Source organism: Ornithorhynchus anatinus, chromosome X5 (genome assembly GCF_004115215.2).
Source record: "Ornithorhynchus anatinus isolate Pmale09 chromosome X5, mOrnAna1.pri.v4, whole genome shotgun sequence".
NCBI classification, from domain to species: domain Eukaryota; kingdom Metazoa; phylum Chordata; class Mammalia; order Monotremata; family Ornithorhynchidae; genus Ornithorhynchus; species Ornithorhynchus anatinus.
In genome coordinates, this window is record NC_041753.1 from 2703726 (window position 1) to 2835218 (window position 131493).

The window sequence follows — 131493 nt, forward strand, 5'->3', positions numbered from 1 at the left end:
TGACACTGAGGACTGCAGGATCTATCTGAGCCAGGGCTAACTCCAACTGGGGTATAATTGGTTATCTCCCCCGACCAATCCCTTCCTTCTTATGTCTCCTGTGTTCCAGATCCGGTCTACCTCTCAGCTAGTATTGCTCTGGCCACAACTGTGATGGAGATGGTGAATTTCCCAGACTCCTTTTTGCCCAGCTGCCTCATCTCTCTCTTGCTCCTCCTTTTCCTCAAGCTGCCCACTCTGGGCTCAGGTAGTTGTTTCTCTTCTCTGCTCCATGGGGTCTACTCTATGGTTAAAAACAATTCCCTGCAGGTCCTAAATTTGACTATTTCTCTGTGGAAAAAAAGATTTTGAGGGGCAACTCTATCGTATGTATACACACACAGACACACACACACACATATACACATATAAATAATGGCTAAGGAGGGTGTAAATAAGTTTATATGTCTTCCCAATTCATTTATTTTGACCATCCCAATTGCAAATCTTTTAATGCCTGCTTCTTGCTTCTTAATAGAGTGTAAGCCTTAGTGGGCTTCACTATTCTACATTTCCCAAGTGCCTAGTACAGTGCACCACACCAAATGGGTGACCAATAAATGTTGCCGCTGTGATTACTATAGTAATAGTAGTAGAAGTAATCTACTACTATGAAAAGCAGTGTTGCCTAGTGGAAAGAACATGGGCCTGGGAGTCAGAGGCCCTGGGTTTCCATTCCCAGCTCCACCACTTACCTGTTATGTGACCTAGGGCAAGTCACTTAACTTCTCTGTGTTTCAATTCCTTCATCATCAGTGAGGGAATATTGAGCATTTACTGTGTGCAGAGTGCTCTTCTAAGCGCTTGGGAAAGTACAGTACCACAGAGTTGGTAGACAAGTTCCCTGCCCACAGCTACCTCAACTCCAAAATGGGGATTCAATACTTGTTCTCCTTCCTACTTAGACTGTGAGCCCCATATGGGATTTGATCATCTGGTATCTACTTCTAGTGCTTAAAACAGAGCCTGGCACAGATCTAGCGCTTAACAAGTACCACAATTATTAAGTATTATTATTATTTATTATTACTATCTTGGGGCCTTTAGGGGATGGATTTAGGGTGAGGTCATGGGATCATGTCTCTCCTTTCTCCTGTGATTCCCTGTGTTATCACCTTTCGGATGGTCTCTCTTCATTCCAGCTCAGTTTGCTGTGATTGGACCTGCTAAGCCCATCCTGGCTCAGGTCGGGGGAGAAGCTGAGTTACCCTGTCAACTGGACCCCACGGTGAGCGCTGAGGACTTGGAGGTGAGGTGGATCCGATCCCAGTCCTCTGACGTCGTGCACCTATACGAGAAAGGGGAGGACCAGCTTAAAGAGCAGATGGAGGAGTATCGAGGGAGGACGGAGTTGGTGAGAGACACCATTGCTACCGGGTGTGTGTCTCTAAGAATCAGCAATGTCACCGTTTTTGATGATGGAGATTATCGGTGTCTTTTCATAGATGGCTTTTTTCAGAATGAAACCAATCTGGAGGTGCAGGTGGCAGGTCAGTAACTAATTTTACCCTGAGACTGTTAGATGGCCAGCTCTTCGTGGGCAGGGATTGTGTTTTCTTCAATTGTACTGCATTCTATTAGAGAAGCAAGGTGACCTAAATGGAAGAACACAGGCCTGGGAACTAGAGGACCTGGTATAAGCCTGCTGGCTGCTGTGTGACCTTGGGCAAGTCACTTCACTTCTCTGGGCCTCAATTCCCAGTATGAACAATGGATATTCAATACCTGTTCTCCTTCTTACTTAGACTGTGAGCCCCATTTGGGACCTGACTATTTTGAATCTACCCCATTGCTTAGTACAATCTTTGACCCATTGTAAGCACTTAGTACCACAATTTTGTACTCTTCCAAGCAATTAATACAGTAGATGTTCTGTAAGTACTAATGATTAGTTGATTCTTCCTCCCAGTGACCAAAAGGTGATGTATCTCTCCCTGTTTTAGGCATCATTTCAAACCATCCTGTCCCTAACCAGAATCCCTTTCAGCCCCAGGACACTGTAGAACATGAGTAGTGATAAGATTTATAGAGAGCTGAGAAGCAGCGTGGCCTAGTTTTAATTAAAAATCAAGTGAACTTTACCATTTATCACCTGGGAAATCTTCAAATTCTCAAGATTTGTTTTCATTGACATTTTATTAGGATTGATTTTATTCACCATAATAATTTGGCATTAATTGCAGTTTTTAATGTTTTTTCAGAGAGCTTAATAATAATAATAATAATGATGATGGTATTTGTTAAGCACTTACTATGTGCCAAGCACTCTTCTAAGCACTGGGGTAGATACAATATAATGTACAGTGCGTTCTAATCAGTTACCAGTGGCTAGGCCGAGCAAAGACATAATCATTGCTCCATTGCCCTCTCTGTTCTCTCCCACTTATTCTTGTCATGGTGTTAATTTAAGGAACAGTAAATGGATTGAGTATGTGGATGGTGGGGAATTGTGGTAGCAAAATACCAAATTACTTAAATTCTTTGGTCATGTCACTATTTTACTAGTAAGAGTATTACTTGTCTCATGAAATTTGGTGGGTTTTTTTGTTTGGTTTCGGGGTTTTTTTGCTTTTTTCCAGGGTGGGTTTTTTGTTTGGTTTTGTTTTATATCACAGGGCCAATCCTTTGTTTGCCCCCTGCCCCTCAAGATGTCTGTTTAGTGAAAGAGTCCTCTCTTTTCAATTGTGCTTCTCAATTATACAACTAGCACTAAATTATTAAAGCACAAATCCTAGGGGGGGGTTGAAACTTGCCTGAAATTATTTGTGCAGTTTCAGTCCACTCCTTCTAAATAATTACCAGTTGGAAACCATTGCTCTTTCTGGGTCCTCAAGGGAGAGGGTGGTAAATCTTAGGGCTTGATTGTGGAAATAGCACTCAGTGTAGGTAAAGAGTGGCTCCAAACCTTTTCGCCTGAAAGCACCCTCAGCCTACTTTGATTGTTTTTCCAGCACCCCTCGCTCTGTAATAAGCAATATATCTGTAATGTTCTTTTCAGGTTTTTAATACATACAATTGTTTCAGTGAAATTGCTGAAAGAATTGCTTAAATTGCTAGAGAAGCAGCATGGCTCAGTGGAAAGAGCACAGGCTTGGGAGTCAGAGGTCATGGGTTCTAATCCCGGCTCTCCCACTTGTCAGCTGTGTGACTGTGGGCAAGTCACTTCACTTCTCTGGACCTCAGTTCCGTCATCTGTAAAATGGGGATGAAGACTGTGAGCCTCATGTGGGACAACCTGATTACCCTGTATCTACCCCAGCACTTAGAACAGTGCTCTGCACATAGTAAGCACTTAACAAATACCAACATTATTATTAAATTGAGGAACATTATTCTTATTGCTATATATTTTCAAAAACACTTCCAAGTAACCATATGAAAAATTCAAATTCACTGATCACAGAATCATTGTAAATCCTTTCCATTTGTTTTATTTTGTGAAACATATGGGATTGAGTAGACTTCAAGTTGTCCTTTATTCTGAGGCAAACACTGGCCAAGCACCTTCACATTTCTTCAATTTCATTATTTATCATTGTTCAGTTTGTTTATCATTGAACACCTCATTTGCATTGTAAAGACCCAATAATTATCTAAAACACAAAAGCAAATAAATAATCTTCAGTCTTTGTTACTTAAGCTAAAGGACAGTGATATATTAAGGCGCTTAGCCCAGTACCACTTGGTGTGTGTGTATATATATGTCTATGTATATATGTACACTGCTCCCTAATCTGTTTTGTTTGGATGCCTTTTCTGAAAGTTACTAGACAAACTTTTCACACCTTCTCACCCAAAACTTCCCCCAAATACTCCCCCACCATTCTCATCCCCTTAAAGTTTAAAGTTCAGCTGTCCTCTGACTGTCAGAACTCTCTAGAATATTCCAGAGTGAAAACAGTGGTCCAACCCAGGATTCCAAGGATGTGCTGGGAATCAACATGGCATAATGGGAAAGTAACTTCAAAGGTAGGGGACTTGGGTCCTAATCCCAGCTTTGTCGCTTGTCTCCTGTGTGACCTTGGACAGGCCACTTAGGCAGGACACTGCTTTGTGCCCCAGATTCCTCATCTATATAATGAAGACTCAACGCCTGTTCTCCCTCCCTATTAGACTATGAGCCCCATGTGGGACAGGGACTGTGCCTGACCTAATTGTATTGTTTCTACCACAGTGCTTAGTACAATGTTTTGCACATAATAAGCACTTAACAAATACCATTATTAATTAATTAATATGTACATAAGTTCTGTGAGGTGCTTAGAGGGAATAGATCCAAGGTTTTAGGTAATGTAGAAGGGAGAAGGAGTGTCTTTCTCTTCAACCACCAATTATGCTGGGCCTTTGCTAGGTCTAACAATCAGTGGTATTATTTACTGTTTTTTTATGGTATTTGTTAAGCACTTTCTTTGTGCCATAGGGGCTCACAGACTCAATCCCCATTTTACAGATGAGAAAACTGAGGTCCTAAGAAGTTGTGATTTGCCCGAGATCACACAGCAGGCATATAATAATAATAATAATAATGTTGGTATTTGTTAAGTGCTTACTATGTGCAGAGCACTGTTCTAAGCCCTGGGGGAGATACAGGGGAATCAGGTTGTCCCACATGAGGCTCACAGTCTTAATCCCCATTTTACAGATGAGGTAACTGAGGCACAGAGAAGTGAAGTGACTTGCCCAAAGTCACACAGCTGACAAGTGGCAGAGCCGGGGTTCGAACCCATGACCTCTGATTCCCAATGGCAGAGCCAGGATTAGAACTCAGATCCTTCTGACTCTCGGGCCCATGCTTTATCCATGAGATCATGCTGCTTCTCATGTACTGAGTGCTTAGTATGTTTAGAGCATGGTACTAAGCACTTGGGAGAGTATAATACAACAGAGTTAGCAGACATGCTCTCTGCCTACAACGAGCTTAAAGTCTAGAAGGGGAGACAGACTTAATATAAATAAATAATTTATAATATCCAACAGTCAATGTCTAATCAATGATCTAGTAGGGAAAATTATTGATCCAGACAGACCTCTCCCTCCCCAGCTGTGGGCTCAGACCCTCTCATCCACCTGGAGGGACATGAGAAGGGCGGGATTCGGCTGGGGTGCACTTCGACCGGATGGTACCCGGAGCCCCAAGTGCACTGGAGAGATGTCCGGAGAGAGACGATCCCATCCCTATCTGAGTCCCGACCCCAAGCCTCAGATGGCCTGGTTGGTGTGGTGGCTACTGTGATCATCCGAGAAGACTCCGCAGGGACTGTGTCCTGCTCCATCCGGAACACCCGCCTCGGCCAAGAGAAGAGGACAGAGATTTCCATAGTAGGTCAGTGTTGCTCCCAGGAATGGAGATTTCTATGGGGAAAGTCTTGGCCAATGTAGCCCCGGCCCAGGGATGGTGGAGGGGAAGCAAACTTGCCTTGAATCCATGTGGATTCTATATTCACAGGAACCTGTCAAGCATAGCAGGTATGGAGTTAGGGAAAGGAAGCCGGAAATTCAAGTAAAGAATGAGGCCCTTACCGTCTCCCTAAGGCCATGGATGGGAATGGGGAAATGGGAGCTGGGGACCACACCATATAGTGACTGACTAAAGAGACTAGTTTCCTTCTTCTTGCAGTGGGAAGAATAGTCACCTCAGGATAGGTGGGAACAAAGCCACAGGATAGACCTAAAACCCAATCTCAGAATCCTCTCCTTCTCCCCACAAGCTCAGAGTGGGGGAAAGGGGAAGGGGGAGGTGGGACGAGGGTTGGGGGAAAGACGGGACTCTAACCTTCCCTCCCACCACCACCCTGGAACCATGCTTTTCACTCTTGCGCATTCCATTTCAGGTCTCTTCCCAAGAACGAATCCCTGGAAGATCACTACAATTGTGATCCTCTCAATTCTGGGACTTTTCCTTGGCAATTGTGGTTTAGTATTTTGGATAAGAATATTGACCGATCAATTTGATTTATAATGGCTAGGGAATCGTGGATGTACTGATGATTCGTATCCTTCCTGAAGAAGATGAAGATATGAAAAACCACGTGAACATTTCACAGTGATCTTTGGGTTTGTTTGAAGACCCAAATCTCTCCCATTGGTGGCTGGAAAATAACTGAAATCTAAAGGTCAAACCACCAGGAAGTTACTAAGCCATTAAAGGATTATGGTGAATTGTATGGGACACTTCCATTGAAAAGGAAATGGCTCTCTTTGAGCAAAACCTTTGTAGGAAGGAGAGACAAAAGCAAAATCAGCAGGCCTTCCAAACATTAAATGCAGCAACACAACAAAGGACAATATAACAAAACAATTAAGGACAGCCTTTTTGTGTACCCTATTTGGCCAGGACTCTAGATCCCACATTGATTTTTTCAGCCATGCTATCAATAATGTCTACTTCAAATATAAAGGACAACTCTGTATGATGGCCTGGAATGGGAGGGAATTTGAGAGCCCCAGTTAGGCTAGTGTTTCCCCAAAAGCAGTGTGAAAGCCTTGTAATAATAATTTCTAATAAACATGTTTTTGTTAAGTACTTACTATGTGTCAAGCACTCGACTAAGCACTAGGGTAGATACAAATTAATTCTCTCATTCAATCATTCAGTCGTATTCATTAAGTACTTACTGTGTGCAGAGCACTGTACTAAACTCTTGGGAAAGTACAATACAACAGTAAACAGTGACATTCCCTGCCCCAAACGACCTCACAGTTTAGACGGAGGGGGAGACAGACATCAATACAAATAAATAAAATTACACATATATACATGAGTGCTGTGGGGCTGGCCCAGGAGAGCAAAGGGAGCAAGTCAGGGTGACACAGAAGGGAGTGGGGGATGAGGAAAAGCGGGGCTTAGTCTGGGAAGGCCTTTTGGAGATGTGTTTTCAATAAAGCTATGAAGTGGGGGAGAATAATTGTCAGATTTGAGGAGGGAGGGTGTTCCAGTCCAGAGGCAGGATGTAGGCCAGTGGTTGGCAGGGAGACAGGCGAGATTGAGGTGCAGTGAGAAGGTTAGCACTAGAGGAGCAAAGTGTGTGGTCTGAGTTGTAGAAAGAGCAAAGTGAGGTGAGGTAGGAAGGGGCAAGGAGATGGAGTGCTTTAAAGCCAATGGTGAGGAGTTTTTGTTTGACACAGAGGTAGATGAGCAACCACTGGAGATTTTTGAGAAGGAGGGTGAAGTGCCTGAACATTTTTGTAGAAAGTTGACCTGGGCAGCGGAGTGAAGTATGTACTAGAGTGGGGAGAGACAGGAGGTTGGGAGATCAGCAAGGAAGCTGATGCAGTAATCTAGTTGGGATAGGATGAATGATTGTATTAACCTGGTAACAGTTTGGATGGAGAGGATTTGGTGAGAGATTGAATATGTGGTTTGAATGAGATAGAGGAGTCAAGAGAAGCAGGAAGCATAATGGATAGAGCACAGGACTGGTAGTCAGAAGGTAAGGGGTTCTTATTCTGGCTCTGCCACTTGACTGTGACCTTGGGCAAGTCACTTCACTTCTCTTGCCTCTGTTACCTCATCTGTAAAATGGGGATTGAGACTGTGAGCCCCACAGGGGACAGAGGTTGTGGTCCAGCCAGATTTGCTTGTGTCCACTTCAGCACTTAGTACTGTGCCTGGCACATAGTAAGTTAATCAGGTCCCTCAAGGGGCTCACAGCCTAAGTAGGAGGGAGAATCGGTATCGGTATCCCTTTTTCAGAGGAGGGAACCAAAGCACAGAGAAGTAAAGTGATTTGTCCAAGGTCACACTGCAGATATGTGGCGGAGCTAGAATTGGGACCCAGGTCCTTATTCTGTTTATTGTTATATTGTACTTACCCAAGCACTTAGTACAGTGCTCTGCACACAGTAAGTATTCAATAAATACGATTGAATCCATTGAATAAGTGAATGAAAAGGTCCCCTCATTCCCAGGCCTGTGCTCTTTCCACTAGGTCATGCTGAATTTGCTTTCCCAAGAGCTGAGTAGTGTGAGTAATAATACAGGACTGAGAAGATCCAGTGTCTTCCCTAAACCCTCATTTCTTCTTCTCCCACTCCCTTCTGCATCGCCCTTTCACTTGGATTTGCTTCCTTTATTCACTCTTCCTTCAGGCCCGCAGCACTTAAGTACATTTCTGTAATTTATCTGTATTAATGTCTGTCTCCCCTTCTAGACTGTAAGTTTTTGTGAACAGAGAATGTGTCTACTAACATTATAATAACAATAATAATGATGACAGTTTTGTTAATGGTATTTATTAAGCACTTACTATATGTCAAGCACTGTTTTAAGCGCTGGGGTACATACAAGCTAATCAGGTTGGACACAGTCCCTGTCCCACATGGGGCTCACGGTCTTAAGCCCCATTTTACAGTTGAGGTAATGGAAGCACAGAGAAATTAAGTGGTTACTCTACATATTGGTCATTATCCCCCAGGAGCTGGACAATCTTCTGACCCACTGCAACCCACAGTTCAACCTTGAGAGCAATGACCAGCATGTAGAAGAGTCACACAGCACACAGAGGAATTAGAACCCATATCCTTCTGACTCCCGGCCCGTGCTTTATCCATAGGCTGCACTGCTTCTCAAAATCATATTTGTCAAATGCTTACTATGTGTCAAGTCCTGTTCTAAGCACTGGAGTAGATACAAGTGAAGGATTTAATTGACAGTTTGTTAAACAAATTGCCAAGTTTACACCTTGTTAAATAACTTGTTAAATAGTTACATATGTCACTTCCTGTAATTTCAACCATCCAAGCGAAGACCATTTTGTATAACTATTGATACTGCTACTGGGCCCCCAAATGAAACACCTTTCAAGACTAGAACACAAAAGAACTATGATTGGTAGATTAATACAAGGATACAGAAGAAGCTCAATATGACTGTCAACAAGTATAAAGACTAGAGGAAAACTCTTGTTGCTGATGCTCGCTGTTATCCAAAAGGATGACCGAGACAGCCCGGGCTGGAGGAGACCTTTTAGGAGAGATACTCTCACACTGGTCTCAGCCCATACTCAGACTGATCACCTCGTGGTAGGAGAAATCTCATCGCCCCTGTGTTGAGTGTTCAGTCCTGCTGCTCTTGGGTTGAGGGCTAATGGTGTCTGAAATATCATGGCTCCTAAATTGGAGGACTTAATGATGACTGGAAACTCATCACTTCTGGATGGGAGAGGTCAATGGAAGTAAGATCCTTGATGATTAATGATCTGTGCATACTAGTAAATATTTTCTTTTTTTAATACTGAATATCATGGTTTGTTCCATCTGTAAAGCTGATTCACGAACCCCCTCGTCCATAATTGGCCTCATTAGGACATTACAACAAGCTAATCAGGTTGGATCCAGTCCCTGTCCCATATGAGGATCAGTCTTAATCCCCATTTTACAGATGAGGTAACTGAGGCACAGAGAAGTGAAGAGAGTTACCCAAGGTAACTTCACTTGTTGTGTACCCTGGTTACACAACAGACAAGTGGCAGAGATAGGATTAGAACCTATATCCTTCTGATTCCCAGGCTCAAGCTCTATCCACTAGGCCCCACTGCTTATATTATTTATTGCTTCTACTTTTCTATCACTCTTTACTGCTCTGGTGTACTCTTCCAAGAGCTAAGTACAGTGTTTTGTACACAGTAAGTGCTCAATAAGTATGAATGAATAAATGAATGAATGAATGAATGCATGCATGCTTCCTGTGGTTGTGAATAATCAAGTACCTGCAAAGTCCTCTGGTGTTCACTAACGCTATTGTGATCTCCCAAGTGCTCAATACAGTGCTCTGCACACACTAAGCAGCCAATAAATACTATGGGTCAATCGACTGTCTGACCTTAACTTCAAGCAACAAGACCCCCAGAACCATATAACACAAGGAAAGGCGGTGTTTCAAGAACAAGATGGTTCCAGCTGCAGCACTTAGTAATAATAATAATAATAAAGGCACTGTTCTAAGTGCTGGGGGGATACAAGGTAATCAGGTTGTCCCATGTGGGGCTCATAGTCTTAATTTCTCTGTGCCTCAGTTACCTCATCTGTAAAATGAGGATTAAGTGACTCACCCAAAGTCACACAGCCGACAAGCAGTGGAGCCAGGATTTAGAACCCATGACCTCTGACTCCCAAGCCCGTGCTTTTTCCACTGAGCCATGCTGCTTCTCCTTAGTACAATACTTGGCACCTAGTAAGTGCTTACCAAATCAATCAATCAATGGTATTTATTGAGTGCTTACTATGTTCAGAGCACTGTTCTAAGTGATCCGGACAGTACAATACAAGAAAATTAGCAGATACATCCCCTGCCCATAATGAGCTGCTCTCCTACCACAGCCTAGTCTTCACACTATGCTCCTCTAATGCTAGCTTTCTCACTGAATTTCACTCTTGTCTATCTCACCGCTGACCTTTCGCCCATATCTTGCTTCTGGCCTAGAATGTCCTCCTTCCTCGTTTCCAAAAGATATATGTCCTCTCCTCTGCTTACTGAAGGCCCATCTCCCGCAATAGCCTTCCCTGACTAAGTCCTCCTTTCCTCTGCTCCCACTCCCTTCTTCGTCACCCTGACTTGTGCCTTTTATTCATCCCCCTCTCCCAGCCCCATAGAATTTACGTCCATATCTGTAATGTATTTATTTATATTAATGTCTGTCTCCTCCTCTAGACTGTAAACTCATTGTGGGCAGAGAAAGTGTCTGTTTATTGTTATATTGTACTCTCATTCATTCATTCGTATTTATTGAGCACTTACGTGTGCAGAATGTTTACTGTAACAGAGAATACTTTTTTTAGTACAATGTTTTGCATATGATTAATATGATTGATTGAATGAATGAATGAATGAGCTTACCACAGTGAAAAAGTATCCCAATACACGAGTTTTAACATAGGGCAGGGCAACAGATCCTCTCAAAGACTCTGTACAGGGCCACTCTGAACTCCCTGTTCCTCAGGCTGTAGATGACAGGATTGAGGAGAGGCGTCAGGACGGTGTAGGTGACAGACACCAGGGCGTCCCGGCCGGAGGAGTCTCCGGCCCCGGGCCTCAGGTAGATGAAGGAGGCACAAGCATAATGGACGGTAACCACAATGAGGTGGGAGGCGCAGGTGGAGAAGGGCTTGACTCTCCCTCCAGATGAAGGGATGTGCAAGATGGTGGCAACAATGCATGCATAGGAGGCCGCGATCAGGAAGAGCGGGATGACCAAGACCAGGGAACAGAGGGCCAGGATGGCCACCCGCCGCTGGGAGCCAGGAGGTGAGGTTGCCCTCAGGACAGGTGGGATGTCACAGAAGAAGTGCTGGAGGTGGCTGGAAGAGGGACTGGAGGACCCGAAGACAAGGGAGGTGACCACCAAGGAGACCGCAGAGCCACAGAAGAAGGCGGCCACCACCAGGGCCACGCAGACCCCCCTGGTCATCAGCCTCGTGTAGCTGAGGGGCCTGCAAATGGCCATATAGCGATCGAAGCCCATGGCGGCCAGGAGGAAGGAGTGGGAGCAGCCCAGGAAGAGAAAAGAGCCCATCTGGAAGGCACAGGCAGTGATGGTGATGGCCCGGTGCTGGGCCAGCAGGTCGACCAGAGCCTTGGGGATGATGACCAGAGTGTATAGGGTTTCAGAGCAAGACAGGGTGGCCAGGAAGAAGTACATCGGCATGTGGAGGCGATGATCCAGTACAATGGTGGTCACAATCACCATATTGGTCCCCAAGGTGACCAGGTAGAGCAGCAGGAACAGACCAAAGAGTGGCCACTGACTACCCCCGAGGTGGGAGAAACCGAGGAGTATGAACTCGCTCATGGTGGTGCAGTTTTCTCTGGACATGGGGGCCACCTCTGCGGCTGAAGTTAAGGAAGCTAGTGGTGGGAAAGAAAGGGAAAGAGGGAGAAGGTGCAGTGTGATCTAGTGGATAGAACGCTGGCCTGGGAGTCAGAAGGACCTGGCTTCTAATCCCAGCTCTGCCACTTGTCTGCTGGGGGACAATAATAATAATAAAAATTGTGGTATTTGTTAAGTACTCACTATGTGCCAGGAACTGTTCTAAGCACTGAGTTAGGTACAAGATAAATAGGTTTGACACAGTCCTTGTCCCATGTGGAGCTCACAACCTTAATTCCCCTTTTTTTTACAGATGAGGGAACTGAGGCCCAGAGAAGAGAATAGACTTACCCAAGGTCACACAGCAGACAAGTAGTGGAGCTGGGATTAGAACCCAGGTGCTTCTGACTCCAGGGCTGGGTTCTATCCACTAGACCATGCTGCTTCTCCAAGTGACCAAATGACCTTGGGTAAGTCATTTTGCTTCTCTGGGCCTCAGCCACCTCATCAGTAAATCAGGGATGAAGACTGTGAGTCCCATGTGAGACGTGGACTGTGTCCAACCTATGTTGTATCCATCCCAGCACTTAGTAAAGCCTGGCACAGAGTACGTGCTCAAAAAATACCAATAAAAAGACTGGATGGAAAGAGTGAAGGGTAGAGATGGAGATGGGGATGGGAGAGGAGAAGGGGAGAAAGAGAGAAGCAAAGGAGGGAAAGAGAAACAAACAAAATGAAAAGGGAGAAAAGGGAGGGAGAGAGGGATGTAAGAGGGGGCAGAGAGTGGAAGGTAAAAGGAAGGGAAGAGAAAGAGGGAGTGAGAGAAAAAAATGAAATAAAAAAGGAGAAAGGAAAAGGAAGGGAGGAAATCTTATTTAGGATTCCTTCTGTTCAGCATGAAGATTCTTGAATACCTTCAACTGTTTTCCTTCTGTAAATCCTCTCCCAGGCTATTTTCCAGGTGGTTATTTTGTCTCCCTCTATTCCAGGAAACCCATCGGGTAAAATCCAATATGCAGTGAGCCCTTAGTTCACCCACGGATTAATCACATCCTTACACCCCAAACCACCCTTGGCGTTTCTGAAAAATCAATCCATGGAGATTTGTAGTCAAGTTGGACAAACTCATTCCACCAATATGCAGAGCAGAGCAAGGTGGATGGTATAGGGGTCCATTTGGGGTCAAAAAGGTGGGAAATGGGAAAATAGGAATGATGTCTATTGAATAATTAGAATAATTGTCTAATTATGGGAAATGACAATGAAACAGAATCCTAATCTCTTCTCCTATTGATCGATCTGCTAATTATGTTAACTATACCTGGGATCATGATTGGTGTTGGGAAATAAATGCTGAAGAGGTCCAACAGAAGGCTAAGCCTGGTTTGTGGGAAAGTACAACTCCAATCCGACAGTCAATTGTATTTATTAAGCACTGTGTGCAGAACACTGTACTAAGCGCTTGGAAGAATACTGTATAACAATAAACAGACATATCCCCTGCCCACAACAAGCTTACACTTGTTCAGTTGCTTTTGAACCAGATTGACCATTCAATCTATAAATCCATTAATGGTATTTATTTAGCGCTACTTGGGCCCATTGTCTAATATCCATGGAGTGCAAGTTATAAGGGGCTCTCACTCTACTATTATTATGGTATTGGTTAAGGTCTAACTTATGTGTCTAGCCCTGTTTTTTTAAAGGCATTTGTTAAGCACTTACTATGTGCCAGGCAAGTTTATCAGGTTGAACAGTCTGGGCCCCACATGGGACTCACATTCTAAGTAGGAGGGAGAACAGGAAAACTGAGGCACAGAGAAGTTAAGCAACTTGCCCATGGTCACATAGCAAGCATTTGGCAAAACCGGGGTTAGAACCCAGGTCTTCGAACTCCCAGGTCTTTATTCTTTCCACTAGACAATGCTACTTCTTGCGGTAATATGTGTCCCTTGTCCAAGGTCCTAAGAGTCTTCAATTAGGCATGGAACATGTTTACCGACTCTGTTATATTGTGCTCTCCCAAAAGCTTGGTACAGTGCTCTGCACGTAGTAAGTGCTCAATAAATACTTTATTTATTGCTTTATTGAAAGAGGAAACATTGGGAAGTTGTGTGACCAAGTGGGAAGATCACAGGCCTGGAAAGAAGCAGCGTGGCTCAGTGAAAAGAGCCCGGGCTTGGGAGTCAGAGGTCATGGGTTCGAATACCGGCTCAGCCACTTGTCAGCTGGGTGACCGTGGGCAAGTCACTTCACTTCTCGGTGCCTCAGTTCCCTCATCTGTAAAATGGGGATGAAGACTGTGAGCCCCAAGTGGGACGACCTGATTCCCGTGTCTACCCCAGCGCTTAGAACAGTGCTCGGCCCATAGTAAGCGCTTAACAAATACCAACATTATTTTACCTTGTGTCTACCCCAGCTCTTAGAACAGTGCTCGGCACATAGTAAGCGCTTAACAAATACCAACATTATTATTATTATTAAGTCAGAAGAACTGGGTTCTAATCCCAGTTCTGACACTTGTGGTGTGACCTTGGGCAAATCACTTCACTTCTCTGTGCTTCACTTTCCTGCTATGTAAAATGGAGAATCAGTGCCTGTTTCCCCTCCTTCTTAGCATGTGAGCCCCATGTGGAACAGGGATTGTGTCCAACCTGATAAACTTGCAACTATCCTAGAATGTCGGACACACAGTAAAGCGCTTAACAAATACCATTGGTTGACCAGAGAGGGAGAATTCAAACAACACATACAGGAGCATAGCACATTTTAGACGCAAAATGGTCACTTTGCCTGAGAGAAATCCTAGTTACCTAAATCCAACCGCTACTCCTCATCCTCACAGCAAGGTCAGGACCGGAGTTTAACGACGTGAGAAGCAGTCCGGGCCAGAAGGTGTGGTCCCCATCTCCCCGACTTCTTTCTTCTCCAATTTGCGCTTTATTACCGGACACTCTGTGGTCAAGATAGTCATCTCCAGTGGCCAGCTGGCGGGCCAAAGTTCAAATTCTGAGGATGCCACTTATTACACTTTCCCGCTTCCGGACAGGCTTTAAAGGGAACCCGGATAGATTTCAGTGGTGTGGACGGAGGGGTTGGGGACCTGTGACATACAGAAGGATCTGGTAGAATCCAGACCCCTTCTCTATCACCTCCGCATTTCCAGTGGAGCGAGGGGGAGGCAGATTTTAGCAGGGCAGGTGGCGGAGTTTGGGGTTCCCATGGGACTTCATTAAGAGGGGAGGGGGGCTTCCTTCATCTGGGGGAACTGAAATTGGCCCCATTGAGACTTTTTGGAGGCTCCAATTAGAAGCAAAGTTCATGGTAAAGCCGAAGGAGAGTCACACGTCTTCCCCAAATGGCACTGCTATCAACCCCAGCGCCAGCTTTGGGATCCACTGAGGCAGGCTGAACTGTCCCCCTGGTTATGGCTCATCTCCTCCCTCCCTTCCCTGGCTCGTGTCCTTCCCGAGCTGCCCTCCCCCCTCCTTTCTGCCAGGTGGTGTCTTTCCCTTCATAACACCTCTCCTCCTCCACTAACTCTTCCCAGATTGAACCCAACTATCTCCTCAGATTCCAGCAGGATCTCCTCCTCTCTTTCCCTCTGGCATATCTTTGGAAATTATTTCTGCCATTTTGTCATCTGGGGTCTTAAATAATTGTCATTTTAGTTTTAATGGGTGCATTTATTAAGCACAGTCGTCGTTTCAAGCACCGTGATAAGATAGATACAAGATCATTAGATTGGTTAGACTCCCACCCCACATAGGGCTCATAGTCTAAAGGAAAAGGAGAGTCAGAATCTTATGCCCACTTTACAGGTGATGGAACTGAAACCTAAAGGAGTTTAAGTAAAGATTAGTCCCTATTCTAAACTGTAAATTCCTCTCTAGACTGTAAGCTCATTGTGCAAAGGGAACTAGTTTACCAACTCTGTTATATTGAATTCTCCCAAGCACCTAATAAAGTGCTCTGCACACAATAAATGCTCAAAAAAATGATTGAACGATAATTCCTCTTACTTAGACAGTGAGCCCCGTGTGGACAGGGTCTATGTCCAACTTGATTACCTTATAACTACCCCAGCATTTAGTACAATGCTAGGCACACAGTAAGCAGTTAACAGGTACTGTTATTTATTACAATTATTTTTGTTAACAGAATTGTTATTATTGGGTAGATGGTAACAATTTTAATAAAAATAATAATTACTGTATTTGTTAAGTGCTTACTATGTGCCAGGCAATGTACTAAGTGTCAGGGCAACTACCCCGAATGGAAAATAACTGGATCCAGCCAGATACTCCTATAAGAATCTACACTAATAATAATGTTGGTATTTGTTAAGCGCTTACTATGTGCCGAGCACTGTTCTAAGCGCTGGGGTAGACATAGGGGAATCAGGTTGTCCCACGTGGGGCTCACAGTCTTAATCCCCATTTTACAGATGAGGGAACTGAGGCACAGAGAAGTGAAGTGACTTGCCCACAGTCACACAGCTGACAAGTGGCAGAGCTGGGATTCGAACTCATGAGCCCTGACTCCTAAGCCCGTGCTCTTTCCACTGAGCCACGCTTACACTGAGGAATAGCTTTTTGATCCCACTTTATCCTGGCTGTCCTTGATTCCTGCTGTTACTGGATAAGGATTAAGATAACCCTAGGTGGTAGATCTGCTCTATTCATGCATGTTTTTTAAATGTTAGCATGTTAGATAAGCTAAGTGAGCCAGGCATGAATGAATGTTTGATGCATACTGTTATTTGTCCTTGTTTTCAGTACTTGTTGCAAAGGCTTACTATAGTAATAATTATTATTATGTTATTTGTTAAGCGCTTACTATGTGTCAGGCACTGTACTGAGCGCTGGGGTGGATTCAAGCAAACCGGGTTGGACACAGACCCTATCCCACGTGGGGCTCACAGTCCCAATACCCATTTTACAGATGAGAAAACTGAGGCCCGGAGATGTGAAGTGACTTGCCTAAGGTCACACATTAGATAAGTGGCAGAGCCAGGATTAAAACTAATGATCTTCTGACTCCCAGGGACAGGTTCTATCCACTATGCCATGCTGCTTCCCATAATATATATATATATTAATATCTTACACATAATATATAAATAATAATATAATAATATTAATAATATATTAATAATAATATATATTAATCTTACACGTATTCCTATTTATAACTTTCTTATTTTTTCTAACCCTCTTAATATCCTGCTGCCTGCCTCTATGCAGTGGTTGCCTGAGATCCAAGGACTACCATACCTCCGGACAGTAATAATAATGAGGTTATTTATGTGCCAAACACTGTTCTAAGCAGTGGGATAGATTCAAGGTAATCAGCTTGGTCCATGTGGTGCTCAGTCTTAATCCCCATTTTACAGCTGAGGTAAGTGAGGCACAGAGAAGTAAAGTGACTTGCCCAAAGTCATGCAGCTGATAAGTGGCACAGTCAGGATTAGAACGCATGACCTCTGACTCTCAAGCCTGTGCTCATTCCACTAAACCACCGATAAATGTCTGAGGTCACAGGTTGGAGAGAAGGGTGCAGTTTGTAGTTTATTGAACAAATTGCCAAGTGAAGGGTGTTATTGGCACCTTGTTAAACAACTTCATAATTAGGAAGCCCTTCAAAATATATCGCTTCCTGTTATCACAACCAGTCCACTCTGAATAACTACTGACACTGAAGACCACTCTGAATAACTGTTGACAACGCTAAGACCCCAGTTGAGACACCTGCTAAGACAAGAACACAAAGGAAATATGATTGGTGGATTAGGACCAGGTTGCAGAAGAAGCTCGATGTGATGGTCAACAAATATAGTGTAAAGACTGAGGCGGGGGGAGGCGGCGGGGGAGGGAGGGGCTCTCTTGTCGCTGCTGCTCACTGTTATCCGAAAGGATGGCAGAGACAGCTCGGGCTGAAGGAGTCATTTTAAGGTGGGGACGTCCCTCTGGTCTCAGCTTGTACTCAGATCCAGCATCTCGCAGTAGGAGAAATCTCACTGCTCTTGGGTTTAGCAGCGTCTGAAATCTCATGGCCCCTAGGTTGGAGGGCTTAATGGTGTCCTGAATCCCATAGCTTCTGGGTGGGAGGGCTTAATGGAAGCAGGATCTTTTACTATTTGTGCATGCCCATAAATGTTCTAATAAATGTTTTCTTACTTTAATACTGAATATCAAGGTTTGTTCCTTCTGTAAAGCTGATTCGCAAACTCCCTCGTCCCCAGTTGGCCCTATTGGGAAATAACAACAATCTAATCAGGTTGGACCCAATCCCTGTCCCACATGGGGCTCACAGTTTTAATCTCCATTTTACAGAGGAGGTAACTGAGGCCCAGAGAAGTGAAGAGAGTTACCCAAGTTTACACAACAGACAAGTGGCAGAGCTAGGATTAGAACTCCGGTCCTTCTGACTCCCAGACCCATGATCTATCTACTAAATCACAGTGCTTCTTTTGTGTATTGCTTCTATTACTCTATCGCTGTTTATTGTTATAGTGTACTCTCCCCAGAGATTAGTACAGTGCTTTGCACACAGGAAGTGTTCAGTAAATAATGCTGAATGAATGAATGAATGAATGAATGCTTCCTGTGGTTGTGAATAACCAAGTGCCTGCAAAATCATTTTGCATTCACTAACGCTATTGTGCTCTCCCAAGCGCTCAATACAGTGCTCTGCATATAGTAAGCACCCGATAAATACTATGGGTCGATCGGCTGTCTGACCTTAACTCCAAGCACCAAGACCCCCAGAACCAGAAATCACATGGGAAGACAGTGTTTCAAGAACAAGATGGTTCCAGCTGCAGCGCTTAGTACAATACTTGGCACCTTGTAAGTGCTTACTAAATCAATCAATGGTGTTTATTGAGTGCTTACTATGTTCAGAACACTGTTCTAAGCGCTTGGGAAGAGTACAATACAAATTAATTAGCAGACACATCCCCTGCCCATAATGAGCTGCTCTCCTACTACAGTTCAGTCTTCACACTTTGCTCCTCTAATGCTAACTTTCTCACTGTACCTCAGTTTCGTCTGTCGCCCCATATCCTTTCGCCCATGTCCTGCCTCTGGCCTGGAATGTCCTCCTTCCTCATATCCGACAGACAATTTACTCTCCCCTGCTTCAAAGCCTCATTGAAGACCCATCTCCTCCAATAGCCTTGCTTGACTAAGCCCTCCTTTCCTCTTCTCCCACTCCCTTCTGCGACACCTGACTTGCTCCCTTTCTTCATTTTCCCTCTCAGCCCCATAGAATTTATGTCCATATTTGTAATACATTTATTAATAATAATGTCTCCTGCCCCCCCCAGGCTGCTCATTGTGGGCAGAGAATGTGTCTGTTTATTGTTATATTGTGCTCTCATTCATTAAATCATATTTATTGAGCGCTTACATGTACAGAGGACTGTACTAAGCGCTTGGAAGAGTACAATGCAAGCACCTAGTACAGTATAGCACTCAATAAATACGATTGAATGAATGAAAGAGTTTACCACAGTTAAAAAATATCCTACCACAAATGTTTTAAAGTCGGGCAGGGCAAAATATCCTCTCAAAGACTCTGTTCAGGGCCGCTTTGAAATCCCTGTTCCTCAGGCTATAGATGACAGGATTAAGGAGAGGTGTCACGATGGTGTAGGTGACGGACACCAGGGCATCTCGGCCGGAGGAGTCTCCGGCTCCAGGCCTCAGGTAGATGAAGGAGGCGCAGGTGTAATGGATGGTAACCACGATGAGGTGGGAGGCACAGGTGGAGAAGGGCTTGACTCTCCCCCGAGACGAGGGGATCCGCAAGATGGTGGCAACGATATGGGCATAGGAGGCCGCGATCAGAAAGAGCGGGATGACCAGTACCAGGGCTCCGAGGGCCAGGATGACCCCTCGCCGTGGGGAGCCAGGAGGCAAGGTCGCCTTCAGGACCGGCGGGATGTCACAGAAGAAGTGCTGGAGCCTGCCAGAAGAGGGACCGGGGGACCCAAAGATGAGGAAGGTGACCACCAGGGAGACCGCTGAGCCACAGGAGGAGGCAGCTGCCACCAGGACCATGCAGACCCCCCTAGTCATCAGCCTGGCATAGTTGAGGGGTCTGCAAATAGCCACATAGCGATCAAAGCCCATGGCAGCCAGGAGGAAGGAGTGGGAGCAGCCCAGGAAGAGAAAAGAGCCCATCTGGAAGGCACAGGCAGTGATGGTGATGGCCCGGTGCTGGGCCAGCAGGTCGACCAGAGCCTTGGGGATGATGACCAGAGTGTATAGGGTTTCGGAGCAGGACAGGGTGGCCAGGAAGAAGTACATAGGCACATGGAGACGACGGTCCAGCACAATGGTGGTCACAATCACAGCATTGGCTTCCAAGGTGACCAGGTAGATTGGCAGGAACAGGCCGAAGAGGAGTCGCTGACTACCCCCAAGGTGGGAGAAGCCAAGGAGGATGAATTCACTCATGGTGGTGTGGTTGACTCTGGACATGGCGGAGGCGGGTCTGTGGCCAGAGTTAAGGGAGATGTAGTTGGGAAAAAGAGGGTGAGAGGAAGAAGCAGCACCATGGTCTATTGGATAGAGCTCAGGCCTGGAAGTCAGAAAGACCTGGGTTCTAATTCTGACTCTGACACTTATCTTCTGGGTGACAGCAATGATAATGATAATTGAGGTATTTTTAAGTGCTTACTATATGCTAGGCACTGTTCTAAGTGCTGGGATAGACACAAGATAATCGGATTGAACACGGTCCCTGTCCCACATTCTTAATCCCCATTTTTACAGATGAGGGAACTGAGGCCCAGAGAAGTTAAGTGACATGCCCAAGGTCACACGGTAGAGAAGTGGCAGAGCTGGGAATAGAATCCAGGTCCTTCTGACTCCAGGATGGGTTCTATCCACTAGGCCATGCTACTGGTCCAAGTGATCAAGTGACCTTGGGTAAATCACTTTGCTTCACTAGGCCTCAGTTACCACTTCAGTAAAACGGGGATAAAGCATCTGAGCCCAACGTGAGGCATGGACTGTGTCTAATATGTCTTTATCTACCCCAGTGCTTGGTATTTATTTTTAATGGTATTTTTTAAGCACTTACTATGTGCCAGGCACTGTTCTAAGCTCTGGGCACCCATTGCTGTGCTGTGCCTGGCACATAGTAAGTGCTTAAAACATACCATTAGAAAGAAGGAATGGAAAGAGGGAGGGCTAGGGATGGGGATGGGGGGGGCAGAGAAGATGGGGGAGAAAAGGGGAGTAAAAGAGAAACAAACAAAATGAAAAGGGAAAAAGGAAGAGAGAGGGATGTTAGGGAGGGAAAGGGCAGAAAGAAGGAGGGGAAGGGATGGAGATAGGGAGGGGGGAAAGGAACAGAGAGGGGCAGGAAGGGAAAAGGAACTATCAAATTGAAAAGGGAAAAAAAAGAGGAAGAGAGGGATGTAATACAATCACTCATCCTATCCTGCCTAGAATACTGCATCAGCCTCCTTGCTGACCTCCCAACTTCCTGCCTCTCCCCACTCCAGTCCATATTTCACTCCACTGCCCGGATCATCTTTCTACAGAAACGTTCAGGACATATCACTGGCCCCTCCTCAAAAATCTCCTTCGGTTGCTTATCCATCTCCATATCAAACTCCTCACCACTGGTTTAAAAGTATTCCATCACATTGCACTCTCTTACCTCACCTCGTTTCTCTCCTCCTACAGCACAGCCCATACACTTCATTCCTCTGGTGCTAACCTTCTCACTGTGCCTCCATGTCCCCTGTCTCACTGCCAACTCCTGGCCCACATCCTGCCTCTGGCCTGGAATGCCCTTCTCCTCAAATCCACCAGAAAATTACTCTCCCCCCCTTCAAAGCCTTATTAAAGGCATATCTTCACCAAGAGGCCTTCCAGACTAAGCCCCACTTTTCCTCCTCTCCCACTTCCTTCTTGCCCTGACTTGCTCCATTTGCTCTTCCCTCCCTCCCAGGCCCACAGCATTTGTGTATATATCTATAATTGTATTTATTGGTATTGAAGTCTGTTTTTATCGATGTCTACCTCCCCTCTTCTAGACTGTGAGTTCTTTGTGGGCAGGGATTGTCACTCATTATTGTTGTATTGTACTTTCCCAAGCATTTAGTACAGTGCTCTGCACACAGTAAGTGCTTAATAAATATTAATAAATGAATGAATGTAAGGGAGAAAAGGGAAGAGAGAGGGAGGGGAAGGGATGGAGACAGGGAGGTGGGAGGAAGGGGAAGAAGAAGAGGGAGAGAAAGGAGGGAAAGATAAATAAACAGAACAAAAATGGAAAAAAGGCAGGGGGAGATGTAAGGTGGGGGGAAAGGGCAGAGAGGGGGAGGTGAAGGGAAGGGGAGAGAGGGCAGAGGGAGAGAAAAAAATGAAATAAACATGGAAGAAAAGAGAGGGAAGGTAGGCAGCTTTATTAAGGATTCTTTTTGCTTAGGATGAAGATTCTTGAATACCGTTAACCATTTTCCTTCTGTAAATCCTCTCCCGGGGCTATAGAGGTGGCTGTTTTTCTCTGTCCATTCCAGGAAACCTGTTGGGTAAAATCCAATAAGCAGTGAGCCCTCAGTCCACCCACATATTAACCACATTCCTACACCCCAAACCACCCTTGGCTTTTCTGAAAAATCAATCCATGGAGATTTGTAATCAAATTGAACTGACTCATCCCACCAATGTTCTTAGCAGAGCAGAGTGGATGGTATAGGGGTCACTTTGGGATCAGAAAGGTGGGAAATGGGAATGATGGAACTGATGAGAAAAGGGGAATAATGGGAATATGAAAATGATGGGAATGATAGACAATAGGAAATGACAATGAAATGACATGCCTAAAAAGAATCATAATATCTCCTCCCATGGATCAGCCTGCTAATCATGTTGACTACACCTTGATTCATAATCGGTGTTGGGAAATTAATGGTGAAGAGGCCCACCAGAAGAGGAAGGAGGGTTTGTGGGAAGGTACAACTCCAATCAGACAGTTGTCAATCGTATTTACTAAGTACTGTGTGCAGAGCACTATACTATTCCTTTTCCGCTCTCTCCTCCTCCTCGCCCTTACAGAGACCTGGCTCACTCCTGAAGACACGGTCTCTGCCACTGCTCTCTCCAGCGGAGGCCTTTCCTTCTCCCACTCCCCCAGACTCACCGGAAAGGGAGGAGGCATCGGCTTCCTTCTCTCACCCCAATGCCGCTTCCGCACTATCCTTCCCCCATCTTCCCTCTCCTTCCCCTCCTTTGAAGCCCATATCATTTGCCTCTACCACCCTCTCCAGATACTTGTAGCCGTCATCTACCGCCTTCCTGGTCCCACCACTGACTTCTTCAACCACCTTGACCCCTTTCTCACCTTCCTTCTCTCCTTCTCTCTGCCCACTCTGATCCTCGGATGTACCCGGTGACTCCTCTGCCGCCCGCCTGCTATCGCTCCTAGACTCTGCCAACCTCCTGCTCCACCATACCTCTCCCACTCACCGACTCGGTCACACCCTCGATCTCATTTCCTACCGCTGCATTATCTCCTCCCTCACCAACTTTGAAATCCCTCTCTCAGACCATAACCTTCTCATCTGCCTCCTCTCTCACACTCTCTCCCCCTGCAAATCTGTACTACTCCCCAAAGAGACCTCTGCTCTCTTGATCCCATCCATCTCTCCAAAAGCATATCTCCCCACCTTGCCCCCTGTCCTCTCTTTCCACTCTCGATGATCAGGTTACCGCTCTCAACTCCACCCTCTCTACTCATCTCAACTCTCTCGCCCCCCTTTCCCTCCACCGTTCTCGCTCCACTAACCCACAGCCCTGGGTCACTGCCTCTGTCCGCCTCCTACGCTCCTATGCTCGAGCTCCTGAGTGCTGCTGGCGAAGGTCCAAGCACCAAGCCAACCTTATCTATTTCAACTTTATCCTTTCCTGCCTTAACTCTGCCCTCTTCTCCGCCAGGCAAAACCTCTTTTCTTCCCTCATTGATACCCATGCCTGTCACCCCCGCCAATTGTTCCGCACCTTTAATTCTCTCCTCAGGCCCCCTGTTCTTCCCCCTCCCCCATCCCTCACCCCCAACGATCTGGCCACCTACTTCATCATGAAAATTAACACAATCAGGTCTGAGCTCCCCAAAGTCACCCCTCCCTCTCCTGCCCCCCCCCATTTTCCCATCTTTCCCTGTAGTATTCATTCATTCATTCATTCAATAGTATTTATTGAGCACTTACTATGTGCAGAGCACTGTACTAAGCGCTTGGAATGTACAAATGGCTCCCCTCTCCAGTCTATTCTTCATTCCGCTGCGCAGCTCATCTTCCTGCAGAAACACTCTGGGCATGTCACTCCCTTCTTAAAAACCTCCAGTGGTTACCTATCAACCTCCACATGAAACAAAAACTTCTCACTCTAGGCTTCAAGGCTCTCCATCACCTTGCCCCCTCCTACCTCTCCTCCCTTTTCTCTTTCTACTCCCTACCTTGCACGCTCTGCTCCTCTGCCACCCACCTCCTCACCATCCCCCGTTCTCGCCTATCCCGCCATCGACCCCTGGGCCACGTCCTCCTGCTGTCCTGGAATGCCCTCCCTCCTCACCTCCACCAAACTAATTCTCTTCCCCTCTTCAAAGCCCTACTGAGAGCTCACCTCCTCCAAGAGGCCTTCCCAAACCGAGCTTCCCCTTTTCCCTCTGCTCCCTCTGCTGCCCCTCTACCCCCCTTCACCTCCCCTCAGCTAAGCCCCCTTTTCCCCCCCTTTTCCCTCTGCTCCTCCCCCTCTCCCTTCCCCTCCCCTCAGCACTGTGCTCGTCCACTCAATTGTATATATTTTTTATTACCCTACTTATTCTGTTAATGAGATGTACATCACCTTGATTCTATTTATTGCTATTGTTTTAATGAGATGTACATCCCCTTGATTCTATTTATTGCTACTGTTTTTGTCTGTCTCCCCCAATTAGACTGTAAGCCCGTCAAAGGGTAGGGACTGTCTCTATCTGTTGCTGATTTATACATTCCAAGGGCTTAGTACAGTGCTCTTCACATAGTAAGTGCTCAATAAATACTACTGAATGTATGTATGTATGAATGAATGAATGAATGAATGAATGAATGAATACTAAGCTCTCGGGAGAATCCAGTATAACAATAAACAGACACATTTCCTGCCCACAACGAGCTTACAGACTAGAGAGCTAAACTGTCCTTGGACAAGATGCACCATTAATGGTATTTATTGAGCACTTCCTGGATTTCGAGCACTGTACTAAGCCTATGGTCCAATACCCTTTTGTTCTAAACACCTGTTTGTGTGTGTTTATGAGTATGTATATATACATCTGCTGATTCTGTGTCTGCACTGGACGAATTCCAGGCAACATATAACTCCCATTTCTTGTTCTCAAGAGTGCACAGTCTTACAGGTGATTCCCAACTATTCCCAGAATCCCTTTGGTTCTGGAATTTAACAATGACAAATACAGCAGGTGAGATAGGGAGGGAAAGTAAGAGGAGGGAGAGTCAGGGAATAGAAACAAGTCAAATCCCAAATGCTCATTTAAGTCACTGCTCTTACCCCCAGCCCTCTTCCTTTTGAGCCGAAATCTCTCCAACCTGCCCCTCGCTCCTCATTCTGCTTCCTGCTTTTCACAAGTGTACTTTTCCCAGTGCTTAGTACAGTGCGCTACACACATTCAGTGCTTCATAAATGTCATTATTGCTACCCAGGCACCCTTACAAATTCATACAACTACATACAGGTTCTAATCCCGGCTCTGCCACTCGTCTATTGTGTGACCTTGAGCAAGTCACTTAACTTCTTTGTACCTCAGTTCTCTCATTTGTAAAATGGGGATTAAGACTTTGAGCCCTATGTGGGACAGGGACTGCATCCAACCCAGTTATGTTGTATCTACCCCAGCACTTAGAACAGTGCCTGGCAAATATCGCAATTATTATTATTACAGACACTCGGGTGAGTACAATTGTGTACCTGCACCATTTCAAGACTCACCCAATTTAAGGCACTCACAGACCCACCACACACACACACACACACACACAATTTTCTTGCAGAGCCTTGCCTCCTCAGATCCCTGTCTCTAATCTCCAAGAAAGAGCTGTCTGAGGATTGAGGACTTCCCTGAGCTGCTTAAATCAACTCTGGGCAGAGCAGAGAGAAGGAACTGGGTGGCTGGTTGACCCTAAAAATCTATCCCTCTCCTTGGTAATGTCAATCAATCATACTTATTGAGTGCCTATGTTATGCAGAGCACTATACTAAACGCCCGGGAAAGGACAATATAGCCAAGTTGGTAGACGTGTTCCTTGCCCACAGTAGGCTTACAGTCTACTATCATCTGGTACCTCTCCAAGCACCCTGGTGAGACTGTTGAACACAGTCCTTGTCCCACATGGGGCTCACAGCCTAAGTAGGAGGAAGAACAGGAGAACAGAGCCACAGAGACGTTAAGTGACTTGTCCAAGGTCACACAGCAAGCATTTGGCAGAACCGGGATTAGAACCCAGGTCTTCTGACTCCCAGACCTGTATTCTTTCCACTAGACAGTGATGCTTCTCCTGGTGATATGTGTCCCTTGTCCAAGGTCCTGGGAATCTTCCAGTGGGCATGAAACATGTCTACCAACTCTGTTGTATTGTGCTCTCCCAAGGCTTGGTACAGTGTTCTGCACTTAGTAAGTGTTCAATAAGTACCACTGATTGCTTTCTTGAAAGGGGAAAACACTGGGAAGCTGTGTGACCAAATGAAAAGATGATGGGCCTGGGAGTCAGAGGAACTGGGTTCCAAAACCAGTTCTGACACTTGTCTGTTGTGTGTCCTTGGGCAAATCACTTCACTTCTTTGTGCCTCAGTTTCCTTCTATGTAAAATGGAAACTCAGTGCCTGTTCCTCCTCCTTCTTAATAATAATAATAATAATAATAATAATAATATTGGCATTTGTTAAGCACTTACTATGTGCAGAGCACTGTTCTAAGTGCTGGGGTAGATACAGGGTAATCAGGTTGTCCCACATGAGGCTCACTGTTAATCCCCATTTTATAGATGAGGGAATTGAGGCCCAGAGATGTGAAGTGACTTGCCCACAGTCACGCAGCTGTCAAGTGGCAGAGCCAGGATTCGAACCTATGAACTCTGACTCCCAAGCCCAGGCTCTTTACACTGAGCCACACTGCTTCTTAGCCTGTTAGCCCCATGTGGGACAGGGATTGTGTCCAACCTGATAAAACTTGCATCTCTTCTAGCACTTAGAACAGTGTCTGACTTATAGTAAAGCGCTTAACAAATACAACTGGTTGACCAGAAAGGGAGAACTCAAGCATCACATACAGAAGCATAGCACACTTTAAACAGAAAATAGTCACTTTGCCTTAGAGAAATTCTAGTTACCTAAATCCAACTGCTAATCCTCATCCTCACAGCAGGTTCACACTGGAGTTTAATGAGGCGACAAGCAGTCCGGGTTGGGAGGCAGGGTCTCCATATACCTGAGTTCTTTCTCCTCCGCTTTTGTGCTTTACTGCCAGACACGCTCTGGGCAAGATGGTTAACCCCAGCGGCCAGCTGGGGTGGTGGAGGTGGGGGGAGGCGGGGGGGGGGGGGGCGAAGTTCAGATTCTGAACATGCTGCCTTTCCCACTTTCCCACTTCAGGGCAGGGTGCAGAGGGGATGACTTTAAGGGGAATATGGACAGATTTCAGTAGTGTGGATGAAGGATCTGGGGAGCTGTGGCTTACAGCAGGATCTGGTGGAATCCAGATCCCTTCTCTGTCACCTCAGCATTTCCAGTGGAACGAGGGGGGAGGCAGATTTTAGCAGGGCTGATGGCGGAGGATGGGGTTCCCATGGGACTTCATTAAGAACAGAGGGGGGCTTCTCTCATCTGAGGAAATTGGGACTGGATCCATGGAGACTTTTCAGAGGCTCCAATTAGAAGCAAAGTTCATGGTAACGCTGAAGAAGAGTCACGCATCTTCCCCAAACGGCACTGTAACCAACCTTAGCGCCAACTCTGGGCTCCACTGAGGCAGGCTGAACTGTCTCCCTGGTTACGCCCATCTCCCTCCTCCCGTCCCTGGTTCGGGTCCTTCCCGAGCTGCTCTCCCCACTCCTGTCAGGTGGTGTCTGTCCCCCTATCCCTAAATCCTTCATAGCACCTCTCCTCCTCCAGTAAATCTTCCCTGATTTGAAACCAACTATCTCCTGAGATTACCACAGGATCTTCTCCCCACTCTCCCTCCCTCAGGCATATCTCTGGAAATTGTTTTGCCATTTTGCCCTTTGGGGTCTTAAATAATTGTCATTTTAGTTTTAATGAGAGCATTTGTTAAGCACAGACATGTCAAGCACTGTGCTAAAACAGACACAAGATAATCAGATTGGGCAGACCCCTATCCCACATAGGGATCACAGTCTATGGGGGAAGGAGAAAGGTATCTTATGCCCATATTACAGGTTATTAAACTGAGGCACAAAGGGGCTTAAGTGACTTTCTGAAAGTCACACAGCAGGCCACTTGCAGAGCCATGAATAGAAATAGGGTCTCCTTACTCCAAGCTTTCTCCATTAGGCCATGCTGATGATTATCCTCCCATTTTATAGATGGGAAAACTGGGACAGAGAGCCTAAGATTTGCCCATGATTACCCAGAAAGCCATGGGGCAGGACCTGTGTTAAAATACTTATAATAAATAACAATATTATTGGTATTTGTTAATCACTTACTTTATGCAGAGCACTGTTCTAAGAGCTGGGGTAAATACAGGGTCATCAGGTAGTCCCACGTGAGACTCACAGTTAATCCCCATATGACAGATGAGGTAACTGAGGCACAGAGAAGTTAAGTGACTTGCCCACAGTCACACAGCTGACAAGTGGCAGAGCTGGGATTCGAAACCATGACCTCTGACTCCCAAGCCTGGCTCTTTCCACTGAGCCATGCTGCTTCTCTAGAAGACTGATCTTGTGATTCCAGTCTCATGCTCTTCCCCTGGACCACTCCGACTCACACATTTTGGCATGCTTTCTGTCCCTTGAGAAACAGTACAGCCTAGTGATAGAGTATGGGCCTGGGAGTGAGAAGTACAGGCTCCTCCATTTGTCTTTTCTGTGAACTTGAGCAAATCACTTAACTTCTTTGTACCTCAGCTTCCTCATCTGTAAAATGAGGATTAAATCCTACTCTAGACTGTAAATTCCCCTCTAGACTGAAAACTCATTGTGGGCAGGGAACTAGTTTACCAACTCTGTTACACTGAATGTTCCCAAGTGCTCAATGAAGTGCTCTGCACACAGTACACGCTCAAGAAAAATGATTGATTGAATAGTTGAGCGATACTCCCTCCTACTTAAACTGGGAGCCCCATGTGGACAAGGTCTATATCCAAACTGATTATCTTATAGATACCCCAGCATTTAGTACAGTGCTAGGCACACAGAAAGCACCTAAGTTACCATTATTTTTTACTATTACTGTTATTAATAATAAAAATGATATTTTTATTATTGGATAAAGTGTAATAATAATACTAATTGTGGTATTTTTTAAACATTTATTATGTGCCAGGCACTGAACTAAGCACTGGGGTAGACACAAGATAATCGTGTTGGACCCAATCCCTGTCCCACATAGGGCTCTCAGTCTCAAAGCCATTTTACAGATGAGGTAACTGAGGCACAGAGAAATAAGTGACTTGCCCAAGGTCACAGAGTAGACAAGTGGCAGAGCAGGGATTAGAACCCAGGTCCTTCTGATTCCCAGGCCCGTACTCTAACCACTAAACCACGCTGCTTCTCTGTAAGCTCATCGTGGACAGGGAATGTGTCTGTTTATTGTCATATTGTACTTTCCCAAGCTCTTAGTACAGCGCTTGGATGAATGAAATCTCTAGATGGGGAGGGCCCGGGCCCCGGGCTGCTGGCACGATCAATGCAGCCGCGCCCTCTCCACAAACCCTTTTCTGGCCACTGTTGACGTGAAGGAATCTCCATGGGGTGCTGCAGCAGGAGCGATCTGAATCCCAGGCCAGCCTCGTGGAGCTCCTGCCCGGCCTCGGCCTGCACATCCGTGGCTGGCCGATGGCGTGTCTTTCCCATCTACCCGTCTGGTCGACTTAGTGCCGGTCACCTATCCATCAGGACCCTCCACAGCATGATATTTACTTCCTGGTTTCACAAACTGGGAACTAATTGTTTTTTTCATGGTATTTGTTAAATGCTTACTATGTTTTGGGAACTATACTAAGTGCTGAGGTAGATACAAGATAATCGGTTTGGACACAGTCCCTGTCCTATATAGAGCTCACAGTCTTAATCCCCATTCTTCAAATGAGGGAACTGAGGCCCAGAGAAGTACAATATAACATTGACTCAACTGACACTGTCGCCTAATGGAGATAGAAGGACCTGGGTTCTAATCCCTCCTGTGCCACTCATCTGCTGTATTACCTTGGGCAAATTACTTCACTGTACCTCAGCTCCCTCATCTGTAAAATGGGGATTAAGATTGTGAGTCCCAAATGGGACGTGAACTGTGTCCAACCTGGTTATCTTATAACTACCCCAACATTTAGTACAATGTCTGGCACATAGTAAGGGCTTAACAAATTATTATTAAGTGCCGTCGAGTTGTCTCCGATTCTTAGCAACTCCATGGATATTCTTTCTCCAGAACATTCTGTCCTTCGCCATATCCACAGGCAGATCGTTGTTGTGGTCTCTGTTCAACTAGCTGCTGATCTGCCTCTTCTGCATTTTCCCTGGACTTTTCCTAGCATTAGCGTCCTCTCCAGAGAATTAGTCCTCTTGATATGTGTCCAAAATATGCTAATCTAAGTCACTTGGCCTTCCAAAGACCACTTTGGTTTAATTTGCTCTAAAATCCATTTGTTTGCTTAACAAATACCATTTTTTAAAATGGGGAGGAAGACATGCTGACAAGCCATGAGATTGCTCTCACAACATGGTTCCCAGCACTTCCACAGATCCCATTGGCTTCCTTCTAATAATAATAATAATTATTACTATTATTAATGGTACTTGTTAAACACTTACTATGTGCCAAGTACTATTCTAAGCATTAGGGAAGATACAAGTCAATCAAGTTGGATACAGTCCTTGTCCTACATGGGGCTCATACTCTTAATTCTCATTTTACAGATGAGGTAACTGAGGCCCAGAGAAGTTGCCCAAGGTCACACAGTACAAATGGTTCATTGTGGGCAGGGAATATGTGTCTTTATTGTTATACTGTATTCTCCTAAGCACTTAGTACAGTGCTCTGCACAAGGTAAGGGCTCAATAAATAAGACTGAATGAATGAATGGTTCCCAGCTCTCTGTACAGATCATAACTGCTTCTTCCTCAGCATGGATCCCAGCTCCCTCCACAGATCACATCTGCTTCCTCCTAAATTTTTGTCTCCCTCTTGGGAAACTTCAATCCTGCTGGAATCCCTGGAAGCATCCTAATTGGTCCCCTTGACCCCTCTCCCCCTGCCACCTGCATCCTGAGGGAGGGAGGAAAGTAGAACAACAGAAGAGAAGTTGACCAGGGCAGCCAGCCAACTTCTCCTGTGGCCCTTAGGGCAGGGAGAAGGACTCCCAGGGCTGATGAATTGTCTGTGGCTTGTTTTATTGTTTTATAGCATTATTTAAGTGCTCACTATGTGCCAGGCACTGTTCTAAGCACTGGGGTAGGTACAAAGTAATCAGGTTGGACACAGTTCACATCCCACAGTCTTAATCCCCATTTTAGTACAGTGCTTGGTAAATGCTCAGGAAATATCACTGATAGGTTCTCTGACTCCCAGGCCCATGTCCTTCAACTAAGCCACTCAGCTGAGAGTTTTTTTTCCTTAGGGAAGCAGCGTGGCCTAGTGTATAGAGCACAGACCTTGGAGTCAGAAGGAACTGGGTTCTAATTCTGGCTCCACCACCAGTCTGCTATGTGAACTTGGGCAAGTCACTTCACTTCTCTGGGCCTCATTTCCCTCATCTGTAAAATGGTGATTAAGACTGTGAGCCCCATGGGACATGGATGGGGTCCAATCTTATATTTACCAACTCTACCAACTCTGTTGTACTGCACTCTCCCAAGCACTTAGTACAGTTCTCTTCACCCAGTAAGTGCTCAATCAATAACATCAGCTGATTGAGCTACCCTAGCACTTAATACAGAACCTGGCCCATACTAAGAGCTTAATAAATGCCTTAAAAAAAGTCATCCAGGAATAAACAAACTTTAGTCTGGACCAGAAGCATTTTAATTCACACAAGGACACAATTCCTGTTTGTTCACTGCAAAGACTTTGAAACCCAGTTTGGCTAGATGCCCTCACTCCTGTGCCCCCTCCCCCCATCCTGCGCCTCCCCCTTCCTCCTCTCCCCAAGACTCCTGCTCCCCATTCCGCCGTTCCCCCCGTAGGGCCGTTTCCAGGCCAAGGGCTCCGTCACTTCCCGAAGAACTCCTGGGTGAAGCCGGCATAGTCATAGCCGGCCACATGTCCACGGCCCCGCGTGTCCACGTACGGCTGCATATGGGAGATGCAGAATTCCGCCTGCTCAGGTGTCAGGCTCTGGAGAGGGAAGGATAAGGCCCAGGAGAGAGAGAGCCCGGCCGACCACCGTCAGAGTTGGCCCCCTCCTCGGTCAAACCATTGCCCATTGCCCTTGGGGGTTCGTTCATTCATTCGAAGGTATTTATTGAGCACTATACTACTCACTCTTCCTAGAGCCTCATACTTAGTCCTAGAGGGGATCATCGAACCCCCTTCTCAGTAGTCCCCAGAGAGAGTTAACCAGAGTCCCACCCTCCATTCCAAATGGGGTGGGTCAGTAGATCAAGTGGACCCCAATTAAGTGATCATTTTACTCTTTTTCTGTTGTTGTTGTTCGTACTTGTTAAACACTTACTATGTGCCACGCACTCTTCTAAGCACTGGGGTAGGCAAGCCCTCCTTTCCTCTTCCCCCACTCCCTTCTGTGTTGCCCTAACTTGATCCCTTTGTTCATCTCCCCTTCCCCCAGCCCCACAGCACTTGTGTACATATCTGTAATTCATTTATATTGATGTATATCTCCCCCTCTAGATACTAAGCTCACTGTGGGCAGGGAATATGTCTGTTTATTGATTGTTATATTGTACATATACATACATATATATGTACATATATACGTACACATAATCTTGTATATAGTATAGTGCTCTGCATACAGGAAGCGCTCAATAAATATAATTGACTGATTAACTGATCAGGTAGGACATAGTCCAATTCCTCATGGGGATCACAGTCGTAATCCCCATTTTACAGATGAGGCAACTGAGGCACAGAGTAATAATAATGTTGGTATTTGTTAAGTGTTTACTATGTGTAGAGCACTGTTCTACGTGCTGGGGTAGATACAAGGTAATCAGGTTGTCCCCCGTGAGGCTCACAGTCTTAATCCCCATTTTCCAGATGAGGTAACTGAGGCACAGAGAAGTGAAGTGACTCACCCAATGTCACACAGCTGACAGGTGGCGGGGCTGGGATTAGAACCCATGACCTCTGACTCCTAAGCCCGTGCTTTTTCCACTGAGCCATGCTGCTTCTCAATAGTCTTTCTTCTGCTGCACTGACCAATACTGCTCTTGGATTGATTGGTTTTGTTTTGGGTTTTTTTGAATGATATTTGTTAAGCTCTTACTTTGTTAAACACTGTTCTAAGCACTGGGGTAGTTACAAGTGAATTGGTTGGACACGGTCCCTATCCCGTATGGGGCTTACAGTCTAAGTAGAAGGGAGATCCTGTTGCTGCAGAATTTCTCAGCCCATCCGTCCTCCTTTACCTGGTTCAGCTCCTCTTTGGTAATGTATGGCTTCCCTTCCGACAGAGCATGGAAGCCCGCCTCAATCTCATCGCTGGTCTTGATATTTTCGGATTCCTTGTCAATCAGAAAGGAAGTGTAATCTTCAAGGGACACGTACCCCCTCCTGTCAGGGAACAGGACAGTACCCTTCTCATATTTCGCACATTTGCCTCTACCTATACCCTTTTTTTATCATATTCATTAAGCATTTAGTACATGCCAGGCACTGACTGTGAGCCTCACAAGGGACAACCTGATTACCCTGTATTTACCCCAGCACTTAGAACAGTGCTCTGCACATAGTAAGCACTTAACAAATACCAACATTTTTATTTTTACTAAGCAATGGGGTAGACACAAGTTAATCAGGTAGACACAGTCCATGTCCCACACAGGGCTCACAGCCTTCATCCCCTTTTAAAACATGAGGTAAGTAAGGCACAGAGAAGTTCAGTGATTTGCCCAAGGTCACACAGCAGACAATTGGCAGAGCAGGAATTAGAACCTGGCTCTTTCTGACTTCCAGGCCCAAGGTATATCCACTAAGCAACACTGCTTCTCTACTTTCCCTCAACCTTATCTTCTCAAGGCTGAACATGCCCAAATCCTTTGTCCTTTTCTTGTTCTCCTTTCTGGGCCCTCTCCAAACTCCCTAGAGTTACAATTCTCCCACCATTTTGATTAGTGTAATAATAATAATTGTGGTATTTGTTAAGCGCTTACTGTGTGCCAAGCAATGTTCTAAATTCTGAGAAACATACAAAATAATCAGGGCAGACATAGTCCCTTTCCCACACAGTGCTCCTCATCTAAGTAGGAGGGAGAGCAAGTATTGAATCCCCATTTCGCAGATGAGAGACTTGAGGTACATAGAAGTGAAATGACTTGCCCGAGGTCACAGATTAGGCACGTGGCAGAAGCGGGATTAGAACCCAGTTCCTCTGACTCCTAGGCCCGGGCTCCTTCCACTAGGCCATGCTGCTCGCACTTGACTTTCAAGACCTTTCACAGCTTTATTCTCAGTTTTGTCCTCCCTACATCCCTTTGAGGTACAGAGAAATGGGAATCCCCCATTTTACAAGGGGAAGAAACAGGGGCACAGAGAGGTTCAGTGACTTGCCCAAGGTTACCCAGCAGGCACGGGCAGAATTGTGACTCGAACTCAAGTCTTCCGACTCCCAGGCCGACACTCTCTTTCCCACATCATCCAACTCCCCCCAGAGCATCCTCCCAAACCTGTCAGGATCAACAGCATCCAGGAACTTCTCAAACTTAGGCTGGGGCTCATCATCTTCCACCATGGGCAAGTAGTAGTTGAGCCCTCGTAGGCAGGATTTAAAATCTTTGTGGCTCAGGTGACCCGTTAAGTTCTCATCGAAGTGTCTGAAAGGGAAACACAAGATTGGGTACGGAGAAACTTACATCTTCGATCCACCAATTGAGAGTTAGTAAATTCATCCATCCATCCATTTAAGCTCGATGTGGGCCGTGAATGCGTTTGTTTATTGTTATATTATACTCTCCCAAGCGCTTAGTACAGTGCTTTGCATTCAATAAGTGCTCAATAAATACGATTGAATGAATCCATGACATATACTGAGCGCCTCCTGTGGGCGGAACACTGTATTAACCTCTTGAGAGCACAATCGTTGTAGCAGGAGCATTTATTGAATACTCACTTTTATTCCTGGTACTTGTTAAGAGTTTACTAAACGCTGGGGTAGCGCCAAGATAATTGGGTTGGACACAGTCCCTGTCCCGCAGAGGACTCTCAGTCTTAATCCTCATTTTGCAGATGGGGTAACAGGGGCACAGAGAAGTGAAGTGACTCGCCCAAGATGACCTGAAAAGGGCAAATGCCCTAAAGCCCTTTGGGTAGTTGAAGTGAGCGGTTTTGCACCTCGTGTAAACACCGTGTTAAACTTGCCCGTGTCCTTCCACATATCGCTTCCTGTGATTACAGGTGGGTTAAACAGGCTTCAAGCGAAGACCTAAATGTTGACACACCCGTAGTGGTATGGGTGAAGTGTCTTCTAAAACCAGAAGACAATGGAACTGTAATTAGTCTGTCTGTCTGTCTCCCCCGATTAGACTGTAAACCCGTCAAACGGCAGGGACTGTCTCTATGTGTTGCCGACTTGTTCATTCCAAGCGCTTAGTACAGTGCTCTGCACATAGTAAGCGCTCAATAAATACTATTGAATAAATAAATACTATTGAATGAATAGTAGATTAGGGCCGTTACATGGAAGAAGCTAGATATAACAGATCAACAAGCATAGTATAAAGGCTGGGGGAAAAAGCCTGTCGCTGCTGCTCTCTGTTATCCGAAAGAACCACAGAGACAGACCGGACAGAAGAGGACCTTTTAAACGGGGATGCCCGCTTTGGCTCAGCCCATACTCGGCTGCTCGATGATATCCAAATGGAAGATAGAGATAGCCCGAGCTGTCAGGGGACCTTTTAAATGGGGACACTCGTGTTGGTCTTAAGCTATACTCAGACTGAATATCGGCTTGGAACTGATCATCCCATAGTAGGAAATTATCGACTCTCCTAGATGGAGGGCTTTATGATGCCAGAGATCTCACTGAGGGCTTAATAGAAGCAGGATCCTTTACTATTAATGTTTTCTGTATGCTAATAAATGTTTCCTCACTGTAATACTGAATACCATAGTTTATTCCATCGGTAAAGCTGAGTCAAGAACCCTCTTGTCCCTGAGGGGTCTTATTGGGGATGTAACAGTAGCCCAGCCCTGATTCCTATAAAGGGAAAGGCCAAAGGTCGGGCTTCCAGGAAGGTCTCGGCTGAATTTCTCCTCCTATTCAATAGGCTTGGAAATTAGAATCTCCAATGGTTTCCTCAGCCCATCCAACGATCGCCCAGCTCACCCAAAGTTTCCTCATCCCAATCAATGGCTCCCCAGCTCACTCAAAGTTTCCTCAGCCCACCCAATAATTATCAGCAAAACCAGTGGCTTCCGAGTACATTCTATGGTTCCTTAGCCCACCCAATGGCTCTCCAACTCGCCCAAAGTTTCCTATTTGCAAACAAATGGTTTCCCAGCCCATTCAATGGCTCCTCATCCTAATCAATTGCTCCCCAGTCCACCCAAAGTTTATTCATCTCAAGCAATGGCTCCCCAGCTCAACTAAAGTTTCCTCAGCCCATCCAATGGTTCTCCAAACCACCCGATGGTTCTCCAGCCAACCAACGGCTCCCCAATCCACCCAATGTTTCCTCAGCCCACTCAAGAGCTCTCTAACTCACTCAATGACTGCCTAGCTCACCCAAAGTTTCCTTAACCCAATCAAAGTCTCCCCAGCCCACCCAATGGCTCTCCAGCCCACCCAACGGCTCCCAGCCCCTCCTTCCCCCACCCAACCGTCCATTCCATCAGACCAGGATTTTTGTCCTGTTGCCAATCTCTGGCACAGCACAGATGAGAGTTTTCAGACATTCAAATGCATAGAGATGGTGGTGTATTATCAGACTAAGACTCCCTCCTCTCCCCTGACTTTCCACCATTCCCCTGGGCAGGCTGGTACTCACTTGTACGCTGTGCTGAACTCCATCAAGGTCTCCTCACTCACTCCGATGGTGTTCCTGGAGAGAAGACAAGGGCGAGTCACCCTTGAGAAAGCTGGCAAATCTTGTCCTTGAGGACCCCAGGCTCACCAGTGACCTTCATGATGGACACTCAACTGCCATCCCACCCCCCCACCTAGGTTCTCCATGGACTATCTGGTTTTCAGGCCACAATAATACTTAGCTATCCTATAATGATCTTTTTCTTTCCTCCCACTCCCTTTGTGTCATCCTGCTTTGCTCCCTTTCTCCATCGCTCCCCAACTCAGTCCCATGGGTCTTATGTTTAGATCCACAATCTATTTATTTATATTAATGTCTTTTTACCCTTCTAGACTGTAAGCTCGTGTAGACAGGTAATGTGTCTGTTAGACTGTTCTCTCTCGTGGGCTTGGTTCAATGCTCTGCACATAGTAAGCGCTTAATACAGTTGATTGATCTTTCCATCCAGGAGGCCAATAGGTGCCACGTTGGGTCAGGAGGAGTGACGCTTATGGACGGGCATCTGTTTTCTGCTTATGCCCCAGGACCAGTGATCCCCCCCAACAACTATCTTAAGAAAGCCAGGGGATTGATAACTAAGACTCCTCAGAGAGTTCAAATGGGTTGCCTAAGGTCACACAGTGCAGCAGTGGGGGAGCTGAGAATCGAACCCCTCACCTCTCCTAGTCACTGCTCCCACCACGTGTCTCCCCCATCCCTCCCCGAGACTGCAAGGGCATTCTTCCCTGCCCGCCCCTGCCAGCCCCACACCTGGCTTGGATTTGCTGCTCCAAATTGTGTTGCATCCTCATTCCCAGCTCGTGTAGCTGATCCCACTGCTGAGCCAGCTCGATGGTGCTGTACTTGATGTCCAAGATCAGGGCCTCCTCCATGGACTCTCCTAGGTCCTCGATCTTTGTCAGCTGCCTCTTCATCACCTGGATCTCCTTCTGCTTCCTCTGCAGTAATAATAATAATAATAATGATAGTAGTTAAGTGCTTACTATGTGCCAAGCACTGTTCTACGGACAACACTGATTAGGTGCCTACTGAGTGCCGTGGGCTGTACTGAGTGCTCAGGAGGCAGGAAACACGTTCCCCACATCCGACTCCAGTGCTTATTTATTTCTATTAATGTCTGTTTCCCCCTCTAGACCGTAAGCTTGCTATAGGCAGGGAATGTGTTTACCCACACTATTGTACTGTCCTCTCCCAAGTTCTTAGTACAGTGCTCTGCACACAGTAAACATTCGATGAGTACTATCAATGATGCTGATGACCCAATTACTTTGTCTTATCTATTTGTATTAATGCCTCTCTCCCCATCTAGACTGTAAGTTCATGGTAGACATGCAATGTGTCTAACTACTCTGTTATGTTGTCCTCTCCCAAGAGCTTAGTTCAGTGCTCTGCACACAGTAAGAAATAAATAAATACCATTGATGATGATGATGATGATGATGACGACAACCTGATTACCTTGTAATAAGGGGACTGGACCACATGACCTCAAGGGCTTATTTATTTAATGTCTGTCTTCTCTAGACTGTAAGCTCCTTGTGGGCAGGGAACTTGTCTATCCACGTTGTTGTATTGTACTCTTCCAAGTACTTAGTACAGTACTCTGCACCCGGTAAGCACTCAATGAATACCACTGACTGATTAGCCTAGGGCTTGGCCCGATTACTTTGCATCAACACCAGCACATAGCAAATGATGAACATATGTCACAAGTATTATTAATTAATTTTACGATGATTGCTCCCTGCTGCAGGGGAATTTCCACTCTAACAGACAGAAACTATTCACACAGCTTAGATTGTAAGTTCTCCTCTAGACTGTAAGCTCCATAATGACAAGGATTGTATCTATCACTCTATTGTACTGCACTTTCCCAAGCACTTAGTCCAGTGCAGAACACCCAGTAAGCACTCAGTAAATACCACTGCTTGATTGTTAGAGTGACAGCATGGGGAAAGACAAGGATTCCACAGGAAGTTCATCAGGAACACTAAATACAGTCTTTGCCCACAAGGGACTTCCAGTCTAATGGTGGAGACGGACCTAAGAATATTTTCAAGCAGAGGAATCAGAGTAAGTTGATTGTCCAGCTGGATTCAGGGGGTTTGAGGATGGGCATAAATAATGAATAAATGCCACGGGTGGCTGATGGGAAGGATCAGGCCTATAATTAGTGGGATAAAGGATAAAATTGGATCCAGATATGAAGTGGGGGGGGGGCAGTGGGTAGTGCAATGGGACACTCAGACTGACTAAAAGTAGTAGATACTTTCCCCACTGCCTGGACTTCTGGTCGCTGGTCACCTTCCTCTCCACCACTCCACTTGGCCAGAACACCAATCACTCAATCATATTTACTGAGCTTTTACTGTGTGCAGAGCGCTTGAGAGAGTACAATATAACAACATGACAGACACATTTTCTGCCCACAATGAGCTTACTGCCCAAAGAGGGAAGATGCAGTCAATTTGGAGAGGGGAGGATGGAGCAGACAGGAGCAGAAGTATGGGGTAATTGTGGAGCTGCAGGAAGCAGAGGGCTGGACCACATGGCCTCCCAAGGGTCCCTTTCATTTTCAGATTCAAGGACACCTTTCGCTGTCAATCCCCACCTTACTCCAGCAAATACCTCCAGAACTGAGCTGGAGCTCAACACACTCACTTTATTAGCTTCCAGCTGTGACTCCAAAGTTTCTGTTTCCTTGAGCAGGGAGCTATAGGAAGATATAAAATAGTCTATCACCTCGCCATCTTCCCTGTTGGCACCAAGTTCCAACCAAGCCCAAAGCCCAACACCCAACAAACTTCAGATTCCTTGTCTGTAAGAGCATCACATCACACAAGAGATCCCTTCCCACCTTGGTCCACAGAACTTGCCCTAACCTCCTACCTTCTGCTGCCGACCCAGGCCCTCCCTCTCCTCATACTGTCTCCAGCCTGAGGAGGGGGATAAGATAAGGAAATACATGATCTAGCAACATCTTTTCAGATAAAAGAAAATGCACTCACCCATCCAGAAAGTAGGCTCTGGGCCAGGGAATACAGGAGCCAGGCGAGAAATACAGGAGGCAGAAGATGCATTAGAATGGTTTTCAGTCATCCTTTAACTGCAGAAATTTTAGACAGTTCTCCCCTCCCCTGCTGTACCAGGGTCAGACTACCCCAAGTTCACATGTCCACTTGTCCAGTGGCGTGTAGCTATTCATTTCCAGCACTTTGAGCCTGTCCTGAAGCCCCTCCTCTTAGTGATGTCTCAGAAACTCGGCTTGGGCCTTTATTCGGCTTCCCTTTCACCTCTCTCCTCCCCTTCCCTGTCTCCTCTATCCTTGGCTTCCTGTACCTGGACTCCTGAATCCATTGGGAGAAAGCACTGGCCAGTTGCTCGAACTCCTGGCACATCTCATTGTTTTTAAGCTGCCTTTTCTCCTCTCGTTGTAGCTCTTCCTCATGCTCCTGAAAACCAAACAAGAAGCCCCACGGGAGGGATAAATCCTCTGTGTGCAGCTCCCGGGGGTGGGGGAGGGTGGGAGAGGAAGGGAAAGAGGGAGAGAAAAGGAAAGAGGGAGGGCAAGGGAGAGAGAGAGAAAGAGAGAGAGAATGAGAACAAGACCTGAGAGAGCAAGAACAAGAGAGAGCATATGGGGGGTGAATCCAGGGTAACACCAGAATTGAGGAGTCCAGTACTCCAATCTAAACTAAACCCCTCTCATTACTCCCTAAACAACCAAGGAGTCCACTCTGTGGTTTGTTCACTAAGTGAGACACAATGGGGCCTAGTGGAAAAAGTACACAACTGGGAGTCAAGGAGTCCTTTAGACTGTAAGCTCGTGGTGAGCAGGGAAAGTGTCTGCTAACTCTGTTGTATTGTACTTTCCCAGGTGCTTAGCACAGTGCTTTGCACATAGTAAATGTTCAATAAATACCACTGATTAATTGACTGATGCTACTCCTGGCTTTGGCACCAGGCTGCTGGGTGACCTTGGGTAAGTCACCTCACCACTCTTCACCTCAATTTCCCTCTCTGTGAAATGGGGTTGGAATCCCTTATCCCTTTCTCTCTCTCTCTCAGACTGAGAGTCTCATGTGGGATGGGGACTGATCCCAAACCAGTCATCATGTGTCAACCCTGGGCATTTAGCACAGTGCTGGGCACAGAGTAAGTGCCAAATCAATAATAATAATAATAATGATTCTGGTATTTGTTAAGTGCTTACTATGTGCCAGGCACTGTACTAAGCTCTAGGGAAGATACAAGCTAATCAGGTTGAACATAGTCCCTGTCCCTCATGGGGCTCCACTTAATCTCCAGAGGAGGTACCTGAGGCTCAGAGAAGTGAAATGATTTGCTCAAGTTCACACAGAAGGTGCAGCCAGAATTAGAACCCAGATGGTACTGACTCCCAGGCCTGGGCTCTACTGCTGAAGGTTGTCGTGCCAGGTGACGGACCTTAACAATGACTGGCAGACGCCTCCAGATGGACTCGAGCAGTTCGATAGTGAACCAGGTGTAGGGGCTGGCAGTCAGATTCAGGGCTTTGATCTCCTCATCCAGCTCCACCAGGCGCTCAAAGTCGGCCTGGGCTGGCTCCAGGGTGGCCAGCAGGGCCTCGTGCTCGCCCTGTAGTTGGCGGAACTCTTCCAGGGATGTGCAGTGCACCGGCTCTGTCAGATCCTCCTCCATATGCTCGCACCAGTGGTTGAAGGCCGACGCCCGCTGGGCATACTCCAGGAACAGCTCTTCCGCCTCGTGGGGGAGGGGAAGGAGAAGAGGGGAAACGCTGGGGTCAGGTGACTCCAGTTTCCCCCTAAAACTGGTCCATCGGTCAGCCGACCTGACCATCCACCCACCCATCCATCCACCCAGTCATCAATCTATCACCCATCCATCCATCATCATAATAATAATTGTGCTATTTGTTAAGTGCTTACTATGCTCCAAGCAGTGTACTAAGCTCTGGGGTGGATACAAGCAAATCGGGTTGAACAGAGAATGGAAAACCAACATTAACAAGGTCAGAGAGAACTGAGACCGGGGAACCAAAACATAGAGAGAAATGAGAATGGAGAACCAAAACAACACTTATAAGGCCAGAAAGAATGGAGAATGGAGCCTCAAAACAATACCTTCAAAGCCAAAGAAAACTGAGAATGGAGAACTAAAACAACCCAAGGCCAGAGAGAACCAAAAACAGAGAACCAGAACAATACTTCCCAGGCCAAAAAAGAACAGAGACTGGAGAACCACCACAACATTTTCAAGGTCAGAGAGAACTGAGAATCAAGAACCAAAACTAACCTCACAAGGTCAGAGAGAACTGACAGAGAGAACTGGAGAAGCAAATCACTTCACAGGTCAGAGAGAACTCAGAACCAAAAACAACATTCAGAAGTTCAGAGAGAACTGAGAACACAGAACCAAAACAAGTCAGAGAGAACTGAGAACAGAGAACCAAAATGAAACTTGCAGGCCAGAGAGAACCAAGAACAGAGATCCAAAGCCATGCTACCAAGGCTAGAGAGAACTGAGAAATGGAGAAGCAAAAGGCCACTTTCCCCTAGTCCAGAACTCTGCATCCCCAGGGGAGCTCCATTGATCCCATCGATAAATCGTTGGCTCCTCCAACCAAATACCTTCCTGAGGGGCAGCTGTTCCTCCAGCAGGGTTTGCTTCCGGGCAGCTGAGGCAGCCAGCAGCCCCTCCCACCGGGCCATCAGGGCAGCATGGCGCCCCTCAATTTCACTGAACCGCCGGTGCCCGGCCCCCTCCAGCTGGTCCTTCAAGTCTCTGATCTCCGACAGTCTCTCCACCTGGAAACTCTGGAGCCCAGAGTCAAATGTCTCCTGCAGGGAGCACCGTGGGACCGAGACAGTGGGGTGAGAGGTGATGGTGGGGGGGTGGAGGGGCATTGAAGACAAAAGGGGACAGGGGAATGCTTCTGGGGGACCCTCAGCCCACCTCCACAACTGCTGCAACCTAGGGAGAGGGTGTGGAGCAGGGGGAAGACCACCACCCTGCTAATCCCACTGCTGCTCCCTGCCTGCTGTGGGCCTGGGGCAAGCAGCTTAAGCTCTCTGATCCTCAGTCTTCTCCTCAGGACAATGGGGAGACACCTGCTTTCCCGCCCTGAGGACTGCTCCGTGAGGAACAAGAGCAGCAGCCAATCCGATCCTCCCGTATTTGCCGCAGTGTTTAGCACAGTGCTCAGTGTCTGGGGAGGGAGCAGGATGTCCCATCATCGGCCCCCAGTGGCTTCCCCTTGGTTTCTCTGCGCCAGCCAGGACCGAGGCCTGTCTGCCCTCTGCCCCTGGAGTCAGCTCTAACCTGCTTGTCCAACAGTGTGTAGTAATAGGCCAGGTCCCGCTCTCCGTTCCCGTTGGCCTTCAGACTTGCCTCCTTCTCCACTGAGGAAGGAACAGTGTGTGATGGAGCAGTGGGGTAGCTAGGAACACTCTTCAGTGGCAGTAAGAGAGATTTAAGCCAAACCCTGAGGAGTGCCCCCCCCCCCCCCTTCCCCTGGCTATCTCTCTGGCCAGGAGGCAGGGATCTAGAGGGGTCCTTTCCCCTTCTAGACTATAAGTTCATTTGGGGCAGAGAACATGTCTACCAACTCGGTTGTATTAGACTCTCCTAAACACTTAGTACAATGCTCTGCACATAGTAAGAGCTCAATAAATATAACTGATTGATTGTACAGTGCTCTACATACTGTAAGCACTCAGTAATGACTGGTTGATTGATTCCAGCTACAGACAGTGGCTTAGACCACTAAGCTACCTCACCCAGCAGGCCCCATGGTGGGGAAACCTCTAAGGGGAGGGCTGGGTTTCTGATGATTGGTTGTTTCCTTGGGGAGGGGTTGGGAAAAGATTGGAGGCACCAGCACTGGAGTCCTCCTTCTGCCCCTCTGGTTCCCGGGCTCCCATGATCCTCTGTCAGGGAGTCAGACTGGCCTAGACCGTACCTATCCATGCCTCCGCCATGTCGGCCTTCCAATTGAACTGCTGCAGTGCCAAGTCCTCCTCCAGCTGGGTCCGGCGGGTGGCCGCGGCCTCGGACAGAGCCGAGAGCTTCTTGTTCAGGTTGTCCATTTTGGCCGTCACTTGCTCTCCCTGCTGGCCTTCCTGCTGCTTCTCCAGAAGAATGAGTTGGTGGGGCAGGGAAGCGGGGAGGGGGTTCATCAATTTATGCCATCATGGGCATCCAAACCACCCAGGCTGCCCTTCCAAGCCCACTACCCAGACACCCACAGTCTCAATAATAATAATTTTAATGATAGCATTTGTTAAGCATTTACTATGTGCCAAGCACTGTTCTAAGTGCTGGAATAGGTACAAGGCAATCAGGTTGGAAAAAGTCACTGTCCCACATAGGGCTCACAATTTTAATTACCATTTTACAGAGGAGGGAAGTGAGGCATAGAGAAGTTAACTGATTTGCCCAAGGTCACACAGCAGTCAAGTGGCAGAACCGAGATTGAACCCAAGCCCATGCTCTGGCCACTGGTCTATGCTGCTTTTTCATGTGGGGAAGCAGTGTGGCCTACTGGAAAGAGCCCAGACCTGGGCATCAAAACACCTAGGTTCTAATCCCAGCTCTGTTGCTTGCCTGCTGAAGGACCTGGGCCAAGTAGGTTAACTTCTCAATTTCCTCATATGTAAAATGGGGATTCAATACTTGTTCTCTCTTACTCCTTTGGCTGTGCACTCCACTTGGAGCAGGAACTATGTCCTAATTGATTATCTTGTACCTACCCCACCACTTAGTATTTGCTAGGCAAATAGTAAGTGCTTAAATACAACAGTAATTATGATTATTATTATCATAATTAGCTTATCCCATATTCACCCTAGTGCTTAGCACAGTGTCTGGTTCATAGCAATGAAGACTCCCATTAGGAACAGAGGACGAGCTCAGTCCAGACCAAAAATCTACATTGAGGAGTTGAATTTAATGCTGGTCAATCAGGCAGTGGTATTTATTGAGCGCTTACTGTACGCAGAGTGCTGAACTAAGCTCTTAAGAGAGTACAACATAGCAGAGTAGGTAGACACATTCCCTGCCCACAGCTAGGTTACAATCTAGAGGGGTGATATTCATTCTCTCATCCCTGACCCTCTAAACTGTAAACTCATTTATGACCAGGGAATGTGTCTGCTAATTCTTTTTCATTGTACTCACCCAAGACAGTGCTCAACACACAGTAACTGCTCAATAAATATAATTGATTGCCCCCCAGGTTCTCTCTGGGGCTCAGAATGTCTGCTAATTCTATTCTTTCCCAAGTGCTTAGTACAGTTTTCTGCACACAGTCAATGCCCGTGAGTAGCACCAGGAAGGGGGACCAAGGCAGCAGCACAGAGGCAATGGTGAACCAAAACAACAAAGTCAGAAAAAGGAGCACCGAATAGATCCTTGACCCTCACCCCAGTGGGTTGACAAGAGAGGCAGTGTTGCCTAGTGAGTAGAGACTGGGCCTGGGAGTATGAAAGACTGGGTTCTATTATCAGCTCTGCTGTGTGACCTCAAGCAAGTCATTTCATTTCTTTATGCCTCAGTTACTTCATTTGTAAAATGAGGATGAAGACTGGGAGCCCCATGGAGAACATGGACTATGTAATAATAATTATGGTACTTGTTAAGTGCTTAATATGTGCCAAGCATTGTTCTTAACGCTCGAGTAGGTACAAATTCATCAGGTTGTACACAATCCCTGTCTCACATGAGGTTCACACTCTTACCCCCATTTTACAGATGAGGTAAGTGAGGCACAGAGAACTTAAGTGACCTGCCCAAGGTCACACAGCAGACGTGGCTGAGCCGGGATTAGAACCCAGGTTCTTCTGACTCCCAGGTGTCCAACCTGATTAATTTGTGCCTATCCCAGTGCTTAGCATATTGTAAATGCTTAACAAATACCATCAAATAATTTTTTTTTTTTAAATAGGCAAGCCAACAGGTTGCCCTCATCCTCCCTGGTAGTAGGAAGGAAGGGGGTAATTCCTTTGTCCTCACCTTGCTCAGAATCTCGTTCCCCTGAGTGCATACGTCTCGTACCCGGACCTCATGAGTGGCAAAATCCGTCTCAAAGGCCTCATGCTTCTTCAACAAGCCCTGTGGGAGAAACAAAGTGACCAGTCAGTCGGTCAGGATAATGGTATCCTTTCCTCCACCCCGCTCAAGGACCTTCTGACCCTGAGGATCATGGGAAAAAGGACACGACCTTCATTTGATGGGGGTAGGCCAGACAATCTAACTGTGCATTTCTCATCAGAGGAACTCCCTCCTGGACTATAGCCTCAGATGCTGTGTGGCCTCGACCTCTCTGATTCTCCAATTTTTCCCACAATTGTGATTGTGCAAGAATGAAAGGTGGATGAAGGCATTTGGAAGGTGTAGGGAGAGCTGTCACCTGAGTGGCAATCAGAGAGTCTCCGAAATCTCCCCCGGAGATCAAAGCTGTCTTCTCATTGATCCAGGCCTCCTCCTCCTCTGCCTCCTCCATGAACTGCAGATATTGCAGAGACTCATCCAGCCGGAGACCCCTAGCATTTGGAAGAACCATTCTTTTCCCACAATCCCCCAGGCCTTCCCAACCCCGAAACCTTCCCAACGGCAGGGACTGACCAAAGAAAGTCCTAGGAGGAAGAACTGAAACAACACCCTGATAGGAAAAACTACAAACTTTAACAGGAAACAGCCACTTGGCATTAGGAGACATGGTGGCTATTCCAAATGGTTAAGGAATCAAATGGATCACCTGCAGCCTCCCTGAGGCCAGCAGCCCTGAAAAGCAGCATGGCCTAGTGGACAGACCCCAGGCCGGGGAGTCAGAGGACCTGGATTCTAATCCCAGCTCTTCCACTTATGTATTGTGTGACCTTGGGTAAGTCACTTCACTTCCTCTTTTTTTCATATTAATGTCTGTCTCCCCATAAAGACTGCAAGCTCATTATGGGCAGGAAACGATCTGCTAATTCAGTTGTATTATACTCACCCAAGCACTTAGAACAGTGCTCTGCTCATAGTAAGCGCTCAATAAATACCATTGATTCTTTGTGCCTCAGTTCCCTCATCTGTAAAATGGGGAACACAGATAGGACAACCTAATTATCTTGTGTCTACCCCAGTGCTTGGTACAGTATCTGGTGTTTGGTAAGAGCTTAACAAATACCCTTAAAGAAAACAAAAAAAGTCTCACAGTAAATGTTATTGATTGGTTGATTTGATCGTAAGCCCCTTGAGATTGTGTCTACCAATTCTATTGGACTTTCCCAAGTATTTAGTACAGTGCCCCGCACCCTAACCTGTAAGCTTTTTTCGGGCAGGGGTCTTGTCCACTAACTCTATTGTACTCTCCCAAGCGCTTAGTATAGTGCCCATAAGCTCCCTGAAGGCATGGATTGTGCCTATCAATTCTACTAGACTCTCCCAAGAACTTAGTACAGTGCTCCGCAGACAATAAGCGCTCAGTAAACATGGATCAATGGAGGAGGCAATCAAGCCAGGGCTGGGCCTGAGTCAAAGGGGAGCCTTCTCTTCCCCCAAACAATCAATAAATTGTATTTATTGAGCACTTAGTGTGCGCAGGGCACTGTACTTAGCACTTGGGAGAGTACAACACTACAATGTCAGTCAATCATATTTACTGAGTGCTCAATATGTGCAGAGCACTCAATAAATAGAGACACACTCCCTGCCCACAACTAGCTTAGAGTTTGGGGTGGGGGGATAGACATTAATACGCATGAAAAAATGATAATATAACAGACACTAGCGGAAGGCTCGAAATCCCGCACTCACCGGATTTTGGCAGATGCGTTTAGCTCCTTCCAATGCTGCTCCAACTGGGCCAGTCTCTGCTGGATCTGGTCCCTCCCCACGGCATCATTGTCCACCAGTTGGCTCGCTGTGTCCAGCACACCCTGCCAGGAAGGACCCCCACCGCCGACACGCACCCCAAGTTCAGTTGGCTCTGTGCCCTCCAGCCCCCATCCATCCCAGATACTGAGAGGCCCTTGATGTCACACACGTCATTTTTCATAACCCACCCCCAATTTCCATTTGATTCTAGAAAGTTCATTGGGGGAGGACCGACTCTTCCCACCAGGACCACCAGCTGGGGATTGAGACTATGAGCCCCTTGTTTCCAATCCAATTTGCTAGTATTCACCCCAGCGCTTAGTACAGTGCCTAGTACAGTGCCTGGCACATAGTAAGCACTTAATAAATGCCACATTTTTTATTATTATTATTATACAGTTAAGTGGGAGAAGCACTCCTCTCATCTCCGTGGAGGTATCAGTACTGGACAAGAGGCAATCCAGCTGAAAATAGGACAGAGGGTCATATTGTTTCTAAATCTCCTTTCCTGGTGGTCATTTCTAGACCTCTACAACCACACCACAGTTTTGGCCATTTCAAGTTTTGATCCTACTCAGGGGTAGCATGGTCTAGAGGTCAGGGCCCAGGCCAGGGCCAGTTCTAATCTCAGCTCTGTTCCTGGACAGCTGGGTGACCTTGGGTAAGTCATTTAACCTCTTTGGGGGCTGTGTTCACACTCCCTGCCCCCACAGGGATGTAGGAGGGTATGATGAGATGGTTGACATGAAAATGCTCAGGGGGAAATCAAGGCTCTGTAGGGGTTCCACAGACTATCAATGACTGGGCTGTGGGTAGGGGTGAGGGTTTGGGGGGTGGGAGGTGGTCCCTGAGGTTAGGAATGTCCCACCTGGATGGCTGTTTCATGGGCCAGGAGCTCTCCTTCCAGACGTTTGTGTTTTTTCTGCAGATTCTGCACAGCAGGCAGACTCCTCCCATAGTCCTGGGAACTCACCCTCAGAAGCTTCTCCCTGGAAGTGGTGACATTCATTGAGCACCTGTTGGGAGCTGAGCACTGTACTGAGCACTCGGGAAGTACCAAGCAAAGGAGTGATGCGTTCCCTGCCCACAAGGAGCTTCCACTATAATGCAGGAGACAGATGCCTGAGGGTTTGGGAATCAAAGGACCTGGGTTCTCTCCACCGCTTGCCTGCTGTGTGACCTTAGACAAGTTACTCAACTTCTCTGGGCCTTGGATTACTCACCTGACAAGTGGGAATTCAATACCTGCTCTCCCTCCTCCTGAGCCTGTGAGCCCCGTGAGAGACAGGGACTGTGTCCAACCTGATTATCTTGTATCTACCCTAATGCTTAGCCCACAGCTTGGCCTATAGTGAGCACTGAACAAATAACATAATTATCATTATTATCAGACACATACCTCTAGACTGTAAGCTTGCTAAGGGCAGGGAATGTGACAGTTAACTCTGTTATATTGCACTCTCCCAAGTGCTTAGTACAGTGTTCTGCATAGAGTCAGTGTTCAATGAATGTGCTGGGTTGATTGATTGAAGTAGGGCTTTGGACAAAGATATTGCTAGAGGGGAGGATGGGGATGAGCTGGGAATCAATCAATCAATCAATGATATTTATTGAGCGCTTACTATGAGCACAGCACTATACTAGGCTCTTAGGAGAGTACAACAGAATTAGCAGACAAGTCCCCTGCCCATAACAAGCTCAGAATCTAAGGGGGAGGCAGAAATTAATATAAATAAATGAACTATGGATATGGACATAAGTGCTGAGTGGTGGGACATAAAGGGAGCAATAAGGGAGATACAGAAGGGAGTGGGAGAAAAGGAAATGAGGGTTTAATCGGTGAAGGCCTCTTGGAGGAGGTGTGCCTTCAATAAGGCTTTGAAGGTGGGGAGAGTAACTGTCTGCCAAATATGAAGAGGGAGGGCGATCCAGGCCAGAAGGAGGACGTGGGCGAGGGGGCGGCGGCCAGATAGACGAGATCAAGGTACAGTGAGAAGGTTAGCATTAGAGGAGCAAAGTATCTGGGCTGGGGTAGAAGAGGGGACAAGGTGATTGAGCACTTTAAAGACAACGATGAGGAGTTTCTGTTTGGTGAGGAGGTGGATGGGGAGGGGGATGGGAAGGTGGACTTACTCGATCCATGTCTCCTCATCATCGAGATCATGGAAGAACTGAAACAAGGCATAGGCTTCCTTGAGTTTCTGGTGGTGAGCGATGGCCTGCTTCTGTACCTCGGCAAACCTCTCGTTGACACTCTCCCTCTTCGCCACAATCTGGTCGGCGTTAAAAGCCCCGGTGTCCACTAAATTTGCAGCCAGTTGGTTCAGCTCTTCCAAGATGTCCTGGTGGGGAGGGGGAGAGGAGATGCCCAAAGGGGATGGGGTGAGAATCCCATAAAGGGCCAATCAAACGCAAAGCCAAGTGGAAGGCCCAGTCAATCAGAGGTATTGGTTGAGTGCCTACTGAGTGCGGAGCACTGTACTAAGCATTTGGGGATAGTACAGTAGAGTTAATAGCCACGATCCCTGCCCTTAAGTAACTTACAATCTAATAGTACTTATTGAGTGCCTACTGTGTGCAGAGCACTGTACACAGCTCGTGGGAGAGTATAATAGAGTCAGTATTCTTTCAATCATATTTATTGAGGACTTGCATGCAGAGCGCTGTATAAAGTGCTTGGGAGAGTATAATAGAACAATAAACAGACACATTCCCTACCCACAACGAGCATACAGTATAAAGCAGGAGGAGCCACACATAAATATAAATAAATTACAGATTTGTACATAAGTACTGTGGGCTGGTGGTTGAGTGATGTGGAAGTGCTGAAGCAGCAGTAGAGGAAAAATAGGATAGGGGCATTGGGAGATTAATCAGGGAAGACTTCTGGAGGTGTGATGGTCTTTGAAGACGGGGAGGGCAATGGTCTGCCGCACATGCAGAGGGAGGAAATTCCAGGGAAGAGGGACGGTGCGAGTGAAGCGGTCGTCAGCTGGAGAGATGAGCATCAAGGATAGTGAAGACAACCATGGAAAAGTGTCTACATGACCCCTCGGGGGTAGCCCAGCCCTTATTCTCCCCAGTGACAGGTGGGGCTTTGGCTTCCACTTACTCCTCGTGCGGACATCTCCGTCTGCAGGAGCTGGTGTTTCTTCAGAAGGTTTCCGGCTGAAGCCAGGTCTCTGGCATAGTCTTTCATTGCCAACAGTGTCTCCGCCTGGACGGGAAGAAGGTGACAGTGAAGTTGTCTACTGACCATCGAGGTATCCTTTTCTCACGGACCCTACCTTCATGTCAGATTTGTTCTTCTGAGAACAAGAATTAGCAAGATCTCAGGTTTGTTGCCCACAGGGGAATCCACGAATCCACAAATTAATGTACCCATTCAACCATCCATCTAAATGGGGATTAAGACTGTGAGCACCACGTGGGACAACCTGATTCCCCTGTGTCTACCCCAGCGCTTAGAACAGTGCTCTGTGAGCCCCACGTGGGACAACCTGATTCCCCTGTGTCTACCCCAGCGCTTAAAACAGTGCTCTGCACATAGTAAGTGCTTAACAAATAAGCGCTGGGGTAGATACAGCGTAATCAGGTTGTCCCATATGAGGCTCACAGTCTCAATGCCCATTTTACAGATGAGGTAACTGAGGCACAGATAAGTTAAGTGACTTGCCCACAGTCACACAGCTGACAAGTGGCAGAGCCAGGATTCGAACCCATGACCTCTGACTCCCAAGCCTGGGCTCTTTCCACTGAGCCACCTGCACTGTTCTAAGCGCTGGGGAGGATACAAGCAAATTAGGTTGGACACAGTCCCTGTCCCACGTGGGGATCACAGTCTCAATCACCATATTACAGATGAGGTAACTGAGGTACAGAAAAGTTAAGTGACATGCCCAAGGTCACACGGCAGACAAGTGGCAGAGCTGGGATTAGAACCCATGATCTTCGGCCTCCCAGACCCGTGCTTGCTACGCCTGCTACTTCTTCACCCATCCATCCTCCATCCATCCAGCCAACCCCCACCCAGTCAATCACCCTCCATCTATCAATCCTCCATTCATCATCTTCCAACTATCCCTACACCTATTCCTCCAGCCATCCACCATCCATCCATACATCCATTCATCATCCAACCATTTACTTCATCCGTCCATTGCTTCCTCCTTCTCTCCAACCCACCCTGCACCTCACCGTGATCGAGAAGAAAGGGTAAAGCCCCGAAAAGTGGGGGAGTTGCCTGCTGGGGCTATGCCATCCATGGGAAAGTTTTCCAAGCAAAGACCCCCAAGGAGGATCGCTCACCTCTGAGAGCCAATACTCGAAGTCACGGATGCCAGTATTAAACCTCTGTTGGCGACTGGCTTCGTTCAGCTTCTCCCCCTTGTCTTTCGTCTTGTCCAGAAGGTGGTGCCACTGCTCGGTCAAGGATGCCAGGCGCTCCTATCAGCGAGAGAGAAAAGTCACCCGGGTGGGATCGGGGGCAGGTGCCCTGGCATAGGGGTAGGGTGGTGAGAGGTGAAGGGGGGAGGTTCTTCCACCGGTTAGTTCTGTACAGCAGGATTTTGCCACGTGTGGGAAGCCCTCTCTTAGTGGCCCTTGGCTGAAGGACTATCGGTACCCCGTACTATTATCATTATCATTATTATTATTCTATTTGTTAAGCACTTACTATGTGTCAAGCACTGTTCTAGGCGCTGGGGTGGATATAAGTTAATCAGGTTGGACAGAATCCCTGTCAAACATGGGGCTCACAGTCTAAGTAGAGGGAGAACAGGTACTGAATCCCCATTCTACAGATGAGGAAATTGAGGCAAGGAGAAGTTTTTTGTGTTTTTTTATGTTACTTGTTAAGCGCTTACTATGTGCCAAGCACTGTTCTAAGAGCTGGGGTAGATACAAGGTAATCGGATTGTCCCACGTGGGGCTCACAGTCTTAATTCCCATTTTTCAGAAGAGGTAACTGAGGCACAGAGAAGTTAAGTGACTGGCCCAGAGTCACACAGCAGTTAAGTGGCAGAGCCGGGATTAGAACTCATGACCTCTACTCCGAAGCCCGTGCTCTTTTCCCCTAAGCCACTCTGCTTTTGGAGATATACAAGCTTATCTGGTTGGACACAGAGTCCCTGTCCCACATGGGGCTCACAGTCTTTACCCACATTTTACAGATGAGAAGTCACTTGCCCAAGGTCACACGGTAGACAAGTGGAGGAGCCAAGATTAGAACCCAGGAGCTTCTGACTTCCAGGTCTATCTACCAGTCCACGCTGCTTCTCAGAGTTGATTCATTCCTGACACAGGGTGCCTCCCTTGCCGCCCACCCCTCGGCCCCGAATTCCCAGAATTCTGGCCGCTCACTCCCCGAGGGTGGGTGGGATGGAGTGGGTTCTCCACTGAGCCCCCACCCCACGCCCTGATGTGACTCACCTCCACAGTGCTCTCCTGGCCCTCGCAGGCTCCACGCTCCACTAGGGATTTTCCCAAGGCAATGATCCCCTCCACCTGCTCGGCGCGACTTTGAATCTCATTCTCAAACGCCTGGTGTTTCAGGTATTTCCGCTGAATAATGATGATAATGATATTAAAAATCACGATGGCATTTGATAAACCCCTACTCTGTGCCGAGAACGGTACTAAGCCCTGGGAGTGGATATCAGATAAGCAAGTCGGGCCCAGTCCCTATTCCTCATGGGGGTCATCGTCCAAGGAGGAGGGAGAACGTGTATTGCACCCCCGCTTTACAGATGTGGAATCTGAGGCAGCCCAGCCCCCCATTCTCAACACCCCCCACTAAAATCCATCTTCATTGAGGAAGCCTTCTACCTGGCCCTTTCCCATCACCCCGAGTTATGGCAAACCAACATTACCCCCAGGCACGAATGCATTCACCCCCAACTCTTCTCAGCACATCTATGTATCCAGGCTGGGTCCAGGGTAGCAGTAATAGAAGTAGTTGGAGTATAATAGCATTTATGGAGCACCCTCAGAATAAATAATACAGTCCTCTAGACAATAAGCTCATTGTGAGCAGTGATTGTACATGTTCATTGTTCTAATGTATTCTCCCAAGCGTTTAGTACAGTGCTCTGCACACAGTAAGTGCTCAGTAAATACGATTGACTGACTGACCAGTGCTATGCATTTAGCGCTTGAGAAAGAAGCAAAGAGGTGACCGTATTTCCTGTCCACGAGGAGCTTCCACTCCAATGTTACTCAGATTTCCCCGATTTCCTGTGGGGCTCCTCTTCCAGCCACCTACCTGTATGTTGGCAGGATCTTTGTAGGACTCATCACATGCAATGGGAAGCTTTTCATTGATCCAGTCTTCGATCTCCTCGATGTCGCGGTAGAACTGCTTCAGATCCGCAAAATCCCCCAGCTTGGCCCTCTCCTCCAACATCCGGTCTTTCAGAGCAATCCACCTGTGAGGCAGGAATAGAAGAATGGCTCCCATTTAGCATCTGCCCCTCCGAGGTTTACCGCCAGACTGTCAGCCCCTAGAGAGCAGCGAACCAATGTTCCTGCTGCTATGGTGCTCTCCTAAGCATTGACTATGGGAAGCAGCGTGGCTCAGTGGAAAAGAGCCTGGGCTTCGGAGTCAGAGGTCATGAGTTCGACTCCCGGCTCTGCCACTTGTCAGCTGTGTGACTGTGCGCAAGTCACTTCACTTCTCTGTGCCTCAGTTACCTCATCTGTAAAATGGGGATTAACTGTGAGCCCCACGTGGGACAACCTGATTCCCCTATGTCTACCCCAGTGCTTAGAACAGTGCTCTGCACATAGTAAGCGCTTAACAAATACCAACATTATTATTATTATTATTCACCAGGCACTCAGTACAAATAGTATTAGTATTTATTGAGTGCCCTTGGGTGCTGTGCACTATATTCAGCGCTTGGGAAGGACAGAGTAGAGAAGCATCATGGCCTAGTGGGAAAAGCTCGGGCTTGGGAGTTGGAAGGACCTGGGGTTTAATCCTGGCTCCACCTGGGGTAAGTCATTTCACTTCTCTGGGCCTCAGTTACCTCATCTGTAAAATGAGAATTATGACGGGGAGCCCATGAGGGACATGGACTGTGTCCAACCTGATTAGCTTGCATCTACCCCAGGGTTCAGTTCAGTGCCTGGTACACAGTAAGCGCTTAACAAATACCATAAAAAAAATAAGCGACACATTTCCTAACCTCAAGGCGCTTCCACTTTAATAAGGAGGGATGTACATAAAGGGCTCAGGCATCATCCCTGATGGAATTCCCTCTTCCTTATGAACTCCCAGAGGGATCTGGATACCTGCAGAAGCCGTTCGGGTTGTGCCTTAAGCCATCCTCTTACTGCTTGCCCAGTAGAGACTTTGTCAACCCCATGAGTCTGTCCCTCCAGCCCTATGGCTTTCTGGGACTTGTCCGGCACAGTGGTAGATATGTATTTAAGTGCCATTGAGCTAGGGTGAGTATCATAACACTCAATCACCTTGCCCCCTCCTACCTCAGCTCTCCTACTACAGCTCAGCCCACACACTTCACTCCTCTAGATCCAGCCTACTCGCCTAAATCCCACCTCTGGCCTGGACCGCCCTCCCTCTTCTCATCTGACAGACTATCACTCTCCTCACCTTCAAAGCTATACTGAAGGCACATCTCCTCCAAGAGTCTTTCCCCGACTCATTTCCTCTTCTTCCTCTCCTTTCTGCGTCACCCTTGCACCTGTATCTGCACCCTTCATTCACCCCTCCTACAGCACTTACGAATCTGTCCTTCATTTATTTATATTAATGTCTGTCTCACCCCTAGACTGTAAGCTCATTGTGGGCAGGGAACACGTCTACTAATTCTGTTATATTGTACTCTCCAAGCGCTTAGTACAATGCTCTGCACACACTTAGTGTTCAATGAATACGATCGATCGATTGATTAATAGTTGTTAAAGAATATCAGCTAGAAATCCCCTTAAAGGGGTTTATCTTTTCTGGAGACAAGAGTGGTTTAAAGAAGAAGGGAAGGGGCATAGGTGAGGTGGGAGGGGCAGGTGTGTGTGTGTAGTCCCCTGACCTCTCCAGAAGTTTCTGTAGCCAGGCAGAAATATCTTCTTTGGCATAGTGGTCATCTTCAATCAGTCGTCCAGCAAAACGTTCCAGGGCCTCCATCTTCTCTTCCTAGGGTCAACCCATCAATCCATTAACCCACTGATCAGTCTAGAGGAAAGAGGAGCCCCGTACCCAGAGTCCCTCCTGTCCCCTCCCCTCTGAAGTGTGCAGTTTGCACCTTGCGTTAACAACTTGTTAAACCTAATGCCCTTTGGCATATCCTTTCCTTTGATTTCAAACAGCCAGAAACGTAGGTTCCGTGCGAAGACACACCCGCTGGGGCCCCAGGCGAGATACCTTCTAACGGAACATAAAGGAACTGTAATTGATAGATTAGGATAATTAGGCGGAAGAAGCTCGATGTCACGGTCAACAGGTATAGTATGAAAGGTTGGGGGAAACGCCCGTCGCCGAAGGGAAGACCGGGACAGGCCTGGCCCATTAAGGATTTGAACACCAAATGAGACTGATCATCCCGCTTTGGAAATTCGCAGTGCCCCTGGTTTGGAAGGGTTAAATAGTGCCAGAGATTCATTTATTCATTCATTCATCCACTCGTAATTATTGAGTGCTCACTCTGTGCGGAGCACTGTACTAAGCGCTTGAAAAATATAATTCGGCAGATCTCATCGCCCTTGGGTTGAGGGCTTATTAGAAGCAGGATCCATTGCATTTGATGTTTTTCTGTATGTTATCCGTTGCTCTTGATGTTTTTCTCTATGTTCATAAATGTTTTTGTACTGTGCTTACGGTGATACTGAATATCATGGTTTATTCCGTCGGTAAAGCTGAGTCATTCGCTTAGTCTGACCACAGTCTAAGCTGTGTGCTGGGGAGGGTTGGGGGAGGAGGAGAAGCTGTCCCTGCCCTCGAGGGGTCTCCAGGCTGGAAGGGGAGACTGGACATACACACACTGAATTGGGGGCTGCGAGAGGAGGGTTGCGAGGTAGAGGGAATGAAGAGAATCTTGGATTTGACCATCCACTAGCACAGCCTAATCAATCACTCAGTGGTATTTATTGAGCGCCTACTACGTGCAGAGCACTGTACTAAGCAGTTGGGAGAGGACAATAGAACAATAAAACAGAGGCATTCCCTGCCCACCCGGGCAGCCCACCCCACCCTGGGAGATTTCGGATTCGCCCAGGGACGTTCCCAACTTCCACTCTTTTCCCCAAATTTCCGGACACCAGACGGAGGCTGAGGTCATAGCGGATGGTCGGGCCGTTCAATGACCCCGAGACTCCCCCCACCCCCACCGGCAGCCCCAGGGGGCTCCCCCGGCCCGCCCCCCGCCGGCAGGCCGGACCTGGGAGTGGATGGCTTTGTCCAGGGCATCCCGCTTCTTCATCAGGACCTCCAGGCGGTCCAGGGGCCCTGCCTCGTCCGTCCCGAGGGTCCCCTCCCGGGCGGACATCCAGCTGCTGGCCTGCTCGCAGTCCCCACGGAACAGCTGCAGAGAGGAATAATAATAATAATGGGATTTGTTAAGCGCTTGCTATGTGCCAAACACTGTTCTAAGTACTGGGGATAGATACCAGGTAATCAGGTTGTCCCACGATGGGGCTCACGGTCTTAATCCCCATTTTACAGATGAGAGAACTGAGGCACAGAGAAGTTAAGTGGCTTGCCCAAAGTCACACAGCTGATAAGTGGCAGAGCCGGGATTAGAACCCACGACCCCTGTCTCCCAAGCCCGTGTTCTTTCCACTAAGCCATGCTGCTTCTCGAAGGAAGGAAGGCCTGCCTCAGCCCACCGGGAAGGGGGAACCGACCCACGGGCAATCCCAGGGGCAACGAGAGTTGGCAGTCGGGAGACCTGGATTCCAGTCCCGGCCATGTCACCTACGGCAAGTCGCCTCTCATCACCGGGCCTCAGTTTCCCCATCGGAGAGGCAGTGTCGTCTTAATGGATCAAACACAGGCCTGGGAGTTGGAAGGCTTGGATTTTAGTCCCAGCTCTGCCCTTGACCTGCCGTGTTGATTTAGGCAAGTCTCAACTTCTCTGGGCCTCGGTATTCCTATCTGAATCACGGGGTTAAGATCCCTGCTCTTCCTCCCTCTTAGATTGCGACCCCTGCTTGCCCTACCTCTTAGATGTGTGTTTGTGTGAGGACAGTCCCCAACTGCAGAGTCTGGGAAGACCATGCTATTTTTTAGTGGGTTTTTTTATGGTATTTATTGAGCCCTTACTATATGCAGAGCACTATACTAAGCACTTGGGAGAGTATAATACAACAGAATTAGCAGAAACATCCTTGCCCATAACGGGCTTACAGTCTAGAGGGGGAGACAGACATCAATAAAAAATAAATAATTTATAATGTGTAATTTAAAGATATGTATATAAATCTTGTAGGATTGGAGGTGGGGCAAATATCAAAGCCCGAAGGTCAAAGATCTAAGTGCATAAATGACACAGAAGGGAGAGCAAGCTGGGGAAAAGAGGACTTAATCTGGGAAGGCCTCTTGGAGGAGTTGTGACCTTAATAACGCTTGGAAGGTAGGGAGAGTGGTAGTCCATAGACCCTCAGTAGAACAGGTGAGGAGTAAAAATAATAATAAAAATGGTATTTGTTAAGCACTTACTATGTGCCAGGCACTATACTAAGCACTGGGGTGGATACAGACAAATTCAGTTGGACACAGTCCCCGTCCCATGTGGGGCTCACAGTCTCAATCCTCATTTTACAGGTGAGGAAACTGAGGCATAGAGAAGTGAAATGAGTTGCCCGAGGTCACACAGCAGACAAGTGGCAGAGTCAGAATTAGAACCCATTACCTTCTGACTCGCAGGCCAAGGCTCTATCCACTACGCCATTATGCTTCTCTAGTCCCAAAAAGTCCCACAGCGGGTCCCACTCCCAGACACGGGACCACCACCATTCAGTGACTGGGGGTGATGCCCCCGGGATCTCCCCAGGAATCCCATCTCAGGCCAGACCCCCTGGAGGGGCGATTCCCTATATGACATAATCCCAATGACTGACCTCAGAGGAGCGGGATGGTCTCCCCAGCCCCCACCGACCTGTAAATCCAGGCACTGGTCCAGCATGTGCTTCCGCTGGTTCCACGCCTCCTGCAGGTCCTTCCGCTCCTGCTTCACCTGTTCCAGCTTCTCCCGGATCTCCTCCCGGCCAGGGTGGTCCTGGCCCACCAGCTCGGCTCCATAATCTTCCAGGGCCTTGAATGCCGGCTCCTGCAGCTCCATCTCGGCGTGATGATCCTGTCCAAAGTGAAGGCTACAGTGAAGGCCAGGAATCCTCTGAAGAGAAGACTCTGGTTGGAGAGGAAGGTTGTGGGAGATTTGGGGGAGGGCATGACTGAGTAGTTCAGGGAAAAATGACCAGGGATGGCATCCAAAACCCAGTCTGAGCCTTGATTTACAATGTGACCCTAGGCTAACAATAATAATAACAGAGTAATAATTATGGTATTTTTAAGTGCTTACCACGTGCCAGGCACTATAATAATAATAGAAATAATAATAATGGTATTTAAGTGCTTACTGGGTGCCATACACTGTATTTAGTGCTGGAGTAGATACAAACAAATCAGGTTGGGCACAGTCCCTGTGCCTAGAGGGGCTTAGAGTCTTAATCTCCATTTTACAGATGAGAGAACTGAGGCACATAGAAGAGAAGTGACTTGCCCAAGATCACACAGCAGATATGTGAGGGAGCAGGATTAGAACCCAACTCCTTCTTACTCCCAGGTCCATGCTCTATCACTAGGCCATGCTGCCTCTCTAGTTACTCAAGTTTTGGCTCAGTGGAAACAGCCCTACATTGGGATTCAAGAAACCCAGTTCCCAGTCTCGGCTCCACCACAGGCCCACTGTGTGACCTCAGGTGAGTCACTTAACCTCTATGAGCCTCAGTTTCCTCATTGCCTAAAAGATCTCATTGCCTAAAGGATTGCCTAAAAGAGAGATCTCTGCTCTCCCTCCCTCTTAGACTGCCAGCACCATGTGGGACAGAGACTGTGTCCCATTTGATTATCCATCCCAGCCTTGAGCCCAATGTTTAGCCCATACCAAGCGCTTAAATAATATACCCAAACTCCATTTCCTCATCGATAAAATGGGAATAAAGCATCTGCTCTCCCTCCCTCTTAGACTGTGGACACCATGTGAGAGGGAATTGTATCCTCTCTGATTATCCTCAATCTACCTCTGTATTTAGCATGGTGTTTGGCACATAGTAAATGCTTAAATACTATAACTAACTCACTAGGTTTCCTTTTTGGCCATTTGGAGATTAAGTATCTGCTCTCCTTTTTTCTCAGACTGAGAATCCCTGTGTGGGATTTGCTTATACTAAGAGCTCAATAATCTCAATGAGAAGCAGCATGGCCTAGTGATTAGGACATGGGTCTGAGAGTCAGAAGAAACTGGGTCTAATCCCAACACCACCACTTGTCTGCTGTGTGACCTTGGGCAAGTCATTTAACACAATTGTGCCTGAGATCCCTCATCTGTAAAATGAGATTAAAACTGTGAGCCCTATGTGGGACCGATTATCTTGTATGTACCCCAGTGCTTAGACCAGTGCCTGGCATATAGTAAGCACTTTACAAAAACCATTAAAAATAAAGTAAATCCCATAATGAACCCAGCTTCCTAGGAAAGGGATCTGTGCCCAGTGATGTAGGGAGGACAGAGTGGGAGAACAGATGTGGGCGGGTTTGGGAGAACGGATTGTGCTGGGGAAATTCAGAGCCTGGTCTTGGGGTTGGGGGATGGTCCTCATTTTGCCCCCTACCGCATGCCTCTCCAGTAGAACTTCCGCCCCCGTCAGCTCCTCTGCCAGCTCCTTTGAGGACACCAGGCCCCGCAGTCCTGAGATCCAAGAGAGCAGGTCCCTGGGGAGAGAGCAAAACAGTTGATGTCCAGGGCAGGTGGAGGGATCCAGGAGTCTTGGGAGATGGGATGAGGAGGAAATCAGGGGGATGGGATCGCTCAGCCCCTGATTTCACACTTCCTTCCTTGTCCCCATCCCCACTCTGCTCTCCCCAAGACCCCAGGCATCTCTGTTGCTGACTCATTTTCCCCACCTCCAATCCCACCTCCTCCAGAAAGCCTTCCCTGACTACTTCCAAACACTTCGAGTTATATCAGCCACAAAGCACTTATGTCTTAATTTATACCCCATATAGGCACCTGTATATCAATGTGTATTCAATTGTAAATTTGATTGTCTATTCAGATTACTCAATCTGTAAATATTTCTGGACAGCCTTTCCCATTAAGAGTGTAAGATCTTTGTGGGAAGGGAATGTGTCTTGTTCAGATGGCTGCTGTACTTTTCCAGGACAGGGAGTGTTAGGAGGTAGGACTTGAGGGAGCGCTCCTGATCGACACCATTCATTGATCGATTGGCCCATGAGGCTAACGAAAGACAGAGAGCATTGGGAAATAGGACTTGGGGAAACACCAATGATCAATTCCATTCACTGATCAATTGACCCACAAGGCTGAATCAGAAGAGGGAGCATAGGGAGATAGGGCTTGGGAGAACTTCCTGGTTTAGGGGAAAGAGCACGGGCTTGGGAGACAGGGGTCATGGGTTCTAATCCCAGCTCTGCCACTTCAGCGGTGTGAGTTTGGGCAAGTCACTTAACTTCTCTGTGTCTCAGTTACCTCTTCTGTAAAATGGGGATTAAGATGGTGAGCCCCACGTGGGACAACCTGATTACCTTGTATCTCCCCCAGCTCTTAGAACAGTGCTTGGCACATAGTAAGGACTTAACAAATACTATTATTATAACTATTATTATTCACTGATCTATTGGCCCATGCGGCTGAATCAGGACAGTGAGCATTGAGAGGAAGAGCTTTGGAGAAGGTGCAGTTCAATACCGTGGATAGACTGGTTGATTACCTCGCCTGGTTAAGAAACAGGAAGAGCTTCTGGGCCTGAGCCAGGTCCTCCTTCCGCTGGTCGGTGTGCTGCAGCAAGTCATCCCAGGCATCCGACAGCTCCAGGCGGCGCCCGCGCAGCTCGTCTGCTGCATCCGGGTGGGACTCTGTCAGACGCTCAGCCGTCTCCCCCAGGGCCGTCACCTGGGGGCAGAGACAGAGAGAGATAGAGAGAGGGGAGACATAGAGAGAGAGACAGGGAGGAATAGAAAGGGAGGGAGAGAGAGGACCAGGGACTTGGGCCAGGACACCACTTTCTCTCCTGGCTGCCTCTTCAGAGCCTTCTAACTTTTTCTGTCTATTCTCCCTCATTATCATCGTCATTGCTACCACTGTTGCCGTCATCATCCTCACCAACGTCACCACCCCCATGACCGTCATCACCAGCATCATCATCCTCACCATTGTCCTCACCCTCATCATCAACCTCACCATCAGCATCCTTTCATTTCATTCGATTGTTTTACTGAGCACTTACTGTGTGCAAAGCACTGTACTAAGCACTTGAGAGAGTACAGCATAACAATAAACGGATACATTCCCTGCCCACAACAAGAGTACAGTCCACAGTCATCCTCACCATTCTCACCATCATCATTCTCACCATCAACACCATCAGCAGCAGCCTTAGAATAATAATAATAATAATGGTATTCGTTAAGCGCTTACTATTTGCCAAGCACTGTTCTAAGAGCTGGGGTAAATACAAGGTTATCAGGCTGTCCCACGTGGGGCTCACAGTCTTAATCCACATTTTACAGATGAGGTAACTGAGGCACAGAGAAGTTAAGTGACTTGCCCAAAGTCACACATCCGACAAGTTGCAGAGCAGGGATTAGAACCCACGACCTCTGACTCCCCAGCCCAGGCTCTTTTCCACTAAGCCACGCTGCTTCTCACGCCATCCTCACCATCACCATCCTCACCACCACCATTGTCTTCATCATCTCCATCATCATCCTCACCATCATCGCATCATCATCATAATCCTTATATAAGATCCTCACCATCACCATCCTCACCATCAACACCCTTACCATTCTTGTCATCACCATCTTCATCGCCATAATCCTTGCCGTCCTCACTTTCCCCACCATCACCATCGTCATCTTCACCACCACCACCATCATCCTCACTGTCATCCCCACCACCCTCATCATCATCCCCACCGTTGCTATCACCCAACCTCATCATCACCCTCATCCTGCCCCTTCTCCCCAGTCCTTCCCGTCACCCACGACGATGGTCCTGACCTTCTCCCCCAGCGGGGTGAGGTCCCTCTTGAAGCCCTCATGTCTCCGCTGCAGAGCCTGGACGCTGAACAGGTCGGACCCGAGATCAGCGACGCTCAGCGCCCTGCGGTTCTTCTTGATGCGCTCCTTGGTGTCGTCCGCGTCCCTGGGAGCGGAGTGGGAGGGTGGGGAGGTCGGTGAGGGGTTTGTGGTTGGTGAAGAGACAGATCCTGTCCACCCTCCCTGTCTACCACCCTCTCCACCCCTGCTGCCTCAGGGGAGAGGGAATTTAAAGGGGTCTGAGCCAAACCAGGACCACCCCCTCCAATTTTCTGCCAACGCTGCTCAAGTCTCCCAAGCAGAGCTGACCCAAACCACCGGGTGGCTTCTTCCCCTTTAGACTGTAAACTCATTATGGGTAGGAAATGTGTCTATACCATCATGAGTATTGTACTCTCCCAAGCGCTTAGTATAGTGTTCTGCACACAGTAAGCACTCAAAACATACCATTGATTGATTTTTTTTCCCTTCTCCCCAAAACACATTCCTCTCTTCCCCTCTCCCAGGTTATACTAATCCTAACTGTGGTATTTCATTCATTTATTCATTCAATCGTATTTATTGAGAGTTTACTGTGTGCAGAGCACTGTGCTAAGTGCTTGGAAAGTACAATTCAGGAACAAATACAGACAATCCCTGCTCATAACAGGCTCACAGTCTAGAAAGGGGAAGACAGACATCAAACCAAGTACACAGGCATCAATAGCATCAATATAAATACATAGAATTATAGATATATACAAATCAATTATATTAATAAATATAAAAATATGGAGCGCTTCGTGAATTTGAGTGTCATTAATGCTCACTCTCAGTTAAGTGTTTAGAGAAGGCAGTGCGTTGTCGTATTAGGGTGTCATCCCAGAAGCAGAGGAACCGGGTTCGAGTCCAAGCTCTCCCACAAGGCCACTGTGTGACCATGGACAAGTCAACCTCTCTGTACCTCAGTTTCCTCATCTGCTCAATGGAGATAATAAGACCTGCCTTTCTACCTACCTCATGGCATTGATGTGAGGGTGAAGATGAAATGAGGGATGTGCAATTAGAGCAATCTACCACAAGAAAAGTAGTATCAATCAATTAATCGATAAATGGTGCTTATGTATTATGTGCCAAGCACTGTGCTAAGCACTGGAAAAGGGTGCAATGCAACTACATCATACACAGTTCCTGTTCCACAAGTCTGTCTCGATTCTTCCAGAGTCTATGGCCCTACCCCCTAAGCCACCCCCCCACACTGCCCTCTCAGTGCTTAGTACAGTGCCTGGCACATAGTAAGCACTTAAATATTGTAATTTTTTATTATTATTATTAAGAATACTAAACAGGGATGTTGTCTGTTACCAATCAATCAATCATATTCATTGAGTGCTCACTGTTTGAGATAACTGAACTAAGTGTTTAGGAAAGTTCATTACAACCGAGCCAGTAGACATGTAACCTGCCCACAAAGTGCTTACAGTCTACAGTATTCAGACCTAATTAATCAATCATATTCATTGAGCACTTACTGTGTGCAGAGCCCTGTACTGAGCACTTGGGAGAATACAATATATACAGAGTTGGTAGAGATGTTCCCTGCCCACAAGGAGCTTACAGTCTACAGTCTAAAGAGCCACCATCTATTTTTTTATAGTATTTGTTAAGTGCTTACTAGGAGACAGGCGCTGTCCTGATCTTGGGTAGATATGTTAGGTTGGGCACAGTCCATGTCCCACATGGGGCTCACAGTCTTAATCCCATTTTGCAGGTGAGGTAACAAACTCAAAGAAGTTAAGTGACTTGTCCAAGCCCCACAGTGGACAAATGGTGGACTGGGATTAGAACCCAGGTCCTTCTCACTTCCAGGCCCGTGCTTTATCCACTAGGTCATGCTGCAGCATGGTCTCTGGGGGTTCTCTGAAGGAGCCCCAACTACTTTTGGTGGGTGGATTTTTTTTTTTTGTAAAGCCTGGGTACAAGGGAACAACCCTGCCTTCTGGGATAAAAGACAGAGAACTCTCACTGAAAGAACATCTGGACAGCATGGGCACTTCCCAGCAGCAGCCGCTGTTCCTCTGCCAGCCTCTTCAGGGACCCCCAGCGGGCATTCAGCTCCTGCCAAAGACCAGAACCAGACTGGACATGAGCCAGAGAAGGGGCTGGTGGAGGGGGCGGTATGGGAGAGAAAGGGAAAAGGGGGAGTCGATGGAAGAATCCCAGATAGGGGCTGAAGTAACTCTTGAGGCTGGGACTTCGTGGTCATAGATGTTTTTATGGTATTTGTTAAGTGCTTACTGTGTGCCAGGCACTGTACTAAGCACCGAGATAAATACAAGTTAATCAAGTTGGACACAGTCTGGGTCCCACAGTCTTAATTCCCATTTTACAGTTGAGCAAACTGAGGCACAGAGAAGTGAAGCTACATGCCCTAGGTCACACAGCAGATAAGTGGCATAATCGGGATTAGGACTCAAGTCCTTCTGTCTCCCGGGCCCATGCTCTATTCACTAAACCATGCTGCTTCTCTAACACTCCAATATTTTCCTCTCGGATACTCTGACAACACCTGCCCCCAACTTCCTCCCACCCCAAGATACCCTCATTCCAGAGACTCAACCCTCTGAACCTTGGTGGATGTTACCCGGGGTGACACCCCCCGGAGTGACATCCTGGGGAAGAAGGACTGAACTATTCTGCATTGAAGGGGTTGGGAGGGAGAGGGATGGGCAGATGGTAGAACTAGAGGCGGGGGTTGGGGTGGGGAGACGGGTCACCTCCTGGATTTCCGCTCCTTCGGGTGTCAAGAGGTTTTCGATCATCAGATCGTCTGCCACCTTGTTGATGTCCTGGAGCCGCGGCTCATTGGATTTCAGATCCTGGAGCCAGGGGCGATGAAGAATAAGACCTTTAGCATCAACAGTCTCCTGTATCTCCTCTCTCCTGTTGTTCCTGGTGAAGCGCTAGGGCTGCCCACACTTCTCACCTCACCTTGGGGAGTGGATTTCCTGGCTGAACCTACCTTCCACCCCTCCATTATTCCAGCTCTGACTCATGCCATTTCCCCTTTTCCTCCTTCCTCCTCTCGATCATTTTATATCAGTCTCTATCTTATTTGGCAGGAAGCTAATACTATTGTCCTCTCCAAAGTTCCTGGCACAGTGCTTGCCATAGTAGACTGTAAGCTCTTTTAGGGCAGGGATCACGTCTTCCAACTATATTGTACTCTCCCCAGTGCTGAGCACAGTGCTTTACACACTGTGTAAAGTAGACTGTAGACTCCTAGAAGGCATAGATCATGACTATGATCATAAGAAGCAGCATGACTTAGTGGAAAGAACACGGGCTTGGGAGTCAGAGGTCGTGAGTTCTAATCCCAGGTCCGCCACTTGTCAGCTGTGTGACTTTGGGCAAGTCATTTAACTTCTCTATGCCTCAGTTACCTCATCTGGAAAATGGAGATTAAGACTGTGAGCCCCATGCGGGACAATCTGATAATCTTGTATTTATCCCAGTGCTTAGAACAGTTCTTGGCACATAGTAAGTGCTTAACAAATACCATTATGATTATTATGATTCCTAAGTCTATTGTACTCTCCCAAGCGCTTGGTACAGTGTTTTGCACACCGTAGAATGTAGGCTCCTTGAAGGCATAGATTATGACTCACAATTCTACTGTACTCTCCCAGGATGCTCAGTACAGTGCTCTGAACACAATGGACTGTAGACTCCTTGAAGGCATAAATCATAACTCTTAATTCTATTGTACTCTCCCAAGCGCTCAGTACAGTGCTCTGCACTCAGTAGGCTGTAGGCTCCTTAAAAGTATGCATCATGACTTCTAATTCTATTGTCCTCTCTCAAGTGCTCAGTACAGTGCTCTGCACACAGAAGTCTGTAAGCTCCTTTAAAAAAAAGATGGTGTTTCCCAACTCGAATTTACTTGTACTGCTCAGTCCAGGGCTCTGCACACAGTAAACTGTAAGGTCCTACTGGGAAGGGATCATGACTCCTAGCTCTTTCAAACTCTTCCTGGTGTTCAGTATAGTGCTTTTCACGCAGTAGACTGTAAACTCTTTGCAGGCAGGGATCATTTCTCCTAATTTTATTTTTTGGTCCCAAGCTTTCAGCCCAGTGTTTAGCCCAGATTAAGGGCAGAATGAATCCAAGCATTAATCAGTCAATCAAACAATGGTATTTATTGAATGCTTACTACGTTAATATTATTATATTAATATTATATTAATATTATATCTTGATATATAGTATACAATATATAATATATTGTGCTATTATAATATATTGATATTATATTAATATTAATAATATTATTATTGTTATTACGTGCAGTGCACTGTTGATGATGATAATGATGATGGTATTTGTTAAGCGCTTACTATGTGCCAAGTACTGTTCTAAGCGCTGGGGGAGATACATAGTAATCAGGTTGTCCCACGTGGGGCTCACAGCCTTAATCCCCATTTTACAGGTAACTGAGGCACAGAGAAGTTAAGTGACTTACCCAAAGTCACACAGCTGACAAGTGGCATAGAAACAGCTGCTCTAAGTCCTTGGGAGAGTACAATACAGAATTATTAACAGAGAATTGACAGAGCCATTCCCTGCCAAAAATGAGGCTAAATACCCCAGAAGGGGCAAAAGGCTCTTTCCATCATCCCTTGCTCCCATCGCTCCCCACCCCACTTAGGCAACCCCTCCTGCCTGACCGTTTGGAAATCATCAAACTTCTTCTGGAGTTCCTGGACATTGTCCAGGTCGATTACGGTGTTCTCCGCCTTCTTGTCCCGGATCCAATCCAGCATATCCCCCGCCTCATAGGCCAACAGGAACTCCTTGTAGCGCTGCACCAGGCGCCTCCGGCGTTCCTCCGCCCGCTTCAGTAGCGAGTTGTACCTGGGAGAGGACGGAGCCAGAGCCGAGTGGGAACGGGGAGAGGGGAGGGGAGACCGGAGCAGGGACAGGGAAAACGCAGAGGGGAGCAGGGAGTGGGAGAGAGTGGAGCATAAAGCGAGAGAGCAGAAGGGAGAATGGAAGGGACAGCAGATTGGAAAGGGAGAGAGTGGGCCGGGGGAGGATGGAGTGCAAAGGGGGAGAGCAGACCCAGGAAGGGAAGAAGGTAGGGGGGAGAGGGAGAAAGTGGGGGAGAACAGAAGGGAGAAAGGAAGGGAGAGCAGATTGGAAAAGGAGAGAGTGGGGGAGAGGGCAGAGTGGAAAGGGGGAGAGTGGAAAGGGGAGAGTGGAGTGGGAAGGGGGAGAGCGGAGGGGAGAGTGAAGGGAGGGGGAGATTGGAGTAAGAAGGGAAAAAGTGGAGGGGAGGGCAAAGTGGAAAAGGGAACAGTGGAGGGGAGAGAGGAGGGAAGGGGAGAAGATGGAAAGAAGGAGAGAGGAGAGGTAAGAAGAGAAGTGAGAGGAGGGAGAAGAGGAAGAAAAGAGAGGGGAGAGGAAAAAGTGGTGAGGGGAGGTTCAAGAGAAAGAAAGAAGGGTAAGGGGGAGAATGGAGGGGAGGGAGATGAGGAAGAGAAGGGTGGGTAGGAAGATGAGGAAAGAAGAGATGGGAGAGAAAGGGAAAGAGTCAAAAGTGGAGGGGGGAGGAGGATGGAGGAGGTTAGTAAAGGGGAAGATCAAATGAAGAAGACATGGGGAGGGAGAAGAGAGAAAAGGGTGGGGAGGAGAAACAGGCAAGAGAGAAAGAGGAAGGGAGAAAGGGTCAGAGTTAGTGAGCAGAGATGATGAGGAAAATGTCAACCCTCCTGACCCTATCCAGAGACCGACCATCCCATCCCGCCGAGTGACAGATTCCTCCTGCCATCAAGTCCATTCCCCAGTCCCCCTTGTTCCTCCTCTTCCCTCCCCTTCCCTAGGGTCCCTCCCAGCGTCTCACAGGTCATCGATCTGGTTCTGCCACTTGATGATGTTCTCCGGGTCCTCCCGGCGGCTCTGGGGCTCCTCCACTTCCTCCCGCTCCAGCTTCTTCACGTACACGGCGGGGATGAAGCCTTGTTGGTCATCAGCTTCCACCTTCCACCAGTCCTGGAGGACCCAGACACCCGTCTATCTGTCCATCTGTCCCTCCAGTACTCCAGAGGGTAAGCTCGCTATGGGCAGGGAGCGAGTCTGCTATTTCTCCTTAGTACAGAGCACTGTAATAAGTGCGTGGGAGAGTACAATACAAGAATAAAACAGATATATTCCCTGCCCACAAGGAGCTTATATTCTAGAGAGGGAGACAGACATTAATATCAATGAATAAATTACAGATATGTACGTAAGTGCTGTGGGGCTGGGTGAGAGGATGAATAAAGGGAGAAAATCAGGGTAATGCAGAAGTCCCTCCATCCATCTGCCCACCCACCCATCCATCCACGCACCCACCAGTCCACCCATTCATCTACCCTCTTGTCCATCCATTCATCCACCCACTTGTCCATCTGTTCATCCACTACCCACCCATCTATCCACTCATTCACCTACCCACCCATCCATCTGTCCATGCCAATGGCTACTGTCAACATACTGTGTATCCTTTGAGTTGCTTCACCTCTCTGGGACTTGGAGGGAGAGAGAGAGAAGGGAAGCCAGCCCCTTCCCTGTCTTCCAAGGACACAGATTTAAGATGTGAGAGTGCAAGCTCTTTGAGGGGTAGGAATATGTGCCGTGCTGTTGTTGTTACTCTCCCAAACGCTTAGCACAGTACTGCCCACTCAGGTGATCAGTAAATAACACCAATGGATTGAGTGATTCACTGACAGTTCTGGGAGCAATAAGGAAAGGAAATGGATACACAGTTTACAATCCAAGTACCTATATCCTGCTCCACCCCTCTCTCCCATCCCGTTGTGTCCATCATCTCTTCTTTGTCTCCCCTCCACTTCCCTCCCAGGGGGTGGTAGTTGGAAGATGGCAGGACCTTCTTCCATGCCAGGCTTGGTAATGAAGTTTGGCAGGGGAAGACAAGCTGAAGAGCAGTGTGGCTTATGCTGTTTGGGGAGAAGGGGGAGTCAGGGGTAGGAGGGAAAGGATGAGATTAAGTGGGGAGGAGGGAGAGTGAGGATGAGTTGGAGTGGGGAAGAAGGGAAGCAGAAGAAGGAACAAGGAAGAGGGAGGAAGTGGAGAAGGGAGAGTGGGGAGGATTGGGAGAGGGTATAATAGGGAGATGAGTGGACATAGACGGACACACAACAGGAGCACAGGATAATTCACCTTGTCGATGGGAAAGGGAATAATGAGAAATAGAGTGGACACAGACGGACAGAGAACAGGAACACAGGACAGTTCACCTGTTGATGGGAGGGGGAATAATAGGGAGAGAGAGTAGCTACAGATGGACAGAGAATGGGAGGACAGGACATTTCACCTTGATGGGAGAGGGGGATAATAGGGGGTGGAGTGGACATAGATGGACAGAAAATGGGAGGACAGGGCAATTCATCTTGTTGATGGGAGGAGGGTTAATAGGGAGAGGGATTGGACACAGACAGTGAATGGGAGGACAAGATAATTCACCTTGTTGATGGAGCTGAGCAGAGTCAAAACATCACCCTTCTTCATAGTGACTTCCCGGGGGCTCCTGGCCTGGAAGTCGTAGAGGGCCATGACCCGGTCCTTCCTCACAGTCCCAGCAGTGGGGGCCGTTTGTTCCTGAGCGAGATGGGGGAGGAGGGGAGAACAGGGAGAGTCGGAGATGGGAAGCCAATGGCCATCTCCCCCAACAAGCCCCTTGATCCCGTTGCTGGGTAAGGGCGGGGGGCGGGGACGATTGTATCAGCTTGACTAGCAGTGTGGCCTAGTGGAAAGAGCTTGGGCCTGGAAATCAGAGAACCTGGATTTTAATCCCAGTTCCACCACCTCTCTGCTGTGTGACCTTGGGTAAGTCGATTCACTTCTCTCTTCCTCAGTTCTCTTATCTGTAAAATGGGGATGAAGACTGTGAGCCCTACTTGGGACAACCTGATTATCTTGTATCTACCCCAGCGCTTAGAACAGTGCTTGGCACATAGTAAGCACTTAATAAACACCAACATTATTATATGGGACAGGGACTGTGTTCAACTTGATTACCTTGTATGCTCCCCAGGGCTTAGTGCCTGGCACATAGTCAGCACTTAACAAATACCATCAGAAAACCTAAATGGCAGCAGTATAATTTTTAGGCTAGAGGTGTCAAGGCATCACCCCCTTGTTGTGCCCACTGACCAGACAAGCCTGAGCCTGGTCCCTCAGTGCTTGCATACTGCTCCCAAATGCGTTGAGATCCACCAGGAAAGCTTCGTGTTTCTTCAGGAGAGTCTGGAACCAAAAGACATCCTAAGGACATTCATTCAGTCAAATTTATTAAGCACTTACTGTGTGCAGCGCTTGGGAGAGTACACTATAACAATAGATATATTCCTGCCCAAAAGGAGCCTACAGTCTAGAGGGGGAGACAGACATTAATATAAATAAATAAATAAAATTACAGATATGCATGTAAGTGCTTTGGAGCTGGGAGGGGGGTGATGAATAAAGGGAGCAAGTCAGGGCGCCGCAGAAGGGAATGGGAGAAGAAAAAAAGGGGGGTTGGTCAGGGAAAGTCTTTTGGAGGAGATGTGCCTTCATTTAGGCTTTGAAGTGGGGACCAGCTACCCAGCCCAGCATGGGGGTTGTGGGGAGCCCTAAGTGGGGTCTGGGGATGGTTGTCCCCCTGGTGATTGAGGGTGGTCCCCCTGGGGTCGACCTGGACCCTGAGAGCTCAGACTGGACAGGTGCCCCTGGGGCAGCAGGCGGGACCCAGCTCCCATTTACACTCTACCCAGACTATCACACAGAGTGGGGGACTCTACAATTTATTGTACTGTGAGACTTTGGGCAAGTCACTTCTCTGTGCCTCAGTGACCTCATCTGTAAAATGGGGACTGAGAGGCCCTGGGTTCTCTAATCCTACCTCTGCAGTGTGACCTTATGCAGGTAACATCACATCTCTGGACCATAAATTCGTTGTGGGCAGGAAACGGGTTGACCATTTGCTATACTGTGCTCTCCCAAGTGCTTAGTACAGTGTTCTGCACAAGGAAAGCACTCAACAAATATGATTGGGTGATTCTCTGTGACTCGATTCCCTCATCTGTAAAATGAGGATTAAGACTGGGATCTCCATGTGGGACAGAGACCGTGTCCAACCTGATTATCTTGTATCTATCCCGGAGCTTAGTACAGTGCCGGGCACACAGTAAATTTTTAATTACTCAATCATTCAATGGTACTTATTAAGCACTATACCAAGCGCTTGGGAGAGTACAGTCCAACAGAATTAGCAGACACGTCTCCTGCCCATAACGATCTTACAGTCTAGAGGGGGAAATAAATACCATTTTTAAAAATAGTAGCAGTAAGAACGATGCCTGGCTAGCTTCCCCTGTGGGAGAACACACCTCGGCTTGCAATCTAGAGCGGGAAAGAAATATCATTTTAAAAATATAGTAGAGGTAGGAAGGAGGCTTGGTTAGCACCCGCTGTGGACAGTGGAGCGGGCAACGCACCCCGGTTTCCAGTTTAGAGGGGGAAATAAGTTTCGTTAAGGAAAAAATAAAGATAGCAGAGGTAGGAAGTGTACTTTCCAAGCACTTAGTTCAATGGTCTAAGTGTGTAGTTCAGTTAGTTGAGAGCTCACCTCCTCCAGGAGGCCTTCCTAGACTGAGCTTCCCCTTTTCCCTCTGCTCCCTCCCTGTTCCCCCTCCGCCCTCTGCTCTTTCCCCCTTCCCCTCCCCTCCCCTCAGCTAAACCCCCTTTCCTTCTGCTCCTCCCCCTCTCCTTTCCCTTCCCCTCGGCACAGTGCTCATTTGTATTTATATTTTATTACCCTATTTATTTTGTTAATGAGCTGTACATCCCCTTGATTCTATTTATGGTGATTATGCTGTCTTGTTTTTGTCCGTCTCTCTCCCCGGATGAGACCATAAGCCAGTCACTGGGCAGGGATCGTCTCTATCTGTTGTCCATTCAGCGTGGCTCAGCAGAAAGAGCACGGGCTTGGAAGTCAGAGGTCATGAGTTCGAATCCTGACTCTGCCACTTGTCGGCTGTGTGACTGTGGGCAAGTCACTTCACTTCTCCAGGCCTCAGTTCCCTCATCTGTAAAATGGGGATTAACCGTGAACCTCACGTGGGACAACCTGATTACTCTGTATCTCCCTCAGCGCTTAGAACAGTGCTCTGCACATAGTAAGCGCTTAACAAATACCAACAAATACATTCCAAGTAGCAATAAATGCTACTGAATGAATGAATGCTCCGCACACGGTAAGCGCTCAATAAAGGCGATGGAACGAATGAAAGCGTGGGTGGTTAGCGCGGGCGGCGGGTGGGCCACGCACCCCGGCGGACTCCTCGTCGGCCCCGTAGTTGGTACTGTCCACCAGCGGCTCCTTGTCGCGGATCCAGGCTTCGGCCTCAAGGAGATCAGCCAGGTACTGCAGGAGCCGGACATTGTCCTCCAGGTCCTGGCGGCGGCGGGCAGCCCGAGACCGCAGCGACTCCATGTTGTCGTTCAGCACGCTCACCCGGGACGACACCTCGTCCGCCGCAAAATGCCCTGAAAACCGGGGACACGGCAAGGGACGGGGCCGTGCTCTCTGTTAAACGCCCACTATCTGTGCTTGACCCGTCAATGGGCAGGGATTGTCTCTATCTGTTACCGAATTGTACCTTCCAAGCGCTTAGTACAGTGCTCTGCACATAGTAAGCGCTCAATAAATACTATTGAATGAATGAATGCTCTGATCACAGTGAGCGCTCAATAAAGGAATGAATGATGATGGTATTTGTTAAGCGCTCACTCTGTGCCAAGCGCCGTTCTAAACGTTGGGGTAATAATAATAATAATAATAATTATGGTATTTGATTACCTTGTATCAACCCCAGCGCTTAGAACAGCGCTTTGCACAAAGGAAGGGTAATTGACAGATTAGGATAATTAGGCCGGGAGAAGCTCGATGTAAAGGTCAACAAGTATAGTATAAAAGGCTGGGGGGAAACACCTGTCGCTGCTGCTCATCACTGTTATCCCAAAGGACAGCAGAGACAGGCAGGGCAAAAGACCTTGTAACCGGGGATTCTCTTTTTGGTTTTTAAACCCATACTAGGACGGTATACTGATTTGGGACTAATCATCCCGCGATAAAAAAAGTCCCAATGTCCCTGGGTTGAGGGCTTAAATAGTGTCAGAGATGTCATCGGCCCTGAGTTAAGGGTTTAACAGAAGCAAGATCCGTTGTGCTTGATGTGTTTCTGTATGTTAATAAAGGTTTTCTTACTGTAATATTGAATATCGTGGTTTATTCTTTCGGTAAAGCTGAGTTACGAGTCCCCACTTCTCCCTTCCGTCCCTAATTGACTCTATTGAGACTAAATAAGGGTGAATAAAGGGTGCAAATCCGAGAGCGGGGGGGGCGCACAGAAGGGAGTGGGAGAAGAGGAAATGTAGGTTAAGCTGGGGAAGGCCTCTTGTAGGAGATGTGCCTTCAATAAGGCTTTGAAAGTGGGGGGAGTGATCATCCGTCAGATATGAAAAGGGAAGGAGTTTCTTGCCAGAGGCAGAGATCGGTGGAGAGCTAGAAGAGATCAACCCCAGTGTTTAGTGTAGCACGCAGTAAGCGCTTAACAAATACCATTAAATATATATTTTTTTAAGCGCCGGGAAGCCAATTGTGACCGGCTCACCTTCGTCCACCATCTTCTTTCCTCGGTCAGTGATGGCTTGGATCCGGGGCTCGTGGCTGTCGATGTTGCCCAGGATCACCTGGTGTCGGTTCAGCAGGTTCTGAGCGGCTATCAAATCCTTGCCTGGAAGCGGAGCGGGACAGTCTCCTGAGTAGTATTCCCCAAGCTCTCCCAATAGGATGACATTGAGGGACAGGAATCATGGTATTCCCATTTTAAGCCCAGTCCAAGCCCCGCCTTCCTGGTGATGTCCCTTTACTCCCCAAATCCGTTCTAGAATAATAATGTTGGTATTTGTTAAGCGCTTACTATGTGCCGAGCACTATTCTAAGCGCTGGGGTAGACATAGGGGAATCAGGTTGTCCCACGTGAGGCTCACAGTCTTAATCCCCATTTTACAGATGAGGGAACTGAGGCACAGAGAAGTTAAGTGACTTGCCCACAGTCACACAGCTGACAAGTGGCAGAGCTGGGATTCGAACTCATGAACCCTGACTCCAAAGCCCGCGCTCTTTCCACTGAGCATGGGGCCTAGTAGCGCACTTTGTTAAGAGTGCCCTATGTGCCAAGCACGAAGAAGCAGTGTGGCCTGTTGGATAGAGTCCGGCCCTGGGAGTCAGAAGTACCTGGGTTCTAATCCCAGCTCTGCCATGTACTGCTGTGTGATCTTGGGCAAGTCACTTCATTTCTCTGGCAGTACTTCATCTGAAAAATGGGGGTTAAGACTCTGAGCCCCAAGTGGGACATGGGCGTTGTCCAACTTGATTTGCTTATATCTACCACAGTGCTTAGTACGGTGCCTGGCACATAGTAAGCACTTAACAAGTGCCATAAAAGAAAGATCCCAGGAGAGCATGTGCCGAGGGAATTATTTTATCTTCCAGTGCACATGCTCCAACTCTTCAACCCAGCAGCCTGAGGACCTTTGGAGCATAGGGTTCCAAAGGATTAGAGATCAATCGATGGCATTTACTGAGCACTAACTATGTGCAGAGCACTGTACTAAGTACATGGGAGACTACACTATAACAGAGTTGGAACACACATTTCCTGACCATAACGAGTTTACAGTCTAGATGAGGAGATAGATATTAATATCTTCTCCTTCTAAAGAGCAGAAAAGTCCCCCTCAAACAGTCAGGAGGTCTCTCTTTACTGTAAGCTCATTGTGGGAATGAAATATGTTGGTTTATTGTTATATTGTACTCTCTCAAGCGCTTAGTACAATGCTTTGCACACAGTAAGTGTTCAATAAATACAATTGAACGAGTGAATAAATGAACCTGGGGGTGAGGATGTTGGGTGCAGGGCTGGGGAGGGTCCCCACTTCGAAGAGAACCTGACCTAGGTAAGTGGAGGCAGCAGAGGGTTCCGTCTCCTGGATCCAAGCTTCTTCGTCCTCCATGTCCCTGGAGATTTGGTGCAGATGTAGGAGGTCCGTGAGTTTCTGCCGGCGAGTGGCCAGCGGCTCCTTCAGGGCCTGATAGCGCAGGCACAGGGACTCTTGCTTCTGGCTCATGTCCTCCGCGTCTGGGTGGCCCAGGCCCTCAAAATGGCGGGCCAGGTCCGTGATGATATCTACTTGGTCCTGGGGGCCAGAAGGGGGAGAGAGGAAGGAGTGAAGACCAGGGTGATGATCTGAATCGATACCTCCAGGATCCCATTCTTAACCACAAGGCCTCACTCTAGTCTCTAGACCCTCTAGATTGCAGCTCATTATGAACAGTGAATGGGTCTGCTAATTCTGTTGTATTGTACTCACCCAAGTGTTTAGTACAGTGCTCTACACATAATAAGCGCTCATTAAATACCACTGATTGGTAGTCTCAACCCTAAAAGAGCCTAGTGGATAAAACATGGGCCTGGGTTTCAGAAGACTGGGTTCTAGTTCCCCTCAATGAGCTTCAGTCTACAGGAGCTTATGGTCAGAGGGACTTGACCATAAGCTCCTCTAGACTGTAAGCTCGTCGTGGGCAGGGAAAGTTGGTTTATTGTTGTATTGTACTCTCCCAAGCGCTTAGTACAGTGCTCTGCATATAGTAAGGACTCAATAAATACGATTGACTGATTGCTGTGTGCATTTGGTTTTCCTGTGCCTCAGTTACTTCATCTCTAAAATGAGAATTAAATCTCTGTTCTCCCTTCCTCTGAAACTGCAAAGCCACCAGTGGGACAGGGACTGTGTGGGATCTTGTGTTTATCCCAGGACTCACTACTTAGCACATAGTAAGCGCTTCACAAATGCCACCCTTATTAGCAATTATGGTATCTGTCAAGCACTTACTACGTGTCAATCACCATGTTAAGCACTGGACTAGATGCAAGATAATCAGGTCTCATATGGGGTTTACAGTCTGAGTAGGAGGGAGAGCTATTTAATCCCCATTTTACAGATGAGGAAACTGAGGTACATGGTCACATAGCAGGAAAATGATAGAGTCGGGATTAGAATCCAGGTCCTCTGACTTCTAGGCCCATGTCCTTTCCACTAGGCCACACTACTCCCTGAATTCCCTCACACTCTAGGGGCCTGGAGACTGGGTCCCTCTGCCCTCTTTCCTCTCCCCCTCCTCCAATCCTCTCTACCTCCTTTCTTCTTTTCCTCCTCTAATCCCTTCTGGCCCCTTTCTTCTCCCCCTTCTCCAATCCCTGCTGCCCTCTTTCCTCTCCCCCTCTTCCAATCACTGCCCCTTTCCCTCTCCCCCTTATTCCCACTGCCCTTTTTCCCCAGCCCCTGAACCCAAGAAGCGGTGTGGCTTTTTTGGAAAGAGCACAGGCTTGGGAGTCAGAGGTCGTGGGTTCTAATCCCTGCTCTGCCACTCATCAGCTGTGTGACTTTGGGCAAGTCACTTAACTTCTCTGTGTCTCAGTTACCTCGTCTATAAAATGGGAATTATGACTGTGAGCCCCACGTGGGACAACTTGATTACCTTATATCTACCTCAGCCCTTAGAACAGTGCTTGACATATAGTAAGCACTTAACAAATATCATTATTATCAGACCCTGTCCTCAAGGAGCTGACAATCACAACCACAGCCACATTCAAGCATAAGAGGTTTCCCCTTCTCCCCACCCAAGGGGTGACCCCATTCCTGAGGGGAAAAGGGTGCAATTTATAATAGCATTCATGGTTAAACTTGGCGATGCTCTTCTAAGTGTTATTTTGGTCTTCCCCTCAGGAACCTAGAGTCCGGAAGCCCCCCTCGCGCGATACCTGACTGTAAATTCTAGACCGTAAGCTCATTGTGGGCTGGAAATGTGTCTTATAGTGTACTCTTTCTAGTGCTTAGTACAGTGCTCTGCGCTCAGTAATCGCTCAGTATATACGACCGACTGACTGACCTGACGAGAGGTGACATTGGCCTCCAGCAAGTCGTGTTTCCGCAACAGGTTCTGCACGTCAGCCAGGCCCCTGCCGTAGTCCTGGGATGCCACCTGACCCTCCGCGTCCTGCAACCAGCGCTCCAGCTCTTCCACAGTGTGATTGAACTGCTGCTGCTGGTTGGCTTCCTGAAGTTGGGTCCCTGTAGGGGAGGACCAGGGTGGGGAGGAGAGGGGGCCCGGGAGTGAGAATTGCCTCCCCTCACATCCTCACACAACCACCATCATAATAACTGTGGTATTTGTTAAGTGATTATTATGTGCCTAGCACTGGACTAAGCGCTGGGGTAGATAATAATAATTATGGTGCTTGTTAAGTGCTTACTATGTACAAGCATGATCTAAGTGCTGGGGTAGATTCAAGTTAATCAGATTGGACATAGTCCCAGTCCCACATGGGGCTCTTACTCTAAATCCACATTTTACAGATAATTATAATAAAAATAATAATAATAATTGTGGTATTTGTTAAGCGCTTACTGTGTGCCAAGCATTATACTAAGCGCTGGGGTAGATACAAGTAAATCAGGTTGGACACAGTCCCTGTCCCACACAGGGCTCGCAGTCTCAATCCCCATTTTACAGATGAGGTAACTGAGGCCCAGAGAAATTAAGTGACTGGATCCAGGATTAGAACCTATGTTCTTCTGACTCCCAGGCCCCTGCTCTATTGACTAAAGTTCGCTTCTTCTCATATACAAGATAATCAGGTCCAGGGATTGGGGTGGGGGGTGGGGTGGGGGTGTCCAGGGGTGAGACCCACCCTTGATACAATACTCTGCACACTAGTAGGCTGTAAACTCTTTGTGGCCAGAGGGTGTGTCTTCTAACTCTATTGTCCTCTCCCAAGCATTCAGTACAGTACACAGTAGCTGTAAACTCCTTATGGGCAGGGATCGTGTCTACTAACTTTGCTGTATTGAGCTCTCCCAAATGCTTAGTAAGTGAAGCGTGGCTCAGTGGAAAGAGCACGGGCTTTGGAGTCAGAGGTCATGGGTTCGAATCCTGGCTCAGCCACTTGTCAGCTGTGTGACTTTGGGCAAGTCACTTAACTACTCGGTGCCTCAGTTACCTCATCTGTAAAATGGGGATTAAGACTGTAAGCCCCACGTGGGACAACCTGATTCCCTTGTGTCTACCCCAGCACTTAGAACAGTGCTCGGCACATAGTAAGCGCTTAACAAATACCAACATTATTATTATTAAATGCTCAATAAATGCCACTGATGAGTAGGAAGAGGATGAGAAGGAGAAACAGGAAGATGATCTTCCTGGGAGCTTCAGGAAGTAGATTGGCAGAGAACTGAAGCAGTATGGCCTAGTTGATAGAGCACAGGTCTAGAATTTAGAAGGACCTGGGTTCTCCTCCACTTTTCTGCCGTGGGGCCTTGGCAACTCACTTCACTTCATTTCTCAGTTCTCTCATCGGTAAAATGGGAACTATATTCCTATTCTCCCATCTATTTAGACTCTGAGCTCTATGTGGGACATGGACTGTGTCCATCTTCATTATCTTATATCTGCCCCAGCACTTAGTACAGTGCCTGGCACATAGTAAATACTTGACAAATACCATTGAAAAAGAAATGGACTGGATGATTCCAGCCTCAATCAATCAATCAATTTCCTGAGTGCTTACTGTGTGCAGAGCACTGTATCAAGTACTTGGGAGAGAACAATACAATAGAGTTGTAGACACGTTTTCTGCCCACAATGAGCTTCGTTCAAGAGGGGAAGCCTGTGGAAGTCCACTGAGCACATCCCAGCTGCAATTAATTCCCCCCCACTTCCCTTTGAATTAGTGCCCATCCCCCCACCCCCACCCTAATAGGGGCCAAACAGAGACAGGAAGCCTAGCCCCTCTCTTCTATACACAGCACTTATGTCTATATCTGTAATCTTATTTGTTTATATTAATGTCTGTCTCTCCCTCTAGACTGTAAGATCGCTGTGGGCAGGGAATGTGTAATATTTTTATATTGTATTCTCCCAAGCGCTCAGTACAGTGTTCTACACACGGTAAGTGCTCAATAAATACAATTGACTGACTGACTTTTCTTCCCTCTGAATTAGTGGGGACCCCCCACAACCCTCCTGTGTACAAGGCAGGGATGGGGAGCCGGGCACCTACCTTCACTCTGGATTAGTGGGGACCACCCCCCAACTCCCGCCATAAGCTCCAGGCAGAGACAGGGACCCCAGTCCCTTCCTCTGACCTTTCAACTTCATGGTATCCAGCAGCTGCTTCCACAGGCCAGACACCTCATCCACCCTGAAGGCGACCTTGTCGGCAGCGTAGTGTTCTGCCTTGATCAGCTCCTGCCCCATCTTCTCCAGGGCGTTCAGGCGGCTCTGGTTGGTCCTCAGTTCCTCCTCGAACACCTGCTGTTTCTGGACCCGGCTCTTCACGTTCTGCAGATCCTGGGGGTGGGCGAGGAGCAAACAAACCGTCAATCCAGCCGTCGAGCCGGCAGTCCCTGTCGGCCCCGGCTGGCCCGGGAGCGGCAAGGATCCCTGGGAGGCAGTGTGGCTTAGTGGAAGGAGCCCTCTCCTGCGACATGTGGGTTCTAGACCCCTCTTTTCCGCTGCTGTGTGAGCTCGGGCGGGTTGTCTAGCCTCTCTGATCTGAACCTATGTTCCTTCTCTGTAAAATGGGGATAAAATTGTCCTACCCTCTCTCCCTCTCAGATGTCTACAGCTGGCCTGGTCATTTTGTGTCAATCAAATAATCAATGATAGCTCATTGTGGGCAGGGAATGTGCCTATTAAAGCTATGTTGTATTCTCCCAAATGCTTAGTATAGTGCTCTGCACATAGTAAGCACTCAATAAATTTGTGGGCAGGGAATGTCACTATTGTTGTATTGTACTTTCCCAAGCGCTTAGTACAGTGCTCTGCACACAGTAAGCGCTCAATAAATACGATTGAATGAATGAATGAATTGAATGACTAAATACCTCTGATTGATTGACTGTGTGCAGAGAACTGTAAACTGTAAATTCACTGTGAGCAGGGGACATGTCTGTTATACCTTTATACCATACTCTCCCCAGCGCTTAGTACAGTATTCTGTACACTGTAAGCACTAAATAAATATGATTGACTGACTACAATGCAACAGAGTTAGTAAAGACATTCTCTACCTACAGCGAGTTTACAGTCTAGAAGGGGAGACACACATTAATATAAATAGATTACGGATACAGGACATAAGTGCTGTGAGGCTGAGGAAGGGGTGTGAATGTGGGGTGCAAATCCAAGATTTATCTACGACAGCGCTGACCACATAGTGGGGATTAATCTATACCATAATTATTAGAAATGTGCTCCCCTCCTTCCACACTTCCCACCATCACTGTGCAGAATGGAGAGACTCTGCCTCTGTGGGGCCTCCAGGAAGGTCGCACAAGGTGCGTGAGTGGTTACACCCCAACATACCATTTGGTCCTCGTCTGCGGCCACCTTGGTCTTCTTGGTGATCCAACCCTTCAGGTCATCAGCGTCTTGGTACAGCTGCTGCAGGAGCCTCGAGGCCTCCAGTTGCCCGCGGCGGGCCAGAGCTCGGGTCCTCAGGGCTTCCCGCCGGGCCAGCAGCTGCCAATGACATCCATTGCCCCCACACATCAGCCAGGATACCCAGACAAGCAGCTAGCCCCAAGCCTTACCCCTCCACCAGTCACGGCATGACTGGCATCGTCCTCGGACAGGACCCTGGTCAAGTCGCCATCCCAACCCCAAGGGCTTTGGTGACCCCTTCCCCAGACATGCCCCCACCACAACCTCAGGCATAGACCCCAGACTCGACTCCCTGCTCTCCCCCCGGGGCTCACTGCCCTGAGGGGACCTCCCCTCCCTTGGGATGCTCTCTGCCCCAGGACACCTTCCCACAACCCCAGATGTACTTTCTACCCTCCTGGGACATGCTCCCAACCCCCCGCCCAGAGAGACTCACCTTGTCGCGGATGTCCGCAATGTTTTCTTTGTCATAGTGGTCCTTGTCAATGAGCTTAGTCGCCGTCTGGTCCAGGGTCTGGAGAGAGAAGGTGGGGCGTTAGTTCCGGAGTCTACAGGCCCATCCTCGTGGACATCCCTCTGAAGGTTCATCATCTTTCTCCTCCTTCTGATCACCTGCCCTTCCAGGATCCGCCTTCTCCTCTGGACTGTAAGTTTCCAGAGGGCAAGGACCCCAGACCTAAGATGCTGTACCTCCCTCCTGAAGGAGGAAGGACAATGCTTTGCACACCAGAGGAGCTTAATACAGTGTACAGTGACCCGTACATAGTGGGTGCTCACCCAGAGTAGGTGCTCAGTACAGGGTCCCACCTACTGTGGGCACCCAATCCAATACTCTACACACCCTGGGTACTTGGCATGAACCAGAATGCACTGGGTACTTGGCCCAACGTTGCACACATTAAGTACACATTACAGTACTCTGCACACAGTAGGAGCTCAGTACAGTGTCTTGCCTATAGTGTGCATCCAATCCAATACCTACACACACTGGTACTTGGCACTTCCCTGCACGCATTAGGTACTCATCACAGTGCTCTGCACACAGCAGAAGCTCAATACAGTGCCCTGTCGGTAGTAGACACTCAGTACAGTGCCCCAGACTCGGTAGGAGCTCAATCCATATTATTGTGGATTCTGATTTGTAGTGACTATGTTAGCATTCACAACTGTTGGGCCATCACTCCTGTTTCTATCACGCCCGACGTTGACCACAACTGTTAACTCAGAAGTCTCTTCCTCCTGAACCCAGCCCAACGCTTAGCGCAAACTAAGCACCCAATAGGTATGGTCACAGTCAACACGATAAACGTGCAAAGCTTCCCAGGTTGCAGAAAGAAGGATAGGAGATATCAGAACGCCATAGAGAAGTAGCATGGCTTAGTGGATAGAGTACTAGCCTGGGTGTCAGAAGGTCGTGGGTTCTCATTCCAGCTGTGCCATCTGTCAGCTCTGTGACCTTGGGCAAGTCACTTCACTTCTCTATGCCTCAGTTACCTCTTCCATGAAATGGGGATTGAGACTATGAACACCACTTGGGACAGGCAAGAACTGTGTCCAACCGATTTGCTTGAATCCACCCCAGTGCTTAGTACAGTGCCTGGCACATAGTAAGCACTTAACAACTACTGTAATTATTATTATTATTAAGCCCGAGATTGGGAATGAGAAGGACCTGGGTTCTAATCCTGGTTCCACCACTTGTTGTTGTGTGACTTTGGGCAAGTCATTTCCCTGGGCCTCAGTTCCCTCATCTGTAAAATGGGGATTAAGAGTGTGAGCGCCATGTGAGACATGGATTGGGTCCAAACTGATTAGCTTGGATCAACCACAGCGCTTAGAACAGTGCCTGGCACATAAAAAGCACTTAACAAAAACCTACTGGGCTTGGTTCAGGAGGAAGAGACCTCTGAGTCAACAGCTGTGGTCAGTGTTGGGCATGACAGAAACAGGAATGATTAAAAAAGTGCTTAATGAATATCATTTTTAAAAAGCTTCCTGACTTACCGTGATCTTCTCCTCCTGAGCATCAAAAGCTTCCTCGAAGTCATTGTGCTTCTGGAGAAGGACTTCCACACTTCCCAGGGAATTTCCCAAGTCCTCGTTCTCCAGGAAAGCCTGCAGAGATAGAGCAGAGGGACTAATCATTCAATCAATTGTATTTATTGAACGCTTACTGTGTGCAAAACACTGTACTAAACACCAGAGAGAGTAAAATATAACAATATGTGTTGGTAGGTACGCTCCCTACCCACAGTGAGTTTACAGTCTAGAGTGAAAGACAGATATTAATATAAATATATTACAGATATGGATGTAAGTGCTGTGGGGGTGATGGAGGGATGAATAAAAGGACCAAATCAGGGCATCGTAGAAAAAAGTGGGAGACAGGGAAAAGAGGGCTTGGTCTGGGAAGGCTTCTTGGAGGAGATGTGCCTTGGATAAGGTTGTGAAGGTGAAGAGAGTGATCGTCTGTCCAATATGAAGAGGAAGAGCCTTTCAGTCCAGAGGCAAGATGTAGGTGAGAGATAGACAAGTTCGAGGTACAAGGATCCGGTCCCTTGTTGCTTTTCGAGACTGTAAGCTCACTGTGGGCAGGGAACAGGTCTACCAACTCTGCTCAACTGTACTCTTTCAAGCGCTTAGTACAGTGCTCTGCACACAGTAAGGGCTCAATAAATACCATTGATTGGTTGCTTGATTGATTCTTAGGGAAGCCCACTCTGGGCCAATTGAGACACATGAACTCCACCTGCTCTGGCCAATCAGTTCTCTCCCTCCTCCCGAACTTTGAACCTCTCATGCATTCATTCATTCATGCATGAATTCATTAATTCATTCAATCGTATTTATTGAGCACTTACTGTGTGCAGAGCACTGAACTAAGCGCTTGGAAAGTACAATTCAGCAATAAAGAGAGACAATCCCTTCCCACACCGGGCTTACAGTCTAGAAGCGGGGGGACAGACATCAAAACAAGTAAACAGGCATCAGTGTAAATAAATAGAATTATAGATGTATACACATCATAACAAGTAAACAGGCCTTAATATAAACGAATAAAATTATAGATATGTACATATAGTCATAAGTACTGTAGGGCGGGAGGGTGGGTGTAGAGCAAAGGGGGTGAGTGGGGTGACGGGGAGGGGAGGGGGACCTGAGGAATACCCCAGTTCTCCCACTTCTCTCCTCCAATACCAACATAATCCTTGCATCTCGATCTCATCTCTCTCACCATTGATCCCTTACTCACATCATCCCTCTTGCCTGGAACTCTCTCCCCCTTCAGATCTAACAGAATGCCTCTATCCCCAACTTCAAAGCCTTATTAAAAACCACACCTCCTTCAGGAAGCCTTCCCTAACATCTTATTTCCCCACCTTATTCTCCCTCCCTTCTGCATTGCCTATGCTCTTGGGTCTGTTCTCCTAAAGCACTTTGTTGCTTACGACCTCCTCCAGCCCCATAGTACTTATGCCCATCTTCTTGTTCTATACCATTTCCCCTTCCTATCATTTATTTTAACACCTGTCTCCCCAACTACACTGTAACCACCTTGTGTCTACCAGCTGTATTATATTGTCCTCCTCCAAGCACTTAGTACAGTGCTCTGCATCCAATAAACACTCAATAAATCCCATTGATTGATTGGGGGCAAGACTCTGTGGAGGTATCATGGGTATGGGAGGAAAAGCAGAGTTCACTATAGACAGTAAGCTCCTTGTGGGCAAGGACCAAGTCTACCAACTCTGTTATTTTGAACCCTCACAAGTGTTTAGTACAGGGCATAGTATGCACTCAAAAAATACCATCAGTTGAGTGATGGACTGATTGAGGTTAAGTCTGTCTACTTCACCTGCTCCCTTGCCCTCTTCGCTGCCACTGCCCCACAGGGGACTGTGGGTTGCTGGGCCAAAGCCTGGTGTCCTCCGACCCTGGAAATGGGGACCGAAGGGTCCAGTGGGGGGCTGGACAAGTGGTGGATCTGATGCACTCACCTCCTGCCGGCCCATCCAGCTGTCCACCTGCTCGCTGTCCCGGTAGAAGAGGTGCAGATTGAGACACTGCTCGTATATCTGCCATTGCTTCTCCCACAGAGCCATCAAGGAGGACAGGTCCCCAGACAGGATGGCCATCTTGAAAAGCAGAAAGTAGAGAGAAGGAAGGGGGAAGTCAACGAGAACCTCAGTTTTCACAGTAATAATAGCAATGATAAGAAGAGGAATAGGGAAGCAGCGTTGTCCAGTAGTTAGAACTTGGGCTTGGAAGTCTTGGGTAACAGGAACCCAGAGAGGTGAAATGACTTGCTCAAGGTCACACAGCTGGCCAGTGGTAGAGCTGGGATGAGGACCCGGGTTCCCTGACTTTCAAATCCCATGCCCTTTCCACTAAGTCATGCCAATTTTTTGTCAGGAAAGTGGGGTTTAAGTTGGGGGTACAGATTTGGATGAAGGGGGAGGTACAGGCTTGGAGCTAGGAAGTCATCATTTTGAGTTTTTTGAGCCCTGATGGGCAACCCTCAGTTATTGTCCAAAGCCTGGGGTGAGCAAGACTGAGAGTCCAGCTTAAAAGAGCCATGGAAGGGATGAAACTCCACCCACGACCCTATGGAGTGGACATCAGAGATCCCAGTGATAAAATACGTGCTGGCTCCAGTAGAGAAAGTCTGGGCACTAAGATTCTGAGCTCCAGGGGAGAAGTGGACTTAGGAGCTACCCCTCACCCCCAGAGGGGTTGAGTTCCCCTCTTTCTGGGACAATTAATAGGAGGTCATGCTTGGAGGCAGGGGGTTGGACTAAATGACCCCTAGAGAGTTCTACCTGCCCGAGGGGTCTTCACCACCACCCCACCGATTTACCTTCTCTCGGACTTCATCAGAGGCATCATGATTCGCATCCAGGAGGGCCTGGCCGTTCTCCTCCGCCGACTGGAATCGATCTTGGTAAGAGTCAATCTCGTGCTGCAATCACAAATCAAAGATTCCATTCAATCACCCATCTGTGACCTTTGCCCCCTCTCACCCATATCCCAGACATAGCAAGAGAAGACAATCGGGGTGGCTTCAGACATAATAATAATAATATTGGTATTTGTTAAGCACTTACTATGTGCCAAGCTCTGTTCTAAACGCTGGGAAGGATACAAGGTAATCATGTTGTCCCACATGGGGCTCACAGTCTTAATCTCCATTTTACAGATGAGGTAACTGAGGCACAGAGAAGTGAAATGACTTGCCCAAAGTCACACAGCTGACAAGTGGCAAAGCCGGGATTAGAACCCATGACCTCTGACTCCCAAGCCTGGCTCTTTCCATTGAGCCACGCTGCTTCTCAGCAAAATATGTAAAATGTCCATTTTACAGATGAGGGAACTGAGGCCCAAAAAAGTGAAGTGACTTACCCAAGGTCACACAGAAGACAGGTGGCAGAGTCAGGATTAGAACCCATGACCTTATGACTTAATAATAATAATAATGTTGGTATTTGTTAAGCGCTTACTATGTGCCGAGCACTGTTCTAAGCGCTGGGGTAGACACAGGGGAATCAGGTTGTCCCACGTGGGGCTCACAGTCTTAATCCCCATTTTACAGATGAGGGAACTGAGGCACAGAGAAGTTAAGTGACTTGCCCAAAGTCACACAGCAGACAAGTGGCCGAGCCGGGATTCGAACCCATGAACTCTGACTCCAAAGCCCGTGCTCTTTCCACTGAGCCACGCTGCTTCTCGTGCTCCTCCACGTGCTTCTCCAGCTCCATGCTCTATCCACCAGGCCACTCTGCTTTCCCCCATAGGAGGTCTCCTTCTCTGGTGGTACATCCCAAAGGGGCTGCTTCACTTGCTTACCATTGGCAACCGGCCCTGGATCCAACCCCAGACCTACTCTATCCTTTCTCCACACCCTAGTGGATGCTTCCACCTAGCCAATACATAATCTGGACTCCTTCCTGCCCCTGTCAGCCCTGACAAAGGAGGAGGAGAGAATGTTGGTGTCATTCATCTCCCCCGGCTGTTAAATGCAGCCCTTATTTACAAGGCTTATGAGCCACCGTGGAGGAGTAGTGGAGTCCTTGGGAAAGTTTGGAACTTTTAAATTGGAGAAGCAGCATGGCCTAGTGGATAGAACCCAGGTCTGGGAGTCAGAAGGACCTTGGTTCTAATCCTGGCTCTACCACCTGTCTGCTGTGTGACCCTGGGCAAGTCACTTCACTTCTCTTGGCCTCAGTTACTTCATCTGGAAAATGGGGATGAAGACTGTGAACCCCATGTGGGACATGGACCGGAGCCAACCTGATTAGCTTTTGTCTACCCCAGTGCTTAACAGTGTCTGGAATATAGTAAGTGCTTAACAAATACCATTTAAAAAAAATTCTCAAGAGTTGTGCCCTCAGGGGTCTCTCTGATGCCACCTGGGCCAGTCTGTTGATCTATAATCCCCAGATCATTTCTGCCAGCCCCCGAGATAAACATCCAGCCTCTTTCCTTGACATGGATTCTGCCATCCTGGGGATGAACCGGGCCCAAGGCAGGGTGTACATAGCAATGTTCATGCCCACCGGACATACCTTGTGCTGTTGGTGCCTGTCCAAGAGGGCTTGACCCCCTGCCACATCAGTGGGCAGCTCATCAGCTTTGATCAATGCCACCTTCTCCGTCATCCAGCTGGTGAGCTCCTCAAAATCAGCCAAGAAGCGATGGTACCTTTGAGGAAGGAGAGATTGGTGGGTGGGAAGAGATGGAGGCAGTGGTGAGTGAGGAGGAGGTCACGTCACAGTCATCATCATCATCATCATCAATCACCATCGTCACTACTAAAACCATCATCACCATCAAAATCATCATCACTACAATTCGCCACCACCAAAACCACCACCACCATCATCATGACCATCACAAACACCGCAGTCATTATCAATCACCATCATCACCGCTACCCCCATCACCACCACCACCGGGTGTCACTGATCATCACGATGTGGCCACCTCACCCACCTGTACGAATCCTGCAGGCGGTCATGCCTCCGGGTGGCCAGTTCCCGGACCCGCTCCCAGTTGGACATCAGATCCTCCTTCTTCTCCTGGATCTGAGGGGCTTCGGAGGGGTGAGATTGCTGAAGTTTGTCGGCCTTGGCGTACAGCTCTTTCACCTACAGGGAACGGGTGCCCATCTCAGGAGTCTGGAACTGCTGTCCTCTCCTCCACCCACTGTTCTTGCTCTCCCCGGATGCTGGGAATGTCAGGGAGTCCTACTGGGCTCAAAATCCTCTCTGGTTCCTAGGTTCTGTCCCTCAGCAACCAGGACCCTGGCCCAGCTCGACCCCCTGTTTCCCTCTCTTGTTCTGACGATGCCCAGGAAGCCTCCAGACCCATCCTCTGTTCCTCCATTTCACCACAGTTCACACCAGAGAATCAGTGTTTTCTAGCATGCAGGCCTGGGAGTCAGAAGGACCTGGGTTCTAATCCCAGCTCCACCTCTTGTCTGCTGTGGGACCTCGGGTGAGTCACTTCACTTCTCTGGATCTCAGTTAACTTCATGCGTAAAATGGAGAGTGAGCCTATGAGCCTTTGTGGGACATGGACTGTGTCCAACCTGATTAGCTTGTATCTCTCTTAGTGCTTAGAACAGTACCTGGAACATAATAAGTACTCAACAAACACCATATTAAAAAAAAAAAGAACAACAAAAAAACCCCAGAGAAGGGCAGCTGGAAACTGAGATATCAGGAAGAACTTTTTCTCTCAGCCTATCTTTGTATCTGTCTTTCTGTCTTCCTCTCTTTGTCTCCCTCTGTCTCTCAGACAGTCATTGTCAGGATTTCACTCTCTCTGTCTGCTTATCTCTATTCTCTGTCTTTTCACCTCTTTTTCTATCAACATCTCTGTCTCTCTCCAACATTTACTCCGATTCTATCTTGGTTTATTTATTTGGTTCCTGGAGGGATCTATGCCCACTGGGCAAGAGATAAAAGCTGCTCCCATGTACTCTCAGACTCCTCCGTCGCCACCAAGAAAAGCACAGTGTAACCAGTACCATCCCTCCCGCTATCGAGGGTCACCACTCCCAGCATACTCCATGTCCTCTGGGCCGGACATAAAAGCCTCTTCCACGCTCACTCAGACATCTTTGCCCCCATCAAGACTTCAAACCTACTTTCTATATTTGTTTGTGTTGTGTTTTAATGTTTCATGCCCCTGATGGAACTTTCTGGCATTCACTTGAATTGGGACCCCCTCAAGGGACAGTTTGTCTAATTCTCAGCAGTGTATTCTCTCCCAGTGCTTGGAACAGTGCTCTGCACACAGCAAGTGATTAATAAAGCCTGTTCCTACTATCCCTATACTAATTCAGTCAGTCTTTGCATCTCTCTGTCTTTTGCTGCCTCCCCCTATAGAGATTTTAGGAGCAGTGTCAGCCATTGGGTAGCATCTGCCCCGAGGCAGGGGACTGCATCGTTGACCTGCGTGGGGGAGACCCCTGCCCACTCACCTTGTCCTCCATGACGGCCAGGTTCCTCTCCAGCCCTTTGTGCCGGTGGAATAGGGCCTCGGCATTGACCAGGTCACTACCCCAGTCCTCTGAGGCTACGAGAGGCTCTTTCTCCTTGAGCCACTGGATGGCTTCCACCACATCCCTGAAATTAAAAATATAATTGTTTGATTGATTGAGGGTGCCCTGTCCCAAACACACCTATTCCACCCCAAGTTGCTCAGAACCCATTGGGGTCTTGGCGTAGGGATGGGGTCTAGCAGGGTCCCCCAGTTGGCCCACCCCTCCTGACCCTGGGAGGAGGGCAGAGGTGGGGAGACCGGAGGTCACCTGTTGAAGCGCTGGAAGTCAGCAGCATCGCTGAGGGTCTCCCGTCTCTGTAACGCCAGCCCTTGGAGACGCAGCCACCCAGCATTGACCTCATCCTGCTTGGTCTTGATCAACTTCAGTTCGGGGTGGTTCTCCTGTGGGAGAGGGGTAGGTCAGGGCGGGGCTCAGGGGACTCCCAGAAACACCCTACACTTTGCAGAGGGAATGCCACTGTGGAAGCACTGTGGTCTAGGCCTTGTATTAGCCCCTTCTCAGTGTCAATATTATTTTATTGAGAGATTGATTAAGAGAAGTTCCTTCAGGGCAGCGACTTTGTCTTTTAACTAGCGAAATCTTCTAAGTGCTCAGAACAGTGATCTGCACATAGTAGGCCTTCAGTGAATCTTCCTCTGGGCAGGGAATGAGTCTCTTTTATTGTGCTCTGCCAAGATCTGAGAATAGTGCTCTGCACACAGTAAGCGCTCAATAAATATGATAGATTGATTACTACTGGTTGATTGAGGGGTGATCATTTCCTCAGCTCTCACTCCCTTCTGTGTCACCCTTGCACTTGGATTTGCACCGTTTATTCACCCCTCCCTGAGCCCCACAGCACTGATGTTCATATCCATCATCAATTTATTCATATTAATGTTGGTCTCCACTTCTAGACTGTAAGCTCATTGTGGGCAGGGAATGTGACTGCCAATTCTATTATACAGTACTCTCCCAAGCACTTTTGCACACAGAAAGCACTCAACAAATATGATTGATTGATTATCACCCTCTCCATGCCTGATGGCTTTCTATCCATCTCTTCCTTTCCCCTTCCTCCTAGGGGCATCCTGGGAAGACAAGCCTTTCCATTCCTTGCCTGCTGCTTCACAGCCCAAGGACTCCAGGAAGCTCCCACTTCCCTTCTGCCTCCCCCATCACTGGCAGACATGTCCACTTACTCCTCTGTATGGCCCTTTCCCCAGCGCTCAGTACAGTGCACCGCACACAGTGAGCACTCGATAAATACCATTGGTTGATTGATTGATCTATTACCTGTGTGCATTTGTCAGCGAAATGGTTCACCTCCTGGACCCGCCCCTCACGGGTCGCCAGGTCAGTCTGGAATTCCTCGAACTTCTTGTGCAGCACCTCAGCCCGCTCCCAATCCTGGCCCAGTTCCTCCGATGTGACAATGGCTTCCTGCAGGGGATGACACCACCCCACCCATCAGTGTCTCCATTGATCGCTTGATCGGTTGACCCTGTCAGATCACATTCTCCCGCAGTCAACGTTCAATAAATACCACCTACTGGTGGCTGCCCGGACGATCCTACCTTGTCGCTGATCCACTCCAAGATGTCCGCGCATTCCTGCAGATATTGCAGCAGCTCCAGAACTTTCAAGAGCTTTGTTCCTCTGTCCTTAATGAGGTCCAGCAGGAGGTCCCACAGGCGCCTCAATTCCTCCAAGTGATTCTAAATGGGGGATAATAATGATGATAATAATAATAATGGTATTTGTTAAGCACTTACTATGTGCCAAGCACTGTTCTAAGCCCTGGGGTAGATACAAGATAAGCAGATTGTCCCATGTGGGGCTTACAGTCTTAATCACCATTTTACAGATGGGGGGATGGAGGCACAGAAAAGTGAGGTGACTTGCCAAAGTCACACCGCAGACAAGTGGTAGAGCTGGGATTAGAACCCAGGATTTTTCTGATTCCCGGGCCCAGGATCTCTCCACTAGGCCATGCTACTTCTAATGGAGAGGTGAAGGGAGGAGGAGGAGGTGGGGTTACAGGGGGAGGGATGGAGGGATTTGGCCTCCTCTCTCCTCACCCTTACCCCCTCTGCCTCCCACAAATCAAGAGCCTCAGTGGCAACTGTTTCAAGATCCTCGGGGGCTGACCAGAGGCAGGAAGGCAAGGAGAGAACCTCCCACCATGGACCAATCCCACTCAGAGCACACACTAGCCACCGTGATTTCCAAGGCAATGGAGGCTTTTCCTCACCTTTGTCTCCTCGTGGGCGAAGTGGCCTTCGGTAAAACGACTCATCTGGATCTCCTCCAGGTCCGGGAGAATCCTTGACTTGGCTCTCACCTCAGCCTCCAGGGACTGATGTTTCTGGTACTTGCTCTGTCGCCAGGGAAATGAGGCATTGGTGAAATGAGGGGGCAGTGCCCAGAGAGGACCTCAAGCCCACGGCCCCATGGGAAAATGCAGGTCACCTCCTTTGGACCAGACTCAACGCTCAGCACAGCGCTTGATCCACTGCAAGACTACATTGGAAGCTTGTTGAGGACAGAGAATGTGTCTGTTATATTGTTCTAGTACAGTGCTCTGTACCCAGTAAGCACTCATTAAATACGATTGACTAACTGCAAGTTCTTCATAGACCTCATTCATAGATGCCTATGTAGCACTGTATTTATTTTGATAGACATATTCTGCATGGCATTATTTCGATATTTATATACTAATGGAACTACTACTGTTACCACTAAGAATACTACCACGTCTCCAACTGCTATCGCTGCTAGAGAAGCAGCGTGGCTCAGTGGAAAGAGCACGGGCTTGGGAGTCAGAGGTCATGGGTTCAAATCCCTGCTCCGTCACTTGTCAGCTGGGTGACTTTGGACAAGTCACTTAACTCCTCTGGGGCTCAGTTACCTCATCTGTAAAATGGGGATTAAGACTGTGAGCCCCAAGTGGGACAACCTGATCACCTTGGAGCCCCCAGTGCTTAGAACAGTGCTTTGTACAGAGTAACTGCTTAACAAATACCATCATTATTATTATTATTGTTATCTACCATGCTGAGAAGCAGCATGGGGCAGTGAATAGAGCATAGGCCTGGGAGTCAGAAGGACCGGGGTTCTAATCCTGCTCTGCCCCATGTCTGCTGTGTGGCTTTGGGCAAGTCATTCGTTCGTTCACTCAATCGTATTTATTGAGCACTTACTGTTGCAGAGCACTGTACTAAGCTCTTGGAAAGTACAATGCAGCGATAAAGAGAGACAATCCCTGCCCACAGTGGATTTACGGTCTAACAAGTCACTTCACTTCTCTGGGCCTCTGTTACCTCAACTGGAAAATGGGGATTGAAACCATGAGGCCCACGTGGGCCAGGGACTGTATCCGACTCGATTTGTTTGTATCCACCCCAGCAGTTAGTACAATGCCTGTACATCGTAAGTGCTTAACGAATATCATAATTATTATTACCACAGATACTAGCACAAGTAACTACTCCTTTCACTAATATTACCGCCACCTCTACTATTACCATCTCAGGGACTCCCATCACTACTACGACCCTAACTATTAGTATGACTCCTACTCTTACTTCTCCTCCTCCTCCTCCAGGTCAGGGGCTGTGGACCATTTGAATGGAGGCCTCCGATGAGCAGGGTCCAGTCGAGGTCATTTCGTCACTCCCCTACCCTCAGACAGAAGCAAGACCTGCCTCCCCGGCCCAGAATTGGCAACCAACGCCCCTCTGATTCCCCGTGTGTCCTCCTTAAGACCCCCAGGGGGACCAGACTGAGGGGGAGCCCCCCTCCCACCCCCAAAGGGGGTGAAGGTCACCTGTATATTGGTAGGGTCTTTGTAGCTCTCATCGCTCGCAGTCTTGATTTTCTCAAGGAGCCACTTCTCCAGGTCGTCGGCATCCCGCCGGAAGACCTGGAAATGGTAGGAATCCTCGAGCCTCTGGCCCCTCTCGGCCACCAGCTCCTTGAAACGGTAGTAGCGGTTGAGCACTTCCTGACGTCTCTCCTGGATGTCCTCCGCCGTCTCCAGCACCTTCACCCCGCTGGCCTGCATCATCTGACGGAGGGAAAGGCATTAAGTCAGGGGATAATGAACTCCTACTCTGTGCAGAGTACTGGACAGGTCTCTGGAGAGGGTATGGTGGAGCTAGGCTTGGGACCAGAGAATGTGTCTGTTTATTGTTAAATGGTACTCTCTCAAGTGCTTAGTACAGTGCCTTGCGCACAGTAAGCACTCAAGAAATACAATTGAATTAATGAATGAATCTACTCCCTAATCCAGAGAAGCAGCATGGCCCACTCCTGTCTGCTTTGCCCTGATTTGCTCCCTTTACTCCCCCTCCCTCAGCCCCAGTCAATCAATGATATTTATTGAGCACTTACTGTGTGAAGAACACTGTACTCAGCACTTGGTAAAGTACAACAGAGTTGGTTGACCCATTCCCTGGCCATAGTGAGTTTATGGTTAGTAGGGGAGACAGACATTGAAATAAATTAAGGATGTGTATACTTTACTTATCTTTAATTTATTCATATTAATGTCTACCTACCCCTTTATGTAAGCTCACTGTAGGCAGCAAATTTGTCTACCAATTTTGTTATTTTGTACTCTCCCATGCATTTAGTACAGTGTTCTGCAAGCAGTAAATTCTCAATAAATATGATTGGTAGGTGGATAGAACCTGGGCCTGGGAGCCAGAAGGACCTGTGTTCTAGTCTCAGATCCACCACTTGACTGCTGTATGACCTTGGGCAAATCATTCACTTCTCTGTGCTTCATTTACCTCATCTGTGAGAGGGGAATTAAGACTGGGATATTGGGTCCCACATAGGGCACACAGTCTAAGTAGAACATGTATTGTTGTAAGGAAGAACATGTACTGAATCCCTATTTTGCAGTTAAGGGAACTGAGGCAGAGTGACTTATCCAAGGTCACGCAGCAGACAAGTGGTGAACCAAGATTAGAACCCAGGTCCTCTGACTCCCAGACCCCTGCTTTTTCCACTAGACCACGTGGCTTCTGTGTGTGTATGGTGGGGGGAGGGGGGAGTATAAGTGCTGCAGGGGGCCGGGGAAAATGGGGTGGTATCAAAGACTTTAGGTGGGGCAAACTGCGTGAATGGGGTACACAGGGAGAGGAGACTGGGGTTGTGATCTATAGACTGCAAGCTCACTGTGGGCAGGGAACATGCCTACTATCTTGGGCAGGTCATTTCACTTCTCTGTGCCTCAGTTACCTCATCTGTAAAATAGGGCTTTTGACTGTGAGCCCAATGTGGACAGGGACCATATCCCATTAGCTTGTATCTACCCCAGAACTTAGTATAGTGCCTGGTACACACTAAGAGTTTTAAAGTACCATAAAAAAAGGAGACCCCCCCCCCCCCAGAGCAGGAAGGAGCTGGGTATCCAACAGGGGGTGATGGGAAGTTGGTAGATCTGGCACAGGGCAGAGCTGAAGATTAGTCCAATCAATCCGTCATATTTATTGAGCACTTACTGGGTGCAGAGCACTGTACTAAGCGCTTGGAAGAGTACAATATAACAGTACACAGACACATTATCTGCCCACAACAAGCTGTCTTCCCTGCCTCTCTGTCAGGGTCTGTATCTCTCTCCGTCCCTGTCACTCTCTTTGTCCCTCTCTCTTTTTCTCTCTGCCACTCTTTGACTCTTTCTGTCCCTCACTACCCTTGTGTCTCTCTCTTTCCTGCTCTATTTATCTCTGTTTTTCATTGTCTCTGCCTCCCTCCTTCTCTCGGCACTGTTGCAAAGACATGAGGGAGAGCAACTGAAAGCTGTTTATTTTGGAGGTGGTGGGGAGACTTTTTGAAGAGCAGGACTCCCCTGGGGTCCTGAAATCCCTGGGGCAATTAGCCAACCCCCGCCCCTCCCCCGCCCAACAGTCATCATCAACATCGACCGTACTTTATAGTCACTTTTCACCTGGCCCGGAGACGGAAGAGAGAGAGGAAAAACGGAGAAGGGGAAGAAAGGAGAGGAAACGGAGAAGGGGAAGAAAGGAGAGGAAACGGAGGAGGGGTCGGCTCTCCCCTTCGAACAGGTGGGAAACTGAGGCCCGGAGAGGTTCCTCGCAGCTGTGGTTAAACAGCCGGCGGGTGGGCGGTTACTCACGGCGACCCTCGGCGAACGGCCCCTTCCTTCCTGAGAACGAGGACCCCCAAAGCCACAGCGAAGCCCCGGCTGGGGGGAGGGAGGATTGTGAGGGTGTGAGAACTGTGAAAATGTGTGTGTGTGTGTGTGTGTCTGTGAATGCGTGAGAGCGGGAGATGCAAAACCAGTCAGCCCTGCTCTCTGCCCCCGCCCCTGGGGCCGAAGATTTCCAGGGCCCCGAGCCCCGTTATCAGTAGGGGACAGTCCGGGGGGCGGTCGCTTCTCTCTCTCTCCCGGACCCCCGCCCACCGCTTATCTCTGCCGAGAACAGGGGGACCAGGAATGCGGGAGATCGGGGGGCAGGGGTGGGGCGGAGGGTGATGCCTGTTTACTTATACTGATGTCTGTCCCCCGTCCCCCAGACTGTCAACCCGTTGTGGGCCGGGATTGTCTCTCTTTATTGCTGTACTGTACTTTTCAAGCGCTTAGTACGGTGCTCTGCACACAGTAAGCGCTCAATAAATACGATTGAATGAATTGAATGAAGGTAGAAGCAGCATGGCTCAGTGGAAAGAGCACGGGCTTGGGAGTCAGAGGTCATGGGTTCTAATCCCAGCTCCACCACTAGTCAGCTGTGTGTGACTTTGGGTAAGTCACTTAACTTCTCTGTGCCTCAGTTACCTCATCTGGAAAATGGAGATTAAGACTGTGAGCCCCACGTGGGACAACCTGACTACCTTGTATCCCCCTGGAGCTTAGAACAGTGCTTAGCACATAGTAAGCGCTTAACAAATGCCATCACTGTTATTATTTTTATGGGAATGCTGACGACCAGAGGGGGTCTCGCTGCTGCTGTCATTTCTCCAGAGTGGAACCACGACCCCCGACTGATACACGCACCTCCCCTCACACTCCTCCTGTTAGAGACCATTTTTAAAATGATATTTAAGTGCTTGCTATGTGCCTTGCCCTGTCCTAAGCCCTGGAGTAGATACAAGATAATCAGGTTGGACACAGTCCCTGCCCCACATGGGACTCTCGGTCTTAATCGCCATTTTACAGATGAGGGAACTGAGGCACGGAGAAATGAATTGTCCAAGGGCACGCAGCAGACAAGTGGCGGAGTCGGAAATAGAACCCAGGTCCTCTGACTCCCAGGCCTGTGATCTATTCACTAGGCCATGCTGCTGCTCTGGGGCAATTAGCCAATACAACCCCCCACCCCCACCCCGCCCCACACATACACCAGTCATCATCATCATCATCACTGTTGCTCCAGCCCATTTTGTCCCGCCCCGGCCTGGAGTCCAAGGAGATCTGCATCCAATTCATCCCGGACTGCCGGAGACAAAGCGCACATATACAGAAACAACACAGAAAAACAGAGACACACCGAGCCGGAAAGTTACCCAGAGACACATCAAGAGCTTAGTACAGAGCCAAGCACTTAATACAGTGCTTTGCACACAGTAAACGTTCAATAAATACCATTGAGTGACGAGGTAGAGACACCCAGAGAAAGAACGAGACAGACACGGGAAGACAGATGAAGAGAGAGAAATCCAGAAACAGAGACAGACAATCGGAGAGACAGAGATGGAGGCAGAGAAAGAAAAGGACCTAGACAGACACAAGGAAACCGAAATGGAGGGGAAGTAAGAGGTAGCGAAAGAAGTGGCCCAAAGACAGAGATAGACGCATAACCAGAGATAAAGGGAGAGACATACACGGAGAGACAGAGCCATGCAGAGATAGAAAGAGAGAGGCACATGGAGATGGAGAGAGGAGGAAGAGCTAGAGACAGACACACACAGTCACCCAAAGGGGGGTGGGGGTGGGGGGCAGAATCAGAATCCGAAAAACTGTGACAGAGACATGGGGAGATAGAGGGGTCTCCCTCCCATTTGGTTTAACCCCTTCAGATGTAAAACTGGGACGAGGATCGTTGCGCCGTAGGTGGGGGGAAGAGAACGAAGGGCGTGCCCGCCGGCCCCTTCTCGGGGTTACTTATCGGGGGCTTGGGGGGCCGCTCTGCGTTTCGTCCCGGCCCTTTATCAGCCCCTCCCGGCTCCCCTGGGCCCATCCTCCACCCTGTAGCCCGCCGGCTTGAAACCCTGCCTCGTCTTCGGGGGTCTCCGGGTAATTTTTCAGGGGTCCCACAACTTTCACGAGGCTCTGTTTCACGGGTCCCCAGCGAGGGCTCCCCTTCTAGAAACAAGAGCCCTGTGCAGAGCGCCGTACTGGACGCCCTTTGGATGCCAGAGCACTGTGCTGGATGCCCTTTGGGTGCCAGAACACCTTAGTAGCTTCAGTAAAAATTAGAGCTTAACTCTACCTGATTGTATCTACTCGACCCAAGGGCGACCACTTTGTGTCCAGAGAAAGACCTCAACTCCTATTTAATGTAAAGCTTGATTCTATTCTCCTAATCTCCTTCTAGCAGCATGGCCAAGTGGTTAGAGTCCAGGCCTGGGAGTTAGAATCCAGGCCTGGGTTCTAATGTCAGCTCCACCACTTGTCTGCCGGGTGACCTTGGGCAAGTCACTTCACTTCTCTGTGCCTCAGTTACCTTATCTGTAAAACTGTAAATAAATCTGTATTTATTGAGCACCTTTCTGTGTGCAGTGCACTGTAGTAAGTGCTTTAAGTGCAGAGCATTATATTGAGTGCTTGGGAGAGTACAATACAACAGAGTTGGTAAACAAGTTCCCCGCTCCCAGAGAGTTTACAGTCTAGACCATAATTATTTTCCTTTTCCAATGTTATTTCATTCAGTTGTATTTATTCGAGTGTTTACGTGCACCAACCATGTATTAAGAGCTTGGGAGAGTACAATATAACAGAGTTGATAGATAGGTTCCCTGCTTACAAGAAGTACAGTGCTTGCCACACAGCAAGCACTTAAATACCATAAATGAAAAAAGCGCTCAATACATACCATTGATAGATGGATTATCCCGGACCAGACCAGACCGTCTAATGCAGCCGGATGCTGCCCTCTTGTGGGCTATTGTGAAACTGCTCTCCACCAGCCTCACCGTTCTTCGGTCTTTTCAGGGTCTCCCCCTCCCCCGCCCCCCTTGAAGATTATGTGCATTTTAGTGGAAAGACCCCGGGCCTGGGAATCAGAAGGACCTGGGTTCTAATCCCGACCATGTCACCTGTCTGGGGTGTAACCTTGGGCACGCCACTTCACTTTTCTGTCCCTCAGTTACCCCATCTGCAAAACGGTAAATGGCGGGTACTTACATAAGTGATGTGAGACCGAGGGAAAAGTGAATAAAAGGTACAAATCCAAGTAGGGGAAGCTTACCCATTCCTTTTTATTAATAATAAGGCTAGTGCTATTTGTTAAACGCTGTGTCAACCACTAGTCTAAGCACAGAGTAGCTACAAGTTAATCAGGTTGAACATAGTCCCTGTCCCATCTGGGGCTCACAGCCTTAATCCCCATTTTAAAGATGAGGTAACTGAGGCACAGAGAAGTTAAGTGACTTGCCCAAGGTCACAGCAGACTTATAGAGAAGCAGCGTGGCTCAGTGGAAAGAGCCCAGCCTTGGGAGTCAGAGTTCTAATCCCGGCTCCGCCGCTTGTCAGCTGTGTGACTTTGGGGAAAGTCACTTAACTTCTCTGTGCCTCAGTTACCTCATCTGTAAAATAGGGATTAAAACTCTGAGCCCTACGTGGGACAACTTGATTACCTTGTATCCCCCCAGCACTTAGAACAGTCTTTTGCATGCAATAAATGCTTAACAAATACCATTATCATCACATATGGCTGAGGTAGGATTAGAACGCAGGCCCTTCTGATTCTCAGGTCCCTGCTCTATCCACTAGGCTATTCTGCTTTATATAGCCCCTATTTCAGCTTTGACCACAACGGGAGGCGGGATGGGGCCAGCCCATAAAAAGTGTTTAATACATAACATAATCGTCACGGAAAAGATGGAAAACCGGTAAGACTGGCAGAGTGCAGATCATTACAGCCCATGCAGCATCCAGCTCTGAGGGGAAGGTCTGACCTGGGATAATCAGTCAATCATATTTAGTAATGATGGTATTTGTTAAGCACTTAGTATGTGTCAGACACTATACTAAGAGCTGAGGTGGATGCAAGCAAGTCAGCTTGAACACAGCCCCTGTCCCAACCAGGGCTCACAGACTCAATCCGTATTTTACAGATGAGGTAACAGGCACAGAGGAAGTGAAATGACTTGCCCAAGGCCACACAGCAGACACGTGGTGGAGCCGGGATTAGAACCCATGAGCTTCTGATTCCCAGGCCCGTGTTCTATCCACTAGTCCATGCTGCTTCACAAGCAGCATGTATTTGAGCACTTACTGTGTGCAGAGCATTTTACAAAGCACTTGGGAGAATACAACATGACAGAGTTGGTAGATGGGTTCCTTGCCCATGGCAACAACAAAAAAAATCGAGTTTTTAAAAATGGTATGTTAAACGCTTAGTGTGGCAGGCACTGTTCTAAGGTACTTCACTGCACATGAGGTAACTGGTTTGTCCAAGCTCAAACATCAAACAAGTAGTAGAGCAGAATTAGAATCCAGATCCTGATTCCCGAGCCCTTTCTAAGCTTCTGGGAGAGTACAGAACAACAGAATTGGTAGACATGTTCGCTTGACTACAAACAGCTTACTGTCTAGAGGGGAGCACAGGCATTAATATAAATAATTTACAGATATATGCATGTTATGTGGGGTTGGGTTGAATATCCATTGCTCAAAAGGGATAGATCCAAGTGCATAGACAAAGCAGAAGGGAGGGGGGTTGGAGAAAGAGAGCTTGATCGGGTTAAAGGAAAAGAATTAAAGAAGCATGGCTCAGTGGAAAGATCCCGGACTTGGGTCAGGGGTCATGGGTTCGAATCCCACCTCTGCCACTTGTGAGCTGTGTGACTGTGGGCAAGTCACTTAACTTCTGTGTCTCAGTTCCCTCACCTGTAAAATGGGGATTAAGACTGTGAGCCTCACGTGGGACACCCTGCTTACCCTGTATCTACCCCGGTGCTTAGAACAGTGCTCTTCACATAGTAAGCGCTTAACAAATACCAACATTATTATTAATTAGCACACACACGTTCTTGGGTCTCCGCACGTAGCAACACTGCCCCCTGGCGGAGAACTCTTGTAATGACCCCTTCTGGCTTTTAGAATAGATATTCAGTTTTCTGTTGTTCATCGTATTTGTTAAACTCTTGCTATACACAAAGCACTGTAATAAGCGCTGAGGTAGATACATGATAATCAGGTCGAACAGAGACTCTTCCCCGCGTGGAGTTCACAGTCTAAATAGGAGGAAGAACTAGTACTGGATCCCCATTTTACCCTTGAGGAAACTGCAGCACATACAAGTGAAGTGACTTACCTCAGGTCACAAATCAAGCAAGAGTCAGGATTAGAACTCAGATCCACCTCCCAGACTAGTGTTCTTTCCACTGTGTGACTCCGTTGTATTATCCTCAATAAACGTCACTGATGATTTTAATCAGGTGTTCCCCACATCCTCCCTCAGTCCCAAAAGCCCTAACTCTCATCCGTGTCCAGTCATCCCACCACACACACACACCCCGGATCTAGCACACACACAGAAGGGATAAGAATGAAAAACGTCACCAGCCTCCTGGAATTCCTACCTCTCCATACTGACAGCCGGTCTGACACCTGGCAGATTTTCTGTCAATCCATTTCTGCCCACCCGGTCCCCCTCCTGCCCCACTCTGGAGCCTGGCACTAGGCTGAGCCCTAGTAGCCCTGGTATCCCCCCATCCCCAACTTCCCCAAAGTGAGAACAAGAGGCATGCCATAAATAACAAATATTTTATTTCCAACCGTCACATACAAAGCCAAGCTAAGTGGGAGGAAGGGCAGACAATGTGATTTCTTTTGAAGGCCTCTTCTTCATGCCCCTCTCTGATTGGGGGTGGAAGAGGGGCGCTCCCACGTTAGTTACATTCTCCCCCCCGCTCCTCCAGGAGAGATCATTTGATCACACACCCTCAGTGACAGCTACCTCTGCTCTAGCCCTGGCACTGGATCCCCGCCCCTTCCCCGGGGGCTCCCTCAAAGCTTGATGGGGAGATGATAGACTCAGGGGGCAGGAGAAGGGTGGGGGTCTCTGCTGACCGGGCCGTGGAGGGGAGTTAGGCCTGTCTATAGAATTGAGGGCCCCAGGCCTCTTCCCAACTCCAAAGTCGGGTCATAAACAAGCAGAGCCCCTGCCCAAGGCCCCCGGCCCTGAGTCTAGCATCTCCCCGCCAAGAAAAGGGAAGCCCCCTCCTCACATATACTGCCTCTCGCCCCACCCTAAGTCCCCGGTGACACTCACACGTCCACTCAGCCCAAGTCCCATCACATCCTGGAGGAGCCAACCAAGAGCCAGAAGGCTGGAGTCCCTGAGAGAGGCCACCTCAAAAGAAAGCAGTCTTGGGCAATGGGGTAGGGGGCAGCCGGGATCCACGGGGGCTGGTTGATTGAGTCTTGGTGTCCAGGGAGTGGTCAGCGAAAGGTCAGCAGCTCCAGCACATCCCCTTCTGAGCTCCCAGCAGTCTTCCATTTTGGCTCTCCTGGGGACAGACAGGCAAGGGTTAGACTGTAAGCCCGTCAAAGGGCAGGGACTGTCTATCCGTTACCGATTTGTACATTCCAAGTGCTTAGTACAGTGCTTTGCACATAGTAAGTGCTCAATAAATACTATTGAATGAACGGGTGCATCTCTCCCGGGCCAGCCAATCCCAGGCCGAGGAGCCCACAAGCGGCCAATGGGAGCCCGGGGCCCAGGAGGCAGAGCCAATGGGAGTGGGATGTCCCTGAGGGGGACTGATGTAGGGGCAAGAAAGGGGTTACACACCCCCTGGGGTCACCCAACACCCCCGTTTACAGTTAGAATGGATTCAGTAGGGCAGGATGGGAAAGGGAATCTGGTTTCTAATCCCGACTCTGACGCTTACCTGCTGTGTGGCTGTGGGCAATTCACTTCACTGGGCTTCAGTTACCTCATCTGTAAAACGTGGATGAAGACCATGTAAACTCACTATAGGCAGGGAGTGACTGCTAATTCTGTTACATTGTACTCTCCCAAGCGCTTAGTACAGTACTCCCCACCAAAGTACGTGCTCAAGAAATAATATTGATCGACAGGGACTGTGTCCAACTTGATTATCAAGCATTGTACCCCAGCACATAGGACAGTGCTTGACATATAAGTGCTGAATACTATTTTAAAGAGTGGGGGCTGGGGAGGACGAGGGTTTTTTGTTGTTTTTTTACCCCAGCTGATCCGATGCAGACCGCCTCTGGAAATGTTGGGGAAGAGAAGTGACCAGCTTCGGTCCCAGAACAGGCTGGCGACGGTCCAGGAACCTGATGAGCGCTGACAGCCTGGTGAGCCTGTCCGGAAAGATCCTACTTCAGGGCCGGATCTGCTCCCCACTCCCCCAGCCCCACCAAAGCTGGCCGGAGGCCATCGCACTCCAGAGTTTGGACAGGATGGACCGAGCAAAGAGGTACCTCACCCACCCACTAAATCACCATACTTCAACCATGACCTGTCCAACCCCCTCCCCCTAGCTTCCCACCTCCCCTCATGCCGTCTTACCTCCGAGCGATTCTCCAGGAGACCCTCTGAGCAGGCAGGAAACCCCCTGGCCTTCTGTCCGCAGCCAACACTGGTCCCATTAACTTCTGGTTCCTCACGTGGCCTAGAGCCAGGACGCTGCAGAGGAAGCACACCCCACCCGCCTGGACGGGAAGAGGATAAGAGGACAGGAAGCAGAGACAGGGAGGGTCTGGAGTAGCCAATATTGACCACCTGGCATGCCAGGGGGTTTAGACCAAGTTGAGTGACCGTTTGGGTCTGGACTGTAAGCTTGTTATGGGGAGGGAACGTGTCTGCTAGTTGTAGTATATTGTAATCTCCCGAGCACTTAATATAGTGCTCGGCCCATTGTATGTGCCCCATAAAATTGCACTGATGAATTGATTGTGTCCACACACGACCGGGTCCGGAGCATCACATGGTTCCAAGTATCCACAGCCTTACAGTAAGCGCGCCCCTCTCCCACCCCCCCCCCCCCCCGATATACATTCACAGCCGGGTCCAAAGCATCACGTGGTACAGAGGATTTCCCCACCCGCCTCCCCATCTTTACATCAAGCGCTTCTGCATCCCCCCTTTGCCCCAAATACACATACAAGGCCGGGTCCAGAGCATCACATGGTTCTGAAGATTCCTCCCCCTAATAAGCACCCCGACACAAAATATATACGGGTCCAGAGCATCGCGAGGCACCAAGGATCCCCAGTCTGACCAAGGCAAGCCCCTCCCCCAAAAAATAAATAATCAAGTTTATTGTGCAAGGCTTCCGCCGAACACGGACTATGGGATGATCAAGGCGGCGGGGGCGAACGGAGCCGATGGGTGGGGGTCGCCTGGAGAGTGAGCTAGAGCGGTTTTGAAGCCTGCCCTCAGGGAGCTCACAGTCTAAGAGCCGGAGGGTCTCCCCCTGTTCCCCCGCAAAGGCTGCTCCCCACACAAGCTGAGGAAGACATCAGTGGGGCGGGATGGCGGCGGCGGGGCCCAAGAAGAACCCAGGACGCAGCAGAAAGGCCCCCAGCCAGCGGAACGATGCCCAGCTGGAGATGGAGACGCCCAGTTAATTATCTAATTATTTATCCTAATTAGTTAGGATTCTATCCTGTTATTAGTCGCGGGTGATAATGGTGGTGGTATTTAAGCACTTACTATGTGCCAAGTACTGTTCTAAGATCTGGGGTAGATACAAGGTAAGCAGATTGTCCCAAGTGGGCTCACAGTCTAAATCCCCATTTTACAGATGAGGTAACAGAGGCACAGAGAAGTTAAGTAGCTTACCCAAGGTCACACAGCAGACAAGTGGCAGAGGCGGCACTAGAACCCACATTCTCTGACGCCCGAGTCCGTGTTCTTTCCACCATGGACGCGGCCCACCCACCCTCGGGGGCTCGCGAGGATCCAAGGACGCGGCGCTCCCACCCCCCGGGGCTCAGGGCTGAAGGAGAACTTTCTGGGTGAACACCTGCTTGGGTCCAGCTGGGATGAGACCAGAAGATCCGTTTGAAGAAAGCCAAGGGGTGGGGGCAGCCACCCTTGGGATCAGAAATGCCCCAATCTGGGGAAGCGGGGGCGGGCAAGGAGGCAAGAGGGGATAGTGAGTGTTTGAGACGCCCAATGAGCCTCCTTGACCATAGCCGGCATGTCCGGGCCCAGAACCCCAGAGTGGCGTCTTGGGGAAACGGAAGAGAGATGTAATCCCTGTTTAGGATGGATTTACACTATTTGTGAAATTCACGCAGGGTGAGGAAGAGCAAAGAAAGCAAAAGACGGAGACACACAGAGACACACCCACTTAGTACAGTGGTTTGCATGCAGTAAGCGCTCAATAAATACTGCTGGATGAATGAACGTTGGGTTGAGGGTTTAGTTCATAGTACTTGGCACTGTCTTCACTTTAGCTTCATTGCCCACCATCTTTATGAGGGTCTGCTTCCACAGAGCTTGTCTTCTGCACTGGGGTAAGTCATGCTGATCCACTGGACTGCAGGTTTTCAGTTGGAATAGAGGCTGCTCTTCTTTTTCCCTGCAGATCTCTCACACACGCACACACACCCATGCCCACCACCTCCAACACCATCACCTGCCCTCTGTGCCCACAAAAAAAAGCCATCTCCACCCCTCCCCAACCCTTCCCCCACAACTCCAAGTAGTAACAGACCTTTCCCCCATCCCCACTCAGCAGCAGAGTTTTCCCCCACCCCCTTTAAGTCCCTTTTCAGAAAACACTTCAAGTGTTAAGAATTATTTAATCAGGGCTCCACCTTCAACCCAAGCCCCCCTACCCAGCCAGTCCCCTCCCTCAACCCAAGCCCCCCTACCCAGCCAGTCCCCTCCCTCAACCCAAGCCCCCCTACCCAGCCAGTCCCCTCCCTCAACCCAAGCCCCCCTACCCAGCAAGTCCCCTTCCAAAAACACCCACATTTCCACATCATAATCATTGCCATCAATTCTAGCCCCGCCTCAGATACCCCCTCGCCCAGTTGCATCATCAAAGCAATAGCATTATCATCCAAATAATAGCATCATTATCATCATTAAGGCAATAGCACACCGTTGGCATCAGGCCCCAAGAAAATTAAAAAGAAAAAAACAAGGGGAGGCAGCTGCAGCTCCCAGACTCACCAATGCCGTGAGGGAGGCCTTCCCTTTGCCCCAGCCAACTAGAGCAGCCCCCTGCCTAGGACCTTTATATGGGCAGGGAGGGGCCCAGAAGCCTTTAGGGCCTTAAAGAATCTGCATCAATTAAGCCATTTAGGGACACCTGAGGGAGTCTGTCTGTGGGAGGGCCAGAGGAATCCTAAAGTCAATCTTATTTATGGAGAGTTTACGGTGTGCAGAACACTGTACTAAGTGCTGGGGAGAGTGTACACTATTCATTCATTAATACAATCGTATTTATTGAACGCTTACTGTGTGCAGAGCACTGTATAACAATAAATAGACACATTCCCTGGCACAAAAAGTTTACTAAGGAGGTCAAGGGTCTGGCAAGTAAGGGATCTGTCCTGATCAAACCCAACTATACAACCTCTTTGTGTCCTGCTGAATGTGTGTCCCCTTTTGGTTTAGGATGGGCCTGGGGGCTTCAGGGGATGGACAAAGGGCAGCTCTGCCTTTCCCTCGGGACGAATGTCTCCCCCTCCCATTGAGGCTCTGGTGCCATGCGCTCTGATTTTTTTTAATGGCATTTGTTAAGTGCTTACTATGTGCCAGGCACTGTACTAAGATCTGGGATTGATCCAATTTAATCAGGTTGGACACAGTCGCAGTTCCGTATAAGGCTCACAGTCTCAGTCTGCATTTTACAGAGGAGGTAAGTGGAGGGTGTTTCAGACCAGAAGCAGGATGTGGCAAGGGGTCGGCGGCGAGTTAGACAAGATCAAGGCAGAGATAAAGTAAGCATTAGAAGATCAAAGTGTGTAGGCTGGATTGTAATAGGAGACTAGAAAGATGAGGTAGGTAGGCAAGGTGACTGAGTGCTTTGAAGCCAGTGGTGAAGAGTTTTTGTTTGATGCAGAGGTGGATTCATTCATTCATTCATTCAATAGTATTTATTGAGCGTTTACTATATGCAGAGCACTGTACTAAGCGCTTGGAATGTACAGTTCGGCAACAGATAGAGACAATCCCTGCCCATTGATGGGCGTACAGTCTAATCGGAGGAGACAGATGGACAAAAACAAGACAACTTAATCACGATAAATAGAATCAAGGGGATGCACACCTCATTAACAAAATAAATAGGGTAATAAAAATATATACAAATGAGCGCAGTGCTGAGGGGAGGGGAAGGGAGAGGGGGAGGAGCAGAGGGAAGGGGGGGCAGAGAGAAAGTATAGTATAGAGAAGCAGCGTGGCTCAGTGGAAAGAGCACAGGCTTGGGAGTCAGAGGTCGTGGGTTCTAATTCTGCTCCACCACTTGTCAGCTGTGTGACTTTGGGCAAGTCATTTAACTTCTCTGTGCCTCAGTTACCTCATCTGGAAAATGGGGATTAATACTGTGAGCCCCATGTGGGACAACATGATTACCTTGTATCTATCCAGTGCTTAGAATAGTGCTTGGCACATAGTAAGCACTTAACAAATACCAAATAATTATTATTACTATACATTATATGTAGTATACTGTATACTATATGCATAATATAGTATGTAGTATAGTGTATATATAGTATATGTACTACAGTACATATAGTAATAAAGTATTATATATAATAATAATAATAATGTTGGTATTTGTTAAGCGCTTACTATGTGCCGAGCACTGTTCTAAGTGCTGGGGTCGACATAGGGGAATCAGGTTGTCCCACGTGGGGCTCACAGTCTTAATCCCCATTTTACAGATGAGGGAACTGAGGCACAGAGAAGTTAAGTGACTTGCCCACAGTGACACAGCCGACAAGTGGCAGAGCTGGGATTCGAACTCATGAGCCCTGACTCCAAAGCCCATGCTCTTTCCACTGAGCCATGCTGCTTCTCCATATATATTATTAGTATATAATATATAGGATAGTATATAGTATAGTAATATATATAATAATAATGATGGTATTTGTTAAGCACTTACTATGTGCAAAACACTGTTCTAAGCGCTGGGGGGGAGGGGGATAGATGGAAGGTGATCAGGTTGTCCCATGTGGGGCTCAGAGTCTTAATCCCCATTTTCCAGGTGAGGTAACTGAGGCACAGAGAAGTTGTGACTTGCCCAAAGTCACATAGCTGACAAGCGGCAGAGCCGGGATTAGAACCCATGGAACCCATGACCTCTGACTACCAAGCCGGTGCTCTTTCCATTGAGCCATGCTACTTCTTATACAAATTATATAGTGGCTATTATAATTATAATTATAATAATCCTTGTTATAAGAGAAATAATTTTGCCAGGGAGAGGAAAGATCAGGGTTAAAGCATGCAAGGATAAACTTGAAGTGGACCGAGTCGGCCTGATTTTTAGATTTCTGCCAGCAGCACTCTGTGGTTTGTGCACAAGAGCGAAGAAGGTGGATTATGCAGGTGATCCAGGGCCATGGGTTAGTGGTACGAGATGGATTGAGAAGCAGCGTGGCCCAATGGACAGAGCCCGGGCTTGGAAGTCAGAGGTCATGGGTTCAAATCCTGCCTCTGCCACTTGTCAGCTGTGTGACTGTGGGCAAGTCACTTCACTTCTCTGTGCCTCAGTTACCTCATCTGTAAAATGGGGATTAACTGCGAGCCTCACGTGGGACAACCTGATTACCCTGTATCTACCCCAGTGCTTAGAACAGTGCTCCGCACATAGTAAGCACTTAACAAATACCAACATTATTATTATTATTATTATGAAAGGATAGGGGAGCGAGTGAGTTGAATTCAGTAGAGAGGGTGGTGTTGAGAGTGTCTATTTGGTGATCAAGGAAGGGTAATTTGAGTATAGAGGCTAAGTGGGACAAGATGAGTTAAGAAAATTGGATGGGATCAAAAGATCAGATGTCTCTGTGGAGAAATAGTCCAAATTTATGGGGCGGATGTGTGAGGGAGAGGAAGCAAGTGAGGAGGTTCATTAATTCATTCATTCAATCATATTTATTGAGTGCTTTTGGTGTGCAAAACACTGTACTAAGTGCTTGGGCGAGTACAACAGAACAACAAATAGTAGATCTGATAGAGGGATTTCAGAGTTGGTGAGGGTAGAGATTGTACAGTGGCTAGAGATGATGAGATAATGTGTATGTCCAAGTTGGTAAATGGGTGGGATGGGGTGGAGCAGGAGGTCAGTGGAGTAAAAGAGAGATAGAAGGTGGCCAGCAGAAAGGTCATCAGGAACATCTATGTGGATAGTGAAGCCCCCAGTGATCAGTGTAGACATGGAGAAAGAGAGAAGGAATGTGAGAAAGGGATCAAAGTAGTTAAAGAATTTGGAAGTGGGCCTGGGGGTGATAGATGACAGTTACTAGAATCTGGAGTTGGTGGTAGAGGTTGATGATTTTGGCTTCGAAGGAAGGGAAACAAAGGGATGAGGAAGGTGGAATGATGTGAAAGCTGCAAAGGGGTGCAATAAAGAAGCCGACACCCTTCCCAGTGAGTCTGGGGAAGTGAGAGAAGATGAAGCCCCCTGTGAAAAGGCAGCAGGGGAGACCATGTCCTCTGGGGAGAGCCAGGTTTCAGTATGGTGAGGAGGAGTGACTGAGTCATGAACTGGTCAAGGATGAAAGGAAGCTTCTCCATGATGGAGCGGGAGTTCCAGAGGCCACACTTGGCTGAAGTTGTGGATTGGAAAGTATTTTCATTGTTCTTTCCTGAAATTGTGTGACAGGAATTGAGTTGCTTCCTGCTTTTCTTTAATTTTCAACTGAGGTGGGTTGAGTAGAAGGGGCAAAGAAGGCTGGAAGATCCTGGCTCCAGATGTTCTCTGGACAGTTTGTGGGGGAGCTGGACCCCCTGTAGAGCCTAGTCCACAGCTCCCACACCCATTGTCAGGATGCTGGAGACTGCCCAGACCCCCTACAGCTTCCCTGACTTTGATCTCAAGCCAGAAGACCTTGGGCCGGTGTGAGACAGGCCAGAAGATCAAGGGTGAGGGACTGAGGACAAAGGCTTGACCCTGCCACCCCTCCTCATAGGAGTGAAGGAAAGATCCAGATTGACCCCCTGAGGGACAGAGGTCATGAGTGTCCTGGAAGGAGAAGGCCCGGGAGGGAAAAAATCAGTCAACAAGACAACAGTGTGGATTCTGCCTCACTCCTGAGGAAGAGCGGGCAGTCTGAAGGTCTGGAATTCAAACAAGGTAGGGATCAAAAATGAACACCAACATATTCTGGGTAGCTCGATTCACTGGGATGTCTCAAATGCTTTACTGTTAGAAATACATTTTCACAATATCCCCGCAGCAGCATTTACCCTATTTTGGAGATGGGGAAACATGGTACAGGGAGATAAATTCTGTCAAAGTCAATGACCGAGTTAGGAATCGAATTTGGAATGAGTACCTGCTACTCCTCTGCATTAACTACACTGATTCTGTTTTGGTATAACTTGTGACAAATTCCAGCAGAAGTCCGCTGTCAGGTAAAATCCAGTAACAACTAGGCATCTGCAAGTGATAGAAATGTTCTCTACAGGATGATTGTGATTTGGCATTTGGGTGGTATCGATCATATTTAAAAGCAAATTTTTAGACAGTTTTTTCCTTGCAGAAATAGTCATCACCAGTTACTCCTTTCTTGGTCTATTTTCTCTGCTGTTCTTCAAGTATTTATTTTTTTCCTTGTCACTATCATCGAAAAGTATAAATTTCATGTAGCTGAGCCCTCCCAGTGCTGGATCAATATGGTATATTTATTTTAGACTTCCCCTCATTTCTCCCCTAGATTCAATAGTAAAAAAATCAGAAGCAAAACAAATTGGTACTGACTCTTATGTGCCTGGCATATTTCCACTTTCCAAAATGAAATGAATTCAGTACAGTAAAAATCTACTTTGGTCTCATTGTGTCTTCTATTATAGAAGCTCAATTTAAGATTTGACACAGAGGATCTGATCATAGATCCATCTTGTCAGGAATTCTTTTGGTCAGTGTCACTACCTAATGCTTAGTAGCCAGGTGAAAAACAAATAAAAAATACATTATACTGTAGACCTAGCAGGTTTTTTGTTGCAAACTGGGCATTAAGAATCAGTTGGTTCACTTGCAGACTTGTGTGTGCTTTTCAGGCTTTGACTTGAAAGTGTACTGTTACAGAAGTTATTCATGGTTGCTTGGTTGCTTTTCTAAAGTCACTGTTCCCGCTTTACAAACAACTGAAAGTACATCAGCTGGAGTAGCTCACATCCATGCAGTTTCACTTGACTTGCTCCCTTTGTCATTCCCTCCTCCCAGGCACACAGGCTCTCAGCGCTTATGTACATATCTTTAATGTATTTATTTGTATTGATATCTGTTTCCCCCCTCTATACTCTAAGCTCATTGTGGGCAGGTAATGTGTCTGTTTATTGCTGTATTCCATTTTCCCAAGCAATTAAGACAGTGCTCTGTACACAGCAAGCATTCAATAAATACAACTGAATGAATAAATATAAACTTGTTTTGTAGACGGTACTAAGAACTTGGGAGAGTACAATACAGCAGTATGACAGGCACATTCTCTGCCCACAACAAGCTTACAATCTAGAGGGGGAGACAGATAATATAAATAAATAAATTACAGATATGTAGTTAAAGGTTGTGGGAATTGCTGGGGTGAAAGGGCTTTTGGGGGCAGAGAGTGAGTGAAATCAAGGCTTAAGACTGCTCAGAATCCTCTCAGGTCAGGATAAAAGATGTCCAATCCAAACAGCTGTGGGTGAGAACTGTACCCTCAGGTTTACCAAGCATGTAGCACTGTGCTCTGCACATAGTAAGCGCTCAATAAATACCACTGATTGACTGACTGATTGAATGGGACCCGAGAGGTGGGGAAATGGGCAGAAGGAGGCAGCAATGGAGGCTTCTGGGATTAGGGGGGAGTAAGCCCAGACTGAGCCTGGTCTCCTCCATTCCTGGAAGGAATGGCTACAGGGACCCTGGAAGGGGAGGGAAGGATTCAAAGGGAGCAATATAGGGCCCTCCCGCCAGGCCAGAGCATCACGTATGTAACCTTTATAGAGGTGAGTTTCTCAGAGCAGGAAACATGAACATATCATAATCACCTGAACACACCACGAGCCCAGTCATCCTTCAAATAATGGTAGTATTTGTTAAGTGTTAGGTATGTGCCAAGCACTGCAGTAAGCACTGAAATAGATACAAGCTAATCAATCTATTGTATTTTTTGAGCACTTACTGTGTGCAGAGCACTGTAGTAAGCTCTTGGGAGAGTACAAAATAATAATATAACAGACTCATTCCCTGCCCAAAATGAGCTTACAGTCTAGAGGAGGAGACAGACATTAATATAAATAAATAAATTGGAGATATATTCAGAAATGCTGTGGGGCAGGGATGGAGGATGAATAAAGGGGGGAAGTCAGGGTGACACAGAAGGTAGTGAGAGAAGAGGAAATGAGGGGTTAGTCAGGAAAGGCCTTTTGGAGATGTGCCTTCATTAAGGTTTTGAGGCAGGGAGAATAATTTCTGGATATGAAGAGGAAGGGTGCTCCAGGCCAGAGGCAGGTGTGGGCGAGAGTTTGCAGTGGGATAGATGAGATAGAGTACAGTGAGTAGGTTAGCATTAAGGAGTGAAGTGTGTTGCTGGGTTGAAGTAGGAGAGCAGTGAGGTGAGGTAGGAGGGGGCAAGGTGCTTTAAAATTGAGTGCTTTAAAATTGATGTTAAGAAGTTTCTATTTGATGTGAAAGTGGACAGGCAATTCCTGAAGGTTCTTGAGGAATGGGGAAACACGGACTGAATTTTTTTTAGAAAAATGATCTGGGCAGCAGTGCAAAGTATGGACTGGAGTGGGGAGAGACAGGAGGGAGGGATGTCAGCAAGGATGCTGCTACATTAATCAAGGTGGGATACAATGAGTGCCTGGATTAATGAGATAGCAGTTTGGATGGAGGGGAAAGTGCAGATTTTAGGGATGTTGTGAAGGTTGAACCAAGTGCTAAACACTGGGATTAATACAAGTAATCATATTGGGCACAGTCCCTGTCCCACATGGAGATCACAGTCTAGGAGGAAGGGAGAACAGGTACTAAATCCTCATTTTACATTTGAAGAAACTGAGAAATAGAAAAGTTAAATGACTTGCTCAAGATCACATGATAGGCAAATGGCAAAAACCTGTGCTCTTTCCACTACACTATGGTGCTTCACATCAATCCTTGGTGACCCCCATCAGCCATCAGTCTACCATCCTCACAAGCAAGATAGGAAAAGATCAAGGGAAACTGAGGCTGATGCCGTTGGGTGGACTTAGCAAGGTCCCTTCCTGCTGAGACCATAGCAACCCTGGGTAAGAACCAGATGCTGATCAGGACTGAGGAGGCATTTGTGGCCAGTTCAGGCTGCCAGGCCTTACTTCCCCCCTGTCTCCTAGCCCTGACAATATTGAGGGACACATATTTCTCCAAGCTCTGGGGTCTCCCCACATCAGCGCTGTCAAAGGGTCATTATTTGGGGCACCAGAGAACAAGGGAGCCGGTGACCAGTGACAGCACAGGAAATAGGCCCCTTAATAAGGGCCCTATAAAGCAGTTACCATGGATGTCTCCTTCCCCAGATTCCTTCCTGCCCCATCTCCTGAGTTACCATCCCTGCCTGGTGCTCTCTTTCAGTGATAGAGATGCCTGATTTTCCAGCATCCTCTCTGTCCAGCCTCTTCATCTCCATTCTCCCCCCTCTTCCTCCATAATGGGAGTGTGGACAGTCCAACTGGGGATGGGGGTGGCTGGGGACCTAGGTTGAAAGCCCAGAGGTCTAAGGGCTGGGGGAGGAGCGAATATGGGACAATATAAATGAATTCCTTTGCTGTCTTCCAGTAGGTCGATACAGTTTGAGTGCAGTTTGGGTGCAGGCTGGTGTGGGGCTTCTGTGTGCTGAGCTGGGCTCAATGGGGTTGGTTCTCGATGTCTCGTAGTAGGTGCTTAACAAATACCTCGATAATTATTATTATGATGATGAGGCATTAAGTAGCCTGAGTGGGTAAACCTGATATATTCAAGCATCCTAGCATATAAGACAAATTACGTGAGTCCCACCTTTAGGCCATGTTGTAGTGAATTCTAATGTTATTTGTGGAAGCATGTTAGATACACTAGGTGAGCCCGGACATTTTGTAATGAATTCTGCTGGTATCTGTAATAGCATGTGTGGCTTAGTGGAAAGAGCACAGGCTTGGAAGTCAGAGGTCATGGGTTCTAATCCTGTCTCTGCCACTTGTCAGCTGTGTGACTTGGGCAAGTCACTTCACTTCTCTGGGCCTCAGTTCCCTCATCTGTAAAATGGGGATGAAGACTGTGAGCCCCACATGGGACAACCTGATTACCTCGTATCTACCCCAAGGCTTAGAACAGTGCATGGCACATAGTAAGTGTTTAATAAATGCTATTATTATAAGCAGCATTGCATAGTGGATAGAGCCTGGGCTTGGGAATCAGAAAGACCTGAGTTCTAAATAAGGCTCTGCCACTTGTCTGCTGTGTGACCTTGCTCAAGTTGCTGAACTTCTCTGTGCCTCAGTTACCTCATCTGTAAAATGTGAATTAAGTCTTTGAGCCTTATGTGGGACAGGGACTGTTTCAAACCTGATTGTCTTGCATCCTCTCCAGGGCTTAGAACCGTGACTGGCACATAGTAAACACATAACAAATGCCATAATTATTTGTATATTATTATCATTATTATTATTGCTCTTTATATGAACACACAAAGGAAACTGGGAGCCAACAAGCTCTGAGCGCACACCAGAAAGATGCCACTCCTTGAGACTCTCTCTGTGCGCTCCCACTGGGATGTGCCGTGGGCTTCCCAAACTCTCCACGTGGCTATTGAGTCCCCCCGGGCAATTTGGAGTCTAAGTGTCCCGATTAAGGCTACCCTATTTTCACTTGCATGAATACGGAGTGTCATTTCTGCCTCAGTACCAATCTTGGTTCAACGCAGCTTGTGAGACAGGAAGGATGGTGGTGTCATCTACAGTGACGGGAAAGTCAAGGGAAGGACAGGGTTTGGGTGGGAAGATGAGAAGTTCTGTTCTGGACGTGTAAAGTCTCAGGTGATGGCAGGAGATTCAAGTAGAGATGACCTGAAGGTAGAAGGGAATGTGAGACTGCAGACAGGGAGAGAGAACAGGGCTGGGGATGTAGATTTAAAGAATCATCTACATTGAAGTGGTAGATGGAGCAAATGAGTTCTCCAAGGGAGTGGGTTTAGATGGAGAATAGAAGGGGATCAAGAACTGAATCTTGAGGGACTCCCACAGTTGGGGAGTGGAAGGCAGAGGAGTAGCACACAAAAAGAGACAGAGAATGAGTGGCCAGAGAGGTAGGAGGAGATTCAGGAGAGGAAAGAGTCAGTGAAGCCAAGGGTGGGTCCAGGAGAAGGAAGTGGTCAACAGCGCTGAAGGCGGTGAATGGGTCGAGGAGGATTAGGATGGAGTAGAGGCCATTGAATTTGGAAGGAGATCATTCATGACCTTTGAGGGGGCAGTTTCTGTTGTAGTGAAGGGGACAGAAGCCAGATTGGAGAGTGTCAAGGAGAGAAATGGCAGAGAAGAAATGGAGATAGCGGGAGTAGACAACTCACTCAAAGAGTTTAGAGGAGCAAGGTAGGAGGGAGATGGGGCGAAGAGTGGGGGGCAACTTGGGATCAAGGGAGGGTTCTTTTTTAGAATAGGGGAGGTGTGGGCATGTTTGCAAACAGGCAGGGGGGAACCATTGGAGAGTAAACAATTGAAGATGGCAGTCAGGGAGGGAAGAAGGGAGGAGGCAAGTGCTTTGATAAAGTTCCAAAGGAATGGGGTAGGATACACAGGTGGAGCGGTTGGATTTTGAGAGAAGACAGGAGATCTCCTTTCGAGATACTACAGGGAAAGATATGAGATCCAAAGAAGGGGCAGGAGGAGGGAGGAGCTGGAGAGGAGCAGGGGAGATTTTAGGGAGATCACGTCTGATTATTTCAATTTTCTCAATAAAGTAGGTGGCCAGGTCATTAGATGCAAGAGATGGGGGAGGCCGGGAGACAGGGGGTGTGAGGAGGAAGTTAAATACCTGCCACAGTTGGCGAGGGCAATGGGCATAGGTGTCAGCAAGGATGGAGAAATAATTTTACCAGGCAGAAGAGAGGGCAGAAGCACTCCAGGATGAAATGAAGATGGACAAGATTGTCCTGATGTCTAGATTTCTGCCAGTAGCGCTCAGCAGCACATGCACAGGAGAGGAAGAAGGGGACTGTGGAGATGATCCAGGTCTGTGGGTTAGTGGTACGAGATGGAGGAAGGGATAGGGGAGAGAATGAGTTGAGTTCGCTAGGTTGAAGGCGTCTATTTAGGCATCAAGGGAAGATAGTTTGGGTCTGGAGACTAAATGGGGTATGATGACTTGAGAAAAATGGATGAGGTCAAAATAATTGTGTTATTTGTTAAGTGCTTACTATGTGCCAGGCACTGTACTAAGCCCTGGGGTGGATACAAGCAAATCGAGTTGGATACAAACACTGACCCACGTGAGGTCGCAATCTCAAAAGATCAGCGGTACCTGTGGGAGAAACAAGACTGATTTGAGGGGAGGAAGTAGGTGTGTGGGAGAGAAGGTTGTGGCAAGAGAGGGATTTCAGAGTTGGTGAGGGAAAAGATTATGCAGTGACTAGAGATTATGAGAACCAGTGTGTGTTCAAGTGGGTGATCTGGGGTGGAGCAGGCGGGTCAGTGGTGTTGAGGAGTGATAGAAAATGGGCAGTGGAAGGATCGTCAGGAACATCTAGGTGGAGGGTGCGTGAGTAGGAAGGAGCTGAATGGGACTCAGCTGGAGGGGGCAGGTGAGGGGGAAGGGGATGAGGGGCGATGCTGGGATCCGATGACAATAATGGGTAGGGGGTGAAAGTTGGAGGAAGGGGTGGTCTCACCCCTGCAAAGCAGCGTGGCCTAATGGATAGAGCACAGGCCTGGGAGTCAGAAGGACCTGGGTTCTAATCCCGACTCCGCCATCTATTTGCTGTGTGATCTTGAGCAAGTCACTTCACTTCTGTGTGCCTCAATTACCTTATCTGTAAAATGAGGGTTAGTACCCTGAGCCCCACCTGGGACAGGCACTGTGTCCAACCTGATAACCTTATATCTACCCCTGCGCTTAGAACAATGCTTGCCCCAATGTAAGCGCTTAACAAATACCGTCATTACTATTATTAAGGGGTGGGGAAGGTTTGGATAGGAGTGAAATGAAGAGGGCCGACTGTGGGGAGGGGTGTTGGGACCAGCGGAAAGGGGGTGAGGGAATCAGAGGGAGGGGAGCTGAGAGCACATGGTGAGGTTAGGGCGTAAGAGAGAGAAAGCAGTAGTTGTAGACTGATTGTAGGTCAATGCAGATTTCTTCAGTATGTGGTGACTCGCAAGCTCCCATTCGGGGGAATCCACAAATTCTGAGCCTCGATTAGCAAGTCATTAAAGCTTACAGTTTGGAGTGAATGGGCGAGCGCTAATAAGTCATTAGTTGTTCATCTAAAAACCCAAGAAGAGACATGTTGAGTGAGATTCTCTCGATTTCCCAGGAAAAAAGAGTGGAAAGCAATGTGGCCTACTGAAAAGAGGACCCGGGTTCTAAGCCTCACTCTGCCACTTGTCTACAGTGTGACTCTAGGCAAGTTCCTTAACTCCTGTGTCTCCTTTTCTTCATCTCTAAATGGGGACTCAATACCTCTTTTCCTTCCTACTTAGACTCTGAGCCCCAGGTGGGAGAGGGACTTTGTCCGAACCGATTATCTTCTATCTACCCAGCGCTTAGTACAGTGCTTACCTCGGAGGGAGCACTTAACAAATACCACAAGTATTACAAAGACCTAGGAACCAGATAGGGTTCAGTGTGGAAGTGCCAGGGGTGGACTGAGGAAGAGGGCCCACGCCTGCTTTAACCTGGGGCAGGGAAATACTCCTTTCCCAGAATTCAGTGGAAAGACAGTCCTTCTAGACTCTAAAATCATTTTGAGCAGGGAACATGTCTGCCAATTCGCTTGTATTGTACTCTCCCAAGCAGTAGAACAGTGCTCTGCACACAGTAAGTACTCAGTGAATAGCACTGATTGACAGATTGAAAGACAGGAATGTCAAAGCAATACCTAATAATAATGTGGTATTTGCTAAGTGCTTACTATATGCCAAACACTGTACTAAGCACTGGGTTAAATATGAGATATCAGGGCTCACATTCTAAGAAGGAGGGAGCACAGGTATTGAATTCCCATTTTGCAGATAAGGCAACTGAGGCCCAGACAACTGAAGTGACTTGCCCAAGGTCACACAGCAGGTAAGTGGCAGATCCAGGATTAGAACCCAGATCCTCTGACTCCCAGGCCTGTGCTCTTTTCCCTAGGTCATGCTGCTTTTCTAAAGATGGAGATGGCTTCCGTGATCAAATAAGCCACATCAGCCTCCCTGACATGGCTAAATAAGAGGGGTTTTTTTCCTCTCTCTCTCTTCAAAGTCTCCAGCGTGGACGACAGACACAAAGTAACTGGAGACGGGAGAAATGGGTACATAGTTGAGTCAAAGCCAAACTCACCAGAGGCCAGGGGACATTCCCCGTGGACAGGAGGGCTGTGGGTGTGTTGTGTGCATAAATCTGGCAGCAGTGATGCAAAACTGGTCAGGTGCCAGGATTCAGTCAATCAGTGTAGCCTAGTGGATAGAGCCCAGGCCCAGGAGTCAGAAGGACCTGGGTTCTAATTTTGACTCTGCCACTTGTCTGCTATGTGACTTTGGGCTAGTTGTTTCACTTGTCTGTGCCTCAGTTACCTCATCTATAAAATGGGGGTTAAAACTCTGAGCCCTACCTGGGAAAGAGATTTTGACTAACCTGATTAACTCCAGGGCTTAGCACAGTGCCTGGCCCATAGAAAGCTCTTAACAAATACCGTTATAAAATAAATACATAAAAATCAATGGTGTTGATTTAGTACATTCTGTGTGCAAAGCAGAATCAATCAATAAATGGTACTTACTATGTCTATAGCACTGTATTAAGCTCTTGGGAGGGTTCAGTACAACAGAGTTGGAAGACACATTCCCTGCCCACAAGAAGTTATAGTCTAGATGTAGAGACACCAGAAGAGCAATTAATCTGGGCAAGCTTCCTGGAGGAGCTGGGTTGGCAGAAGGGCTTTGAAGATGAGGTGAGCAGGGACAGCCAGAGGAGAAGTCAGGAGACTTCCAGGCTGGGGGAGAGCACGAGTCAGGGGTCCCACGCTCCTATTCTCGACCAGGTGGGATCACCAGAGGGTTTAGGGTAGGACTTGAGAGGCAACATTCCAGGATTTGGGGCCGCTTAGCTCCGGGGGTAGAGGAGCTGGAGGATTTGGACAGCCTGTGTGGGATGGATTCATGTGGGAGGTTGCTGAGTTTCCCCTCGGGGAATTTCCTCAGGCAGGAGTCCAGAAGCAGGAAGTGGACCAGAAGAGCTTGGGAGGGTCCATTTTGGCTCTAGCATTCTGAAAAACTGTAGTAGGAAGTTCAGTCAAGGGCCTGGCAGCTGCCTTGGTTCCACTTTCATTTTCTTTCTAAGGGGAGGAAGAAAACAGTTACTCTGTTTCTGGTCATTGTATGAGGAACCCTCGGTGGCCTGGGAACTCCCGCCCCTGCAGGCCCCCAGTCCACAGCTCCAAACTTTCCCTTCCCCATACAGGGTCCCAGAGCCGCACGTGGAGATGCTGAAGCAGGTCCAGAGTTCCTGCCTCCCTTCAGAACAGTAGTCCCAGGAGTCTTCACCCTGCTGCCTGGAGGGTCAGAGTGAAGACGAGATCCAGATTGTCCCCCTGAGGGACAGAGATGGTGAGTGCTCTGGGAAGAGGCCTGGGAGGGGAGGCCCAGGAGGTGGGGAAGGGGACCGAAGGAGGCAGGAATGGAGGATTCGGGGATTGGGGAGCAGTGAGCCCAGACTGAGGGTGACAGGGACCCTGATAGGGGAGGGAGGGGTTCAGAAGAGGTAATATGGCCTCCCCCCTGCTAGGCCAGAACCTCACACATAAGATCCACCTGGAAAGTACCATGCTGCTTACATTCAAGCCTATCAGCCAGACAGAGGCAGACAGACAGCAGGAAACCCCGGTGGACACAGAATACTGAGAAGCAGCATGGCCCAGTGGAAAGAGCTCAGGCCCGGGAGTCAGAGGACCTGGTTTCTAATCCCAGCTCTGTCAATTGCTTGCCAGATGACCTTGGGCAAGTCACTTCACTTCTCTGTGCCTCAGTTTCCTCAGCTGTAAAATGGGGATTCAATACCTGTTCTCCCTCATTCAGAGAAGCAGCGTGGCTTAGTGGAAAGAGCCTGGGTTTGGGAGTCAGAGGTCGTGGTTTCTAATCCCGGCTCACCACTTGTCTTCTGTGTGATCTTGGGCAAGTCACTTCACTTCTCTGTCCCTCAGGTACCTCATCTGTAAAAATGGGGATTAAAAAATGTGAGCCCCACATGGGACAATCTGATTATCCTGTATCTACCCCAGCGCTTAGAACAGTGCTCTGCACATAGTAAATGCTTAACAAATACCATAATTATTATTATTATTCATTTGATGATATTTATTGAGTGCTTACAGTGTGCAGAGCACTGAACTAGATGCTTGGAAAGTAAAATTCATCAATAAAGAGAGACGATCCCTTCCCACACCGGGCTTACATTCTAGAAGATCCTACTTTAACTGTGAGCCCCACACAGGATAGGGACTGTGTCCAACCTAATTAACTCCTACCTGAGTACTGAGGGGTCATCCATGGTCAGTGCAGTGTGCCGGGCCCTGCTTCCCTCCTGCCCCCTGGCCTTGATAGAAACCCAGGGGATCTGAGATACACTAACACTGGAGACTCAAAGATCTGGGGATCAGTGCAATCATAGGGTCATTATCTAGAGGTCTGGGGAATGGGGATTTGGTGTTGAGGACCTGCTGACCAGTGACAGAAGAGGACATCGGTCCCTGAAAGGATATTTTCATAGGTGTCTCCTCATCACCCAGGTTCCTTCCTGTCCCATCTCCTGGGCCTCCATCCCAGCCTGGTGTTCTCCTGCAGTGTTGGAGTTGATGGGTTTCCCAGACTCCTCTCTGCCCAGCTACCTCATCTCCCTTCTGCTCCTCCTCCTCTTCCAGCTGCTCCCCCAGACCTCAGGTAAGTGTATCTTCTCTCACTTCCTTGCCCCTCGGGGAATTCTCAGAGGAAGGAAACTCCCTTGGGAACATTTCTCTCCAGAGAGCAGAGCCGAGAGGAATGTCCATCCTCTCTCAAGTCAGGATGCCCTTGGGGCCTTCACAGGTCAGATGAAGGCAGCTCTGTCCTTTCCCCTTATGGAGGGGGTCTCCCCCTCCCACCGATTCCCCAGTGCCTGCTTCTCTCTGATCGCCTCCCTTTGTTACAGCTCAGTTTACTGTGATTGGACCTGCCCAGCCCATCGTGGTCCAGGTGGGGGAAGTTGCTGAGTTACCCTGTCACCTGACTCCCAAGATGAACGCTGGGAACATGGAGGTGAGGTGGCTCAGAGCCACATTTTCTCCGGCTGTGTTTGTGTATCGCGATGGGCGAGGCCAGTTCGAAGAGCAGATGGAGGAGTATCGAGAAAGAACGGAGCTGCTGAATGACTTCATCACTGACGGGAGAATGACTGTACTACTACACGACGTAAGAGTCTCTGATAACGGGAGTTATCACTGTCGCTTTCAAAACTCTCAACACGTTGCTAAATCTACCCTGGATCTGGTTGTAGCAGGTGAGTGGTTGGTTTTTGGTTTTGCCCTGTGCCTGTTCCTCTCTGTGATCAATGCCGGGGGCATTTCTCTCCCAATCTCAGACACTATAGTAGAATGCTCCAAACCTACTCAGAATCCCCTTTGCCAGCAGGGTCCCATCCTGCTGCCTCTCACCCCCTACGTGGCCCCAGGTGGCAGAAGAGTTGAAACCAAGGATGAATAGAAGATTGGCTTGGGGGAAACAAAGAGTGTGAGCTGGGACAAGGTGGGTGAAGTGAGCAGATGAGTAAAATGGCCTGGCTGAAGGGAAACCTGGAAGCTTGTGGTCAGGGAGGTTTATTTTCCAGGACAGGCAGCAATCAATCAATTAATCAATTAATTAATCAAGTGGGGAACTGTTGGAGAGGAATGTTGTACTCAGTTCAGCTTTCAGAGTGATAATATGGGCAACTGCTTGTACGATCATCTGAAAAGGCAAGGTTGAAAGCAGAGAGACCATGAAGGAAACTGCTTGCAGCCTGGCCCTGCAGAAAGTCAGTCAGTCAATCAGTCAATAGTATTAATTGAGTGCTTTCTGTGTGCAGAGCACTGTAGTAAGTACTTGGGAGTGTACAATGTAACAGTATAAGAGACTGAATTTGGAACTGGGAATCAGGAAGGCTTGGTTCAGATCGAAGCTCTGCCACTTTACTGCTAAGTGAAGTATGGCAAGTCACCTAATGTCTCTGTGCCTTGGTTTCCTCCTTCATTAAATCCTCCTCCTTCTAGACTATAGTATCATTTTTATTTTAAAATAATAATAATAATGGTGTTTGTTAAGCGCTTACTATGTGCCAAGCACTGTTCTAAACCCTGGAGTAGATACAGCGTTATCAGGTTGTCTCACATGGGGCTCACAGTCTTAATCCCTGTTTTTCAGATGAGGTAACTGAGGCACAGAGAAGTTATTTGCCCAAAGTCACACAGCTGACAAGTGGCAGAGCTGGGATACAAACCCATGACCTCTGATTCCCAAGCTCGTGCTCTATCCACTATGCCATGCGGCTTCCAAATAAGTATATTTGTTAGGAATTTACTGTATGTCAAACACTGTAAATGCTGGATTAGGTACAAATTAATTAAATCAGACATCAATCCTGAGCATGGAGTTCAAAGTCTAAGTAGAAGAGAGGACAGGAATCCCCATTTGAGGAAACAGGTATTTTGAGGAAACAGGTATCCCGGCTCTGCTCTCAACTGTTCTGTGACCTTGGGCAAGTCACAAAACTTCTCTGTGCCTCAGTTACCTCACCTGTAAAATGGGGATTAAGACTATGAGCACCATGTGAGACAGGAACTGTGTCCACCCCTATTATCTGGTATCTCCCCCAGTGCTTAGTACAGCGCCTGACACATAGCAAGAGCTTAACAAATACTATGAAAAGAGGGGGCAGAAGGGCTAATCAGAAGACAACACCCCATAGAACAAAATGATCAGCATGTGACCTCTGAACCTCAATCCCTCTGCTGGTCATCCATGACCCACTGTGGGCAGGAGGATTCAGGCAAATCTCTCCTTCCCCAGCTGAGGGCTCCGACCCCAACATTCGCCTGGAGGGGCAAGAGGATGGAGGGATCCTGCTGGAGTGCACATCAACCGGATGGCACCCCGAACCCCAGGTGCAGTGGAAAGACTCCAAGGGAAGGAATGTCACATTGCGATCTATATACCAACCCCAAGGAGCAGATGGCTTGTTTCATGTGGTGACATCCGTGATCATCCGAGACGACTCTGTGAGGACCGTGTCCTGCTCCATCTGGAACCCCTACAGAGGCGGAAAGAAAGAAGCAACGATTCCCATAGAGGGTCAGTGTCACTCTCAACTACAGACCCGGAAATGGAGATTCCAGGAGAAAGCCTCACCCGGATAGACACAGAGTATGAAAAGGAAGGCATCAGTTCTTTCCTTCCTATGGATTCTGAGTTAGAAGAAACTCACAAAGACCAGAGGGTTTGCAGTTGTGGAGAGGAGAAGGAGGAAATCGAGTTTGGAAACAGAGCCCTTTCCCCCCATCCCTCCCCCAACCCCTGTGGGGGTCCAGTATCCGTGACTCAGAAAGAGAAGAGAGCATCCTCCTTCTCTGCCCCATCTCCCCTGCCCTGCACATTCCAAGGGATAAAGTCACCCCTGGGCTCAGTATGGACAGTTTAACCATTTCTTCCCCAACCTTCTCTCCAGACTATGCATTTCTGCTGGGCAGAGGGCTGAGGGAGAGACACCAAGGACCCAGAGACCCATCTTCCCATCCCTTTAGAGGAATGGGAAAAGGCAGGGTTTGTCCCATTTTCCTCACTAAATGTATACATTGGTTGTCCCATTTCAGCTTCCTTCTTCCGAACAGTCTCTCCCTCCACTGTGGCTCTGGCTGTGATCCTGCCTGTGCTAGTCCTGCTCATGGCTGGAGCTGTCTGTCTCCTCTGGAAAAGGCACAGGAAGAAGAAGAAGAAGAAGAAGAAGAGAGAAAACACATGGAACGGTAAAGGAGGAGGGGGTGTCAGGAGAAAAGCTGGGGATCAGAGTGCGTGTGGGGGAAGGTGATGAGTCGGACAAACCCAGAACTGAGAGCCCCAGTTCCCTCGTCCCATACCAAGCACAATCTACCATCTTCCTCCCTGCTCCTCCAAACAGTCACCAAACACAACTCCGCTTCCCCTGGAGGAGGGAGTTCCGGTTCAGGGAGACACTCACTGATAACCAACCCAGAGAGACTTCCTGGAACTTCCTGGGACAATGGCTGCCATTTTGCGTTTTGGAGCACTACCTTAGAAATGGGGATACTTAGAGCCAGGGCTATCCACATTATCCAGGCCCAGACTCCTGCATCTCCCCCACTCTGTCAGGATAACTGGTTTCTTTCTGTTCCCTTTTCAGAACTGCTTTCATCAAACTACTGTAAGTTATGTGTTTTCTTCTATCCCCTTGTGGGAGTGTGGACAGTCCAGTCGGGGGTTGAGGGGGGTGGATGCTGACCTAGACTGAAAGCCCAGAGGGCTAAAGTTGGGTGAGAGGGAATATTGAAATTGGGAATATGGAATATTGGACTTCCTCATGTCCTCTAGAAGCAGCATGGCCTAGAGGATAGGTCATGGGCCTGGGAATCAGAAGGACGTGGATTCTAATCCCAGCTCCACCACTTGTCTGCTGTGTAACCTTGGGCAAATCACTTAACTTCTCTGTACCTCAGTTATCTCATATGTAAAATGAGGATTAAGACCGTGAATCCCATGTGGGACAAAGTTAGTGCCCAACCCGATTTGCTCGTATCCACTCCAGTGCAGTGCCTGGCACATAGTAAGGACTTAACAAATGCTACAATTCTTATTATTATTATCATTACTAAGGTCGGTCGAGTTTGAGTCCTAAGGCCTGGGTGCTGGCTGGTGTGGAGTTGCTGTGCTCTGGGCTAGGGTCAGTGGGATTGGATTTCCATCGCTAGAGGGCTGGTGGGGGTGGGGGGGATGGCGTCCAGGAGAGGAGACAGTGAGAGGGAATACAGACACCCCTAACTAAGGCTTTGTGATGGGGGTGGGGACCAGAGGTGAGGGACTTGGAGAGCAAGAGGAGGGGCCTTAGGATGGGAGTGAAGTCACAGGGAAAGGAGAGCCAGCGCAAGCCTGAGTGCAAGGACAAATCTCACCTCCATGTTTGTTTCTTTCCAGCCTGGAGACGATCCCAGTCATGTATGGGTAAGTGGTTCCATTGACCACCCCAGGGCTCTGATCCTACCCTCCCCCAGGGATCTTGACCCCTTTCCTGTTTCCATTCCCAAAGGCAGCTAAAGGGATAGACTCGGGACACCAGGCCATGTGTGTGCTGGGCTCATTCACGTTCCCTTTCTTTACACCTCCCTGAAATTCAACATGCCTCTCCCAGCATACACTGCTCCACCCATGGGATAGGCTTGGGATTGGTGATTGAACCTGCAATCTTGGCTGATTCCAGAAGAGAGGGGAGAGGCAGTATGTGAGTTCCTCTCTTGGGCCCTTGGAGACACTTCTCTTGGGGAAACAGCCCTGGGAGTCCCATAGTCACTGGCCTGTTGACTCCAGGCACCCTGAGTCCCTAGCACTGATTCTGGGTCTCTCTCCACAGTGGACATCACTCTGGATCCAGACACGGCTCATCCTAAACTCATCTTGTCTGAGGATCAGAAAAGTGTGAATCTCGGAGGCACACAGCAGAACCTGCTGCCTGACAATGCTGAGAGATTTGATGAGGAGCCTTGGGTGCTGGGTCATGAGGGCTTCAACTCAGGGAGACATTGGTGGGAGGTGGAGGTGGGGAAGAAAAGAGGCTGGGGTCTGGGGATTTGCAGAGAAAATGTGAAGAGAAAGGGGTCAATTTCAGTTTCACCAGAAGAAGGATTCTGGGTTGTGGGGTTGTGTGGGGGTGAATATTCAGCTTTCACCAATCCCAAGACCACTCTCCCCTTACCGAACCAGCCCCACCGGGTGGTAGTTCACTTGGACTACGAGGCTGGAGTCATCTCATTCTACAGTGGGACTGACAGATCCCACATCTACACTTTCTCCCACTTAGTCTTCTCTGGGACCCTCCGGCCTTTCTTTCATCCTCAGACTGAAGATCAGATATCTCTGACCATCTACCCTGTGTCCGGTGGGGCTGAGAGAGATCCTGCCTTTGCCCCTAAGCCTGCCCCCTCTCAGGATGCCCTAGTGACCCACCAAGGGGCAGAACCAGCTTCAGACACTGAAGAAGGGGATCCCTCCCCTGGTCCTGATGCCCCATTGCTTGGCCCCCAGCCCAGCCCCACGGTCCCTCCTGCCCCTTAGGGGGCCTACCAGTCCCTGCCCTCTGACCCCTGCAGCTCTCCATCTCCTTCCTGGGCTGCAACTGCTCATATCCCCAGCTCCTCAGCTGCTTCCCTGGGGCAGGCCGAAGCTGAGGATTGCTACTGCTGCTGCCAGGAAGGCAGGCTGGGATTAGGGAAAAGACTAAAGTGAAGTTGTTCGGTGGTCTAGTGGTAAAAGCCGGGAACTGGGAGTCAGGACATTCTAATCCAGGTTCTGCCACTGACTTGCGGTGTGACCTCAGACAAATCACTTATCCTCTCTGGGTCCCCATTTCCTCAACTGTAAAATCGGGATCAAATGCCTCCTCCCTCCCAAAGTGTCAGCCCCATGTGGTTCAGGGATTGTGTCCGACCTGATGACTTTGAATCTACCTAGTGCTTTTTTAAAAATGGTATTTGTAAAGCACTGACTATGTGTCAGGTGCTATCCTAATCACTGGGGTAGTTACGAGGTAATCAGGTGGGTAACGGTCCCTGTCCCACCTATGACTCTAAAAGGAGCAATAAAAGCTGGGTAAGAAAAGCTGTATGTATTCAAAGTGTCATTAATATAACTGTTCTGTTTTACTGATTAGTTCTAGACTGTACGATCACTCTGGGCAGGGGACACGACTGTATTGAGTTCTTGCATGTGCTTGGTACACTGCACCGCCCACAGTGAGCGTTCAATAAATACTACTAATTGATTTAACTGATTGGTCTGAGGTGATCCTGTTCGCCCCTCCCCTCGCGCCTGTTTCAAATAGGAAACTAAAACAGCCCTTGTCCTAATATTGATTTTTCCGCTCTGCTGCGGTCTCCGCTCACAGAATGGGGGCGGGGAAGGGCCGCACTTTCACAGAAGCCAAAACTGCAGGGGTTTCACCGTCCCCCTCCCAAGGGCGCGCTCTTCCCCGCCACCTCGGTCCCCACCACCAATCCTCAGGCGGTTCGCCCTGTGACGTAAACGGTTGCCGGGCAGGGAAGAAACGGCGGGAAAGGCCGAGATCCGCGCGCGCCTCCCTCCCGCCACGAGTCCTGGAAGTCACGTGGCCCGTCCCGCCCAATTGTCCGGGTGCGCGCGGCGCCGCCGGCGATTCCGGGAAGTCCAGACGCAGACTGCTCGCGGCCTTGCCGGGAATTCTTGAGGTCACGTGGCCCGCTTCCGCCCAATGGGCGGAGGGCACGCGCGTCTGGCCCGATGTGGAGCGGGGAGCCTGGAAAATCCCCGACAGGCCCAAGGCCTGAGGGAGACGCCATTTGCCTTCCTCCCCTTCCTTCCTGCCCCTCGTCCCTGCCGTTAAGGACGGGGGTCGTTTTTGCCTTCCCTTTTCGAGGTCGACCCGGGTTCTTTCCGCGAATCGCCATCGCATGAAGCAGCCTCTGTTGCCTTTTTTTATTGTGTGTGTGTGGAATTCGTTAAGCCTTTCTGTTCCTGTCACTGGGCGAAGCGCTGAGGTAGATTCGTTCATTCAATCGATTTATTGAGTGCTTACTGTGTGCAGAGCACTGTACCAAGCTCTTGGAAAGTACAATAAGCAACAGGTAGAGACAATCCTTACCCACCTACGAGCTCACAGTCTAAAGGGGAGGACTGACAACAAAACAAAGCAAGTAGACAGGCATCAGTAGCATCGAAATAGGTAAATAGACATATACACATCATTAATAAAATAAATAGAAAAATACGTACAAATTTACACAAGTACTGTCAGGTGGAGAAGGGGGTAGAGCAGAGGGAGTCGGGGCGATGAGTGGAGGAGGAGCAGAGGGAAAGGGGGGCTCAGTCTGGGAAGGCCTCCTGGAGGAGGTGAGCTCTCAGGAGGGCTTTGAAAGGGGGAAGAGAGCTAGTTTGGGGGATGGAAGGAGGGAGGGCATTCCAGGCCAGAGGTAGGACGTGGGCCAGCGGTCGAATAATAATAATAATAATGTTGGTATTTGTTAAGCGCTTACTATGTGCAGAGCACTGTTCTAAGCGCTGGGGGAGATACAGGGTAATCGGGTTGTTCCACCTGAGGCTCACAGTTAATCCTCGCTTTACAGATGAGGTAACTGAGGCACAGAGAAGTTAAGTGACTTGCCCAAAGTCACACAGCTGACAAGTGGCAGAGTTGGGATTTGAACCCATGACCTCTGACTTCCTAGTCCAGGCTCTTTCCGCTGAGCCACGCTGCTTCCCTAAGGCGGGACAGGCTCAGACCTTTGAAGTCCATCCCCTGGGAGCCCAGACTATCCTGGGGCACCTACCCTCTGAGCCAGTCTGGTTTTAAAGCCAAGGAGCTCCTGCTAGGACCGGACTTCCGTCTCTCTCCCTGAGCGTGTAAATAGCAGCCAAAAACCCAGGCTTAAAGTGGTGGCTTAGATATTCTTAAATTGGGGAGGGAAGGGGAAGCGTGGGGCAGGGGTACATTTCTTCATCCCCCTCCCAGACTCCCCCAGCGTTGATTATAAAATCCTCTAAATCCCATCCCTCCTTGTTTGGGGCCCTAAATGACATCTTTTTCCACTCCCTCCATGATCCTGGCTGGGCTGTCAGTCAGTGGTATCTATTGAACGTTTGCTATGTGCAGAGCACATAGGTAGATACAAGATAATCAGGCTGGACACAGTCCCTGTCCCTCATGGGGCTCACGGTCTCAATTCCCAGTTTACAGATGAGGCAACTGAGGCACAGAGTGACTTGCCCAAGGTCATACAGCAGACAAGGGGCACAGCTGGGATTAGAACCAAGGTCCTGACTCTAGGGACCGTGCTCTTTCCTCTAGGCCATGCTACTCCTCAGGCATTCTTCCCAGACATTCACAGGGCAATAGGGTTAGATCTTGCTGAAAAGTGACCAGGGGGTCCTAATCCCGGCTCTGCCACTTGTCAGCTGTGTGATTTTGGGCAAGCCACTTAACGTCTCTGTGCCTCAGTAACCTCATCTGTAAAATGTGGATTAAGACTGTGAGCCCCACGTGGGACAACCTGATTACCTTGCATCTACCCCAGTGCTTAAAACAGTGCTTGGCACATAGTGAGTGCTTAACAAATACCATTATTATTATTATTATTACAGATAGGCAGAAGTGAGGAAAACAATAAAGATTGGAATTATAATAGATCAAATTCTTTTAATTAAGATATCAAAACCTCTTCTCCAAGAGGTCTTCCCTGACTGAACCCCACTTTTCCTCTGCTCCTTCTCCCCTCCCCATCACTCCGACTCTCTCCCTCTGCTCTTCCCCCTCTCCACCCCACAGCACTTGTGTATATATGTACATATTTATTATTCTATTTTATTAATAATGTGAAAATATTTCTATAATTCTATTTATATTGATGCTATTGATGCCTGTCTACTTGCTTTGTTTTGTTGTCTGTCTCCCCATTTAGACTGTAAGCCTGTTGTTGGGTAGGGGTTGTCTCTGTTGCCGAATTATATTTCCCAAGCGCTTAGTACAGTGCTCTGCTTATAGTAAGTGCTCAGTAAATATGATTGAATGAGTGAATGAACTAACTTCTGATTCCTCTTCTCTCACTCCTTGCTCTTGGATTTGCACCCTTTATTAACCCCACCCTCAGCCCCAAGGCACTTGTGTACATATCCATAATTTATTCATTTTTATAAATGTTTGTACCCCTATAGACTGTAAGCTCTCTGTGGGCAGGGAACATGTCTAGCAACTCTGTTATATTGGAATTTCCCAGGCACTAAGTACAGTGCTCTGCACACAGCAAGTACTCAAAAAATATCCCTGATTGATTAGTATATTGTTTGGCACATAGTAAGCCCTTAAAAAATATCAATCAATCCATCAATTGTATTTGTTGGAGCACTTATTGTGTGCAGAGCCTGTACTAAGCACTGAAGTAGATACAGTGCAAGCAGATCAGACACAGTCCCTGTCCCACCTACATAGGAGTCAAAGTTTATGTGGGAAGGGGAAGCAGCGTGGCTCAGTGGAAAGAGCACGGGCTTTGGAGTCAGGGCTCATGAGTTC

General features: G+C 48.2%; 4 protein-coding genes and 1 long non-coding RNA gene across 10 annotated transcripts; 1 reads left to right on the forward strand and 4 right to left on the reverse strand.

Annotated features, from left to right (window-relative positions):
- Positions 1–1557: 1557 nt before the first annotated feature.
- Positions 1558–11849, reverse strand: LOC100073992 (olfactory receptor 10K2-like). The gene is made up of 3 exons (XM_001507323.4): positions 10941–11849; positions 2316–2349; positions 1558–1634 (listed from the first exon to the last, which is right to left on the reverse strand). The coding sequence occupies exons 1-3, from the start codon at positions 11847–11849 to the stop codon at positions 1558–1560; spliced, it is 1020 nt and encodes a 339-aa protein (XP_001507373.4).
- A 7538-nt stretch (positions 11850–19387) lies between these two features.
- On the reverse strand, positions 19388–20332 carry LOC100092952 (olfactory receptor 10K1-like). Its single transcript, XM_001521388.3, has one exon. It carries the CDS (start codon positions 20330–20332, stop codon positions 19388–19390), a length of 945 nt encoding a protein of 314 aa, XP_001521438.3.
- Positions 20333–22251: 1919 nt separating this feature from the next.
- Positions 22252–96890, reverse strand: SPTA1 (spectrin alpha, erythrocytic 1). 4 transcript variants are annotated; one of them, XM_029056313.2, is made up of 52 exons: positions 96755–96890; positions 94436–94675; positions 92858–92983; positions 92181–92321; positions 91900–92046; positions 90871–91004; positions 90541–90685; positions 89046–89200; positions 88619–88754; positions 86914–87015; positions 86054–86191; positions 84060–84170; positions 82492–82569; positions 81978–82133; positions 80756–80960; positions 78501–78682; positions 76501–76744; positions 75157–75279; positions 73812–74029; positions 71657–71749; positions 70967–71101; positions 69345–69493; positions 68170–68356; positions 66220–66321; positions 65469–65560; positions 63425–63569; positions 62134–62315; positions 61015–61114; positions 59280–59477; positions 57561–57704; positions 56217–56320; positions 54428–54590; positions 53596–53727; positions 52474–52611; positions 51278–51382; positions 50299–50507; positions 49034–49154; positions 48106–48227; positions 46715–46847; positions 46318–46416; positions 44267–44432; positions 43627–43706; positions 42936–43145; positions 41752–42048; positions 40645–40757; positions 40314–40331; positions 39967–40018; positions 38056–38243; positions 37267–37320; positions 34948–35094; positions 33691–33835; positions 22252–22391 (listed from the first exon to the last, which is right to left on the reverse strand). In XM_029056313.2, exons 2-52 carry the CDS (start codon positions 94673–94675, stop codon positions 22317–22319), a joined length of 7179 nt encoding a protein of 2392 aa, XP_028912146.1. In that variant the 5' UTR covers positions 96755–96890; the 3' UTR covers positions 22252–22316. The 4 variants fall into 4 exon arrangements, with proteins under 4 accessions (XP_028912146.1, XP_028912145.1, XP_028912143.1 ...); XM_029056312.2 differs by lacking the exon at positions 22252–22391 and adding an exon at positions 32103–32437 and having other exon boundaries at positions 44267–44429; XM_029056310.2 differs by lacking the exon at positions 22252–22391 and adding an exon at positions 32103–32437.
- Positions 96891–102554: 5664 nt separating this feature from the next.
- LOC114808217 lies at positions 102555–107023 on the reverse strand. The gene is made up of 5 exons (XR_003756063.1): positions 106965–107023; positions 104346–104488; positions 104018–104137; positions 103699–103748; positions 102555–103314 (listed from the first exon to the last, which is right to left on the reverse strand). It is a non-coding gene; the product is annotated as an uncharacterized LOC114808217 (long non-coding RNA).
- LOC100091107 (butyrophilin subfamily 1 member A1-like) lies at positions 104180–128222 on the forward strand. 3 transcript variants are annotated; one of them, XM_029056243.2, is made up of 9 exons: positions 104180–104253; positions 120628–120773; positions 121952–122102; positions 122350–122697; positions 124242–124523; positions 125042–125194; positions 125590–125610; positions 126378–126404; positions 126811–128222. In XM_029056243.2, the coding sequence occupies exons 2-9, from the start codon at positions 120771–120773 to the stop codon at positions 127509–127511; spliced, it is 1686 nt and encodes a 561-aa protein (XP_028912076.1). In that variant the 5' UTR covers positions 104180–104253; positions 120628–120770; the 3' UTR covers positions 127512–128222. The 3 variants fall into 3 exon arrangements, with proteins under 3 accessions (XP_028912076.1, XP_028912075.1, XP_039766833.1); XM_029056242.2 differs by lacking the exon at positions 104180–104253 and adding an exon at positions 110723–111105; XM_039910899.1 differs by lacking the exon at positions 104180–104253 and having other exon boundaries at positions 120427–120773.
- The last annotated feature ends 3271 nt before the right edge of the window (positions 128223–131493 follow it).

Coding starts and splice junctions, on each gene's coding strand:
- LOC100073992 (XM_001507323.4), bottom strand. CDS start 11,849: ATGTCCAGAGAAAACTGCACCACCATGAGCGAGTTCATACTCCTCGGT. Junction 2,350..10,940: donor TCAGAGTGGCCCTGTACAGA/GTCTTTGAGAGG, acceptor GTAACTGATTAG/AACGCACTGTACATTATATT. Junction 1,635..2,315: donor TATATTGTATCTACCCCAGT/GCTTAGAAGAGT, acceptor TCTTCCATTTAG/GTCACCTTGCTTCTCTAATA.
- LOC100092952 (XM_001521388.3), bottom strand. CDS start 20,332: ATGTCCAGAGTCAACCACACCACCATGAGTGAATTCATCCTCCTTGGC.
- SPTA1 (XM_029056310.2), bottom strand. CDS start 94,675: ATGATGCAGGCCAGCGGGGTGAAGGTGCTGGAGACGGCGGAGGACATC. Junction 52,612..53,595: donor GCCAGGAGAGCACTGTGGAG/GTGAGTCACATC, acceptor TCTCGCTGATAG/GAGCGCCTGGCATCCTTGAC. Junction 46,417..46,714: donor ACTCTCTGATTGCCACTCAG/GTGACAGCTCTC, acceptor TTTCTCCCACAG/GGCTTGTTGAAGAAGCATGA.
- LOC100091107 (XM_029056243.2), top strand. Junction 124,524..125,041: donor AGCAACGATTCCCATAGAGG/GTCAGTGTCACT, acceptor GTCCCATTTCAG/CTTCCTTCTTCCGAACAGTC. Junction 125,611..126,377: donor ACTGCTTTCATCAAACTACT/GTAAGTTATGTG, acceptor GTTTCTTTCCAG/CCTGGAGACGATCCCAGTCA.